This window comes from Ostrea edulis, chromosome 10 (genome assembly GCF_947568905.1).
Source record: "Ostrea edulis chromosome 10, xbOstEdul1.1, whole genome shotgun sequence".
Lineage (NCBI taxonomy): Eukaryota > Metazoa > Mollusca > Bivalvia > Ostreida > Ostreidae > Ostrea > Ostrea edulis.
In genome coordinates, this window is record NC_079173.1 from 22,706,276 (window position 1) to 22,839,217 (window position 132,942).

The following is a 132,942-nucleotide window of genomic DNA, read 5'->3' on the forward strand; positions in this document are numbered from 1 at the left end:
GGCTGATTATTTCATACATGTATGTATGTTGTTTTAGTGTATCAACAGGTACTGAATTTACTAAAAGAGGGCAATACAAATAGTTTTCACTACTTTATTGTGCGACGCGCGTCGATTGCTGAACTAGCGACGTCGATTTGTCGCTAATTTTTAAGAAAACCGCGCAGCATGTCCCAATTTCATTTTATCGTAATATAAAAACTACCGAGAATTATAATGTTAATAAGGGTCCATCAAAGAGAACATTTCCTCTACTTTTACAGGATGTATTTACTTTTCCCTATTTCCATATATAAATATAGATAAAACGCCGATCTGTTTAAACATTGAGAAATAAAATCGTAAAACAACGTATATGTGCAAAACATTGCTATTTTCTTATAACTTTGCCAGGCATTAAAAATAATTTTTATATGTACTGAAAGCAGGGAATATATGCTTTTCAAAAATATAAAAAATATTGCATTCATAGGGAAAATAAAAAAAATCATAGCGAGGGGGGAAATGGCCTTGCGACAAAGCGTTGCGTCATATTTAGACGAAGTCATCTTTCATTTTAAATGCTTTTTTTTTTAATTTAATGGCTTTATTTATTCAATTGATTTTTGCATAGTTAAAAAATATAGAAAATTTCCAAAAATATGATATATAAAACATATATATTACGTCCGTAGTTTCAAAGATTTATAGACACTCCTTTTGCGTAGCCCTGTTTTTACGCGCTATCGGTCATATTGACCGATACGGTAGAGAGAGGGTTAAAAACAAGCACAATATGATATCATGATATCAAATGCCTTGCAGCAAAATTATCCAGCTAGCTTGACAATTCCCAAATATTGTTTACATGAAATAGATATAGAACAATTATATTTTACTCTCACATGGTATGTGTAACACAAAAAAGGTGAATACAACTAGATTTCATCATTGAATCTGTCTACATGGTCTAGCTGACATTTAATAGTGGACACTTTGGCCCGAAGAAACTAGTAAGATAATAGATTAGGTGAATAGAAAACTAATAATGTTAAATAAATGTCTTTAATGAAGCGTCTTGTTAAAAAAAATATTTAGTGTTGTACATGTATAATAGTAGTGTCATAGTGTTGAAATTGTTGGGCTGAATTTAAACTTAATTGGCAGAAAATACCTAGCATCCATCTTCCTGCATGATCGAAAAAGGCCATGGTTACCTTACGATTTTATAGTAGTCAACTATCAATTAGTGTATTACTATTCCTTTGTAATAAAATTACTTTTTTTGTTACTCGGGGGGGGGGGGGGAGGGGAGGGGGGTATTTGAATTATTGAACTGAAAAACAATACTGATACATCAATGAACCTCGGCTATTTACATGAAGTGTTAATATTGGGGCCTAAGGAAGCTGAGTGACAATTCATATTCTTTTTGTTGTTCAACACATTCATGCTGGCATAGAATTGCAGCATATTGTCATGAATGAGTCAACTTTCACATCTTACGCTAGGCCTATAACTCATTGAAAAATAACCTTTGTTTAAATCATAATTCTAAACTCATTTTTATGAAATCTAAAACATTTATCAAAAAACATTTGATCTGGACATAAATTCTATTCATGATTTCAAAAACTTTTAGCAACATTAGATGCAGAAAACATGCATGATTAATGAAATTTATCATTCCATTTCCTTATATTCCTTTGTAAGAGTGGAACACAATCATATAATATGTGTATGGCTGCAATGTTCCGGGGAAAAAATAAGACACTGAAACAAGATACTGGAGATATTTGTGCTGTTAATGGTGTAAAGGTTACTATGAATTGAATCTTAATAAGTGGATGAAAATGATTTCAAAATCAATTATATAGTAAAATAAATAAAAGTTGACCCATTTATGGCATTATGTTGTATATTTTGCACAAAGTGAAAATAAATCAAAGCATGTCACTGGGTTTGTATAATTTGTATGTGGTGGTAGATTTTTATAGTGTCCTGTCTCTGTTTTCTGTACTACAAACATCAACTATTAAAGGAAGAAAAAATCTTACTCATCAATTTATGTAAAACCAAAGATCCACCACTGATCTATTGTGTATATCCTAGCTTTATATGACCCCTCCTCCAACAGATATTTAAATTTATAGAGATGTATATTAAAACTTGACAAATACTTTAACATATTCATACTCAGATACAGATGCTTGTATCATACACTTTGTATGTTTGGCTAAATAATTTAGGTTGATCTAGATCTTCAAAGTCTATGAACAATCAGCTGACATTGACAATTTAATAAGCGCCGGTGAATTCATACCCTATTTCAATATTGTTTTCAAGCATCGATTTTCATGAAATTTTTGGGAAGATTTGCACTTGAACAATTTTGTTTTCTTCTTATTTGACGTACGTGCGTACTCGGCATTAATTTATTAACCTGTTAACAGTGATTGACAAACCTGAACACATGTCTTGCGTCTGCGATTGCAAATATAGATGATCCAGCGTCTGGTGTCTTGGTGAGGCAGCTTTCCATCGTCTTCTGTGGGTCAAAAAACCTTGATGTAACGCTGGATCGCTTTAGCTGACTGAAATCCGCGTTTCCCCCGAATTTCAATGTTTCAAAAGTCTCACTATGTTTACATTGCCGAAAAGTAATTAAAGTCGTAAAATTTACGCGATTTGTTTTTATTTCGAATATAATAATATTTTTGTCATAGTTTATGTAAAATATATCTATAGAATTAATTGCATTGTAGATATTATCTAACATACACTCAGAATCAAATAGGAGATGCGAACGACATAGGATTTATTTACGTCATTCGGAGTTGCGCGGTAATTTCAAAATCGTCAGTCCCGTAAACCTTAACATTTATTGAAGATATTTGTAATATTACAAATCTATATTTAACTTCCAATGATGAACTGGTATAAAGATAAGGATCAAGGAACTGCGTTAAATACGAAACTGTGTGTTTGATTATGATCAACGAATCCATAAAGGGTGGTCTTCATACCCACCTACCCCGACAGCCCAATGAACTGTTGATAACACCTGCTTTATGTTAAACATATGTTTCTTAAATAATCTGTAACAAAATGTTTTCTGCACATCATCAGGGTAAAACATGCATTTCCAAATTAAAATGCCACATTGCAGCTACATTTCATTTAAAACGGTATGATGAGTAAGCATCCCCAGTCAACCGGTGTTGTATAGTAGCCTTTCCCTCTAGTCATCTTTTCCCCCGTAAAAATTGCTATATAGTAGTCCCCCCCCCCCCCCGGAAAAATGGCTATATAGTAGATCTTTCCCCACGGAAATGTGGCTATATAGTAGGATTTCCCCCCTTTTATAGCCAGATGACCCCCACGGAAAACCTACTATATAGTAGATTTCCCCCTTTCTTTTCATTCCGGTTACGTTTACGGCGGACCATTCCCATACATATTCTTTCCATTCTGAAATTAATCCTTTTCTGGCTATTCATTTCTTTTATATCCTAAACGGATAGTTAATTTCCGAATTCCCTTGATTGGGATTTTTGGAAATGTATATTAATTCAACAAACATCGTTTCATTCAGCCGAATGTTATGTAAAACAATCATATACGTATTTAGAATGTAAAATAAGAATATTTTGTGCTTTTAAAACAGCACCTATTTAGGCAACTCAGAATTTGTTAATTAAACGGATAAGTATTTATCGTTCGAGGAATCAAAATTGTCTCTCTCCATTTGATTAACACAAAAACTTTTCATACAGATAGTGGAGTAAACTTAAATTGTGCAATTCTGTTGGTTTCCTACCCTGATTCCAAATTGCCGCTACTAAGGAATCAAATCGTTCTCTCGCTAGACATGATTCTTTACACCTCATTAGGGGGAAGCGGGATTTTTCAATTGAATTAGATGTTTTTGAAATAAAACTTCCCCCCAACCGTTCTCGGGTCATTGGTGGATTAATAGATGTGAACATGCTATCGATATAATCGTAATTATTCCAGGCGGTGCAAATCAGTCCCATATGTACTGCCAGTACTTTGATTTATACATATTTGTTTACAAAATCTCTCCATAGATGAATTTAGTTTGAATCTGACAGATGGACAACGTCATCATATTTCATTCCTATACGAAGAATGTTTTGATTTTTAGTATGCATTTCTAAAACGTTTTCAGCTCTTCTGATCACCTCTTGTCCGTCGTCTGTCCGTCTGCAACCTTTCCACATTTTCGCCCTCCTCTTCAGAACCACTGGACCAATTTCAACCAAACTTGGCACAAAGCTACCTGGGGTAATGGAGATTCAAGGTTATTTAAATGAAGGGCCACATTAACAGCGAAATAGTAAAAATGCATTGACGACTTTTAAAAATCTTCTTCTCCAAAACCACTGGGTCAATTTCAACCAAAATTTGGCACAAAGCATTCTTAGATTAAATCTGTTTAAATGAAGGGCAATACGGCCTCTACAGGGGGACATAATAATCAAATAATGAATTGTTTGTTGTCACCTTTGAATTTTTGTTTCTGAATCAAAGTACTAGTATAATGACAGTTTTGCTCAAGCTTGTTTATTGCTAGGACCTGCTGCTCAGGTGAGCAATGTTGCTTATGTGCCTCTCGTTACTTTTTAAGTTTTATATGTAACAATTTTATAAAATTGTTGGATAGAATTATTCAAGTGTTAAAGCTGCAGTCCTGCACATACATTCATGTGCGTTTCTCTCTGATTTGTGGATTTTATTTTGTTAATATTCTTTTACAAATAAAATTAAAAGCGTCTATTCTAGAATGCAACTGGAAATCCTATAAATATTCATCTAAAGGTGAATATAAGAGATTCACTAATTTTCTCCCTATTTTGTCTCCTTGTAAAATGCTAATACCTTGCTACTTGAGGAGCCGTTTTTGGAATATAAATTACGTAACTTATAAATACCATTTATAATAAACATTTTTAGGTCACCTGGGTCACTCATATGACCTATTGCTATTGGTCTGCGACAGTCGTCGTCCATTGTCCATCGTCTGTCCAGCGTTAACAACTTCTCAAAACCTACTGGACCAATCTTTACCCAATTTGATATGTAACATCTGTAGGAGAAGGGGACCAGAACAGCCAAATGGGCCTACATGTTGGGGTAAAAACTGTAAAATTTATGCAATTCTTTAAAAATCTTCTCTACTCTTAGGCATATAGCAGACTAACTGAATGTATAGTAATGATGAGCCAGAAAGTCTCTACCAAAATTGTAAATTTCATGACCCCTGGGGCAGAGGTTCCTGTGGTAGGCCGTGGCCATAAAAGTCATAGAGAGATAATTCCTTTAAAATGTTCTCTACTACTAGGCAAATAACAGACAAGCTGAGCAGATAGTAATGATGGGCAAGGGAACCTCTAACAAAATTGTAAATTTCATGATCTAACAAAATTGTTTATTTTGTAAACCAGGTTGCAGGGTTTCAGAATGGGGGAAGGGGGGGGGGTAAAATGGTCAAGGAGAGTTAATGTTTATAATGCTTAAAACCTTATGTCTAGTTCTTTTGATGTTACATGAAAACTAGATAAATAAAAAGATGAAAGATGAGGTGATCAAGATGCTGCCTACCCGAGTAATACTTTTGGGGAAAGCCCAGTAGCTAAGTACTTCGTTACTAGCTTGAAAATACGGATGTATATTTAATTGCTGTTATAAAATTTAGAAATTCATTTCAAAATTAGGATTATCTCCCTCACGCATAGCTCTTATCCTTAGACGAATTTGACTCCACTTTATTGGCACTCTATTTTCCCCTAAAGTAGCTCTAAAACTTCATTGTTATTTCGGATTTCAAAACTTTTGGTTGAGCATCACTGAAGAGACATTGTTTGTCGAAATGCGCATCTGGTGCATCAAAATTGGTACCGTATAAGTTTTACACTTTGCTGAAGGCGGTTGGTGGTGTCTGAAATTCCGTCTATCAATATGCCAAAATATATTGAGATATGGAACACTGAATGCTTTTGTAAAGAGGTTAGATAATGCAGTCTACCAAATGATTCAATTGTAAAGGCTTTGGGGGGATTATGCAAATAAGAGCCTTTCATACAGGTCCATGCATGGGGTCAGGTGACCGTCAAGGTCGATTGGCCTCTTGTTAATTCAAGATATCGATACAATTAAGACTTCAGAACATCATTGAACATAAAGATTTATTCTGATACATTGTAAGTAGTCTTACTCTTTGTTTTCCACAAAAATGCTTTTTATGAATTTGTGTATCATTTTCGCATGTTTTATACTTTCTCAGTAATACCGTAAACTATATCTCTAAAATGTATCTCTATGAAAATACATGTATCTACATTCAAATTATCGCCAACATACACTATTCGATACTCAGATCTATGCAATATCAATATTTGTTGTACAAAGCCAGACTGATTTTCTATAATCTGTTTTGTAAAATCAAAACCAAAAACGTAAGGGGGTAACCCTGCTATGGGGAAGATCTACTATATAGTAGATTTTCCCCCTAGGGGGAAATGCTACTATATAGCCATTTTTTCGGGGGGTAAAGCTAATATGAGGGAAAGGCTGCTATACAACACCGGTCACATCTGCCATGATCCCAATAGCTTGATCAGGTAAAGGGGGTAATATGTAGTCCAAATCTGTGTGTTAATGATGACATCAATTGGTATGAAACACATCAGACAACATTTTACCCAATTACAGGTTGAATTGGCAAATCATATCGTTAAACATGTAACAACCATAATTACAATCCTGTTGAAACCCCTGTCACACCAACTTATTTATCAGTAGTCTGTCTCAATTCATGTTTTGATGTTGTTGATTTAAGAAAATTTGATGATTTCAAATTTACTAAATGTTCTTTATAATGTTTTAGAATCCACATTTGATTTACACCACTTGGGACATATGTCATGGCACAATACGTTTGAAATTTCTCTTTCAGAACACCTAATATTTTCATAACGAATAAACGTAAGTGCTTGGTAGAACAATTTCTGGATTCAGCAATGAATCTATGTTTGTGAGGGTTTCTGTGAAGTTTAGGAACCCAGTATAGGTACCTGATAGTCATTTGTCCCATTGACTGGAATATTATGTGAAAGGTGAAGATAACGAACAGTGATCAATCTCACAACTCCTACAAGCAATACAAAATAGAGAGTTGGGCAAACACGGACACTTGGACACACCAGAGGTGGGATAAGGTGCTTACGAAGAGTAAGCATCCCCTTTCGACTGGCAACACCCGCTATGACCCCTATCTTAATAAGGTAAAGGAGTTATCCGTAATCAAAATCGGTGTGCCAAGAACGGCTTCAGGATCGGTAAGAAACATGTCAGGCAGCGTTTGTCCCAAATGATAGGTTGTATTTGCAAACTAGATCGTTATAACGACCATAGAATTTGCGAAATGCTGACTTTAAACTTTAAATATGTTTTAAGATTGAGGCATGATTTTGAAGAATTTTATGTTTTGAAAGGGAAGCCGGAGTACATGTATAAGTAGGGTTACCGTATGTAGAATTAATACCAAGTTCGTTTAAAATACTATTGTAATAATGAGCCTTACAAACAAAGGCAATGTTGTTGAAAGCTATGTCAACTGGAACCAAAACATATTTCTCATGTAGCCTATCTAATTCCTTTATCACTTCTTGTTTACTAAACACAGAATAATAGCTAGAACGCACTTTATTCTGTGTCCAATACGTGGTTTTAATGTTCCTATTATACACATGTACTTTTTATGCAATCTGACAAGGTATCAAGTTCCTTTTTTTTTTTATATGTAGCCAATCGTCTGGCATAATCTTTGACAAAATGCATAAGAGAAATGAAGTTCTGTCGCAAGTTGAAAGACCGGGGCTCTCTGACTTTAGGACATTTTTAAGTGATCCTCTTGTTATTTGTTGTATTTTTGTGTGACTATTATAGGGGTTGATCTCACTGTATAGTAGTCTTTATATGGGGGTAATTCTGCTGTATAGTCAAGTTTCAAGATAAGATAATGTCTGCATTGTTTCAATGATGGTAATAACTTATGATGTTGATTGGTGGTATTCGTAATTGTACTCATTAGGTACACATACATTAAAAGACTTTAATGACATCTGCCAACATTTAGAAAGGGATATCAAGGGAACCAATGTCACATGAGACGGGGACCTATAGGGTGCATTCCGTGTCAATGTTCCTGTATACTAGTGCAAGGTCAGTTACTCTAGCAACTCGGTGTGTCTATATCACTTCATACCGACTTTTGAATTGAGTTGAAATACTAAGAAGTAAGTAATTAAATTCATTTTAATTTTCCAACTTTTTGCCCAAAACATGTCAAATTCATATTAGTTTAAGAAGCATACTACTTATAATAGATATTATAATTTCAAAATCCTCTTTCGACAAATAAAAACTTCAACGCACATCTTTTCATCAACAGTAACATTATCGCTATTTATTGGTTTCAAAATTTTAAAAACAAAATCCGTTTTCACTTATTTTCTTCAATAAGCTTATTTCCGGTATCTATCTTTGGTGAAAGTTTATTTCCCTTTTACCCCAAAATAAAAATATTCTCTAGCTTGTGGTGAATTGGTAATTTGTCTGAACTGTGGAAAGTTTAGCATTCTGCAACTTTAGACTGTTATGTTGAATCAAAAACAATTATTATAGTTTTCTTCTTCCTCTATCGATCCCGAGTTAGAATAGGTCTTCAGTACCTCTTGCTTGTTGTTGAAGGCGACTAAATGGGGTGGTCCTTCGGATGAGACCGCAAATACCGAGGCCCCGTGTCACAGCAGGCGTGGCACGATAAAGATCCCTCCCTGCTGAAAAGCCATAAGCGCCGAGCATAGGCCGAAATTTTGCAGCCCTTCTCCGGCAGTGGTGACGTCTCCATATGAGTGAAATATTCTCGAGAGGGACGTTAAACAATATTCATTCAATCAATCAATCTTCCTCTATCAAGCGACATGTTGACATACAATGACTGACGCGCGAGTTCCGAATGACCATACAGGAACGAACGGTTTGAGGGAAGGGGCCCTTTGAGACAACAAACGGTTTTAGATAAGAACGAAATGCTTTGGCATGGGAATGGAACGGGTAACGGTTTGATGTAGGAACGGAACGGTTCAAATTGTGTAGTAGTACGCTTCAGGGTCTGTGCAATAGACGCCTTCTTTACTGTGCATACACACATAAAATAAATCCTCGATGTTTGTCTTTTATTCACATAATATAATTGCAATGTAGATGTTGAAGTAATTCGAACTGTTTGACAGCCTGAAAGAGAAAATATCATGAATGTCAACGAAATTAATGGTTATCTAAGGGATGTGAAAATTAAGGAAATGTAATTGATAGACGGCATAGAATTCCAGTCTTAAGGATTCGAACAGGATAAAAAGAAATCGTATGGACTGATGAGTACTTATTTTGGAATATTTTCATTTTAACGAATGATTTGTAAGAATGAATCATTATCATAATTTCTGATAAACATTTAGATGGTTTCTCACCAGATTCTTGCGAAGTAAAATTCTGCACATGGTTTTTCAAATCTTAAAGCGTATTATCTGGTGTTGTAGGAGAGTCTCTTTGAATTATATCGGTAAAATATGAACTTGAAATAACTCATTCATTAAAACGGAAGGATATAAAGTATCTAAATTTCTATATTTAGTGCACAGTACATTTAACAGAATATTACTTCAAAACAATCTATGTACTTCTATCTGCAAATTGATCAATGGAGTTTTCAGAATCCTACATTATTGATGGAAATATTTTAGAGATTAAATTGTATCTGAGAGGTGTTACCCTTAATTAAAATTTGGGTATTGCAATTTATAAATTTCTTGTTTTTCAAATTGCGTATCGAAATTTTATAATCCCGATTTTTAATTTGGACTTCATAAGATAGATATGTAAGTTTCTTATCTACGTATAATTGTCCCATATATAATTCCTTAATCATACCAATGAAATGTGAAGAAAAGGAACAGTGATCAATCTCATAACTCCTATAAACAATACAAAATAGATAGTTGGGCAAACACAGATCCCTGGATATACCAGAGGTGGGATCAGGTGCCTAGGAGGAGTAAGCATCCCCTGTCGATCGGTCACATCCGCCGTGAGCCCTTTATCTTGATCAGGTAAACGGAGAAAGCCGTAGTCAAAATTGATGACAGTGTGAGTAGAATCGTAACACTTCTGGTCCAGGGGTCCGTGTTTGCCCAACTATCTATTTTGTATTGCTTATAGGAGTTATGAGATTGATCACTGTTCGTTATCTTCACCTTGCATACTGACTTAGCTAAGAAGTTGAGAGCCATACCATATAAATTAAATTTCTTTGAGAATTATTTTACTTCGATATACAAAGATATGTATTACAAGCTTATTTGCTAGAGTAAGATCTTTTGTATGACATGTTATGAAACTATAGTAACTTTTAATACTAACAGTCTGGTATTCAGCTAAATTGGATATCAGATGGTCCTATCGTGTTGTTAATCATTTTATAAGCCAACCGTTAAGGAATAATACAAGAATCAATTAATGTTTGTCCAGGCCCACTTATGAATTGTTCATTCTTTACAGGAATTATGATTATAATCACTACTCGTTATCGTAACTTTTGTTTTTATAGTTTCATGTTTTGAAATAAAACGAAAGCAACACTGAACCCCCAAATCGCAAAACAATGTTTTGTATTTTAGAAATTTACAACTCCAAATCGATACATTTCAGACCAGAATTGAGTTATATGAAAATGATTTTCATTTTATTTCAAAATTAGACAGTTGAAATATCACGTAGAAAACTAAATTATGCCAAAATATATAAAAATATGACTGAAAATATGACTACAAGTCGGACAGACCAGCATGAAAATTAAATAACAGCCATTTTGAAAATGACGGAAATCACAATGACCAACGATAATTTGAGAATCAATATATAATTTATCTAACCAATATGAGTGCTAAATTTCGTGATTGTTTCCACAAGTGAAATATTTTATATCATAAGGGTCCGTGTTTGCTCAACTCTCTATTTTGTATTGCTTGTAGGAGCTATGAGATTGAGATATCTGTTCGTTATCTTCAATTTTCATTTCAATGAAGTTTTGATGTAAGCCACTTCACAAGTAAAGTAAGGCTGCGATTAACGCATTGAAATTAGAATTATAGGTAATCATCTTCAAATGTGATTGCACAATTAGATTGTAGGAGTGGATTTCTAAAGTTGGAAGCAAATAGTAAGAATGAAAGGTGAAAATAACGAACGGTGATCAATCTCATAACTCTTATAAGGAATACAAAATAAAGCGTCTGGCAAACATGGACCTCTGGATATACCAGACGCCTAGAATGAATAACCTTCAAATGAAACAAAGGATTTTGAGTTGGAATTAGTAAAAGCAAGTATGTCAACGAATTGCACTTCTAAACGATATCTTTGAAAATTTGATAAATTGCAAGAATGATGCTTCGGTTTCAAAATTATTTTTGTAACACCAGAGACATTGAATATGTCAAATAATTGAAATGGATCAAAGTGCATAATTATAAATTTACCTGATGCTATTTCATCGCCATTGCCGTCTTCTGTATCTCGCGGTTCAGGAATTGATACTGTTTGAGAAAATAGAATATATAGAGATTAACTTCCTTAAAATAGTTGACAAGGAATCATGAATTGTTACTGGTAGGAAAAAAATTTCATTTTGCATCGATATTGCTGTAACTGACAGATCCGATTGACAATGACAACCGGTCTGTTATAATACCCTACACTCTGTCTACTGATGGTGAAATTTTTCGATATCTATTGATCAACACTTATAAAAAATTCATCAGTGGCGTAGCTAGGGATTAAATAAATGTTAGGAGGAGGTGGGGTCTGGGATTAGCAGCCCCCGAAGATGAGCATATTTTTCTGGTTATAGTAATAATACTTCAACAATTATATTGTAATTGTACAGAACAAGCTCTACAAGGGCCACAGTCAGATTTGCCGATTTCGTCTTCTTTTTTCCTATTGTGAACTTAAAATCGAATATATAGGAACAAATATTTTCAAAGCAATTAAAAAACCACACATACCAACGGGCACCAAAGAAGCAAGAACTATACACCAAAACATCTACTAAAGACTTAGTCACTACATATTAAGCAACCAATATTGATACTATAGTGAAAGTGGGACTTAGGACTATGTGTTTGATGACTAGATGTAGTATTTCTTTTCATGCAATTTTATCTCTGACAACTGTATAATAAAGGAATAAAAGTTGTATTTTACAGTTGATGCAAATGTGTTTATTGCCTGGTAAATGTTAAATTGAATTTATGAAACCGTGCAATTAATTTATTTCGTACAGTGTATAGGAGCAAGTACGGGACACTTCACAGAAAAGCTAAGTGTTGTTGGGAGTTGCTATGAAAACATTAACTATGTTTTTAAAAAAGATTGCTAAAACATATTTGTAAGCACGTGGTAACAGCGCTATAATGTAGCCACACCACGGCAGTCATGTGGTAAACGTTCCGCCAAAGTGAAACGGCTACCGCCCCTCTAGACCAGGTTAAAGAAGAATGAATAATGCTAATCAATATGCCTTTAAGTACTTGTAAAAATCATCGAAATTCATCTTGTAGATACTTAAAGGGATAATACTTTTGCATACGAAATCTTTTGAAGCGTTGCTTTAGCATTATATATATATACCTCTGAATTACTAGTCTTTACATTTTCAAATCCTTTCTAATATGTAGATTTTAAAACTCTGTATAAGTAGCGATTTTCGGAACATCCATAAGAACGGTATATGTGATGTCATATCGTTTAAGAGTGCACAATGTTGAAAAGGGTCAATAAATTCAATTCTGGAATTGATATCCAATTTAATATCATAAGCATCAAATTATTAACAAAGTTGTGCAATCTGAAGCAATTCATATTTTTTCAAATTCATTTAATTGTAAACAGCTTAGATATAATCACTATCAGGTAGTGAAGCAGTGTCAGCCCACTTTGAAAAATTTGAAAGTAGAATTACTGAATGAAGAATTGATGAAAAATCCGGATTTGGATTAATTTCTTGTGTTTGGTTCGCAGTATTAACATCAACTTCTCTAGGCATCGAATGAGGTGCTTTTACGTTGTCTGAGACGGGAAAGGGCAATAAAACTTTGTTTTTATTCTGCAGACGTGGGACCGAGATCCAAACGCCATGCTGAAGTTTGTGATTCGGTCTTTATAATTTTAAGCAAAGATCAAAGGATTTAAAATAACATGTAAATGTGTTATATGGAAGTAGCTTTCTTCTATTGCATTTTCTTTATCAATTCAATTTACCTATAGAACACAACTCTGGTAAACTTTTCAAATATCTTTATCTTAAAACTTAAAAAACACTCGCCCCATTTTCCGAAAAAGCGCATTGTTTTGTTCTGATTTCCACTGATCAGAATATACAGAATTGGAGAGGAGCTGATCAACATGTTGTTTAGTATTTGCGATATAATGACAAATATATCAATGTTTAACACTAAATACTGACATTTGACAGTCGATTAGAAATGTGGCTAAACAATGTATGAAAGTAGTTTGGCTTAAGTAGAACCTTATGGTGTAAATTTAACGAGTTGGGTGTCTAACTGGACAATCATTCTCTGAAGTAAAGGAGTCATCGTATTTTCGGCATTCTTCGCTGGCTGCCAATTTTGAAGCAAGAGTCAAAATCAATATGCCCTCGATCATCTACGTCTATATTGCAGCATTGAATTTGATGTGGTTATATCTAATACATCACCTGGTGCCTTTGATATGGCGACGTCATTTCCATCAGTTTTTTCCGAATCGTTGTTCCCACAGAACATGTATATGTAAGAAATTTTGCTACAGACTCCAGAAGTCTTCTGTGATCCTATGGAAATGCAAAAGGTGAAGATAACGAACAGTGATCTATCTCACAAATGTAAACCTAAACGAAAACGAAAAGTGATCAATGAAAGGTGAAGATAACGAACAGTGATCTATCACACAAATGTAAAACTAAACGAAAACGAACAGTGATCAATGAAAGGCGAAGATAACGAACAGTGATCATTCTCATAACTCCTATAAGCAATACAAAATAGATAGTTGGGAAAACACAGACCCTCTGGACCAGAGGTGGGATCAGGTGCCTAGGAGTAGTAAGCATACCCCTTTGACTGGTTACACCCACCGTGATCCCTATGTCTTGATAAGGTAAATGGAGTAACCCGTAGTCAAAATTAGTGTGCTAAGAACGGTCTAACAATCGGTATGAAACATGTCAGACAGCATTTGACCCAATGATAGGTTGTATTGGCAAACAAAATCATTATAAAGACCATAAAATTTGCAAAAATTACGAGTTTAAACAATAATGTTAAAACCCCTTTAACATCAATTTTTTTTATCAGTAGCCTGACTCGATCTAAAGACTGATCATACGCAGAACATGATGTTGAGTATCGAATCATTTGATTGATTGTTTTTACATCTTGTCGCGAATATTTCACTCATATTGAGATATCATTTTAGACCCCAGGGCCGTCGCAGTGATGATTCTTGGTCTTGGCAAATGTGTGCCGCGAAACAGAACCTCCGTTCGAATCAGTTGTGAGATAGAATCACCATATGCAGGTGATAATGGTATATTGCTTCTTAAATATGGGAAGTTGACGATGGAGAAGCTGAAATCATTTCGTTTGTCATAAATTGAGTTGTTAAGTAGTATATATATCTTATATTTACAATTGAATCAAAACTTTGGCGAAACTACGTAACTTGTGTTTACATGGGGGTGGGGGGGTGGGGGGTGGGAACAGATTCTTCTCGAAAAATCAAAACAACTGCCATTATTTTATGTACGTTATATTGATGATATTTTTGGCATCTGGACGGGTACAGAAATAGAACTTAAACAATTCCATAAAACCGCGAATGAAATACATCCAAACATTCAGCTTGACTTACGTCTATCAAACACCAGAATCGATTTCCTTGATGTAACAATCTCAGTAACAGACGGAATCCCTTGTACTGACTTATACTGCAAACCCACCGATAAACATATGCACCTTAATAAAACCTCTAGCCACCCCGAATCTACAAAAAAAATCCATTTCCTTTGGACTTGGGCTCTGTGCGCGTAGAATTTGTTCCACAGAAGAAAAATATCAAATTCATCGGAAGGAAATAAAGAAAAATCTAAGAAAACGCGGTTATTTAGATAATGATGTAGAAAATGAACTTAAAAAAGTAGATAAACTCGACCGATCAAATCTCCTAAACTACAGAAAAAAGACGAAGCAGGGTAACCGTGTTCCCTTTGTGGTAGACTAGTCTAAATGGCTTCCCAATATTCATAAGATTTTAAAAAACCGTCAACAAATTCTTGAAAATTCTGACCGCCTCAAAAACGTTTTTAGAGATATGCCCATAGTAGCTTTTAAAAGAGACAAAAATTTAAAAGACATTCTGATACATAAGAAACACAATAATCTATTTTTTTAGAAAAGAAAATTTATGCGAGCCGTGTGGTGCTAAAAAGTGTACTTAATGTCAATATGTCATTAAAACCAATCAATTTGAGGACTGCAACGGTAACAAATATCATATCAAAAATTATATCAATTGTAAATCCAGCAATGTAGTTTATGGAGAGTTTTGCAAAAAATGCAACAAAATTGTATATGTGGGAGAAACTGGGGTAACTCTATACCAAAGGCATGTTTTGAACTTGTCATTTATTAGACGAGAAACTGATGACCCTGTTGCTATTCATTTCTATACGGATTCTCATAGTATTGACGATTATTCTATAATATGAATAGAAAAACTTTACAAAGATGACATTTATCGTCGCTTTAGAGAAAATTTATGGAAGAAAAAATTAAATACTTATGTACCACACGGAAGAAACAGAAGGGAACCTTTTTGTCTTTAATAATCAATGTCTTGTAAGACTTGTATGCAAAGAACGTGTTATAATAACTGATTATAACAATATTGATGTATTTACGATTAACTACTTACTGTAATATTTCTTGTTTGTTTGTATTCACTTAGGCCAGTAGCTGACTGCTCTGTGAACAAACATTTCTAAAATTCTGTTTCATTACTAATACCAAATATTTAATTGTAGGCATAGTTATATTTTAGGATGTGTCAACGAGGTCGGGTGAGTATTGTATTTTATTATTACGACTCTTACCTTTCTCAAATGTTTTTCGCGCAATATCAACTTTGACGTTTATAATACTTACTGTGACGTCATAGTACTTTCGTGTATGTAGTCGTGCGTTACGTTGCTATGAGAGATAAACACGACTGAAGAAGACCGGTAACACGGTCGAAATATTTCAACAAAGTGTTTAGAGTTTTCCCCTCTATTTTACTTCCAAAACAGAGATTTTATATATATATATATATATATATATATATATATATATATATATATATATATATAAAAGCACTAAGTTCCAACAACACCCGATACCTAAAAGTGTCGGATCCACAACATGGATACAAGGTCAAATACCAAAAAATTATACAAAGCTCTAAAATGACCAACGAGACCAACAACAAGATTGCCAAATATTCGGGACGACCCGTCCCTTCTTCAGGACAAACGAAAAGAATTACATAATGTTGCCAATATCAACAGAGAATAACAAAAACTGCATATAAATACATCTAGCACTACAACTACACTAATCTACAAACGTATTTACAACGCAGACTACATGTTGTTTGTTTTTTTGCCTTGCCAATCAATGTTAAAATTGGAGCGAATTAGGACGTGCCTTATTCGTCCAAAGAGCTGATCCAAAATGTACGAAGTGATAAAAATACTGTATTCTCTGTTGATATAAGCCACATTATGTAATTCTTTTCGTTATATATATATATATATATATATATATATATATATATATATATATATATATATAAATGTATATATATATATATATATATATATATATATATATATATATAATTTTTCATTAAATATGAAATAAATGTATATATATATATATATATATATATATATATATATATATATATATATATATATATGTCCCTGGTAAATCACAAATCACACGGAAAATCGTACACAAATGAGTCACACGGACATCGTGAGAAATGCAAACCAGGCTTTATGTGGCGATTCCTCACGATAAATTAAAGACTAGGCTTTCATCAATAAAAATGGAACACGAAAAAGTCCCTATATTGTGATCATCCAAAATATTACTTTATAAAACACCACTCTGATTATTCTACGCACAAATACTTTAAAGTTGATATTTAAAAAGTTGCTGAAGTTCGTCCTAGACAATGTCTGCATATTATTTGGTGATCAAGTCTACCAACAGTTTGTGGCAATTATCAAGAGCAGGAGTTGTGCTCCTTTATTAGCGAATCTGTTATTGTATGGTATTGAGACAGAAGTCATTCAAAATTTTCTGCATGAGAAGAAACAATATATTGCTATGGCTCTTTCTCGACATTTGATATATCGACGATGTTTTATCTATTAACATTATTCATTTTTATTCACATGTCGATTCTCTATACATGTATTGCAATGAATTGGAAATAAAGTCTTCAATTGCTGTTTCTTGTTTTGATATTTCATTTTTAGATGTTAATGACAAACTAACAAAACAACTTTATGACAAACGGGACAGCTTTAGTTTCTCCACCGTTAACTTTCCACGTTAATGTACATTAACAGTATTCCTTTTCCATGTCCAGATTGTGTTTATGACTCTTAACTCTCGAAAATATATTCAATTCCTAAGTCAAGGAAGGCTACTGAGAAATTAATTGACGTCACAGTCTCAATTAAAGTCATCACTTCGAAAATTCTATGGTCGTTATGATGATCTAATTTCCCAAAGTAACCTGTTACCAGGTCGAATATTACCCGGTGTCTTTCATAATAATTGTTAGACCGTTCATTACATACTGATTATGACTACAGGTTAAACGTTTACTTGATCAAGATGTAGTGCTTAGGCGGGTGTGACCGGTGGACAGGATATGATAATTCCTCCTAGGTACCTTTTCAGGGTTCCATGTTTGTCCTACTCTTAATTTTGTATTCCTTAATCAATGTTAATTATCATCACTCAACCATAATGATATAACAAAGAACAAAACTAGTTATAGCTGATGCATGTATATCAATAATCAGAGTGCATGGATACAAAGAATAGTCACAAAGAGCTGGTTTGTTTAAGACAATTATCAGAGTACATGGATACAAAGAATAGTCCCAAAGAGGTGACATGTTTACGTCAATTATCAGAGTACATGGATATAAAGAATGGTTATAAAGAGGTGATATGTTTAAGACAATCATCAGAGTACATGAATACAAAGAATAGTCATAAAGAGGTGATATGTTTAAGACAATTATCAGAGTACATGGATACAAAGAATAGTCATAAAGAGGTGATATGTTTAAGAAAATTATCAGAGTACATGGATACAAAGAATAGTCATAAAGAGGTGATATGTTTAAGAAAATTATCAGAGTACATGGATACAAAGAATAGTCACAAAGAGGATATATGTTTAAGAAAATTATCAGAGTACATGGATACAAAGAATAGTCACAAAGAGGATATATGTTTAAGAAAATTATCAGAGTACATGGATATAAAGAATGGTTATAAAGAGGTGATATGTTTAAGACAATCATCAGAGTACATGAATACAAAGAATAGTCATAAAGAGGTGATATGTTTAAGACAATTATCAGAGTACATGGATACAAAGAATAGTCATAAAGAGGTGATATGTTTAAGAAAATTATCAGAGTACATGGATACAAAGAATAGTCATAAAGAGGTGATATGTTTAAGAAAATTATCAGAGTACATGGATACAAAGAATAGTCACAAAGAGGAGATATGTTTAAGAAAATTATCAGAGTACATGGAAACAAAGAATAGTCACAAAGAGGAGATATGTTTAAGAAAATTATCAGAGTACATGGATACAAAGAATAGTCACAAAGAGGAGATATGTTTAAGAAAATTATCAGAGTACATGGAAACAAAGAATAGTCACAAAGAGGAGATATGTTTAAGAAAATTATCAGAGTACATGGAAAGAAAGAATAGTCACAAAGAGGAGATATGTTTAAGAAAATTATCAGAGTATATGGATACAAAGAATAGTCACAAAGAGGTGATATGTTAAAGACAATTCTAGTGAAAATTTCAAAATGAAAGCACGGATTTCGTAATACTGGCCCTATGGTAAGCAAGCTGAATCCATGGAATTAAAACTTCATAAAAGATACAGCGTTGATTATGTAAAATATTAACACCTCATTCACATTGCCGGGATTTCAATTGAATTCACAACTGTAAACAATAATAAATATGATTTTGATAACATAACAATATAAAAACCCTTTATGATAAAAATTGCCACAGGGCGCATTAAAACAATCATATATGTACACAATAGAATATCAGGACTATTATGCATAACAATTCTTGGAATTTTCCTAAGTATAAGCTTTCCGTACCCAAGGTACATCATTGAGTTCCGTTGCATAAATCTTCGTAAAACATATCAAAATACTGGACCTTTCCACACTTTACACGGTAATTCAACACAACAAATTAAATACTAGACTCTTTGACATCATAAAAGTTTCTTTTTCCAATAAAAATGGAAAAAGAATATATTCCTTATCTTGTGATCAAGTATGCAAGAAATTACTTTGTTAAACATCACTTTGATTCTACGCCCAAATATCCTGAAAGTAATGTTGAAAATATACTGGAGTTCATTATTGACAAAATACCTGTAGCCTTTAGTGATCAGATCTTCCAACAGTCTGTGGGAATTTCAATGGGCATGAATTGTGATCCTTTATTAACTGTGTATATCGACAACGTATATTTATTCATATGTCGATTTGATACAGTCCAGTGAACTCGAAATAAGAGACACAACAGAATCTTCTACATCTGATTCATACTTACATATATATATTAGAGAACATATATGTTCACGGCAATTTAACAAATCAACTTTATGACAAACGGAATGACTTCTCCCTCGTCAAATTTCCTTATTTGTGTAGTAACATTCCATTAAGACCTGCATAGGGTGTTTATGTACCTCAACCGATTCATTAGGATAGTGCTTATTTTGTGTACGACTAGTTTTTTTTTTAAACCAGACAGGCTACTGACACATAAGCTGATGTTACAGAGGTTTCAATTGACAACCTCGTTTAAAATCAGCATTTTGCAAATTCCATGGTCGATATAACGATCTAATTTGCCACTACAACTTGTCATTGGGCAAAATAGTGTGTGACATGTTTCATACCACAATGAAGCCGTTCTTTACAAATTCAAACTGGGTACGGATTACTTCAATTATCCGATCGTGATATAGATCTCACGGTGGATGTAACCGGTTGACAGGGGATGCTTCCTCCTGTTAGGCACCTGATCCTACCTTTGGTATCCCCTGGGGAGCATGTTTGTCCCATTCTTAATTTTGTATTCTTGATAGGAGTTATGAGATTGGTTACTGTTCGTCAGTATGTGAGACAGGGCAGGGCCAGTTCCTCTCTTCATGCCAGAGGCTAGCGAGTTTGAAATTGTTTTATTGCTAAATGCAAACTTTTATTGGTTGTTGTAATCCATATTATAATGCTGTGTTAATGAATTGACCAGGTCCTTTTCCTGAGTCATCATGTTTGAAGTCGTAAAAGTTGGAATTCATCATATATTGGTCAGGGAATAACGTCGAAAGATATTCGTTATTCATTGAGAAATGAAGTTAGATAACAGATATGGTACATGTACAAATAATTTGTAAAACTCCTAGGTTAAATTGTTTTTAATTTACGCATGAAAGTTCTTATACTAATGGGAAAATTTTATGGAATACAAAGGTTTATAATCTGAATATTTTTCAAAAGCAATTCTTGCAAAGTAAAAGTTATATTTCATCAATCTTCTAAGAGCATATAGGGCTTAGGCTGTTATTCCACAGACTCACTGCAATACAATTCAAAATCTGATCTCGGTATGTCTTAGTACTAATTTGGGTATTGCACGGCGAAAAATATTTCAGTGGCCAAGTTGGAGTATAGACGACAATTGCTTCGTGTATCTGTACAGGAGTACATCCATTCATGAAACAGTATGAAACTACTACTCAAGAGGGAGGATGATAGGGCAATTCCGTCAACACCGATCATATAATCATAAGTCGATGTTATTTACGCAAGTCAGGCGCGTAGCCAGAAAGAAAATTAAGTGTACGCAAGGTATGGCAAGGGGTCTGTGGGCCGTCTAGAGGCTTCCAGTTGGTCCAGGGTTTTGTCTTGATGGGTTGCCAGGGGGCGAAATCCCCGGAGGCTCCTGGGTTTTACCAATAAAATCACCTAATATTTTGTGGATAAAACAGTTTCTTATCACTTTCCAAACCCAAAAGAATTCACAAAATTATTTTCTAAAGTGTTTTACTACGCCAACTCATCGTTTGTACTTGGACTGACTTTACATTCGTTTTAGGATTTTATTTCGATGTTTTTGACTGACTTGTATATATGGTAAATGTTACTTATAACAAAGAATATCCTAATCCGTCTACTACATGTGCATATATGATGTGATATTCAACATGATGCTAATGATTTGATATTCAAAAAGGACTTTAAATTTGATTGAATGGACGTTGTGGTGCTGATTAAATTATAAACCCGGACTATATACAACCATCTATTTTGTATTGCTTGTAGGAGTTATGAGATTGATCGCTGTTCGTTATCTTCACCTTGCATAATGCAGTTAGTTTTTTCAGCGGCAAATATCTTTCTCAGTCTCTCGCAAATGACGTGTTCGCAGTTGCGTACTTGCGTATAGGCAGCTACCCGCCTGGAAATATGGCTTCTGTGATTGCACTTTCTATAACTAATTCAAAGTAGTGTTAACAGGTTGAAACAGAAAAGAATTTGCGAAGTCGAGTTTTGATATGACAAATGCATTATTAAGATCATTGTAAGACTCGGTAGTTATAAAACAATGCATTCAAAATTATTAATATGGAAGCAACACATTTTCACAATAGATGGTATATGATTTTCAACCTAAGATGACGGTCAAAGTATACTACAAATGTTTTTCAAAACACGATGATATAAAATATTGTTTTCTCCTGCATTTTGATTCTATGTCATTCTTTATAAATTCAAATCTTCACTTGATCTGCTTTATCTTGATTGTTGCAAACAAGAGCTGGTGAAGGTGTCCGTCTGGGTAAGTTTCAGCACGTCCGGAAAGACAGGTAATGGTATTATGAACTTCTAATATAGAAAATTAGTCATCCCAAAGTTCAGTTGCTCTTATCACCAGGCAAACGTATCGAGTGAACTTGTGAGTCAGTTATAGCAGTGATAGTTCATCCCATACTGTCGAAACTGACTCAAAAGGTAAAGCTAAATTTGCTTAGAGAGAAACAGTCCAACTTAGTATCCAGGAAAGATCCTTGTGGAATGCAAAGCAAAATGTAACGGTATCAACCGACGCCGAGTATAAAGATATGAATAGATACACTGAAAAAATCGCCCATAATTCCATAGGTCATTTTGGGGGATGATCAATGGCGTGGAATGCGGCAGTCAGTGGGTATCAACATGGCAGATGACCCACTGTTAAATGTTTGGATGAGTTCCTTAGTAAATGATATTTTAAACAATACTTCCCACATCAATACTAAAAATCTGTCAGCCATACAACGTAAATTAAGTAATTTTGGAATAGCTTTCAATGTGTCATAATCTTGATTTGGCCAAAAACATACCAAAGTTTTCTGTGGTGAGGGTAACATAAGTGCTAGTTTCCGGAGAAATACGAAACAATGGGTCATTGATGATGGCAGGATTGAACCCTTCTTTAACATATTCCACCTTTTTCTGTTTAAGAGTTGTAGTCAGAGGCATTTCTTTGATGAATCGGAGGAACATTGGACGGGCGTATGAAGGTAGGTTCTTTTCACAATGTTGGTATATTTCGGGCAACAGGTCAGACTTGAAATCTACAGATTCTTTTAACAAGATCCCAGCCATTCCAGCCCTGCCGTCAGTACCTGTAAAACGGTATTGTATCGTTTTATGTATTAGCACTCTTATTATGATATGAAAACTATGGCATTAACAAAGGTTGTGGGATCCCTTATTTCAGTACCAAATAACATTATATGACAGTTTTCAGAAGAAAGAGTCTTACGAAATAATACATTAATCAAGTAAAGGATTTTCAAAATTTTCAAAATTTGAAAGTCATACTTGCAACAAAATGTTAATAATTCAATACATATTCAGATATAGAATGTCAAAACCACGAGGGACTAAGTCGTTATGCATACACAGGTGAAGAACTCAAAATTACAAATTAACAAATGTCAGAAATCAGATAATGCATCTTTATACCCAATAATTTCACATAAGAATTTGGCGTCATTTATGACGTCAAATTCGTTGCCTCGATGTCACAACAGTCCTAGCATTTGAATAAAATTTTGAAGTGTTCCCTGGTATCCCTGGTAATGTAAAACTTATACGGTACCAATTTTGATGCACCAGATGCGCATTTCGACAAATAATGTCTCGTCAGTGATGCTCTACCGAAATGTTTGAAATCCGAAATAACAATGAAGTTTTAGAGCTATTATAGGGGGGGGGGGGGAGTGTGTCAAATTCGTCTAAGGATAAGAGATATGCGTGAGGGAGATAATCCTTAATTTTGAAATGAATTTCTAAATTTTATAACAGCAATTACATATAAATCCGTATTTTCAAGCTAGTAACGAAATACTTAGCTACTGGGCTGTAGAGACCCTCGGGAACTAACAGTTCACCAGCAGATGCCAATGTCAAATTTTGAAATGTTCATAAAACGAAATACGAAGTCAAACAAAATTCGTCCTTTCATCAAATAATGTTTGACGTGTTCCATACCAATAATTAGGCTGTTCTTTACACACTGACATTGACTAAGTATTTTTCCGTTTACCTGGTTAAGATATTGGATTCATGGTGGGTGTGACCGGTCAGCAGGGTATGTTTGTTCCTCAGAGGCACATAATCCCACCTCTGTTATGTCCAAAGGTCTGCGTTTGCTCTACTCTTAATTTTTATATTCTTTATAGGAGTTATGAGATTGATCACTGTTCGTTATATTCACCCTTTTCAAACAGGAACAACTTTCACCCCAGTTCTATTTTAATTAGTGTACTTCATCGACGATACAGTGACCTAGCAAAGGGTTCTTGTGATATGCTGAACCTATGTAGAATCTAGTTTAGGAATTTTATCTTTTTGAATGAGTATTTTTCTCGTCAATATTCTTCTAATGAAAGGCGAAGATAACGAACAGTGATCAATCTCATAACTACTATAAGCAATTCAAAATAGATAGTTGAGCAAATACGGACCCCTTGGACACACCAGGGGTGGGATTAGGTGCCTAGGAGGAGTAAGCATCCCCTGTAGACTGGTCACACCCGCTGTAGCCCTATATGTTGATCAGATATCGCGTTTGCATCTAAATGTGTATTGCAGACGGCAGTTGGGACAAAGTAAACGAAGGATTCATTTGACAGTTAACTTAGTGTTGCTTTGGATTGTTTTTGGTAAGGAAAATGAGCTAACTTTGCTATCTAAGCTATTATTAGATGTGTATTAGACCTTGTTCGTGTGTTTTCGGAATATAGAGTCATGGCGGTTGTGATCGGTTGACAGGGAATGCTTACTTTTCCTAGACACATGATATCTCTCTGGTATATCCAGTAGTCCGTGTATACTCAACCCTTTATTTTGTATTCCTTTTAGGAGGTATGAGATTGATCACTGGTAGCTATCGTCACTTTTTCTTCTACAACCGAATAACTTTATGATCTTTGACATTCCAAAATCTTCATTGGAAATGAAGGGACTTTTGCTTTTGTATATTTATAAAGAAGTAGGTACAGTTTCTACAGTCATCTGGCCCAAAATATTGATGATTTCACTTGGAGCTCAAATCCTTGCATTCAATTAAGGAATAGTTTAGCAAACCCAAAATTCACTCAGTTTGATCAGCAAAATGATTTGTGTCATATGACGAGAGCTTGAAGTTGGCATAAAATTGCAAAAATGCTATTTTCAATGAAAATATCCACAAATTCAGGTGGTTTTCCTTTTAGAAAACATACAGCGCATGCGTCGAGCAAATTCATATTGAAACATGTTTTTCATCTCAAAATAATACACAATATATATCATTTTCATTTTGCTCGACAAATGCGCACATCTTTTCCTGAGCAATAATTTGTACGACATTTGACAGTTTTCAGGCTTATTTTGAGAAAAAGGCGGGAAATGTCTTATTCATGATGTCATAATGCTATCCATTTAGGACTATCATTCTGATTTTGTTGACATAGTATACCTGGCATTTATTTTACTTTCTTAAAACGCTGATTAAGGTTAATTCCAGACACATTTTATAGAGAGAAATATTTTGGGCCTTTTTATGTATACAACCGTACCTTGTTCTTACGACAAAATGCTTTTGTTACGTCTTGTACATGATTACATGTACACATGAATTGAAGCAAGAATTAAGATTTACTGTATTGCAATGGTTGTATTTCATATCGTAAATACAACTTATCATCTCGTAATTAGAACTTAAAAAACCCATTGGTATTATTTGCCTTGATATTATAATTAGCAGATTAGATGATTGATAATATACTATTTTTGGTAAGAATTTGACCATCTTATAGTTGATTGTGCATAAAAATTTTGAAAAAAAAACATGGGACTGGTTCACTTGCCTGGTACCTCTACTCCGTACACATTAGCATCTTGTATAAATGGTAGTTCTGTTAGAACGTTAGCTACTTCATTTGTAGACACATTTTCACCTTTCCACCTGATTAAAACAAAAAATAAATGTAAAATTCCAGATATATCTTCCAAGACCAAAGAGTAACATACAGAGATGATTAGTGGTTATACGAACCTAAAAGTATCTCCGATTCGATCCTTGAAATACAAAAAGTACTCTTTGTCTACATACAATAAATCTCCAAAATTAAAGAAAACATCCCCATGGTCAAATGCATCTCTGACAATTTTCTTTTCACTTTTTTCCATGTCCCCTAAGTAGATACCTTCAGTAGGCATTGCTTTGTTCGGCATTCCTCCAATCAAAAGTCCCGTTTCACCTGTTTCATTACAAACATATTAAAAACACATATTGTATTTCTTTAAAGTCATGTTTCAGTTTTAAGCATATCTAATAACGCAGTCAATGGAACGAATAGATATGAATTACATCATCAATAATGGATTCCAAATCGACATAATAACCGTCACAAAAAGATAGAAATTGCAGGATCCAGTAAATGTTCTATTAAGTCCCAATCGTTACCCCTCACAAAAATATCATCAGCTGTGAAGGAAAAACGTCCGATGTACTGTGCCACAACATATGTCAGAGGGGATTTAAATGAAATAGGGCTCACGGCGAGTATGATCGTTCGACAGGGGATGCTCACTCCTCCTAGGCGCCTGATCCCACCTCTGGTATATTCAAGGGTCCGTGTTTGTCCAACTTTCTATTTTGTATTGCTTATAGGAGATATCAGATTGATCACTGTTCATTATCTTCACCTTTCATTCATCAAAAAATTCCAAATATTTTTAGTAAATCTGAAATCACAAAATTTTCCTCAAACATTTCACAGAACTTTTAGTCAATTTGAAATCGTACAAACTTTCCGGAATCAACAGCGTGAAAACGCACAGTTTTTCAACACTTAATACAACCATTTCTCTCAATAAATGAAAATCCAGTCTATTTGACATCATAGACAGTTGCTTTTTCAATAAAAATGGACCATAGAAATATTCATATCTTGTGCTCAGTCATCTAAAAAAAATTACTTTTGGTCAATATCACTCTTATTCCATGCAGAAGTACTCTGGAGTTCACCATCGATAATTTTGTGCAGTCTTTGGTGATCAGGTCTTACTACAGTGTCTTGCCATTTCTATGGGCATGAATTGTGCTCCATTATTAGCTGACTTGTTTTTCTATTCTTATGAGACGGAAGTTAATCTAAAGCTTTTACATGGGAAGAAAATATATCTTATCGTGGTCTTCAGCTCAAAATTTAGAGATATCGACAGAGTTTTATCTATTATCAACAAAACTCATTTTCATTCATAAATCGATTTTATATATTCCACTGATATCAAAATTAAGGAAAAAAATCACCAGAGTTTTCAGTACCTGCTTCATATTTGGATATTTGATTGAACATAGATGTCATCGGCAAACTAACAACACAGCTTATAACCACCTATTTTCCTTATTTGTGTACCAATATTCCATGATCACATGCATATGGTATTTATGTCTCTCAACTGATTCGATATGCGGGAGTGTTTTCTGAATATAATTTACGTTTACAGAATTTCATCAGAATCTTGCGTCATAACATTGACGTGTCCATATGAGTGGAAAAAAATCTCCAGAGGGACGTTGAACAATATTCAGTGAATCATTGAATCATTCGGTGAATCGGGATATTTTATTTGCAAAATTTAATGTTACCGTGAAAAACAATAGCATAACTTGCATAGATATAATGTAATATATATTTGCAATTCCAATCTTTTTTGCGTTTTATATTTACAAATTGTAATGATAGCCATTTGCTTATGAACACGGTGCAATTATTAATAATGAATGTATGACTCCAAATAAACATACAAGCAATATGTCTATTTTAACGGTTTTGAATTCCGATAGAAAGGAAAGAAGAATGCAAACAAAAAAATAACATTTCTTTATAGCATGAAATGTTTTATATGCAAGCTATTTTAAAATATACGTAGTTATTAAAATATCTGGTAATTTACAAAATGTAACCCTAACCCTGTTCGCGCTCAATATGGAGTGAGCTCGGAATTTTCTATAATTTATAACCAATTTAAACCAGTTTATTTTACTTTTTGGCTCGGAAACTTTTTAACCACCTCCTCCCTTCATCCTCCCATTGGAAATCCAATAACTAGTATTGTATTTGTAATAAGTAATTTCAATGATTGGGAGCCTTAATGGTATGAGTTACATACTATAATATATGTATTGAATGTTGGTAATATACTTTTGTGTCCTTCTTATGCCCCCGGAATCTAATGCTCTGGTGTATTCAGATTTAGCTTATCCGTCTATATGTGGCAAAAACTTTATCCTTTCCTATGCCATCTCATTGTTGTTACAATTGTTTTGATTGGATAAAAATGAAGCAAAATAAGAATTTACACTTCAATAAACAAAACAAACTTTATGTATACACACGCGTCTGGAAACAAATAACATAGTGCGGTGAAACTATACAAATCTTTGAAATTGATATTACAGGGGAACGGATTGGAATTATAAGAATCGAACATTCTTTTTGAAGAATTTATCGATGTGTGAACTCCAGACATTTTACTTACAAAGTTAACATGAATGTGCTTTGCACTTTTATTTATTTTATAAGTAAAATGTCCAGACTTTACACGTCGATAAATTCTTCAAAAAGAATGTTTAATCCTATAGAAGCTGATATAAGCATTAATTTGCAGCGTGTTTTCAAATTTTAATTCTCCATCATATGACCTTTTCCCAGTTATTGATTTTGATCAACTATTGGTATTTGTAGGATATTGTAAGTGCTTCTGGTGGGTTTTTTCTTTATCATTAGTTGGTCAATAACTGACACGGTCTCACATTATTATCTCAATAGAACGAGCTGCGAAAAAGTCGTTACATTATCAGTAGGAAGGATTTGAATAAAGAAAAAGTTTTGAATATAAAATATCTTATGGGAAATTTCAATGCTTCGCGCCGGCATACTTTTCATGAAGTGATAACGTATGTTTATGCCATCTTGTATTTCCAAACTGTTATTTTTGAAATGTCTTCATTAGACAATGGTATAACGCGCATTTTGAAAATTATCATGCATTAAATGCATAAAGCTAGCGTGTTACTCGTAGCATGTGATTGACTGTGAATGACTACATGAAATATATACACACACAACACACTCACACATCCACACCCACCTACACCCAAACACACACACACACACACACACACACACACACACACACATAAAATTACCTATATTGCAAGGAATACATCGTCCAGACTTATTTCTCAAAGGAAGGTATGTTTTTGGATCATACCGCACAATGTAGGATTTCATTGGACTTATCATGTTCTGCAAAGTTTGAATTGTTTGAAAATATGCATTGTTTCATGAACAATTTTAATAAAATCTTACCTCTTTACATTTGACGTGTTACATGTACACTTGCACGAGATTGAATTAATACGTGGTAAAGAATGGAATGCTCGTAACCTATGAACCCAAAAGCAATAATTGATTTGAAGTTTGATAAGTTTATATCATAGTGAGATTATATCACATGTATTCGAACGTCACTTGTACCGTGTGTAGGCGAAAACGTTCAACATCAAATTCTTACTTCATACACAGGCAATCATTCTAGTTTGCCAATATAACATACATGTATCATTGGGGCAATTGCTATCTGACGTGCTTCATATCGATTGTAAGGCCGTTCTTGGCATACTGATTTTGACAACGGATAACTCCTTTTACCTGATCAAGATATAGGGTTCACGGTGGGTGTGACTGGTTGACAGAGGGTACCTAGTCCTCCTAGGCACCTGATCCTACCTCTGGTATATCCAGGTGATCCGTGTTTGCCCAACTCCCTAGTTTGTATTGCTTATAGGCGTTATGAGATTGATCACCGTTCGTTATCTTCACCATTCAAAGGCAATACATTGATTTAACTTTCGGTATCAAGCTCTGTTTGTACACAATTGACGTATTCAATTGTTCTTGTTTGTATGTTCTCTATGTTGCAATTTTCAACAGGGAGAAATAAATTCATTCATTCAACAATAATCATAAACTTAAAGACTTACTAGAAATGGAGAGAGTCTCCCACACGATCCAACCTTTCCCCACGTGTTGCTAAAACCAACAGGTCCTTCTGAAGCACCAAAATACTCAACTATCTTAGGGATTTTGAATCTCTTTTGAAATTTCTCCCATATATCAGCTCGAAGACCATTTCCTAGCATCACTCTGATGTTATGTTTCCCGTCTTCTGGACTCTAGAGAAATGACACACAACAACCGCTGACCCTAATGTAGGCCACGCTACAATAGGTGTTTTCAATTACAGCTTAAAATCTTATAGATTGGAGAAAAATTAATTAACTCAAAAATACCAAGTTTTTGACAAGGAAAGTAATACATTCGTTTGTAGTTTGTAAAACAATACAACAAAACTGTATTATTCTGTTCATCACTAAAGGATTTGGAATTTATCCAGTTATTGATGAAACGTAATGATGTTATATTCCCTTCTGAGCAGTAGGTGCAATGTGTGCAATGTATCTGAAATCGTTGGAAAAAAACATTAATGTATTTCTAGCATACCGCTGGGACGTGCAGAAGATATCTGGCAAGCTCTCCAATGTAAACGGCAATCGTGACGTTGTGCCTTCTACAATCTTCAAAAAAATGTGACGCAGAAAACTGGGATCTTAGGACCATTGTAGCCCCTGAAATGTGTTTTTTGGAATCATATATTTAGAGATTGATCACTCTTCGTTATTTTTCATATTACACAATGTTTGTGAAATTTTGCAACTTCTAGGGCCGTTATTATGATATAGTTCGCCAACACAACTTATCATTGGGTCAGCTGCTGTCTGGTTGTTTCATAATGACTGTTAGGTCGTCCTTGGCACAGTAATTTTGACTACTGATTACTCCGTTTACCCGATTAAGATATAGAGCTCACAGCGGGTGGGAGCACTCAACAGGCGATACTTACTCCTCCTAAACATCTGGTCCCACCTCTGATATATCCAGGGGTATGTGTATGTCCAACGCTCTATTTTGTATTCCTTATAGGTGTTATGGAATTAATCACTGTTCCTTATCTTAACCTTTCATTCTAATATTGAGACTTTTGGATGAAAAGGTAATTATAATGAACAGTAATTAATCTCATAACTAATGTGCGGTATGATAAAATAAAATTAAGAATAGGGCAAACACAGACCCCTGGATATATGAGAGGAGGGATAAGATGCCTAGGAGGACTAAACATCCCCTTTCGACCGGTCACATCAGCCGTGAACCATATATCTTCATAAGGTAAATGGAGTAATCCATAGTCAAAATCAACGTGTAAAGAACAATCTAACAATTGGTACGAAGCACACCAGATAGCATTGGATTCAATGATCGATTATATTGGTAAATCCAAGGCCAAACACTGGGAAAATGAAAGTGAAAATACACACACCTGCATCTATGACTCCAAACAAAGCAAATAGAGCTGCTGCGTGATACAGCGGAGTAGTGGTGTAGATGATATCATCTGGTGTCACACCCACCATGCAGAGGACTTTAGACATCTTAATGGCCCTTTCTTGATTCACTATGACTGGCTTTGGCAAACCTTAAGAATATCAAGCCTAACATTTGTTAAAATATACCTATATATCGATGGAATTATCAGCTGTTCACTTGTATTCAGAATTCTATTTTTAGCACTCACCATTAAAACATTTTGTCTCCTTTGCGTTCAGTTGGAATACTGAATCTCAAAAATCATTAATCTAGGGATGTTGACAAAACTATCAATCTATCTATCTAAAAGATCTCTCTCTATACAAATATATATGTATACTGAAGTCAAATTACTTACAAATCAAAATGTTGAATGACATAAAGTTCATTCATTATTATTGAAATGCATTGCAGAGAATTTAGAAAGCACAGAAACAAAAATTCGTTATTTATCAAAGTATGCAAAGTTACATGTCCGTGTCTTACTTAATATATTGAGTATTGTATGAATGTTTGAAATCTTGTGTACAGTGACGTTTATGTAATACATAGACTATCATAAATGTTATATAAACTGACGAATTAAACATCTATAAAAAAAAATTCCGCATCTCAGCACATTCAGAAGAGTTACAGTCAGATCTTGTGCAACATTAAGCGGGTTTGAAAGTGAAAATGAATCCATTGAGAATCAGGAATGTAGATCAAATTTTACCTGTTGTTCCCGACGAGAAGATGTTGGCACAAGGTGTTAGCAGATTGTAGTTATGTCTATGGGTTTTGCAGATTTCAGCTGTTGAAGACGCGATCATCAGATCATCCCAAGAGATGAAGCCGGCGGGGACATTGGATCTGGAGCTACCATATACATATAACGGTATCTCTAGATCGTGACGTATTTCCTCAACAGCACGATACAAATCTTCCTCTGAAAACAAAGCACGAGGTTTTACGGGGTTTTGGGATTTTTTGAAGGGAAATATTCCAAAGCATATGTAACATTGTAACAAAAGAATGTAACAATTTTGTATCATATCACGTGAAAAGAATGTTCTATTTTCTTATAAAACTATCAACATTAAGTCATCTCAATATATATTGCTTATAGAAGTTGTGAGATTGATCACTGTTCGTTATCTTCACCTTTATAGGAGTTGTGAGATTGATCACTGTTCGTTATCTTCACCTTTCTTCTAGTGTAAAAGATTTTGAATAAACTCTGCTTCATAAGAATATAAAATCAGGTCAGATAACAAATGAGCACAATTCGTGCCCAAGGGAATTCCGACAAACTGTTGGAAGATCTGATCACCAAAGTCTATGAAGATAATGTAAATGAGGAACAATGTAGCACAATGATTGCTTTTAAATTACTTACGTTATATCACATTTACAGACTTCCGTATTATTTCACATGGAACATTTGTTTGGAAATCCAGAATAAGGCGTGATATATAACACGATGTACCACGACAAAAACCAAACAGGTATTTAAAGGATATGAATCTTACCAGGTCCGATAACCATAGCTTGAGCTTTGCTTACGATGATAGTATGTAGAAGAGGTTTACCCCTGTTGTGGTAATTTAAGAAAGCGACATTTAGACCGACTTTCTGGAGTCCTGAAAAGAAAAAAGATTATCACAAACAAGATGGAATATTCATTTTCTAGGAGTTACTATTATAAAACTTTTGTTGGATATTCCCATATACTCTTGTCTTTATCACAGACGGGGAAACTCCTGCTATATGTTGAAATAACATTTATTTAATGAAGGTATCAAGGTCATCTGAGGAAAATTTTAATTTTAAAACATAAATCGTTATCAAAGGAAAGCTTTAGCATTCATACACGAAAACAATGGCTACAAAGTGGAATACCACATGCAGGCACACATCTTTCCTCTTAAAATTAATGGTAAAGAATCGCGATGTTTGATTAAAGAGTGTCGAATCTGTACGCAGTTTTACGACAACATCCTAACACACACACACACACACACACACACACACACACACACACACACACACACACACACAGAGAGAGAGAGAGAGAGAGAGAGAGAGAGAGAGAGAGAGAGAGGGTGCTGTCACACTAAAATACTGAAGCGGTTGTTTTGAATATGGACTCGTCTTGTGCCACGAGAGAGAGATAAATTTCAGTTTGACATTAAATTGTACACTTCAAAGGATTATGAAAAAGAACAAGGTCACTTATCGTAGCTAGAAGAATTTCCTGACATTACAAGGCCAGACAAACAGAAGCCGTCTTCTTACGAAACTTTACCGTCAAGCCAACATTATTTCCTGAATAATAGTACTATCATGAAAGGTGAAGATAACAAACAGTAATCAGTCTCATAACTCCTAAAAGCAATACAAATTAGAGAGTTGGGCAAACACGGATCCTTGGATAAATCAGAGATGGGATCAGGTACCTAAGAGGAGTAAGTACCCCCTGTTGACCGGTCACACCCGCCGTGAGTCCTATTTCTTGATCAGGTAAACGGAGTAATCCGTAGTCACAATCAGTGTGTCAAGAACTAAGGATCAAACTGAAAGACATAAAGCGTTGTAGGTATCACCAAATGCAATAATGAATAAAAGAGAGCGACGCGACTTTCAACGAAAAGGGTAATGCACCACCACCAACCACGCACAACAAAGATGGAATAATAATTTAGGTCATCTGTTATTTTAGAGTACCACGTTTAGTAACGTATTTAATTTAACAATTTTTACGATTTGAAATATGATTCTATCCCTTGTGAGACTTTTATTCTAAAGTAATCAAAACATCTTTCAAGAATAACACCATCCTGTGATGATTTACGTGTTTCTGATCAAGGACACATAACAAGATCAATAGCACTCCATCTCCACGATTTGCTGTGGATAAGTTTGGTGTATCCTTTGGAGAGAGAGAGAGAGAGAGAGAGAGAGAGAGAGAGAGAGAGAGAGAGAGAGAGAGAGAGATTACATGGAATGTGAATAATCAGGTAAACGGAGTAATTCGTAGTTAAAATCAATATGCTAAGAACGGCCTAACAATCGATATATGAAACACATCAGATAGCATTTGACCCAATTGTAGGTTAAATTGCCAAACTAGATCATTATAACGACCATAGAATTTGCAAAATGCTGACTTTAAACGAAACTGTTGAAACCCCCGTAACATCAACTTGTTTATTTATTTATCGGTCTCCAATACCACTAGGCTAACTTCAACCAAACTTCGCAAAGAGCATAACTGAGTAAAGAAATTTCTAAATTATACAAATGAAGGGTCACAACCATTTCAAAGGAGAGATAATTAAGAAATAGTGAAAATATGTTGGTATCCTTTTATGATCTTCTTTCAAGGGCCACTGGGCTACAATCTAATTGAAATGAGCTGTTTTGAATCCGCTACCGCTTCTCAAACGGTTGGACCGCCGCTTTGGCCGGAAGGTTAGAGCGTTCGCCCCGAATGCGGAAGGCCGGGGTTCGAATCCCGGCCGCAACATTAAGTCGTTAAAACTGGTAGCGACAGTTCCATCGCCAAACGTTCGGCATCAGGTGTGAATGTCACGGGTCCTCGAAGATGACCTTAAAAACGGATGTCCCGTATCACAGTAGGTGTGGCACGTTAAAGAACCCTCACTGCTCAATGGCCGTAAGCGCCGAGCATAGGCCTAAATTTGAAGCCCTTCAAGGTCTTGGTGACGTCTGCATATGAGTGAAAAATTCTCGAGCGAGACGTTAAGCAAGATACATTCAATCAATCTCAAACGGTTTGAGAAGCGGTAGCGGATTCAAAACAGCTCATTTCATCAGATTGCACTGGGCTAAAAAAGATAAGAGGAACATATGTATGGCTTCCTTTAAGAATGTACACATATTCACAATTGTTCCAAACATTGCCCCCTGAGAATAGGGTAGGACCCTACTAGGGGATCTAAATCTTTACTGGGGGATATATAGGGGGAATTCAAATATTTTTCTCAAGAGCAACAGAGCCTTGATTTGTCATGTGAGTATGCAAGCATTTTAAATAATAAAATTCAGGTCAAGGAAATCGAAGTTTTATATGAAAATACAGTACATGGAACACCGAGTCATTGTTTACCGCTTTCCAATGGCGGGAACAATCCAACACGGTATATCACAGGAATCTCAGGGAAACCGCGTTCCTATTGCAGGGTGGCTATCAGTTAGTTATCTGTGCCTGCTATACCTATACTTTGGGTGGGTGGATCCAATTTGCAATTGGATTGTGGCCTGTTTTATTTGTAAAATCCACCTTATTTGATTGCAGGCAGCTCTATTTCGATATTTCATTATGTGTTGTAGGGGGTCAGATTGCATAAAAATACCTTAGTATACATTAGTTCTTGTAATTTTTGTTTTCGATTCTGTTATATAGCTTTGTCATTTGCAAAATAAATGACATTTTTTCAATTCAAACCCCTGTTCTGTTTTCACTTCCTTTATCAAGTAACAAGCAAAGGCTACTTGGCAAGTCATATTAATTAAGGAACATACATGTACCATAAAGAAACGCGAGTTATCTCTCCAAATTTTCTGATGGAGGCTTTAAAATATCATATTTCGTGTTTCCAGTGGCGGATTTAGAGGGGGGCGCCGGCCAAAATTTTCAAATTTAAGGTAAATCGCGGTATCTTGTTTCGGAAAATGTACAAAACGATAAAAGAAGCAATAATTTCTTCCACTCCCGGAGTGACAAAATCCTTTGATATCTTAAATTACTTTATTGGGAGAACCTAATTTTTTCCAAAAAACCCTTAATATTTGGGTCATTTTATTAATTTCACCTTATTAAATGATAGAAAATAGTACAAATGACTTAGTAGGAGAAATATTTCAAGCCCCATAAAATCTGTAAAATCCAGGAGCTACCGGGGGTTTCGCCCCCTGGACCCACTGCCTCATAAAGTGGCATCCCTCGTAACCACAATTCCTGGATTCGCCGCTGGTTTCTCTATTCCATGGAATATGTATTGATTTATTATGAATTAACACTTTTTTGGGGGGTATCTTATTTGATTATTTCAATTCATCAGTGATTCATCGTTTAAGGAAGATCAGTAGTTTGAAACACATTTTACGAGTTAAATCACAAATTTCGTGCTGTGCATGGCTACATGTACACCAAACAAGCATAAGAAAATATTTTTGATACAGTATGTATATTTGGACAAGGTCAACACAGAACAACACTCTTTTTCAGGGAGGTAGCGAGACACACAGTTTGCATGTCTCCAATTTGGCAACGTTTCGGGGATTTATTCAGCTTCAGTATAATTTTGAAGAAAAATTACATATAAAACACTACAATTATGTCGCAAGGAAAATGATGAAATTCAATAAATATAATTATATAAAAAACAAATACAGGTCAATTAGTAGTATTGTCTAATTAGATAGTGGGTGGGGTGTTTTTTTTTGTTTTTTTTTGGTATTTGTTTTTTGTTTGTTTTTTTTGTTTTTTTTTTTTCGTTTTTGTTGAGTACGGAGAACACAATGCCTCAGTTTAGTTTGCAGAGAGACCATCCCTCCACCAAGAGGGCAAGTCCTCGTAAAATTCGCGTAATAAAAAGAAAGTGCGCTCAACCATAAAAACTACACTACTAGAGGATTTATGCCAAGGACGAAACATCTGACACTTTATCAAATTACATTTACCAGTAAGTCATGCATTATATGACGAATGAAACGATGTGGTAAACAAAACATGAGAAGATTGGACAAATATTTAAACTTTTATTGTTACATGATAATTCATTAATTTAAAAATGCTGACATTTTATTAAATTGTATTTATCACTGACCCAAGCATCATATCTGCATGTATATCAGATACATACTGGACTCCATACTTCCTACAGCCTAATCACTAAATGCATCAAACCAAGATGCGCTACATGCCCATACATAACAAAAGTATCGGATTTTTCTTCATACACGGAAGTAAATGTGCAGTAAAAACGTCTCAGACACATGTTATTTCCAACCTGCGCCGATTTTGTCGTGCAAATTACATCGGTTCAGACAGGAGACACATTACTATACCGCATGACCGTTCACCGACAAAAGATCCGAGAAATCCCTGTAAGCGAACACAACAGAAATTGCATCAAAACATCAATTCAATTCTTAACGTTTTTCGAATTCATAAATTCTATTTATTCATAAATATAAACCTGACTTAAATGTTACATAATTTAGTTTTACATTTGATATCCCAGTCAATAGGAGGAATAAATATGAGTTCTCGAACCTACAAAGCCTACTCAGTAAATGAAATAGTGATATCGTCTGGGTACACATTAAATAATACAACTTTCTTTCAACTCTTCTTTCCATTATCAAAATAATGACCCTTAAATATCCAGCTTTGTAAAGATATACTCCGAAAGAGGTACACTCCTAAGAAAATGGTGTATTGTGGAACCTAGCGCAGAACGGGAATGAACACGACACCCAGATAACTAAGTTTTTTTCAATTTAGGGAATAAGAAAATGACACATGGTGGTAAATGAAAGTGAAGATAATGAACAGTGATCAATTTCATAACTCCTATAAGGAATACAAAACAGAGAATCAGTGCCTAGGAGGTGGAAGAGGTGGAATCAGTGCCTAGGAGGAGTGAGCATCCCCTGTCGACCGAAAACACCCGCCGGGGGCCCTATAACTTGATCAGGTAAACGGAGTAATCCATAGTCAAATCAGTATGCCAACGGCCTTCACAATCGGTATGAAACACGTCAGACAGCATACAGATGATATAAACATCATAGTGAAACACCTCATGTGCACATAATGTCATTCAAAATTAATGAATATGAATTAAAACGTATGATTTTCGAATGCTGAAGGTCGATTTAAAATTAATGCTTTGATATTATTTTCACATTGACAACGAATATGAGGTAGAGGTTCCTTCGAAGTAGGACCCACGAATACTGAAACGATTATAAAAATATAAACCTGTCACACGTCAATGGATATCAGGATTATGTAGTTAGATTGCAATCGTAAAATGTCAAACTACCCGATTCTAGAGCTTTGGTAATGTCGAGAAAAGTTATGCAAATGATCATAAGGTTACCTAGATCCTCGCCATTTAATCAATTACCTTTTAGGTCGGTAAGATATCGACATAAATTAAACATGAAGTTGAGGAGAATCTGCGTACCTAAAATGCAATTTGGTTCTCTACAAATTTTGAAAATGTGGGTAATATGGAAATTGCTATATAATTACCGGAATATATTGTCATTCTGGAGCACAGGATGCACTTTAGTAAATTAAAGCGTGTGGGAAAATACCAACAGATGTTTTCTGTAGCCTAAACGGCTCTTACATACATGTAACTTTATTTATTCTGTCAAAAATTGTGAAGCTCGTGATGTATTGATCACTAGGAATTAGTTTATCATTAATCTCATCGGACATAGTTTCTGCACCAAAAACTTTAGAAAATGTGACTGAAATCGTCTATCGTTGTAATTGAGTTCATTGTAACCTTTGTGGATTGAATTATGACAGGGAAACTAAGGGACCACTAAATAAAAAGGTTTCTAATCAATAATGGTGATATTCAACCTCTCTATAGAATTTAAGCTTCCCCAGAGCATTCCATCTAGTCCATGAGAGTCAGAATTCTAGAACAAAAACTAAACCATCATACTAACAACGTTATCCCAACTTTGAAAATCCCTTTTTGTAGACAACTTACTGCTTTTCCAACCTTTACAATGTATATAATTAGTTCACTAGATTTCCGTGGGGATACGGATTAGAATAGGTCCTCAGTACCCCTTGCTTGTCGAAAGAGGCAACTAAACGGGGGCGGTCCTTCAGACGAGGTATCGTGTCACAGCAGGTGTAGCACGATAAAGATCACTCCCTGCTTAAAGGTCGTAAGCGTAGAGCATATGTCTAAATTTTGCAGCACTTCACAGGCAATGGTGACGTCTCCATATGAGTGAAATATTCTCGAGAGGGACGTTAAACAATTTACAATCAATCAATCAACCATTAGTTCACTAGAAAATGACGTGAATGAGGTGGGATGTCAACGCAGTCACGGATATCGTTCATATTAAAGTCCAAATACTGTAAAACGTTTTTTCGCGAGCGAGAAATTTTCGCTGGAATAGTGAAATCCTAATCATCACGAATATTTTTGTCGCGAACCAGTCCTTGAAAGTCTCTTATATTTCTTTAAGATAATTTAAGTCGCGAAAATTAGTCGCCATGAACCAGTTCATCACTGGTAAACCGCGAAATAAACTAGTCGCGAATAAAAGTTGGTCTACAGTATTCACAATGTCGCATTGGTATCACCTACATTAAATCCACATAGATTACTCTGTTTCATTAAGAGATTTGAATGTGTTAGATTGAATATGTAATGTAAAACTTATACGGTACCAATTTTGATGCACCAGATGCGCATTTCGACAAATAATGTCTCTTCAGTGATGCTCAACCGAAATGTTTGAAATCCGAAATAACTATGAAGTTTTAGAGCTAAATATAGCCAAAACAGCGTGCTAAAAAAGTGGAGCCAAACTCGTCCAAGGATAAGAGCTATGCATGAGGGAGATAATCCTTAATTTTGAAATGAATTTCTAAATTTTATAACAGCAATTAAATATACATCCGTATTTTCAAGCTAGTAACGAAGTACTTAGCTACTGTAAGAATTGCTTAAGAATCCTTAGGATATCCATCAGACAACATTTAACTTAATGACATGTGGTATAGTTATGCAAATAAGATAATTGTAACGACCATGTGATGTACAGAATAATGTCTTTAAACTGTTGCAACTCCTATTACAATACACTTGTCAGTGCCATGATTTAAAATATTTAATGGAAGATATTCGGATGATAACGGAGGAGTCTAATTTTATTTCAGTTTTGAAAACTTCCGAGTCGCTGCAACCACTTTTTATCATCCCTAAGCAATATTTCAATATTTTGATAATAATTAACAGAGAATAATAACAAAACAACAAAAACTACATATAAATACACCTAGCACTAAAACTAAATCTACAAACGTATTTACACTGCAGACTACATGTTTTTGATTTTTAGGCTTGCCAATCAATGTTAAGCGCGGAGCGAATTAGTGCATGTCCTTATCGTTCAAAGAGCCGATCCACAATGTAAGGAGTAGTAATAATCATGACGAGAAGGTTCTTAATTTTCCATTCATTTACTCCCTCAAGCTGAAAGCAAAGGACACTTAAAATGTTATGTAGATACATGTATATTCAAATTACATTACAATCTTAAATGGACGAAAACTTGTAGGGCTCAATATGTGTTCGAGAGTCTTGCCAACATTTCTCGCAGGAAAACGGTGGTTGGTCAACAAGGTAATTATATACCTTATCATAAATACTTTTCCTATACTAGAGTTCCATGAGGATCCGGGTTAGAATATGTCCTCAGTTCCCCTTGCTTGTTGTAAGAGGCGACTAAATGGGGCGATCCTTCGGACGAGACCGCAAAAACCGAGGCCCCGTGTCACAGCAGGTGTGACACGATAAAGATACATCCCTGTTCAAAGGCATCATTAGGTCAATCTTTTGCAGCCCTTCACTGACAATGATGACGTCTCCTTTTGAGTGAGAAATTCTAGTGACGGGCGTTAAACATTGTACAACCAACCAACTTTAGCGGTAATCATGAAATCGCTGAGGACAATCCGATAATATTGGCATATATCACTTGTCTTTAATCTTATTGAAAGAATGTGCACGATAAACAGTCAAAACCGGAAGTAGTCTTCTTTTAACGCGAAAGTACACATTCAAAAATCAGTCGTCTAAGAAACACCAGTCTCCCCGTGAGTCAAATTCTTCAGGGGATGTTATATTTTGGAGGTATTTCTTAGTTTGTATACACGATAATTCGGGCAATAAATTGTTTATTTACCGAATGCATTTCTGTTTTCAAAATGTTTCGATTTGCAGCAATATTTGATACTGATTGATATAACATAATGATTTCAATAACGTTCGTTAATTATATTTAATAGTGAAATATCAGATTGCGAATTACACGCTTCAGAAGATAGGGCAATATGATTTCTATTTCAGGGAGATATAACTTGTATTATCATCATCCGTATCACTGAGTAAACAAATTTCTTAAGCTCGCTAGGAAGGCCTAGTTAACATGCATGAGGTATAATGATGTAACTAAAGTTGAAATCAAGAACATTGGTTAGGTTTTTCCATTTGATAAATTTTTCCATGTGATAAATTATATATATATATATATATATATATATATATATATAAAATAAAATTTCAAATTTTCTTGCATTCATAAATACTATTACCTAAAAATGTCCAGATGAATGCCGGGTGATTCTGTATCAATAAGGCAACTGTCTCTCCGGTTTTGAACCTCCACTCATATGCAATATTGGCCACCATTTTTGCTTGTTCATTCACCAATTCGAAAGTATATTCCCTGTTTGCAAATATGACCATTGTTTTTTGGGGGTGTTTAGCGACACTCTCTTCAAACATTTCAATTAGATATCTTTGATTCGCTAGATCTTTGACCATTTTCTCTCCCATTGGTTTGGTTTGATTTATATGATGCAGATCATACTTCAGCCAGGGGAACATTGTTTGCCACGCTAACACTGATAGACCTGCAACTCCTCCAAGGCTCATCAAAACTTTGTCTCTGGCACGAGACATTTTTTTTTTACTATTTTTCTTTTATTTCTGTACAGTACAAAATAAAAATACACGTTACTTTCATTTTTTCTAATGAACATTAATATTTTTTATTGTTGTGATTTGAACACGAACTATGAATTCGAGGGAAGATTTAAAACATTGCCATTTGAGATTTTTGACTGTTCGTTATCTTCACCTTCATTGAACACATACTGATATTTTTTCTATTTTACTTTCAAATCAATAAAACATTTATTTCAGCTTTATTATAATGGAAAATAACATATTGATAAAGATTGGGACCAAGTCTTAGAATATCAAATGAAATTTCTTTATATTGATATTGATTCAGCAATGAACTTACCAAACATGCGAGTCCCATGTGGGTATGAACTGTCAAATGATCCGCAGAGGAAGTGATTTTTAAGTCATCCCGATAGAAAGATGAGGTCACCAGCCAGTAGGTCATATCGGGAAGGAAATTTATGGCATGCCAATTGCGTCAAAAATAATCGCACGATATTTACATTAAATTTAACACATAGATGAAGGACATTTACGCGTTTTAACAAATCGATCGCTAGAAAAATACCTTCGCGATCGGAAAGTAATGAGTTTAAACCCGAGGCGTTAAAAGATTATACAACCGTTTCCTCACTAAGCGATCAGCGTTAGAAGTGAAATACGCGATTTTATTAGATCAGCGTTAGAAGTGAAATACACGATTCAATTGGATCAGCGTTAGAAGTGAAATACGCGATTTTATTGGACAACACCTTAAAAGATGAGCTTGTGAATAAAAGAATCCCAACTGGATCAAAGTGCCAACAGCAACAAATAGCGTAGATCACACTTGTTGTGGTCTACAAATGATTAAAATATTTTCGAAGGCATTTAGCTAACCAACCAAATGTAATTAATTCTCAACCGACAGAGAACCAACCTCGCATTTAACATCTGTCTCCATTTCAATTCGCTCTTTTACCTTACCATGCAGTCAACTGATAAGTATGAATCTTTTATCAATTGTGTGTGCCGATTTGTCAAAGTTTTGTTTTATATCAACGAACCTCAAACAGACTTAACAGTGTTGAATATTCACGTAATGAAAACTTTTAAAAGTAATAAATGATATCTGATCGTTGTCAAAAACGACGTGGCCCGTTTTTCTGTCATAATGTCTACTATATCTCATCAGCTGATGATTCCAGAATTGGGGGCATTTTAGATGGTCTTCTTCGCAAATAGATTTATGTTATATGGGTTTCCACTGTCCCGTTTAAAGTCAGCATTTCGCAAATTATATGGTCGTTATAACGATCTAATGCACACATTCATCCTGTCATTGAGTCAAATGCTGTCTGGCGTGTTTCATACTAATTGTAAGGTCGTTCTTTGCACATAGATTTTGACTGCGAATAACTTCGTTTAGCTAACCAAGGTACATGTATAAGGGTCACAGGGGGATGCTTACTTCTCCTAGGCACTTGATCCCTCGTATGGTGTGTACAGGGGTCCATGTTCGCCTTGCTCTTAATTTTGTTTTCTTTATAGGAATTATAATTAGATTGATCACTGTTCGTTATCTTAACCTTTTCATGCATTTATTGTATTGTCTTATTTGCCTCTATTTTATGATGGTTTGAATATATCCTACTTATAATTTTCTGTTTACTTTTTGTTGGTGATACTTCTATATAATTGTCAATTAGACATTTTGTAATAATTATCATAATTCCGGTCCATATTTCAAATGTCTAATTCCATCTCAAGTCGGCTTTTCCTTTAATTGGTTGATAATTTCAGAATTCATTGCTTCTCCAGAGCCGATGTTTTGTTTTTCTGAATGTTAATTGGTTGCTGGTACCCCCGTCGTTTTTCCGCTAGGTCAGCATTGCACTAAAATGTTTTTTTCAAACGTGTACTAATATCAGTTTATGGGCTCTGTTGATGATAATTCCCATATTGTTTTACCTGTCAAAAGTTTTACCTTTAAAATGTCTGAGTATGATTTCCTTCAGATTCCTGAGTACTGCTAGAATATTTACAGTTAGTCGCATACTCTGTCATTGGTCTCTAATTCTCTTCTCTACAATTATATAACACATCCATGGTGTGTTTTAGGCAAATTGAATTCCCAGGAACAATGCCAATACAAAGTGTTCACATCTAGGAATGTGAATACCTGTGCTACCTGCCTTGTCTACACATTCGTTTTCGTTGTAACGCTGCTCTTTCAATGAAAGGTGAAAATAACGAAGAGTGGTAAATCTCAAAACTCCTTTAAATGAAACATCGTATGTTTCCAAAGTATATAAAAGTGTATGCATTTTGTCTTTCTTGTGCTTATAGTAATTCTACTAATTAGTTCGCCGAAATATTGTGATAATAAGCCACAATACGGATTTAAACATCAACTCCGATTTCAGTAAGTCTCAGTAAATAGTTAGGTAGTCACGTGTTACAGTGACGCACTTGCGACCTTCTTAGACCAACTGATAAAAACTCAGCTTTTAGGGCCTGGTTTATTCACCATGGACAACAATTATTTCGATGTTGACAAATTTCCAAGTTTCATATGTTATAATTTATAACCACCAGTACACACGATATATATTGCGAGTAAATATTGTTTACATAGGTTGTTGTTTAAACACTATTTTGGTAATGTTATTCCTATAAACATCTGTAATTGGCGTTGCATTTTGAAATAAACAGTGCAATTATTAGGCCTATAATTATCATTTTCTGTATTAGACAAATTATGAAACGTTACATCATAGACAACTACATGTAGGCCTACTGTCACGGGTGCATTTCGAAAAATAAATGAATATAAACAGTTTTAAAAGCGGAAATCACAATACCTTCCTTTAATAAAGCAATTCTATTATTATCGTTATTTTAAATTGTGACGTCGTTAGGAAGCAGTACTTGATGTTACGAGTTCATTTAAACATGATAGCGTTATAATTCAATTCAAAGTTAGGAGATATACTATTTTATTATTTATAGTAAAACGAACTTGGCATTAATTCCTCAGTTGGTAATCGTACTTGGAGTTCCTCATTGAGAATATCTTCGTAGTTTTTGGTGACCAGGTCTTCCAACAGTCTGTTGGAATTCTCATGGGCACGAATTGTGTTCCTTTGTTAGCTGACCTGTTACTATATTCTTATGAAGTAGAGTTTATTCAAAAGCTTTTACATGCAAAACGAAATCACTTGCTATGGCCTTCAGCTCGATATATACCTGTGAATTCGAGATAAAAGACATCACAGAGTCCTCCACAACCGCTTCTTACTTGGGTATTTTATTGAAAATAGATATAAACGGCAAACTAACTACTCAACTTTATGACAAAGGAGATGATCTCAGCTTCTCCAATGTCAACTTCCCAAATTTATGTAAAAGCATCCCATTATCACCTGCAAATGGTGTTTATATCTCTCAACTGATCCGATACGCAAGAGCTTGTTCTGCGTATGGTAACTTTTTTAATCGGGACATGCTACTGATAAACAAGTTAATGTTACAAGGGTTTCAACAGTCCCGTTTAACGCCAGCATTTCGCAAATTCTATGGTCCTTATAACAATCTAGTTTGTCAATTGGGTCATATGATGTCTGACGTGTTTCATACCGTTTGTTAGGCCGTTCTTGACACACAGATTTTGAATATGGACAACTCCGTTTAACTGATCAAGATATAGGGTTCATGGCGGGCGTGAACGGTTGACAGGAGATGCTTACTCCTCCCAGGCATCTGGTCACACCTGTGGTATGTCCAGGGATCCTTGTTTGCCCATTTCTCTATTTTGTATTGCTAATAGGAGTTATGAGATTGATCACTGTTCGTTATATTCAGCTTTCATTGATCACTGTTCGTTAATTTCACTTTTTTTATGATTGAAAGTTCAATTGTTTTTTTATGTCTAAAAGTTTTGTAAATCTACCATTAAGTAGAAACTGGGAGCCCAGGTTATATGTTGTTACAAGGCGAAGGTCAGTTGGTGCGAATTTCAATCTGACTAAAGTACAGACCTATATTATTATTATAATATAGGTCTGTACTTTAGTCAGATTGTGCGAATTTGTATTAGAGACCACAACATAATCCATAAAATGTAAGCCTTGTACTGTTAGTTTCGATAAAGCCACTTTCTTGCAGTTTATCTGGGTCTCTGTCCAACTGTTTTTTGAAAAAGTACACGTACAAAAGCAACTGAGTTTTAATTTATAGCACAGTCCTTGCGCGGATAAAAATTATCCACACCTTCCGTCGAAAGATTGGAAAAAAATTCAGTCTAAATCCTTTCTACTGACAGCTGGAACGCCCTTAAATGGCACAAAACACCCTAATGCAATGTAATTTACAAGCTCTTCACGTGATAATTGGCTTTTTGTCGATTAAATCTAATCTGTTTATGAAATGGTTAACAACTGTGTTTAAGCCTTCTCGCTCGAGGTCGCAAATGACGTCACACATAATGGCGCGTAAATATTGCACGATTTGAATTTCATAGCTTTTAAACTCGAAAAATATGCAAAACATTTCATTAAAAACACATTTAAAGTACTTCTAGGCATGAAAGGAATTTATTTTGCTGAAAATTGAAAAAAGTTTAGTCCTTTATGGAATACAAAATTGAGTTAGGCAAACACGGACCTCTTGATATACCAGATGTGGGATCAGTTGTCTAGGAGGAGTGAGCATTCCCTGTCGACCGATCACAACCGCCATATATCTTGATCAGGTAAACGGAGAACCGTATTCACAATTAGTGTGCAGGTTAAACAAATATAATATATACCAATGGCTTGTCAGTTACTGTCATGCCAGAATTGATCCGGGTTATATTTGTATAATGAGTTGTCATGGTAAATGTTATTGATCAGGTACTTACTCAAAATTTCATTAACAATGCGTAACAGATGATATCAACTCAATTACAAAGACAATTGTTTTAAAATCCTCTCAGTTTGAAGGCATGTAAATATACATCGATTTTTTCGAATTTTAAGATCGGAATGGCTTCCACTATAAGCTACTATAAATATTCTGTTAGAAGAACCTTCTATTGATCCTTTTTTGACATTCTTTTCTATAGCACGCAATATTTTTAAATTCCGGAATTCTTGGGCAAGCTTTAAAGTGTAACACGACTATCTGTTTTTTAAATTATGAATGACAAGAACACGATAAGTTTTAACTTTACCGAGAAGGTCGTTGATTGTGGAAAAAACTATTGATAAAAATTACATTTCTTGTTGTTTGCGTCCGTCTTCAATGTCATATGATGAATGTCATATGACAATTCTTTTGAAAAGTAAAGACATATTGAATTAATGTTAATGATAACTAGTGCGTTGAAATTATGACAGGTTAAGTCAATCCCCACTTAGCATAATCAGGCGATCGATAAACTTGTCTTCTCAACTTACGTCTGAGCATTAATAACTTCTTTAATCATTAAGCTATAGTACCTTTAACGATGCTTTGATAATAAGGTGCTTTCTACAAACGTGGGGGAATTGATTTTGTTGAAACCTGGAATGTTTGTTTAGCGCAATACAGTTACGTAACGCGATAAATGATTTTTCTCTAAAAATCCACTAACTATCAGTAGATTATCTTTATCTTTAAATCGATCATACCCTACTTATTAAAGTCCTAGGACGTAAAAGCCATATTCATATTTTAATGTTCAAAATTTTCTTTTGAAAACTTCTTTTTAAGGTAATTCCCCATACCACGTCAAATAACGTTAGAAACGATATTTATGAGTCACGAACGTTATGACACATTCATGCAATGAACCCGATGGAATTTTGGTAAATTTTGTAGACCGTGTTAGGACTGATTGTTTGAAAGCAAACAACAAAAATTTAGAATTAAAAAAAAGACAACAACAACAACAAACGAATCGCAATAATACAAACAAGCCGGTTCTATACAGAGAGAAAATGCTTATAGTTATATAATTCCAATCTTATTTATTACAATGGCAAATCAAACTCCAGATTATCTGCCCTGAAATCTACATGTAGGTGTCGCGCTCACCGATCAGGTTCAATACTTTTCTCGCCTCCGTAACACTGAAGATCTAACTTGGATTCTTTTGTCTACGTGAAATACCGACCTTGTTTTTCTAAGCTTAAAATGTCTGATTACGGATCGTGGTGTCTTAAGGATCTGAGAAGTGAATTGCACCGGTGAAATGCGCGAGTTTCGTGTCGGAAAAGAGAGCTCGTAGAAAGGTCTGTTCGATATTTTGCGTGTATTCAACCGAATTTCCTCGATAAAATTCCAATCGCGTGTAGAAGTTTCATTAAATATATTAAATGAAAACACAAGTCTGTGCTTTTTTTTCCGACTTGAAGCTTATGACAGCAATGATAATTTTGGTGGCTGTGAAAAAGTTGAGCGAGAGTATGAAATGAAAGTCCCAAATTACGATCAGTTTAAAGATGTAAACAAAGACACGCAAGTCACACCTGTTAAAGAAGAAGCAATTGCTGCTTATTTGGGGGAAATGGGGAAAGGTCTTGATGACCATGTGAAATATATATATATGAAAGCAAGTTTCTGAAATATGTGCGATTGGCGTGTGATGTAGACATGTTTTTTGTAAGGGCTGAATGTAAAGCAGAGATGAAGAGGAATATTTCATACAAAGTTGATGTGTGTGTTGATGGCTGTGTTGTGCAGTGCCAGTGTGAATGTGCAGCTGGGATGGGTCCATCTGCTACATGTAAACATGTGTGTACTGTGTTATTTGCATTGCAAATGTTTTGTGAGTGTGGTGAAATTGTAACAGAAGAAACCTGCACCCAAAATCTCGAAACCTTTCACCAAACTAAACCGTATAAAGGCAGTCCGATCAAGGCAAAAGACTTGCCTTTGGCAAATCGAGACCTGGATGTTAACTTTGACCCTCGGCCAAGAGAATTTCAGAATGCAGCTGGATACCAAGACACTTTTCGAAATGTGTGGTTAAACCATCCAAAGATAAATTCTTCCCCAGTCTCTCAGCTGTATGCATTAGCAAATACAGTAGGTTTAGATAATGATCATGACTATCTACAAAAATCGCTCTCCGACAATTGGTTAAGACAAATGAACATAACACATATAAGTGATGATGACATTTTTAAGACAGAAAGACAGACGTGTGGACAGAGCAGTAATCCAATTTGGCATAATGAACGGAGGAAAAGAATTCACTCATCTAACTTTGGCAAAATTTGCAAAGCAACAGAGAAGACTGACTTCAACAAAGTAGCAAATAATCTGACAAAATATTGACCACAAATATTTGCTCCAGCTATTTTACATGGTAAATGCTATGAAGCTCTTGCTTTACAGGGATTTCAAGATAAATCTGAATTGCATGCCCTTAAATGTGGCATTTTTGTGTCTAAAACACACCCATATTTGGCTGCATCGCCTGATGCTATTATTAATGACAACACATTGGTGGAAATCAAATGTCCATACACAGCAAAAAACAAAGAAATATCAGAGGAATCTGTCTCTTATCTTAAAAATGTGAATGGTGAATTGGAACTTGAAAAATCTCATGACTATTACTATCAAATCCAGGGACAACTGTTCTGTTCAGGTAGAAAGGAATGTATTTTTGTAGTTTATACTTTAAAAGACATGTAGACAATCAAAGTATACAGAAACAACACATTCATAGAAATAATGCTCCAGAAACTAGAAAAATTCTTCAATTGTCATTTCAAGAAATCTGTATTAAACAGATTTTATTATCATCTAAATGCTGAATAAATCTTAAAATCATACCCAATTGATTTAATTTAGCATTTGTATACATTTGACATACACATATTAACATTGAATAGTGATCAATATAGAATGTACCTCTTTGTAAAGTTAATATTTTCATAAAGTACATCTATTTATGATACATTTGAATTCAATCTGGGGTGTGGCTGTATGAATAATAGTATTAAGTACATATCTTAGTCTATTTTATTCTAATCTTTGAACTTGTACAGTATTATAAAGATAAAGTCCTGTATATATACAGGATATATATATAAACATGCTCCATATACATAAATATGGCCAATAAACATTACTGTGACAACCAATTTTGATAATCATGGCTAACAATTTCCTTAAGCATGTCTAGGAACAATGCACTTTCGAAAATTGCACAGAATGAAACAAACAAAAGAAATTTCACTAGCTAATTTTGTCTCTGTAGAGTTAAGAGGTCCTTTTAAAATTTTGAATGTTTTAGCAAGTCCAATCAACCTCTCAATATGCACTCGCTTACTCGAAATATTTCTGTCTCTTAAAACAATCTTATTTGACATACGATTTTGCTTTTTAAAAAATGTCGGAATGTTAACCTTTACATCCTTTGGTGCAAAGAGATCCTGGACATTGAATCCTTTATCTGACATTTATCCCCAGGGTCGCATATGTTAATAAGAGAGCTACGTTCAACGACTTGCCTACCACTGGTAGACCTCCCATATGCTGGAGAAATGTATGATACAAGTCCTCCAGGTGTGGCACCAACAAGCACTTTAACAGTGTTTCTGTTTTTGTAAGTAGAAAAGGTTGACTGTTGTGCAACAGGGGGTTTGGGTTTTTTCACTGGGATCTCGGTCCCATCAATTATAACTCTTGTTGAGGGAAATTTTTGAAAGAAGTCGCAGGGTGAAAAGAAAGTGACGGTGTCTCTGTCAGGCCAGAAATTTATTTCTTGAAATTGTCTTGCCATGAAGTTAACCCATGTAATCCAAATGTTATCTACAGTTGTTTGTGATATGCCAAATAAGCGACTTAATTCAAAGTTGGGTTTGTTCTGTCTTAATTTGATCAAAGTTAGAAAAAGTTGGTTTTCAACTGATAAATTTTGAACTTGGTTATACAAATATCTGAGATGATAGGCAGCTTCACCTAAACAATGCAGTACAAAAAGAAAATCTGTGTAAGAAGCAAGGCCAGTGTAAAACATTAAACCCTCGCTGTCATGAAAGAAATTTTCAATAGACATCATGGGTGTTGGGAGAGTTTGACATGATGCCTCTTTGAGGCTTACATCTTCACTCTGTTGGACATGAAGATCATTAATTCGAGCTGATGCTGCTATGTCATTATCCATTGTCTCTATGGTACAAAAGCTTGAGACATTCGAAACGTCAGCATCGTCACATTCCATAAAGACCTCTTCTGTTTCACCCTTTTCCTCCATCGTACGGCAATTGCGAGCAGCTCTCCTTTCACTTCTTGCATGGTCAGTATCCCTGTATCCACTCCCTGGGAAAACTGACGGCACAGCATCTGGCTTTCTTTGCCTCTTCAATGGATCAGTTCCTAATTAAATAATTATAATATCATATATGTTCCTATTATATCTATCTTTTTTTATCTTGCATGTAATTTAATATTTTTAATACATGTTTTAGAATTTCATCTTAATGGAAGCTCAAATAAATCTGTGGTTGGAGGTTTGAGCAGCTAGTAGTATATAAATGTATAATACATAATGTATTTTCACTTAAATTGAATCGTAAAATTTTACATTAGAACAGACACACACATTTGCAGTGTGTGTAATATAAATATAGATAAATATATGTCTCTGATTAAAATTCAATTGAACTTTTTTTTTCAATGGAATTATGGAAATTCAAAGATAATAGTTAGTCTTAGGCTGTATGACATTTCTTCAGGTTCTTTAAATTCTGCACACGTGTCGGTCTTCATTGTTTTCTTCTGCTGGCTAGCTCAGTATAATAGTGGTCATGGTAGTGTGTGAGTTATGACACAACAAAATAGCAATGAAAAAGCAAACTTCATAGTGAGTTCACAAGTTCGACAGTTTCATTGCACATTTTGAGGTTGTCAATTTTTTCAACTTTTCCGCTTGGTGAAAAAACAAAAACAATTCAGTCAACAAGAATCAAATTATTTTAAAAACAACAACAATAAATCTGAACTGATGTAAAAATAGGACTGTATTTACAATCAAGTGTGATTTGATATTCCCTATCCTTTATTTTCTCCGAAATTTGAAACCTCCCCTCAAATGCATTTTATAGTCCCTTTTAAGTTAGAGCACATTCCACAGCACAAAGTAAGTGCCTCTTTTTGTTATACTATTTAGTATTTATAAATACACAAAGTACCCCCCCCCCCCCCCGGTAAAATCAGCCTACTATAACTTCATAAAACGTTTATATCCAACATTAATGTTAACATAACATCGTTTCATATCATTGAAAACTATAAATATTCAAAATAATACTTACCGTGTGAAGTTACTGTGATGAAATCGTCTTCGATAAAATGATTGTGACACACGACACTGTAGGACCCAGGGCACTAGAGTTTGTAGCGAAATTCATCACAATTTCTTTTGATTGCCAGAAACCAAAGTTTCCTAACCTTTTTATCTTTTGGAAAATTCAAACCACCGCGAGTTGAACAACCAGGAACACAGCAGCACGTTGGCATGACCGATGAAATTATCTCTTTCGCTTTCGAGTGTATTTACTACCGGAAGTGTGTATTGAACCTAAAAGTTCGTTGCGCCACCTATGTTTTAACAAAGGGGAAAAACCGACAAATATGGACCATTGTTTTGATTAGACAAAAATAAAGCTGAACAAGAGTTTACACATCAATAAATCCGAAAACGCGATGTATTCATACACTTTTTTGTATTGCTGGTAGGAGTTATGCGATTGATAACTGTTCGTGACGAACAGTGATCAATTTCATAACTCCTATAAGCAATAAAAATATATAGTTGGACAAACACGGACCCCTGGACACACCAGAGGTGGGGTCAGATGCCTAGGAGGAGTAAGCATCCCTTCTCGATCGGTCACACCCACCATGAGCCCTATATCTTCTTCAGGTAAACGGAGTTATCCGTTTTCAAAATCAGTGTGCCAAGAACGATCTAACAATCGGTATTAAACACGTCAGACAGCATTTTACTCAATGATAGGTTGCATTGGCAAACTAGATCGTTATAATGACCATAGAACTTGTGAAATGCTGACTTTAAACGAGACTATTGAAACCCCTCTACCATCAACTTGTTTGTCAGTAGCATGCCTCGATTTAGAAACTGACCATACGCAGAACAAGCTCTTGCGTATTGAATCAATTGAGAGACATAAAGACCATATGCCAGTGATAATGGAATATTGCTACATAAATAAATATGGGAAGTTGACGATGGAGGAGCTAAAATCATCCCGTTTGTCATACAGTTGAGTTGTCAGTTTGCCGTTAATGCCTACTTTCAATAAAATATCTAAGTATGAAGCAGAAGTGGACGACTCTCTGGTGTCTTTTATTTCGAGCTCACAGGGATATATCGAATCGACATATGAATGAAAGTTATTATTGTTAATACACAAAACGTCGTCTATATAACTAAATGTCGAATTGAAGGCCACAGCGAGAGATTTTTTCTTCTCGCGTAGAAGTTTTTGAATAAATTCTGCCATCTTTAAATGGATGAACTTGGACAAATTAGATACGAAGTGATCTTGACTGTGTTGTTAAAATTATCGTGGATTAAATGATGATGATTGATGTTTTCCGCCACACTCAACAATTTTTTAGTTATATGATGGCGGCCAGTCTTTTATTGGCGGAAAAGAACCCAGATACAATGTACCTGGGAAGAGACCACCGACCTTCCGCAAGCAAACTGGGAAATTTTTTCACTTACCGACGCGAGCGGGATTCGAACCCGCGCCGAGCAGAGGTGAGAGGCCGTGTGAATTTGAATGTGATGCCACAGAAGCCCCTGAAAAAAGGTGTTGCCACAGACAATGTGAGAGAGATAGTGGAAGTGATGAATGAGGCCATCAGACAACACAGACACAATACAGACACAGTGATAAAGAAACAAAATGAAACGATCAAGAGTCTATAACATTAAGAGGTGAGGACCAAGGGATATAAACCTTGCGCATATGGGATTTATGTAACATCTACTCTTAGAAGTAAGAGACTTGGTTAATGTCCCTGCACGCAGAGAGCATAGGTATGGATGTCGTATTTGAAAGTGATAGTTGCGACTGAATTTGGTATGAATATATTTTCAAAATTTCCTCAAATACATCATTATGTTCTTATTCGTTTCACTCAAACGAACATAAAACATTTATAAAATAAACACAAACACGATAGATAGGATACGAAGCGCTCTTATGTGCAGTTTAATTATTTCGAGTAATTCAGTACACAGTTACAAAGTTTATGCACTCTCTTTATGCACTTCTCTCCGAATTCTACAAATAAAGAATAACAAAATATAAAATTCACAGTACACAGCATCGGGTGGGTGGGTGAGACTAAACGGACTGCAAAAGAAAGAGCCTTCGAATAGCTTTACCTGTATGAAATACCTTACACGGGCCCTAACAGCCCGTGCTATGAATATTAATGTCACGTGACTAGGTGACAATGCTAACAACCAATAGATGTTAGGAAATGATAAACACGTACACGTGTTTGGGTATCTTCAATAAATACATTTATGTTCTTATTCGTTTCACTCAAACGAACATAAAACATTTATAAAATAAACACAAACACGTTAGATAGGATATGAAGCGCTCTTATGTGCAGTTTAATTATTTCGATGATAAAGAAGACCAGTATGTATACTAAATACCCAAATGTTTTTACTGATAGTTTTTTTTAATAAATTTTCTTTGACATAGCCGTCTTCAGCTTTATCAGACCGCCACCGCCCATGCTTTTTAAACAGTCGATCGCAAACACCTGAAGCTGCGGCTGAAGTAGAGCCACCCGATCTCAGACTTAGGCTTGTCTAAACCAATCTTTTGAAGTGCATCCAAGATGATCTCTCTAGCCCTTGTGTAAGAAATCGGACGGTTCTCTGATCTGAGTTTATAAGTATTGTATTTCTTACAAAAGGACAAGGATCTTAACAAGTATTGAGAAGATTGCATATCAGCATTTGACAATTCTAAGTACTTTTCTAACATATTTATAGGACAGGTATCAGAAAATGTTCTAGAAATATACACCTTGTGACCAGTTTTATACACATCTGTCTTGCTTTTAACTATGTTGATTTCGACACAACTAGTTTGTAAATGAACATCTGAAAAGCGAATATTAACTATTTCCGAGAATCTGGAAAAAACCCTGCAAAACCTAATAAACACATACACAATGTCCTCAAATTGTACAAATTTAAATCTCTTCCCAACGTAGATACAAGAGTCCTCAAGTGTTCAGGTGTAAACGGTTCCTTTTTGGTAACTGGTTTTGATGTTTCCCTTATTGCCCCTTCCTTAATAGTTTTCACAAGATCAGAGTCACAAGGATCAACATAACCTGCTAGAGAATGTGCCCAACTAATAGCATGAGTAGCTGAATGTATCTTGGCGGACGATCTATATTCCTTTGTTAAGTGAATAATGTAAAGTGCTACGTTGGTCTCCAAAGCAGGAAGAGAATGAATTGCAGGAGTGCAGCCGTTGCACCATTTGTAAAAGGTGTTAAACGTATACCTGTATTGTATTGTTGTATTCTTCGCCTTAGATGCCAGACAGTATTTAGGTAGTTCAGAAACAAGTTCTGATAGAGGACAATCTTGTAACTTTCGGCTGATTTCCTTCAATCTGCCCACCTTGAATTTATCTGAAAAATGTGTTTTTATAACAAAACATTAACGTATAATCTAGAAATATATTTATATAAGGTGTACCAGGACCTTCATCGCCTGCAATACACTTATGAATGTACCAGGACCACTTGTCTTCTGCAATACATCCCTCACTTATGCCACTGCTATTAACTCTCTAGGGTGTACCAGGACCTAATCATCTGCAATACACCAACCACCCTTAAGATATGGTCGCATTCAAGCGCACAACAAGTATTCCAGAATCAAAATACAATGTATATGGAACCAAATATACAGTTTTTGTTCTTACCATGAATGAGTATATCTCGAGTATCTCTAAACAAAAGCACGTCTTTCACATAAACCTTATAATAAAGATCTTGATCGAACAACATTGGCCAAAAAGCGGCGGAAGGCCAGTTGGGTATGATCAGTGTACCATGTGCTTTGCATTCTAGTAAATGTTTTACTGTAGAAACTATCAAATGAATGGGAGGAATCAACCAGTTATTTTCACCTACCCAATCTTGTGTAAAACAATCCACTGCTTCCGATTCAGGGTTCCAAAATTTTGAATTGTATCTGCTGGTGGACTGTGAGTCCCCGAGGGTCTCTACAGCCCAGTAGCTAAGTACTTCGTTATTAGCTTGAAAATACGGATGTACGGCAAACTGACAACTCAGCTGTATGACAAACGGGATGATTTCAGCTTCTCCATCGTCAACTTCCCATATTTGTGTAGCAATATTCCATTATCACCTGCATATGGTGTTTATATATCTCAACTGATTCGATATGCAAGAGTTTGTTCTGGGTATGGTCAGTTTTTGAATCGAGGTAGGCTACTGGCAGGCGGGTTGGTGGTGCAGGGATTTCGGCGATCTCGGTTGGGGTCAGCATTGCGCGGATTCTATGGTCGTTGTAGCGGTCTAGTTCGTCGGTGTAACCTCGCATTGGGTCAGGTGCTGTCTGACGTGTTTCATGCCGATTGTTAAGCCGTTCTTGGCACACTGATTTTGACTGCGGATGGCTCCGTTTACCTGATCAGGATATGGGGCTCACGGCGGGTGTGACCGGTCAACCGGGGACGCTTACTCCTCCTAGGCACCTGATCCCACCTCTGGTGTGTCCAGGGGTCCGTGTTTGCCCAACTATCTATTTTGTATTGCTGGTAGGAGTTATGAGATTGATCACTGTTCGTTATCTTCACCTTGCATATATTTAATTGCTGTTATAAAATTTAGAAATTCATTTTAAAATTAAGGATTATCTCCCTCATGCATAGCTCTCATCCTTAGACGAATTTGACTCCACTTTTTTTTTGGCACGCTGTTTTTGGCTATAATAGCTCTAAAACTTCATTGTTATTTCGGATTTCAAACATTTCGGTTGGGCATCACTGAAGAGACATTATTTGTCGAAATGCGCATCTGGTGCATCAAAATTGGTACCGTATAAGTTTTACATTATGACCCCTGGGTCGAGGCCTCTACTGGTGGACTGTTAAGTCCCTGAGGGTCTCTACAGCCCAGTAGCTAAGTACTTCGTTACTATCTTGAAAATACGGATGTATATATTTAATTGCTGTTATAAAATTTAGAAATTCGGATTTCGAACATTTCGATTGAGCATCACTGACGAGACATTATTTGGTGCATCAAAATTGGTACCGTATAAGTTTTACATCTAACAACTTTACGATTGTTAAAGTTAGCAAATCTATCAACGGAGAAAGGGCCAAACATGGAACTTACAAATTCGAAAAATTCTATAGTAACCTCCCAATCGTCATGATCAATAAACTTGCTAATATTCTGCTTTATCGTTTTCCTTTCGCAGAACCCATAGAACATCTAAAGAAATTTTGTTTTAGACGCATATATTCTGAAAATATTGTACTCCAAAACTTGTAAGTCATGTTTCATGCTACCGGAGTGTACTATCTTTGTGCAAATTTTGATTGTCTGTAAATCACTTCACTGTCATTTTTGTAATTCTTTCTGAAAGGAAACTAATGTCAACTCTATGGCCTTCGATTCTCTCCAAGTCGAACTCTTATTTTTCTCATGTTCTTTCCACATTAAATGAAACACTTTTGAATTGACCTCAACTGTGTAAGCACTTGATGTCAAATCACTGGCATCTGAATAAATGATAACATTCTTTCTTTTAACAGATTGTAGACATCTTATATTTTCACTAAATTATGAATACATTTTATCCAAAAATGAAGTTCGGCAAGAACTTGGTCTTGATAATCAAATAATAATCTGGAATCCCACGATTCCCTTTTGGCACTTTCGATAGAAGAAAATCTTGTCATTATATTGTATATATTACCCATCACGGGCGTCATGGAAATAATTTCCCCCACTACTTTTGCCAGTTCCCTTGCAGTTACGTTGGGAAATCGACTGATTGTTCTTCGTAAACTAAAGATATCGTCTATTCGTCTGTCTAGAACTGAAATGGAAAATAGCCTTGAATTCCATGTAATACCTAACCAAGACTTGAGTTGGTTTAAATTCTGAATTTTCAAAATTGACCAAGAGTCCAGTATCTGACAACGTTTTTTGGATGAAAGTAGAATATAAAATACACTGATTCTCCGTAGAAGCAAACGCTAAACCGTCATCTAAATATAATACGATCCTGATGCCACTTTTCCTCAAGAACTTTACAACTGGTCTTATGCATTTAGTAAAAATAAACGGAGCAGATGAAAGGCCAAAAGGAAGAACAGTATAGCAATAATATTTGTTATTCCACTGAAATCCAAAATAAGTCTGATAATTTTTAACTATGTCTATGTGATGATATCCTGATTTTCGATCGAATTTGATGCAAAAGCAATATTTTTCGAAGTAATCTAGTGCTGTCGTCCAGTCTTTAAACTTGGATCTTATCATACTTTACATATTTATTTAACCTACTAAGATCAAGAATCAACCTCTTTTTGGTCCTGTTTCCGGCAACACTCAAAGGACTGCAAATAAATGGCTGAAATGGAACTTCTATTATACACGATTTATTCAATAAGTCCGAAATTTCGGATGTAACAAATTCAGTACTATGAATAGCAGTCCTATTATTTTGAAATAACATTTGAGGTGGATTTGAAACAAATGGAATTTCATAGGCAGATTCAATAACTTTCAAAATAAATGGATTTGTACCAATTTCTCTCCATTTGCCAATATTTCTTTGTAAATTGTTTTTTATCATTGATATTTTTGTATAATTTTTCTGAAAGAATTTAACCTGGCCATCAATGGTAGAATAACCAGTACAACCTGTATACTTATCATTGACTTTGTGGTTTCTTTTTTGGACAGTTGGTTTTCCAGTGTTCAGTAGCGAAACAGCTGAAGCAAACATCACTGGGTTATGGTTGACGCCTTGTAGGTTTGCCACGAAAGGGCTGTTGCTGGTATGGAAATGACTGAAATTCTGCAGTAGAGTAAGGCCCAGAAGAAGCAAGTTGGGCTGCCGAACCTGCTGCTGCCGCTGGTGGGGCTTTGTAGTTTCCATACGGATGAAAGCGCTTGTTCTGTCCCTGCTTTTGTTTGAGGGTGCGGTTTTCAGCACTTCGGATTTTCTTTTCGTCATCCGAAATTTCTCTTGACTGATACTCGTTAACCGTTCTCCAGCCTGCTGGGGAGGAATCGGCTATTCTAATATGGTTCTGGCGAGTTTTCAGTTTCCTTCTTAAATCGCCTCTAATACTCACCGACTCGCTGTCTTTATTATCGAACGCTCTCAATTCTAATTTGTCCAATCCGTCAAGTATTTCTGCGTTGAAATCGTATTGTGTGCGATTAGCTTCGGATTTGATTTTAAGTGCCGAATTTTCTTTAAGTTTCTTTGCGATAGATTCGGTCTGCTCTAATTTAAGCTGAACTGACAGATTTTGAAATTGAGTTTGTAACACCCCCGTAACGAGCTTTACAACGTCTGAAATTTCTAATGAAGGGTTACCAAGAGTTTCTGCAGGCACAGTGTTTCTGTCGCTGTTTTCCAATCAGGACATTTCATCTCCAGAATCGCCCATGACAGGTAGACTAGTAAAAGCATCCGGACTGCAAGAGAAAGAGCCTTCGAATGGCTTCACCTGTATGAATTACCTTACACGGGCTCTAACAGCCCGTGCTATGAATATTAATGTCATCTGACTAGGTGACAATGCTAACAACCAATAGATGTTAGGAAATGATAATTAGGTATCTTCAATAAATACATATATATTAGTACTGTTAAATAGCTGTTGTCTATAACTAATAAGCTTAACTCCTAATATCTGTTGAAAATATTGATACTGCATAATTGGATCTGGCATGATCTGACGTAAATATGAATATTTCGGAAAGATTTTTTTTTTTTTCAAAATAAAAATCATTACAGCTCATAGTATTACAATAAGAGATTTTGTTACGAATCCGTCATGCGTATCTTTAGTATTACAGTGACTACTGAATATTCATTTTCCCTGCTGAGCCATTCTGTATCATTAACTCAGTAGACTTCGCTTTGCATCTTGACTTTCGTTTTGTTTTCAAAATATCGATAAGCGAATGTTAATAATCTAATTGATACGCGCACCAAATCAATTATTGTTCTCTTCAATTCAATATTGAACAGAGCATCAATTAAATTATTGCGCGCAATAATTGAATTCATGCGCGCATCAATTAAATTAACGAAAGCAATAATTGATTTGATATGTGCATTAATTCAATTGATGAGAGCAATGATTGACTTTATACACGCATCAATTCAATTATTGCTCCCATCAATTCATTCAATGCGCGCATTAATTTATGTGATTCCCCCAAATGTTGCATTTGGGACTCGGCATTTATGATCTCTTAAATTCAATTGAAGATATCTTTACTTATTTACAATGTATTTGTTGAAGGTAGTAATTAATGCGCGCATCAGTTCACTCATTAATGTAATCGTGGATATGTTGGATTAAAGATAAATCTAATTACATTGTCCTCTCTAAAAGAATTATTGTGTGCATCAATTGCATTAACGGTGTCATTGAAGAGAATAATAATGCAATTGCGCGCTACAATTAAAATTGAAGAGATTAATAATTCAATTATTGCGAGCTTTAATTGAAGTGATGCGCCCATTAAATGAAAAATTCCTCTCTTTAATTGAATTGTAGCTAGCATCAATTCAATTGTTGATATCATCAATTCATCTGAGAAGAACGACAATTCAATTATATCGGTCATCAATTCAATAGAGTAATCAATGATATCACCAATTCAATTAAAGCGCGCATTAATTAATAATTGAAGATTGAATTCATAATATCTTCAAATAATTAACGACATCTTCAATTATTTGAGTTTATATTATTTTGGCGTTTCATAGATGCAGGACAACCTCCCCGGTCTCAAAATGATTTTGAAATATAAATGCCTGTTTTTATCTTTTAAAACAAACAATTTTCTACCCCGGGGGTTATCCCGCAACATCCACGAAAACTCGAACTTTATTTCGCAAATAATGATTGATGTAAGTCTTCCAAATGAACTATTTCATAAAATGATACAAGTTTATAGTTTATATATATATATATATATATATATATATATATATATATATGTATATAAATATATAAAAGCACGAAAACCCAACAACACTCTATTTCTTAAAGTGTCGGATCTGAGAAGATACAAGGCCAGTAAAGAGATTTATATATATATATATATATATATATATATATAGTTTGTAAAAAAGAATTCGGTATTTGATACAGTAAATACATCCAATAATAAAAATCAAGAAACACAAAACTCGAATAACATTTCACTGTTAGCGCTTTCGGCTTTAATGCCTCTTCAGACAGTTATAAAATGAAATAATTTCATTTTATAACTGTCTGAAGAGGCATTAAAGCCGAAAGCGCTTTCGGCTTTAATGCCTCTTCAGACAGTTATAAAATGAAATAATTTCATTTTATAACTGTCTGAAGAGGCATTAAAGCCGAAAGCGCTAACAGTGAAATGTTATTCGAGTTTTGTGTTTCTTGACTTTTATTATATATTGGATATATATATATATACACATATTGAACTGTATATTTTCCTGTTTTTTTTATTGAACTGTATATTTTCCTGCTTTTTTATTGAACTGTATATTTTCCTGCTTTTTTATTGATATATTTTGGAACTGTATATTTTCCTGCTTTTTTATTGATATATTTTGGAACTGTATATTTTCCTGCCTTTTTATTGATATATTTTGGAACTGTATATTTTCCTGATTTTTTATTGAATTAATTTGACTGTGTGATATCAACTCTTTCTATTTGGATTATATATATATATATATATATATATATATATATATATATATATATATATATATATCTTTGTGTATTTCATTTTGTTGCTAAACAGAGAACCCCACTTAAGCGCATCATATATCAATAAAAGCACAAAAAAACATATTGTTGTTCTGCGGTTATCTTTGTGGGCGTGATAAATACATGCAGAAATCTAGATATTGCAATGGTTTGGATGTAATATTTTAGAGAAATTTGAGGAAGATGAAACAAGAAAGAGTAGGTACGACGCTTACATATATCAAGACGTGACGTCGAGAATAATGATCTTACCTTGCCGAAAGTGCCCCCCCATCTATCATCGGTGTTTATAAGAAAAGGCTTGGAGCAAACGCTCGAACTCCTGTTATTTGGTCTTTGCAATGTAGAATAGCTGAGAAAAGTCGGAATGTATTTAAAAAAATGTCTTTGTAATTTACCGGTCGACAGGAGATGCTTACTCCTCCTAGGCACCTGATCCCACTTCTGGTGTGTCCAGGGGTCTGTGTTAGCCCAACTGTCTATTTTGTATTGTTTATGGGAGTTATGAGATTGATCACTGTTCGTTATCTTCACCTTTCATCAAAAAGGAAGAATATAGACTACTATTTATACACGGACCCCTGGATATACCAGAGGTGGAATCAGGTGTCTAGGGGGTGTAAGCAACCCCTGTCGACCGGTCACACCCGCCGTGAGCCGTATGTCTTGATCAGGTAAACGGAGTAATCCGTAGTAGTCGGATTAAATATTAGCGACAATAATGCATACAAGGATAAGTTTTCAAGTACCTGTACAATGTAGTAGAAACTATTATTTAAAAAAATGCATTTTCTGATATCTGAAAATTTGTTTTGGGATAGTTTCAAAGACTAAACAATGCAATTTCCCGCATTTTCTCAATCTCTGTAGGGGCGACTTCCAATTAGATTTCTAAAGCACAGAGAGATATGCATAACATGCGTAGCATATACATACATGTATACGTATATGAAGTTCGTAGCAAACTCCACCTAACTCTGTTTACAATTCCGCAGAACTAGAATCTTCACAGCTCGACGATTCATCACCATTCATGGTGGTGACTGGTTGCTAAGTGAATCATTGCGCGGGGAAATTGATTTACATTTTTCAGTATTTATGTACATTTTCATAAATGAAGATTAGTATTCTCGTCTTTTTGCATTGAATTGTAAGAAATGAAATTAATTTTGGGAAATATTATCCGATTAAACTAATTAACACAAACCAGGATATATACTCAAATCAAATGTCCCAAAATCACAAATTCATTAAATATGCTGTTAGTATATATATTGGAGTCATAACAACATGAAAGCATATGTACATGTATGGGACAATTTATACAAAGTCGGCTTCGACAATTACAACTGTATGCAAATTACCCCCATATATTAAATTTTATTCCTCCAGACATCACCATAATGATCTCTGTATTTCCTATCTAAAACTCATGTCTACTGATACCGTATAAACAATTAATACTCATTAAAATTATTTAGATAATAACTTGTCTTTTAAATTAATTGGTCTTTGTGTCTGGTGGGTTCTTTCCTTTCTCACACACACGCACACACACTCTCTCTCTCTTTCCCTCAGGTTTTTTTGGGAGGTACATGTAACATTACAACGCTTTATGCACAGTGTAAGATTTAAGGGGACAAACCTTTGCAACGCGGCGTCGTATTTAAACTGCGGCACACAGACATCCCTGGCTAGTTCTGTTTTTTATATTGAATGAATAATTACGCAATATAACTGATAAGCGGGCTGCTTGGAGTGCACACTCGGATAACATTATTGAGGGGGCACAGATAGGGGGGTAAGTAAATAGTAAACTAAAAATGTTATGTAGATTTCGAATGAAAAATTATTTCTGTTGATCATGAAAATTCGAAAATAATCCTGAATTTTCTCGGTGAAGTGCGATGTACATTCCTCTGACATACAAAGTACTAGCGGCGTGTCTGTTGATCAGGAACATTTTCTCTTCTCTCGATGTTTTGGCGGTGACCTATTAACGCCGATTTTGAATTCATTATTCAACATTTTGATAAACATTTTTATACGGTTGCTATTACTCGTGCTATATATAGTGACCCTGCGTTCGTGCGTTGGTGATAACGAATACCGACATGCCTTGGATCAACTCCTCGTGCATCACTGCTGCTATTTTTGTCCTATACAATATGCCCAAAGTGTATTCGGAAAGGATATCAATGCAGTCCCTGATCGTTAAAGATTTTAAAATCGTCATTGAAACTTTGCAAATGAAATTTATATTTTCGCGAGACTTTGTATATTTTTTTTAAAGGCGTGCATGTGATATCCTAGTCTTGTACAGTGCACATTTTAGAAACCTGAACTTGGCTTTGACATTTTACTTGGAGTGCGTTGACATACGTTTTAGCAGAGGATATTCACTGCTGCAAAAGTTGTACTTACCGATTATTACCAAAATGATACCCCCCCCCCCCTCTCTCTCTTATATATACCTGTCCCTACCTCAGGACAGACGAAAAGCTTTACAAAAGATGGCTACGGATATCAAAAAATGTTAATACACTACCACTAAAACTACACTATTCTACGAACGTATGTACACTGTAAATTACATGTGTATTGTTTTTGGCTTGCTAATCTAAGGTTTTCTAGGGAGCAAATTAGGACACATCCATTGGGCTGCTCCACAACGCGCAATGTAGTAATGACAGACTTAATTAATCTCAAGTAAGAATAGTTAACTAATTATGTTAAGCAGTGCGAAAATCAACTCGACCTTGACCTGCGCTTTCCTTGATAATTTCGCGAAATCATTCGGCTTCCGTGAAACTTAACCCCTAGCTCCAATATATTAATTTCAAAAATTCATTCCATTAATCTTCTATTTTTCTAATATTTCAATCCTTCTTTACTTTGATTCTTATTGATTATTATTCTTTTCAAGAAATCTAAGACACCTCTTCCCTTTCTTAGAATCCTTGATCCGCCATTGATTTTCAAAATTTAATTTCTGCATCTGGGTTCATTTTTATTTTTAGCTCAAGATTAGTCGGACAACTTCAAATAATTTTTACTGGACCTGACCTTACATCGACTAGCTCTGACCAAACTTTGCAGAAGAAAATTATGAGAGTTTTATGGTTTCTCCATTCAATAATCTATTTAAGTACTCAAGTGGCAAGCACCACTCTCTCCGTTAAGTTCTCCATTGTCTCTCATAGAAACATCCTTCCTCGTCATATTTTACAAGCAATACATAACAACAAACATAAATTCTACTAACAACTATTTAATCCATTTAAAATAAAACGACTTCGATCGTTTTTTTAGCCTGTTATGTCTCTCTCTCTCTCTCTCTCTCTCTCTCTCTCTCTCTCTGAGACAATAAGTGGTATACGTCAAAACCGAAAATAGCTGACACAATTTCATATCAAAAACATTCTCATATTCAATTCAAATACATGTAGCTGTTTCTAGATTTAAAAAAAATAAATTCAAATTTATATAACTATTTATGTATTAAACCGCGATTTGTCTGTTACAATTAAAACTGGACATTGTCACCATGCGGCTTAAGGTGTTATTAATTTTTTTTACACATATTTTTTGTTAGTTTAGAATAAAATATCTTAAGGTTTGAAATGAAGTTTCTTGTTTACACCACGACCTGTCTGACTAGTAAACTGACCTTTTACCCGATAATAATTATACTGTGTCATCAGATTCAGGACAAAAAGAAAGGTTAAGATGCTGGTGGAGATCTGAATTGGTCCCACCCCATCCCCCTTCCCTTTCCAATGCGTCTCTCCACGGATGAAGACCTTCCGATACCCAATAATTCCATTTGTTGTAAACCATGTGCGTTATCTCAGATTAGTCAATGTGCATTGAATGCCTCACGAACAGGTACAATGCAATTGACACGCCCTCATCCGCTGTTCAAAATGTCTCTTATGTAATCTTTGTTTTCCCAAAATTCTTTCATTTCATTTATTCTCTCAAACCATTCATAATGGGTACATGATTTACATTAGGTATATAGCTATGATTTTGTAATCATATAAACAATATTTTCAAGGGTATAAATATATAAATAATATATGCATATATATATTCGTTAGCACAAAATAGAGATGAGACATAGTGAAAACAAACAGGTAAGGACATTTGATAAAAATACGTGTCATGGAGGACAGCAGACTATCTCCTGAATTTTAGAAATAAATATACATAGTTCTTTTTAATGATTTAAAGTTTGATGTTGTCATTTTAAAATTCCTTAAATTTCAGTGTATTTGGTACTTGACAATATCTAGAAGCCAAATTAAAGCTTCAATTTACAGAATCAACTTTAATTTGGTCACTGCTGACATCAGCAGTCGAGAACCCGGAAAGAATTGAAATCGGATATTTTTAAATACCGCCAAAATAAAAATAAAACAGATCGTTGACAAATTTATTACCACATTTGGAAAAACGGAATCGCGGTTCCTCATTAGACTGACAGTGACGTAGAGTGATGACAGGGCTACTTGAACGTTTCATTTAGTTTCAATATTACTAGGATATATGTAACTTCCACTCAAATACACATGTTCTGTTGAGCCCCAATGATGGTGTAGGCAGTGAGAATCTTTATTAAGAAGCATATGGTGCACAAATTGCACATTATAGGAACGTTATTTCATCGATTTTAACGTGATCCATGTTTGTATACAATAACACATACAGTACCAATGTTTTGTGAGTCCGGGAACAGGTGCCCTAAATAGCAACTATCCTCCACTCTAACTCCGGTAAGTGTACTTATAACATCGCTATTCAAAAACAAATAGTACAAGTGCATGTATTGAATCAAAGTTCACAGTGTAGATTCGGCTTTTTTGTTGGATTCTCTCTCTCTCTCTCTCTCTCTCTCTCTCTCTCTCTCTCTCTCTCTCCTCATCATCATTAATTATCGTTTCACGTAATGTAAGTTTGGAATAAAACGGATGAGGCCTTATCAGATCGACCTTTATTGCAATATTGGAAATTTGGTGAGGAGAGGTCTATAAGGCGTGATTTGAAATTTAAATATATCATATATATGTGCAATCGAATATTATGATAACATTGAATAATTCGAAATACAGTTGTTGTGATAAACAAATTGTACTACATTTAAATGACTTTATCGAGGTTTTTTGTTTTTTTTTTATTTCTGCAAATGTTTGTTTTGTGATACATACTAAATATTCATAACGTGTATAGTAGTAAAATAGTTTTAGGGTATTCAGGGACACGTCTGAACAACCTTGAAGGGTTATACGTGTGTGTGTTGGGGAGGGGGGGTATCTACATGTACGCATTTATGGACAGTCTCCAATGCAATTTAGTCACACACCGTTTTGTCATACTGTGTCAGTATGGAAATCATAATTATGTAAATGCAATACATGTATATACACACATGCTATGATTGCATGCATTCTAAAAAGTCTGAAATGCATCCGACCTTCACCCCTCGAAAATTTCTTAAATAGGGTGATGCCAGATAGCACTTTTCCTTTCCTCCTTGTGAGATGTACTCATTTGTACCACAGCGGTCGACATAATTTAAATAAGTCCACTGGTTTATTTTGATTGTTAGCATTATTATATGTATGCAGGCAGAAACCAAAAGTGTTATTAAATTAAGCAAATAAGCTTCAAATTAAAATGCACTTTATTGATATATATTTTAAATGAGAAACCACAAAACTGATTATGTATATTCATTGATCTGAAACCATGCACAAGCGCCCAAGACTAAGAACGAAAGGTTTGTGCAGTCTTGGCAGTCAAGACTAAGAACGATAACTCCTCTAATACTAGCAATTTCTTATGTTTGCTTTGATAGTGTATGTTGATTGATTGTATTTTGTTTAACGTCTCTCGAGAGAATTTTTCACTCATATGGAGACGTCACCAAGACAGGTGAAGGGCTTCAAATTTAGCTAACGGCCATTGAGCAGTGAGGGTTCTATAAAATAGCGTGCCACACACTTTTTTAAGGTCATCTCCGAGGACCCATGGCATTCACACCTGATGCCGAGCGCTTGGCGATGGATCTGTCACTACCTGTTTTAACGACTTCGGTCTGTCGCAGCCGGGATTCGAACCCCCGGGCTTTCGCATGCAGGGCTTCCGCTCTAACTTCTAGACTACCGCGGCGGTTAATAGCGTATGACATTAAAAACATAACGAAGTAGTGTGTAAATCAATATATTTGAAAGAGGATTTGTGGGCTCTAAGCCACATCGTAGAGAGACAGACATACGTCCCTCTGACGTTTTGCTCAAGAGCGAGACGTTCCTCTGAAGTTTGGCTCTTGAGTGAAACATTTCTCTGAAGTTTTGTTGTAAAGTGAGACGTTTCTCTGACGTTTGGTTCTATAGAGTGAGACATTTCTCTGACGTTTGGCTCTAGAGTGAGATATTTATCTGACGTTTGGCTCTAGAGTGAGATATTTATCTGACGTTTGGCTCTAGAGTGAGATATTTCTCTGAAGTTTGGCTCTAGAGTGAGACATTTCTCTGAAGTTTGACTCTAGAGTGAGACATTTCTCTGAAGTTTGGCTCTAGAGTGAGACATTTCTCTGAAGTTTGGCTCTAGAGTGAGATATTTCTCTGACGTTTGGTTTTTTGAGTGATACATTTCTCTGAAGTTTGGCTCTAGAGTGAGACATTTCTCTGAAATTTGGCTCTAGAGTGAGACTCCCTCGACAGACAGGCGGACATGAATCCAGTAAACGTGTGTGTGTGTGTGTGTGTGTGTGTGTGTGTGTGTGTGTGTGTGTGTGTGTGTGCAGTGGCCTTATGCGTTTCCTGGCGTGTCTGGCTCTGAGTGGAATTTCTTACGAGGTTGTCTGCCTCCAGAGCAAAACGTTCACCGGGGGAATTATCCAGAACCAGTCTTCGAGGGGACGTCTCAATAAGGGGAACTCATTCTCACAACGGTAGAATTGTATCTGTCTACCTCAACGTAATTCCGAATTCCAGAATATGTTTGTTACTAAGTTATGTCCCTTTAACTGGAACCCCTGTTGAACTCGTTTCTCTCGTGTTCGTGTATAGCATCAATCAACGGGATACCAGTTTAATGTCCCTTTACACTTTTTTCCGTAAAGGGTAGTAAATCTATTTTGTTTGCTAACAATATAGAACAGAACATTTGCGGTAAACTTAAAGATGATTGATTGTATATTGTTTAACGTCCCTCTCGGAATTTTTTTACTCATCTGGAGACGTCATGCCATTGCCAGGGAAGCAATCAGCAAGGAGGGATTTTTATCGTGCCATACCTGCTGTGACACGGGGCCTCGACTTTTGCGGTCTCATCCGAAGGACCGCCCAATTTAGTCGCCTCTTACGACATACAAGGGTTACTGAGGACCTATTCTAACCCGGATTCCCACGGGACGGTCCTGAATGGTAAGCATGTGTTGTGGAATGGAAATTATATGATGATATGCATTACCTAATATATTTTGAACAAAACGTGCGATATCATATTCAGTTGATTCAATTAAAAAGCAACATATGCGCTGTAAACGTATAAATACAGATAAATACGAAATCAAAATTTAAATCCTGCAACAAATGATCACGTTCCTGTTTTGTTGTAGTCGGGGCATATGGCTTAAATATTGCGTATTTTTTAGAGGTATGCTTTAAGCAGGCCAGAGGAAACTGATCATGCTTTGGCATGTACTAAATATTCCATCTGCGTGCAACAGAATCTTGAAAAGGGTAGGGAGAATGAGGTAGGAAGAGCAGCGGAGAAAGAAGTCAAAAAGAGTTGTGATGATGCGAATACTGCCGAGAAAGAGTTATCCAGGTAACAAAAATATGATGGTGAAAGGTTTACATTTTTATTACATATGTCACAGAGATATTTTGTATGCAATGTTTGAGACTGTTCTGTGACAGGTACATGTATTTATTTTATTATAACAAAGAGTCAGCATCTTTAGAATGTTTATATGTAATATTGTATGTGTATGTGTCATTTGATGATGAATGACAAGAAAAGGATTACGGTAGGTAGGTCATTTTCAAGTTTGTTAGGAACAGGTACTTGTCCTATAAACATTAATCTTCATATAGACTTAGACAGTACATTGGGTGTAACGTTACTACCTCATATGATGCATATATGTCTTATTATGGCTGATGTGTATGTTGTGAATGCGGTGAATATTGTGTCTTTGATACAAGACACGCAGCGATGATCGGAGATGGAACAGGAAAAAAGTACAATTTTGCAACAATTACTGCAGAGTTTGTGATAAATCTGAAAAATATGGGAAGGTTTTACCTATTCATGCCTGTTGAAGTGAAGCTGACTCAAAAGTGCAAACGCCATTGAACCTGGACAAACAAGAAGTGTCTGCTGATACTGTCAGCATGGACAACTGTGATACAAGCACAAGTGGCGGCAATCCGGCGCCAAAGAAGCAGAGCCACAAAAACCACATACTGACTCAATTAACAAATAAATTAATATGATTTGAAAAAGAGAAAGAAACAAATAAGTTCAAAGACAATAGATCAGGCATCCAGGTGTCTAAAGTATTGTGTCGTCAAATGATCAGATTGAAGAAACACCCGTAAGCATCATCACACACGCGCATTTATGGAGACCACAGCCTGTATGATACCTGGTGTAAATTCTTGTATTCTTGTATTCTTCGCAAACGTACAATCCCGAACAAGTACTTTATCATCGATACCTTTCTAAACAGAATCTGAAATCCGTTCGGTCATCTCTCTTTTCATTCTACTTTTCACAAGTTTGGTTAACTTAGGAAGTACTCCGGGCAATTGAGGTGATCAGCTTTACAGTGACAAGTAAAATGCCAAAGTAATGACTTCCGGATTGAAGTTGCAGTGTTACAATGCGTGCGCGCACGCGTGTGTGTTTGTAGATGTGTTTTTGTATATGTGTGTGATTTGTACGATTTACTTGCACATGCACACTTGCATTTATTTGATATCTACAAGTCAATACAGTAAAACAAATTGTTAAATTATGCTGTTTCATTTCAGGATAAGGAGAAGTTGTTGCATTTCAGTAACCAGTTCATGAGCCAAGCAAATAAATGTGAAAGAGAAGACACGACCAACTAAATATACAAGAAAAAGGGGCGATGGGGGAAATCCCACTGTTCACAAGGGTAATCAGAAGTTATAATGGGAGAGAAATACTTACAAACCGTGTGTGAACATATGAAAAACAATACGTAAGGCATGGGACACATCAGGAAAACGCCGCCACTTCTAGGTGAACCACATGTTACACCTTTTGTTGACGCCACAGGTTTGGAAACTACAGGTGTTGGTGTTTGCTGTCATGTTGAGATGAAACTGAAGCGTTATCTTGAGATTTATAATGATATGGGTAAAATATGATTCATGGATAATAAATACTGTTATATTCGCCCCGTGTTATTTTCGCCTTTCTACACTTGCAGACAGTTTCATCCCGTTTTAAATTCGCCCAGACATAGTTGTGTTAAAAAAGAGACATGAGAGAAACAGTTTCCTCCATTCTTAAATTCGCCCAATGACAACGAGGGCGAAAGGGACGAAAATAAAACGGTAGCGAATATTTCCCTGTATGTATACAGTTTGTAAAGTAAAGGTGTATGGTTTCAATTTTACATATTATAAGCTTGTTCATTGTCCTGATTATTCAGGCGAAATTTTTGAAGCCATCCAGATTAGTGCATGTGTTTTCTTAAGAAGCTAATGGGTCATAACGGCAATTAGAATATCAAATGTAAAGAAAACACAGAGAGAAAGAAAGAGAGAGATGAATACACATTTAAATTAGTTTATTGGAATTTGGTGTATTTGTCAAGAATAAAATCATACTTCAGACTATATTTACAAGATAATTTTCTGAATGTAACCCAATGACTAAAAAACACCTCATGGAAAGTCCAGTTACAGGCATGTTCACCAAACTTTCCTAAGATATGTCTTAGGATATGTCCTAAGATATAACTTAGGAAAAAGGTTAGAAACATCCTAAGATCAACTTAGGACACGTCTTAGGGTGTTTCTCGATGATATCTTGGGAACATCTTAAGTTAGGGCGTCCTAACTACTTAGGAATATTTTTATTCCTGTATTTATACACATGATATTCGCGATATATTTCCGAGTTTAAACAATAATGTCTAGACACACACAGACAGAGAAAAGACAGGCATTATTTATTTTCTTGATATAGACACCGTGAATTCAATATAAATATGTTATAAACTACGAAATTTAATATCCTCTTACTGTTCCGATATAGTCATATAATAACCCAAAGATTACTACCGAAAGTTCACGTAAATCCTTCTTGTATATATCCGGGCAATTTAGTGAAAGTGCATGCACAATGCGATACAGTCAACATGATTAGGTCCAGTTGACAGGATTGTCACACTACTTGTGTGCAGACGTACAAGAGGTTTGTTATAAATGTACATATGTGTATGGTCGTTTTCTTTGGATATCATCGTATAGGAATGAAAACATGTGTTGTATATCAAGCTGTAAAAGTTATACACTTTATGCAAATTATGCAATTGAATTAATCGAATTGAAGAGTAATCGAGATAATTTTCTAATTAATTATGTATTATCCGAGTCGGATAGGGGAATGCCCCATTTTGAAATATCTATCATCATGGGACGTTGCACGCGGAATTTCGAAAGTAAACAACTACAATGCAACGTGAAAGCGTGTACGGCCTGCAAGCTGTTGACGGGACACATTTAGCGATACAGACAGTCGGACGAAAAACAGGGTAGAGAGAATGACTTTGAGCAATAGAAGGGGAGTTAAATTTTATGTTCAACATGGAATCACCATTCAGTACCACTATATACATGTATCGTAACGCCCATGAGATTTCTGATATTTTTCTCGCGCTCTTGCCCACTACCACTATAAACATCACTCCTTCATAACTATACGCTAGAAAATCATCGTTTTCTCCTTACATTGAGTAGACCAGCACCCCTTTAATACCCCTGTATAATTTTAATATACCTGAAATCTCCCTAACAACAGTAGATTTAAGTTCGTTCAAATGATGGTCACCGGTGGATACGACAATAGGGGATCAAAGATTGATATGCTGATATATACGGAAATTCGTTTAAATCACGGGGTTAGAAAAGTGGAAATCGATATGAAAGCTTGATATAGTGAAGATTCCGAGTTTTTAAAAAATCATTTTCTTCGGGGTAATGGTGGGGTCATTTTAGGGTATCAAACTTACTTACTTGACCATTACTCCTGGCATAAGGTAAATTCCGATTTGTTCAAATCATGGTCCCCGGGGGTAAGAGAATGTCACAATTGGGGATTAATTTTTATATGCTGATACATAGGAAATTGATTAATTAACAATTGTTAAAACAAATTCTTTTTAAAAGTAGCAGGTCCACACTAAATCAAAATCCAAATGCAAATGTTCTCAAGTTGTATGAATTCAAGTTTGTTATGCCCCTGCGACTAAAGTTGAGGGCATATTCCATTCTCTCTGTCTAAAGCTTTAATCTTGTTCCTACCTTTGGAGTGGTAAATGATAGGGATTTCATTTGTGCATTCCTTGTGACATAATTTTTTCTTTGGAACCAAAGTTTTTAACCTTTTGACCTTGGAGACCTACGTTAAGGAAAACTTCAACTATTCAATATCTCCTGAACTATTCAAGGTAGGACTTTCATTATTTGAATAAAGATTCCTTATTGTAAGGCCTTATATGTCATGCGTAACCTTTGACCTTGTGATCTTGGCCTTGGAGTTTGACCTAAATTTCAAAACTTTAATTTTACTTAACATTTAAATAGTGAATGTCAGATCGGGCTCTCATATATCATATACATCCCTTGAGTACCTTTTTTGTACTAAAGTCTCTGACCATTTCACCTTGAATTTTGACTCATTCTTTTAAGAAACCCTGACCTACATGTACATGTATTTAATGTCTCCCTAACCATCTACATGTAAGATATGGAATTTTCATATTTTGTATATAGATTCCTTTCATTTTATACCATGATCTTTGACCTTGTGACCTTTGAGTTTGACCTACTTTTAAGAAAATGCAACCTATTCAATATCTCCTGAACTATTTAAGGGAAAACTGTTATATTTTATGCACCCTCCTTCAAAGTATAGGGGCATATTGCTTTGCACCTGTATGTCGGTCGGTAGACCACATGTCCGCTCATTATCTTGAGAACCTTTCACTTGATCGTAATAATATATCATAATAAATGATGCACGTGTATAACCTTTCCAATTTTGCGCCACGGGTGGCATATGTTTTACAAACATATTTGTATATAAATTCTTTATGGCAAGACCTTGTGATACCATAGCGTTTGACCTTGTGACTTTGACCTTGGAGTATGGCCTGCTTTTGGAAAGTCTTGTGCATTCAATATCTCCGCAACTATTTAAGATATAACTTTTATATTTTGTATATAAATTTCTTCTGGCAAGACCAAAAATCCCATACCATGATTTACGTGACCTTGATCTTTTCCCAGTAAAACAAGGTCATATGAATCACATTGGTGTTAAGGTATTCCCATGTTTTATGAATTCATGTTCACTTAAGTGGGTACTCTTTGAATTTTTTTCCTGGGAATAAAGATTGAAAAAAAAATTATAAATCATACCGGCTGAACAATAGCGGGGCCAAGGTGAGCGATGTGGCCCATGAGCCTCTTGTTAAAATATTTAGAAAGGACTATTGGTCCCTATCAGTCCCTTATTTAAGTGACTGGCCCCTAAAACGTGATATTATTGAATATGTCTCGTCATTGTTTATGAAGTTTGTTCGAGATGTCTGTACAAACTATATGTATATAAAAAGATATTCAATTTCACAAAAATGCGTACAAAATTGCAGGGGGGAAAGGTGGCGTTTTTTGAGCCATACCTAGCTCCAGTGCTGTTTTTTGCATTAAAGACATTTGAATGCGATTCGGCACATCTATGAATACTTGAACTCTATAATTGTTGAAAATATCAACTTGATATCTTGAATATTTTCCTAAAACAAAGTGACCCACTAGAAATCGGGAAAACGTCAATACATTACGTAATAAGCAACGAAATATAAGTCGGGAAAATACCTGATATCTAGGTCAAGTGACTATCTATCATCTCTAAAAATTTCACGGAAATCCGTGGACGCTTATCCCAGAAATCGCGTTCACAAAAATTGTAAGAAAAAACTTTTGCAATAACTTAAAGGTTTTCCGTTGGAAACGGAAGACATTAAAACTTATTGTAGAAATATAGAATATAAGAATACGCATTTAAAAGAATTTGAATTAACAGTACCACAATCGGACGTTTTATCTACCCTCGAGTACTCCGGACTCGGTAAATAATGTGTATATCTTAGGGAGCTGGCATCGTATTGAATTACACGTTGTTAACAGTGTATTATACGTATGATACCAGTACTAAATCATATACCCGTAATTATAAGTTTTATCACATCATATGCTTACTCCTCCTAGGCACCTGATCCCACTTCTGGTGTATCCAGGGATCCGTGTTTGCCCAGCTCTCTATTTTGTATTGCTTATAGGAGTTATGGGCTTGATCACTGTTCGTTATCTTCATCTTTCATAATGATATCCCGACATATCATATATCGCCATATATCATATAAATGTAATATTACCCACATATTTCATGTTATTTATATTAAGAATTTTACCGAATCTTTAGATAAGTGCACCACGTCATGGTATTGGTTATTATAGTACTGTAACGTTCATTACATGTACTGATGAAAGGTGAAGATATCGAACAGTGATCAATCTCATAACTCCTGTAAGGAAATATCGGGTTGGTCAAGCCCATACCAAACGAGGCAGAACATATCAGGCTGATATTTTCCGTAGACAAAAAGTAGCATACTTTAAACAATAACTATTTTATTTTGACGATGATCATACATCAACAGACAATTTGCATATTTCGTAATGTTTTAATGCAAATCCTCCATATTGATGTGCATGGATTCCTTACTGACTGTCTATAACAATATAATCGGAAGTCACGTGACGCGTTTTATCCAATGATAGTAGCTTTTTAATCATGGCAAAACAAATAGCTTTTAACATTATACATGTATATGCATTACATTTTAAGAGGACGGAGGTCCCGTGCCGGGGATCCGGTTAGAATAGGTCCTCAGTACCCCTTGCTTGTCGTAAGTGGCGACTGAATGGGGCGGTCTTTCGGATGAGACCACAGAAATCGAGGCCCCGTGTCACAGCAGGTGTGGCACGATAAAGACACCCCCCCCTGCCGTAAGCGGCGAGCATAGGCCTAAATTTTACAGCCCTTCACCGGCAATGGTGACGTCTCCATATGAGTGAAAAATTCTCGTATGGGACGTTAAGCAATATACAATCAGTAAGAGGACAGGGAGTAATAAATACGGTTCTACCGGTCGGATCCGGAATTCCTACTTTGCTATTCGGGCGTTCTACCCACTGCGGTTTCTAAATGTAGACCGATGTTTACCGTTCACCCGCCACCTCCCTACAATACTACCACATCCCCCCCCCTTTTCTTGAGATTTATAATCTCACAAAATTCTCTTTTAAGGTCGCGTGATACGCAAGATGATAATAATAGAGAGAGAGAGAGAGAGAGAGAGAGAGAGAGAGAGAGAGAGAGAGAGAGAGAGAGAGAGGATATATGCCCCATTGGGGGAGCGGAACTTCCCAAAGTAAACCCATCATAAATTATAAACAAAATATACTAATTTCTTGGAAACAATTTTGATTAAAGTCTTACTTTCATAATAAAAAAAAAACCAAATAATGAAAAAGAGAATTTGATCAAAAGTGAGTTAGTCTAAGTTTTATGGGCCCCGGGGTCAGAGCTTTGCCCTGGACACTCGGGGGGCCTTTAAGGCGGTTTCCAGAATCCCAACCTATTGCCCCCTTCAACATATACTGGACTCGCCACTACAAGCCAAATAAAATAAAATGAAAAGAGGACATACTTTGTTTTTTACATGAATGTACACGTATGATACATCTTTATTGAAGCGAAAATGTAAATTGGAGGTGGGTATATTTCATTTTCGGTCATTGTTGTAGTTTTGCTGCAGTCAACATTCTTCTCCCTTCCTTTAGAAATACTCTCCTCAAACAACAAAACAAAGTAAAAACAAGTATGCCGTAAGCCCCGAATATAAATTCACTAAACATACACTGGTCAAACTACAGCCTCTTGTGCGGTTTGGAGATGAAGACAGATTTTGTCATGTATGACATTCGTGATACTGAGGTGATACTGTAGTATAGGACTAAAAATCTGGCAGGAAGTTGTAGGGGGTAATTACGTCAGCTTGCCTTTAGCCCCATCTAATATATATATAAATCACAGCAACACTAGGCCTAATGTCTGACACTACGGTGTATGCCCTGTGGTTTCTAAGAAACATTCTGAACCAGACTGGTTACATCTCTTATATCCATTACGATTTCCAGGACCATAGAAAGATTAATGACGAGCGTAAATGCAAGTTTCATTCTTACCACCGTCATGTCCCCTATCAATGAACCCCCCCCCCAAAAAAAAACCCCACAAACAAACAAAACAACAACAACACAATTTTCATTGTTTATATCTACAGTCGACACCAGCCAGGATCGTCTCAAGTGGCTGCCATGTTCTTCGTTGACATATGAACTCGAACCTCTTTACTAAAATTGATAAGGAGGAAAAAACTATTATAATTGTATGTAAATATAAAATATCTCCTCATTATACGATGAAAGTGCATGCACCACAGCATATAGGAGTATTAAAAAAAAAAGTTGGATCTTGACAGCTATGCAGTTCCATACTTCCATAAAAAGAGTTATCAATCTTGAATCAAAAAAGTGTGTATATCATTTACTACAATGCTTTTTCGTTTTATGAATATTTAAAATCCCGTATGTAAATTTGAATTTCCGATCATAGTTGGTTCCAACTTCCGATTAAAGAATGCATGTGGTTGTTTGTGATCGTGGCGATATATGCTCTTAATTCACCAAGAGATTAATTGAATGAAAACATACTTTGAATTATACACGAGGAAAAGTCATTCACGGTCGATTGGATTAGTTTAATCAGGATTGTGCCCTCGTGTGGAAAGTTCGAATAATAGGCATATATCGCGAAGAAGAATATACGTTTGTTTACAGTGGGTGGTGTTAAAAAAAATTAAATTGGACAATCGTTTATGATACATTACCTTCTACCGAAAACCAAAAGATATGTACCGGGTTTTTTTCTCGATTTTGTAACTTTTAACGAGTGTGTGGTCTGACGCTGTGTGTGAACGTGTGTATCGATTCTGTTTGGAATATTGATTCATTGCATTCGAAAGACAGCCTTGCTTTTTAAAAAATGTGGTATCTTTAAAATTACAACGTGACCACTGAGGGATCTGTGTGTATATAAGTGTATACCCTCTTTATCGTGGTAGACTCTTGCCCATTCAGACTACGCCGGGGAACTTACTCCCAGATTCCTCTACCCTAAAGGGATCCAGGATGGATTGGTTTCGTGTAAATGACGTTTTTATGTCTATTTTCACCTTAATAACTTACATTATGGACCAAATTTACAGCATTGAGTATCGGAAAGGCTTCCAAAAGTTGTGGTCACTGCTGAAAAGGATGGGGAGCGCTCTTGGGGTGCAGACTTGGAAGGACCCGGGAGACATCAGAAACAACGCGGTTCTGGCATCACGGAATCGCTACATCGATGAACAGTTCGAGTTAGATGAACAGGAGCAAGACGAACTCGATGGAGTGGTCAGAAATAGAGGTTAGTCCCCCCCCCCCATTTTTTTAAGTCCTAGCTCGAGTGATTGTTGTCTACCAAATGACATGCCTGGGGTCTGTGAACCCAATGTTCAGTTATGTTGCGGCTTTCAATGTGTATAATGCATGCATAATTAACATTTCAGTTGAGCAACTTTCTGTCTGTGTGTATAATTAGCGTTTTTATAATGATCAAGATACCTGGTTATCAACGCATGCAAACAGGTGTTTATTAAATTATAGTTTGCAGAATACATGTATAAGATGCATCCACTTTTGTACCCTAAGCGTTACTATGAACGAACGTTATACAAGTATGAAAGCTGTTTGTTTATTTTATTGTCCACCTGTCCGAGGTGTAAAAATTTATTGCGTGTAACCAGACGTGAAAACTTAATGTATAAACGTTGAATAGTTTTAAATATGTATGTTAACCTTTATCTTCGTGAAATTCTCGGGAGGGAGGGGTGTTGCGGACAGTCCTTCGCATATTACTTACCCCACAGCATACCTCGACTTAAATTATTATGAATTTATCCCTAAATCTCATTATACAACAAGAAATTTAAAAGGATCGTTGTTGAAACTGCCTATACTCCGTGTATTTGTGAACTGATTACCACGGCATTCATTGTCCATATAAGTAATTAAGTAATATATCAAGCAATAGGTCATAGAATAAGCATATATCAATTTACACCCAGCTCAAATCAATTTGAGATGAAATAAAGACTGGGGAGGGGTGTGCTTAAAAATACAGAATGTCCATAACTAACTCAGAACGGGCCTAGTGTAAAATACTGGAATTGGGAGAGACAGAGAGGGTGGGGTCGGTGTCAAAACTTCAAACTGTCTATCCTCCTGATTTATACAGAGGAGAGATTGATGTCAGGTGACATATATGTACATGTACATGTATATGTTTTGCAACACACCTGTTACCTGCAAGTGAACCTGAATGTAGTTCCTTAAAACTTCAACAAATTTGATCTGATTGCCGTGAATGGTATGAATGCGTATGTTCGGTTTTATTAACATGATTAAGTGAGTATAACCGATGGATGTCTGTAAAACATCAGAATGAGCCTCGTTTGGAGAGAGTTTACACAGACAATGCGCCTGCTGCCCAATCCTATATAACATATCTATTGTTTCCAATCAAGGGCCCACAAGGGGCAGCATGAAAATACTTACAAATACTGTATATATACGAAAGGGGGTTTCCGACCCCCAGAACTCCCCTCTGGATCCGCAACTGTAATAGCTAGTGTCACAACTTAGTGGTGTATGCATTGATACAGTGTTAACAGCTTCTTTAGTTTCAGCACAGTCGCTGATTTGAAAGTGAAAGTAGGACTTGCTTTCTCATTTGTGACTGTTCTGAAACATCACTGCTGGGTCAACATTACATTGTGAAAGTTCTCGACAAACTCAAGATTTATTTTACACCATGCCTAACTCATGTATAGGGTGCATATTGGGCTTGGATTTCTCGAAACAAAAATCTCAAACTTAATTTCAAGTTTGTTTTATTTGAGCAGTCAGAATTCGAGTAAAATTTCAAACTAATCAAGTCTTGTGTTCGACTTAAATTTCTTTCGAAAAACCCAGGCAATAAAATGTTGGTCGTTTGCGTGACATTCAAGAAAATCAAAGGAAGCCAGTGTCAAGTGTCATCAGGATGCGAAGGAGGAAATAAAATATAGTACAATGTCACTGATCATAAGTATTCCTAAGTACACGATAACGAGGCATGGTCTATGTGTGTAATAGAGCAATTCAGGTCTTCAGTTTTGTGATCTAGTGATGTTTGTGTATAAATGTGTGTGTCTGTTTGTATGTGTATGTGTGTCTGTATGTGCGTTTGTATTTGTGTATGTATGTATGTGTGTGTGTGTGTGGGGGGGGGGGGGGGTGTAGTTATGCTTCATCTTCATCGATACTGTGTCCTAATTTATATCGTCCACCCACAGGGGCTTCTTATCCATTATGTTCTCAATCTATATATAGATATCTACGTTAGATATTTATGTATAGATTTGGAGCGTAATGGACAAGAAGCCCCTGTGGTCCACCTCTAGGCCCCTTTAGTGTCCAGCGCAATACATTTCAACGTTGTTTATTTCTGTTGGTAACATTAGGACTTTGAACAACTCTGTTGATAGTGATTCATATAAATGCCTTGTATAGGAGGGAAATGTCAGTCGGAGCCCCCCCCCCCCCCCCCCCCCCCCCCCCCCCCCTCCCCCGTTCCCTGGGAGACACGCAGAGTAATTGCTATATAGGGAGGATCTAGGCCTTCCCTCCGCTTTTGACATTTTTTCTGAATGTCGTGTGATTTTCAATGATAAAATTCTATCCCATCGACGATCAGGAAATGGTGTTTGATCATCAATCCGTCTTGGCCTTTTTTGATGAACAGCAGCGGAGGCGATGTTGTCCCCAGTATAAATATCATCATAGATTAAAGTATAGATTGTATATATGAGATATTAACGAAAGATTTAAATGATTATGTTGTAAACGTGTGTAATACGATACTGTCCGTACAAATCCACTAAACTATAAATAGATACATCAACACCGTATCTAACTCATTCATGCATTTTATTCGCTCAAACCACAATGGAAATGGTACATGAGATACAATACAGAAATTTCATGTATCAATATAAGTAACGTCAGAGGAATGTATATAGGTATGCAAATAAACAAAGTGAAATATGTACATAATTAAGTACAAATTTGAAGTTTTGTGTTAAGGAGAACAGACTAATTCGTATATCTTTAAAATGAATATGCACAGGTTTGTAAGGTTTTTAACTAAGACGGGCTAAGTCGAATTTGAGTACACACATACCTAATTGCTCATAATTATTTGCTTTTTTGTGTGTAAAATATAGCTCCATGTAAGGATTGGGATTACCCTCTGTAGAATGCGCCTTTAATGAAGCACTAAATACGTAGACAAAATATTAAGTCATGCCTATTACTGCAATGCTACACGGAGTTAATTCAGCTGTATTTGGCAGTGTACCACTGCAAAAGCACGCAGGGTTAGAGTTCATCTTTGTACACCTTTAAATTGCAGCTATGATTTTCATTTTTTTTTTTTACAGCACACACTAAAATGAAAGGTAACTCTCATATCACCGTAGTGCGTTAATCTAAGTATCTGTTAATGGGTCTTGTCCTGGATCGACTAGCATGATTTTTTTCTTTTTCTATCTAATTATGTATTAATTTATTTATTTTAATTATTCATTTATTTAATCATTCATTCATTACACACCCGTCTAGTGACGGGCGGTATTATGGTATAGACCTTTCCCGTCCGTCTGTCTGTCTGTAGGCTATTTCGTGTCTGGGTCACACTTTAAAAAAAAAGGACTATGACTAATAAACTTAGTCAGTCGATGCATGGGGAGGGGGGGGGAGGGTCGTGACTCCAAGGTCACTGTGGCCCCCTCTGAAATTTTATAGCTATACATACTCAAACCATATGTTTGCAATTCATATATTGCACATTGTGAGGTATACATGTAGGGCCATTTAACAAATACAAGCCACTGTTGCCTCATTCTAGATTGATAGATTGTATATTTTTAACGTCCCTCTGGAGAATGTTTTACTCATATGGAGATGGCACCATTGCCGGTGAAGGGCTGCAAATCTTAGGCCTATGATCGGCGTTTACGGCCGAAGAGCAGGGAGGGATCTTTATCGTGCCACACGTGCTATGACGTGGAGCCTTGGTTTTTGCGGTCTCATCCACAGGGCCGTCCTATTGAGCCGCCTCTTACGACAAGCAAGGGGTACTAGGGACCTATTCTAACCCTGATCCCCATGGTAATGCCTCCTTCTAGAAGGGTTATATGTACTCAACTTGTGTCTGAGCATATCATGCACAATGTAGGAGGCCTAGGGTTATCAAACTTAGGCAGTTGATTTTTCTAGAACGGAAGAGTATCACGACCCAAAAGTAGGTCACTATGACCTCAATTTGGAATCTGCAATTGAAGGGCGTGTGACTTCATGCATGTAAATATAGACATGCACCATGTACATGCAGGTGCAAACTATCGCATCATGTACCACTTTTATGTGGATAAAATCGGCACTGGGAATAGGGGATTGTGGTAATGGTGATTTGTGTGCGCGTATTTCCTATTGCTATTGATAGCTTCTTTTCCATGCACTTTTAATTAAGGGGTAGACGGACAATAAGTCACAGAACTAAAAAGTAACAAAAGTTGTACATGTAGGATAAAAAGTCACAGGACAAAAATTCACAAAAATGACTTTGTTTATGCCACATTTAGCACTTTTAATTCATTATCAAATAATAAATTTAAAAAAACCCACCTTTACTTGATTATATAGCAATTAAATAACCACCGTGTTCACTTATACTGAAGAGCTAGAACAAGAACTTACTTCTTGTTTTGACAATAATCTGGAGTGAAAGGAACTCAGCACTACTCCAGTCATCAGATTTTGTTTTGACTATCATTGATATGTAGCATCGTAAACCAAATGATTACAAAGTTGTTGTTTTTTTCTATCAATAAAAAAAAAATTCTTTTTAAAATTTAATTCACATTTTACAAACAATTGATTAAAGGAATAAAAAATTGATAATTATCAAATCATTACAATTAAGATTTAAAGTTTGAAATGTAAATAAATTCTCGTATAGAAAATATAATATTTTACATACACATGTAATATATATATTCTTAAACTTAAAAAAGAACATATTTATTTATTTTTTTCAAATTTACATAAAAATCAATATTTTCTTACCAACTGTGACTTTTTGTCCTGTGACAATTTGTCCTACAGTCATAAAATTTCTATTTGTAATATTTGTCCATGGTCATTTTGTCCATGACTTTTTGTCCTGTGACTTTCTGTCCTACATTCTAATCCAGGTGACTCGTCTCAGTGCTATTTAGACAGGTCACTCTTTTATTTTCATAAAAAATATTGTTTGTTAATTTAATTTCAAATATGCAAATTATCAAAGTTCAGACCCGATTTTAGTTTGGTCGGTAATGCATCAGTACCCAATGTTCACATATCACATTGGAGGATAGGGTCTCAAGAACGCTTTACAGATTTAATTGGTAATTATGCTTTTAGATTCGTAGAAGTACATGTATAGAAAGTATCAAATTCTGAAATCGGGTGTGCAAGTTTGATATTTTGGCCAATTGAATATAATGTTTTCAAAGTATAAAACCGTTTGGAATTGTGTTTTTTTTTAAATTATCATTTTAGAGTTTTAAATGTGTTATCACTTTCTACGAGTCAAGGTTAATTTTAGCTCTTTGAGCCAAAGGCTCGTTTGGGCTGTTTTTAATCAAAATTTGACCGTTGTCATTCGTTTTGTTATTGATGTCTAGGATTGTGTATTGTTTGTGCCGCCTTCGCTTAACTAAGGTTTCCATGTGCGTGCATAAAGAAGGGATTTTCGCATTCTCTCACCAGAGGGCGCATTACGCAAGCTTCACATACACCTCTGTCAACGCTTGGAATCACGTGACAATATAATCACATGATATAAACATTCATTCTCGGTTTCCTTTCCCTTTAAAAGTTCAGACAACAGGTGATACATCAGGCTCTTTTCATAGCCAACTGACACTTTAATAAGTGCATATTTACCGTTTAGCTGTTTGACTCTTATTTTACAAGTTTTATCGTATTTTTACAGCCTTTCTTACTTTTGATTCCATGTTTACATTTAAATCTCCACCACGTGTATATCCTACATTCATACGCATATTACGAAGTAGTTCCAAATTTATGATCAGAAAACGGCGATTTCAAACAATTTACAGTAAGCATCAATTTGATTGCTCCAAAAACATATCATAATATGACTAAATATTTAGTCCAAAACATAAATGTTGGATCAAAGAAACTTTTACAAGATTTCTGTAAAAAGCCGTTGACAGAGGTGTAGTGCGAGGAGCGCACGGAACTCTGGGTAGAGAATGGGGATTTTTGTAACAGAATCCATGGCGAGCGAAACAGATCGAGGTCTCCCCGACGCTTGATATTCTTAACACAATAAAAATTCTCTTCCGAACAACAATATCACCACGAGAATTTTGAGAATATTCATCATGCCGCGGTATATATCACGTGCAGTTTTGCATAAAATAAAATATTATCACTAAATCATGAATTGTTATCAATGCTAGAGAATATGCATGTTAATATTTTCTTTGATTTCATTGCTTGTTTATGCCATGTTTGCTTTGTACTGTTTTGTAGCTAATGTTTCTAAATTACGAGGTAATGTTGGTTTTCACCTTTAAGTATTCCTTTGCACTTTCGGTTTTTATTTTATTAGACCAAAGATCATAGACCAGTCTTGTGGTTCCAGTACACCTTAACATTTCTCGTGTGACCTACATTTTTTCTTGTTTTTTTTAGCACAGAGTAATTTTAACATGTTCTAACAATTACATCTTACAAATTATTCCATCCCCCCCCCCCCCCCCACACACATTCTTTGAATCATTTGTAATAAAGTGTTAAATGGTATTAATTCTTTTGCACACTTATTTGAAAAAATGCAGAAAAATCGTAGACATTCCCATCTAAACTACTGGAAGCTAATGAAAGCGAAAAATATTCAAAATTCCACAGATATTTCAAAATACATCATGTGTGAATGTATACAGAAAATAATATACGACGTGAGTTAAGTATTCAAAGCCCACACACGTGATGACCGAAATGAGTCGGGGAAAAAAAATCTTAGGTTGAAGAGTTTCACCAAATTGTTGCATGACTTTAATTGATGATAAAGAATTGAAGCTGTTGTGCGAAACTCTTGACCTTAAATGAATTCACATGGTGTTTTTCATTATACATTCGTACATGATGTGATTTATAAAAACTGTGGTGTTTTTGTCATGAATAATCTGCTCAGCAAGAATTTCACACGCACCCTCCCCCCAACACACACACATGTATAAATATAAGCACTGGGTTCCACCAATACCCGATATCTATATGTGTCGGATCCACAACGTGGATACAATGTCTAATACAAGAATTATACAAAGCACTAAAATGACCAACGATACGAACTCTTAGATTGTCAAATTTCTCAGGACAAATGAAAAAGTTTACATAAGATGGCTAAATATATTTTTTTAAAAACCAATTATAGCACTAAATCTGCAAACGTATTTACATTTCAAATTAAAGGTTTACTGATTTTGGTTTGCCAAACAATGCTTTTCGGGGAGCGACTCGGGACATGACCTATTCGTCTAGTGGGCGGATCCAAAAATCTGTTCGTGACGTTGCCCAATTTAGTGCTTCGTGTGTTATAAAATCACAAAGCCGATAAAACCAGTCGAGGAAATTCATTCAGCTTTGTGATACTTTAGTTATCCTACCACCTGTGTAGATTTTTTTGTATTTATTTCTTGATTATATATATATATATATATATATATATATATATATATATATATGAAATTTTACCTAGCAACAAAGTTTCTTACAAACAATATCATATTTTGATATTTTGAAATACATGTATCTCATTTTCATCAACATCCATCTATGTATTATAAAAGTAAGAAGAACAGATTGAAGCTTATGTGTAAACAAGTACATGAGGGACATTCTTTTTATTGAAAATATTATATTGCACGTGAATTATTTTCAACAGAAGAGGACTAGAAATCACACACATTCCCTGACTGCACATGCTTTACATTTCAACTATTATGTATAATTTGAATTATTGATTTCTTTGATGCAATATAATTTCATACCCCATTTCTAATTATTACATCTAGAATAATTAAAGTATTGAATTTAATTGAATTATTGCTCTCTCATTAACATAATGATATTTTCTACTAATTACTTTTTTCATTAATATAGGAAATCCTCATTCAATTGTTGATATGCTATTAGATAATTCAATTTATGATATCATTAAGTTAAAAATTAAGTAATCACATCATTGATTGAAATAGGGAGAGGGCTAAAATAGGCTGTGCCTGCTGCCCAATCCCAATGATTTTGTGAATAAAATATTGAATTATAAATTAATTAAAGGTATTGCTATACAATCTATGAAATAAATTTTATTTGAAAAAGAGTAATTATCTTCAATTACAGTGGCCATAGATAGATAGATAGATACATGTAGATAGATAAATACAATGTAGATACATCTTCAGGTGTACATGGTTCTGTTTTCAAAGCTTATGACTAAATGTGCAGTGTATAACATTACAATCAATTATAATATTAATGATAAAGAAAAGAGGCTGAAAAATTATGGGTATCTGCTTGTCAGTTTTTCTGTATGTGGCCATTCCTACGATTTTCTTCGACAAACCTCGAATGCTATTTATACTACATGGTGATCTGGGAAAACACTTGGTAATGAGGTTGTTTATATATGTAACTGTTTGCTTGTGTGGATTTTTTTAAATGATAGCACGAGTTCTTTTTGATATTTTTGTTTTATTTTGTAGTTATGTTGATTTTTGTGGACAAGATATATTTTTATTTCATACCCTTTTTACAGCTGCCGTCAGGTTCACAGGTAAATTAGATTATTAATTCCCATTCTTCTACTGACCCCCACGGGCACGTGGTATAGTGACATCATAGCACGTGACTAGATGGTACATTGCGTATAAGTGTACCCGCACGTTATGTATATAGTTCTCTATAACCCAGTATCCATATTAAATGCGAATGTTTTTCTCGTCAGTTTGACTATTGATATTACTAATACTATGTACTTAGCACTAGAAAATCACAACCATTTTTAAAGTTTGGAAGTATAACTAATATAATGTATAATTGCGCTCTCCCTCTTTCTATCCAAATCGTTGACCCAGTTTGCTGAACACTGGGGGCACATTATATTCGATACACTGAATACCCTGCAGTTTAACAGTTCATTAAGTTTTATTTTAAAAAGTTCGAAAACCAGAATGATCACTGTCATCCTCTAAAATTCTGGCACAGAGGAGTGGTCGGAAATTCAGACTATTTTGTTCAGATTCAGTGATTATCGTGAGCTCGTGATAGTAACAAACATGAATTTATAAAGGAAGTATAAAAATGATAAGATCTCATGCCGACCGTCAATAAATAGTGTGTTGTAGGTCAATACTTAAACCCGATGAAAGAAATGCTTTTAAAAGGATCGACGACAGCAAAGAAACACACGTGGAAAGATCTATAGTAGTTTATTGAATTTGATAGAAAGGTTAATTTACCTTTAATAATTCTATTATGAATCATCTTCCGATAGTAGCACAACCAATAGATACACATATATAAAAAAATATTATTGGTCGCATGCTTCTATGTTTAAACTGGTACAATTGATGTCAATTCATAATAGAAAACAAATCTGTAATCTGGGTAAATTTTTAAAAGGTGCTTTACTCTTACGATCTAGCCAAACTATCGTCTAATGTATATGCTGGTTTTTGTTGGTTTCTTTTTTATGTAAACTTGTCTTATAACTCTCTTCATGTATGTCCATCCTCTAATATTCACTCCACTTTTCATACTGTATACATCTTTTTTGTTTATACTTTGTAATTGAATATGTATTATGCTGATGAGCCGTAAGGCTTAAAGCCAATAAACAATACAATACACTATAGCTGTAACTCACAGGTGGGGAGATGTATTCAAAAAGTTTTATATACGCTTGTAAACAGTTGTTTCGTGGGCGTTCATTTCATGATACATGTATTTACATTTCGGATAATTTTATCTTTTATGATTTTATCAATTGAAATGATAGTCATTTCCTCATGAATGTGAACAACGTGCGTATGAATGTTAATAAATATAAGAACGACTATTTTAGCGCGGCTAGGAATTTCGACAGAAATGAAAGTAAAATGTTAATAATGTCCTCATGCATTTTCAAAACTGAAATCTATTTTTATTCTTATTCATAAACACACCGTGCGCGTGTGACTGACGTGTCGTAATATTTCGCTGACTGTGCTATCTACAATAGGCGCGCCAAAGATTCAATTATGACTTGTCCCCCTTTTCTGAATTTCTGAATGCAGTGCTATATCTTAGATTTACCTTCAATTCATAACACTAGGATTAATTTACATGTACGAAGCATAACATGATTGCATGCATATATTATGGAGATTTTTACTATCGCACATCTGGAATTTTTATTTTATAATTTCAGTTCCTGTATTCACGCAGTACTAGTATATAATTAGTTACTAGCACTTCATAATAACTGTTTTCAATTCAAACTTTTCACTTTTTCTGTTTCAGTCTTGTGGAATGATTTGTCATACTTTATCATGTTGCAAGTGTAGTACATATATCAATTGTTTTGATTTGTATTTTATATATACATGTATATATAAATTTGATAATTAATTGCGTTCAAATATTTAGGTGTCTATAACCATACCCGGAAATTGAAAAAAATGCCCTCTGTCCTTAACGACATCGAAATCAAGGCCATGGAAATCAATCCAAGGGACCACACCTACCCTTTTGAGAATCTGGTCTTTGAAGGGGGCGGAAACAAGGGGCTGGCGTATTGCGGTGCAGTTCGGGTAAGATGTTAATGGCTATTTAATGGGAAGCTTTTCGCTTTTTTCATTTTCAATTGTTTGGATGCATTTAAAATAGGATTATAATGAAGTGGAATAACGCGAATTCCAACTTAAGGCACGATGGAATGGAATACGGCAAATTCCCAAAGGGGCGGGCGATATCGTATACAGTGTATTTTCATAACAATACAGTATGTAAGTGGCGAATTTTTTTCAACATTTTGATACCCATGATCCAGTTTTACGAAAGTTAAGTAAAATTCAACTGGCAAATATTAACACTGTATATGAAGATCCAAGTGAATGACAAGTTGAATGTCTGTTAAATTAAACTAACTTTTGTTCAACTGTTCAGAAGTAAACGAATGGGGTTTCTATAAAGCATACTTTCCACAGTCAATGTGTTTTGTTTGTTTCCTGCCACAAGAATATTTTCTTCACGGTAACTGTCCGTCCATATTAAGTGTTCTGAACACTTCACTTCTGGTCTTCCATATTTAGTGTTCTGCATATTTTAGTTCTCGATACTGTCCGTCCGGATGTAGTGTTCTGAATATTTCACTTCAAGGTACTTTCCGTCCGGTTTTAGTGTTTTAAATGTTATATTTCACGGGACTTTACGTCCGAATTTTAGTGTTCTCTTTGCTCGTTAATGTTTAAAGTTTTGAGTCTGGTGCGGCTGTAGGGGATCGCACCCAGAACGTCCCTGTTGCGGAGCGAGTGTTTTTAAAACTACTGTGTTGCCGCGATGAAGTCTGTACATACATTCACATGTTATACTTAATGAGGACGGACGGTAACGTGATGTCAATGACTACTGAACAGTATTCACGTGTCAAGTAGTTGCACCGAGAGAACCACTAAGTAGCTTGGTGCGCTAGTACTTATAAAGTAGTATGGCTTTCTGTTGTTTACTACATGTCTTCGTTAAAGGAATGTGTTATACCGGAATTTACCAAATCCGTTATATTACGATACAGACACACACAAAAACACCGGAAACGTTTAAGACATTAAAACAACATATTGATCACTTGTCAGAATTTTTTTCCGATTTTGAAATAATGATGTGTCATGCATTTTTAAATTAGCTCATTTGAATCGCTTGTTAAGTAAATATCTTAACATGCAAAATCGTTTCTATTTAACCAACGCGGGGTTTTACATTTTGTATTACACGACGGTATAATTTCCGTGCATGTTAAACTTAGTTACCGGGACCTGATGTTGTCCTTAAAGCCATGTTCTAAAGAACTTATTACTGTCTCAAATAGATGTAACCAGTGAAAACCTTGTCAGTTTTTCATCAAAATGTTTTCTCCCGTAAAATCGGGAATGAATTCATGAAGCTGTAATATCTTAACAAAGGACACTTAAACCCAGGAAGCCGTGAACCGCGCCTGTAGACACAAATCAGTATACACCTGTAAATAGCTACATGTACTCATCCCCACCGCAATACAGCGTAGTCCCGTCATTGTGATTTAATCTATTTTCCAGATCGCGGCGACCACTTTTTAAAGGGCCCCGATCACCCGATATTAGACAACACGTATGTCACAAATAAAACAAGTGTTAATAAACAGTACCTCGCAGCTGTCCTGCTAGAAATGTTTTAGCACATATACAAATGGTCACTCGCTGCGAAGAAGTCCCGCAGGTCGTGAGTTAAATAAACCCCGGGGAGGGACGGAAGTTTCTCTGTGTTTTATTATACCCTCGTTTTTTTGTTGGTTTTTTTTTTTTGCAAGCGGGTATATAATAACGGGCTCGTGGGTGGGTGGGTGTGTAACATTGGGCTTGTAGAAACTCTACAGCTCACAGTTCTTGCTCCATATATGTCATACTTCACGAAACCTATTGCTTTTTAGTCAAAAGGTCAAAGGTCAAGGTGATTATGTGACTTCATAGAAAAACAAAGTTTTAGACACTCTAGAATGCCACAATTTTTGTCACATTGATTTCATACTTCACTTGTAGCTTTGTTATCAAGACAGGAAGAACTCTTGATTTTGGAGTCAAAGGGTTAAATATTTTCATATCCATAATACAGTTGTGTATATCATTATAACTCTAGCAATAATTATTTGCATGATTCAAGATTGAAACTGTTATAGGTACATTTTTATTTCAAACCAGGTTAAGGATTTATTGATTGTGTATTGTTTAACGTCCCTCTCGAGAATGTTTCACTCATATGGAGACATCACCTTGCCGGTGAAGGGCTGCAAAATTTAGGCCTATGCTCGGCGTTTAGGCCTTTGAGCAGGGAGGGATCTTTATCGTGCCACACCTGCTGTGACAAGGGACCTCGGTTTATGCGGTCTCATCCGAAAGACCACACCATTTAGTCGCCCCATATAAGCAGGGGGTACAGCTGCGGACCTATTTTAACACGGATCCCCACGGGATTCAAACCAGGTTGATAAGTTTCTGTTGGGAAACCATGTTTACATGGTCCGCGTATTGCAGTCATTTTTAAAAGAACAGCAACTTGTTTTCTTGTATACGTTATTCTGATTTTTCGACAGTCATGACAAAGAAAAGAAGTTGATCAATATTACTTATTCATTATCATTTAGGCGCTTGAGGAGTTGAATCTCATGAAACAAGTCAAACGGTTCGCCGGGGCCAGTGCTGGGGCCATGACTGCAGCCCTGCTCGCTGTGGGGTTCAGTTCCAGCGATATCCAAGGCTTCCTGAGTCAGGATATGTCCAAAATGTTCCTAGGTGAGAAGAAGTAGACAGTTGATTGACAGATTTCTTGTTTTGTGCTTTAAAGTCTGAAACTGGCAGTCCACTAAGCCTTTGTGAATAAATTAAAATGGAGAAGAATGTAAATAGGTTTCGTTTGTCAAACGTTTGTTATCAACTACCAAAATCATTCATACACAGATTATGTTGTCTTCTATTGTATCCAGTGATTGTAAGAATTTACTATGGCTGGATGAGCAAACAGTCTGTTCTGAAACAAACTTAATTTGAATTTAATTACGTCACTTTTAGCATACCTGAGCCATAAAAGGCTCAAGTGAACCTCTCTTACGGTACTTTCTCCGTTGTCTCTCATTGTTTCGTTTCCAATTACTTTTTAGAATCCCTGTGAATCATCAAAGTAATACATTTGCATGTTCCAAGTTTTATCTAAGTACAAACTACTTGCAGTGTATAGCTTATTGAATGAGGCGAGGACTGCGGCCTATGGGCCTCTTAGTTTTGCTTTGTGTTTTGAAAAAGGAGGAATGCTACACCAAAGATATTTGATATCGATGAAAAATGGAGGATATGTACAACAATATGTAGATTACCTCCTTAAATGTTATGTATTTCTATACTTGACAATTTTTTTTTTGATAGATGCAAAGTTCGGGGTCTTTAGCTTGTTACCTAATCTATTGTCTGGCTATGGCTGGAATCCGGGCAACCGAATTTACAACTGGTTTGGAGAGATGATGGAACAAGCGATGGGGAACAAAGACATTACTTTTGGGGAGGTATCAAAATTTGATATGTCTGTTATCTGTAACAGAATCTGTTGTTTGATGATAATCTTTATTCCCTGTTTGATTTTTTTCTTCTACGGGACAATGGCAAAATAATGCAGTAAATAGATATTGTGATAACACTATTACATAATTATCAAAAAGTTACCTAGGCATGACAAGATGGGGGATCTTTAGAACAAGAGATGGCAAAGTTTATTTAGAATTAAATATTTAATGATTTTCTTTGTGAAGTTTTGTTATTAAAACGAGTCCGTATTTCTATGTTCATAATATACACAGTACTTGCAGTATACAAGTACATGTATGCATCGATTACGATCCAATTGATGCTATGCCATTTAGGAATACAAGGAATATGCTCAGCGTCAATATCTATTTTTAGGAATATGCTTAGCGTCAATATCTACTTTCAAATTTACTTTATTTACTCAAAAATTGCAGTTTAATTAGGAAGTATTCTGATTTGGGGGGGGGGGGGGGGGGGGCTATACTGGACTCGAACCCGCGATCTACAGTTCAGCAGTCGACACACTAACCTACTCAGCTAGACAATGGCATATGTAATTCTAAAACGAATATACAAGTATTGCTGATATCAATATTTTCATTTATATTTTAAAAGAAAGTCAGCCATTAAAGGGACTGATTCACGATTTCCCCCAAAATTTTGTTTCTCACTTTTAATGATCAAAACTTACTGTCTAATGTGTTTAAACGATTTCGCATAAAAATTGTGGTTATACTATATCACAGAAGCTCATTTTAGAGAGGTCATTATTTGTTTTGTAAACAAAGATTGCGGTATGTTATTGTTTACGAAATTTTCGAAAGAAATGGATATCGATCTAATTTTATTATATCTTTCACATTTCAAGCATTCTGTGGGTAAAATGTGTTATCTAAAAGTTAAAATTTGTGACTATGCAAAATTAAGATACTTTATATTGCAAAATTAATATTTCACTGGTTTGCTTGTATACATAAAAATACTTGAGTCTTTGTTTACATAACACAGATTTAAGGCTGAAATATTTCTTTTATTCTTGCATTCAGAAAGTCAAAATTTTGGCTGTCAACATTAAATGAGTTACATTATTAATGTTTAACATCAAAAATGCAAAATGTCTTTTTCAAAAATCGTGAACCAGTCCCTTTAAAACGATGTAGTAAACCTCCTTAAATACAAAACGGTGTTAACATTAATTTACGTCCCAGTTGATTATTTTCTAACTGCATATTCTCACTGATTTAACAGGAATCGTTCAAAACCGAATGTCCGAAGTAACAATATAGTTGTACATGTAAATTAATATTTGAGCATGAGCTTAATCTGACTTTTAATACATTTAATGTGAGTGAAAAGTTTGAATTTTGTCTTTTGCAGCTCTATGAGAAGACGGGAAAAGAACTGTGTGTTGTTGTAACGAATCTAAATCATATGACCGAGGAATATTGTCACGTGAAAACTACACCGGATATGCCCATTAGACTGGCTGTACGCATGTCTATGGCAATTCCCGGTAAGAATTCCATAGGTTTATTTTATGATTCTATACTAATTGTGTACTAATTCAAGCTAGCGTAGAGATAATTTTTTTTTTTATAATGCATCTCTCACTTGTAAATGTTTCGCATATATCCCCCCCCCCCCCCCCAACACGCTTGAAATATATTGAATTCGAAGCAACCGATGTAACGGTTAATTGTTATAGGTCAATCGCTTTATAACTGGGAATATCCGGTTTCGATTCTCGACACCGGCTGTCGAGTCAAACCGATGACGTTTAACATTGTAGTGACAGAGATTTTTAGGGATGGCAATCGAATATAGAATTGCCAATCGGTTAAACGGAACTCGTTCCGACCGAATAACCGATTAATCGTTGACAAATCGAGGTGTAACAGATCTATACATACTATAAACAGTTTACAATTCGCAATAATGTTAACAGTACTCAACAGTGATTTTATTTTCAATTATATGGATTGGGGGATTTGTGGTTGAAGATACCTTGCATTCAAATACTCATTTATTTTTTCTTCCGACTAACCGATTACGGATTTTGCAACCGAATACGACCGTTCCGACGGAATAACCGGTCAACCGATTAAAAATTGCCATCCCTAGAACTTATTTCGCTAAGTGCCCGGCATCAGAGACAAAAGTCACGGGTCTTTCAGATAGGAGGTCACGTGTCTCGGAAGGTGTTGATACAATACTGAATCCTGACTAACACGACTTTTGAAAGCGTCATGCACACGTGTAGATCTAAACTTTGAAATACTTCAAATCAAAATTAGTGATACATGTAGTTCTTCCATAGGCGTAGCTTGGGTTCGAATATTACCGAGGCAGGGGATCTGGGGGGCGCAGCCCCCCAGAAGCTATCGACATTTTAACAACGTAAAAGGTGTTGGTTTTTTTTACCGAGGCAGCTGCCTCGGTTGCCTCAATGGAAGCTACGCCACTGTCTTCAGCCGTAGACGCCCCTTCATGAGTGAAAAATTCTCTGTTGCGTCAAAACAAACTACCTTGTGAATTATCCATATGCTTTTCTTAAGCAGATACGAAGCATCGTTTTTAAAGGGGGCAGTTGGAGATACCCCCCCCCCCCACACACACACACACACACACCTCCCTTACTACTGCGTGCCTGATGAAATACGATAAATTAAATATCATGCACGTGTACACTGTACATGCAGTACAAGGATAATATATATATATATATATGTTACAGTCATGAAACGTGAAATTGTTAATTCGGAGATGGCGTGTAAAACGTTACAATATTTATACAGATCTTGACTTGTATGCGAAAATCTTGATTTATGTTCAATAATATTGTTATTTATATGCGAAAATCTGGATTTATATTCGATAATCATGACTTATATGTGAAAATCTGGATTTAAATTCAATAATCTTGATATATATACATGCGAAAATTTTGATATGAATTAGTATAAATATTGCAACGTTTTACACGCCATAGTCAGATCCTGGGTTTATATATTATCTGGAATTACAGATTTCTATAGTGAAAGAATAGTCACTTTAACAACAACAACCCCCCCCCATTGTCAGCAGTGCTGTGTAGATGTTATATTCGTTTACTACTATCGTTTACAGGAATGTTTCAAGCTACAAATTACACTTACAATGGGGAGACCAATACTTACGTAGACGGTGGCGTGATATGCAACTACCCAATACATTGTTACGATGGTAAGTCAATACATTATAAATGCTGGGGAATTAATTTCTTTTCCAGCTACCGTGGGCTCGGATTTCGTTTTATTTTACATATATTTCTGGATTTTTATTTCTTTTTCTGTCTTCAGAAAACTTTATGTACTTATAACACAACAAGTTATGCAATATCATACCACTAAATGAACATACATGTAAAAATTATTTAACCTGTAACTCCTAAAAATGTGCAATGTCTGAACGTGTGCAATAAATTAAACACGAAAAGCCAAAACTAGCCATACCATTGCGTACTGAACTTAGGGATTATGGTGGGCTAATCGATTAAAAATTTTGAATTATAAAAAAAAAACAACAAAAAAACAACCCATGCATATACATGTATGTTGTATGGGAGGGGTGTATTTCTAAGCGGATCTGTTCGATAGATAAAGTACTGTGGATTCCTTATTAAATACGCAAGTGGCGAAATTATTCGTATATACGTCAAATCGCGTGTACATGAATTCGCGAGTGATCTGTTAATCAAGGGTTCTTACATGCATTTTAGCAACAGAGGATTAAAAGCGAGTAATTCTATTTCGCGAGTGACGCCTCTCACGAAATTACGTGATAATAAATTGCTCGCGTATATTCAGGAATCTACAGTACTACTCATGTTCGTGCTATTACTTGATATCGTTTTAATATCTGATGTGAATTTATTGATATCGTTTTGATATCTGATGTGAATTATTGATACCGTTTTAATATCCGATGTGAATTATTGATACCGTTTTAATATCTGATGTGAATTTATGTATACCGTTTTAATATCTGATGTGAATTATTGATGCTGTTTTAATATCTGATGTGAATTTATGGATACCGTTTTAATATCTGATGTGAATTATTGATGCCGTTTTAATATCTGATGTGAATTTATGGATACCGTTTTAATATCAGATGTGAATTTATGGATATCGTTTTAATATCAGATGTGAATCAGCACATAGGATTGCTACTGGGGTGACTCTAAACACGTCATATTATTGCTTAGATCAAAGCTTGTTACCAGCAGGAGTATCAACAAAATATAGAACGAATCTAAAATGTTTTTGATGAACATGTTTTAAAACAAACACGTTTCCTTTGATCAAACGCAAAATAACATTAAAGTTTAATCACGTGCGGGGATGGGAGTTACGATTCTTATGAATAATTCTTTGTGATCGTCTAACAGGGATGAGTGGTTCGTCTTGTTTTGGTGGTTATTGATTTAGAATTGTCTTTTTAATATGTTAATATTGATGAATGTTGATGTAAAATTGCCTTTTCATTGTGTGAAGGCGGTTGGTTGTAAATACGTGTACAAAAGGTTTTTTCTTCATTTCTTAGTGGTCGTATATGAAAAATTGCTTTTTTTATTGCTTGGTGGACGTATGTAATATTGCTTTTTTTATTGGACGTATATAACATTGCTTTTATAGCTCACCTGAGCTGAAAGCTCAAGCAAGCTTTTCTAACCACCCTTTGTCTGTCGTCTGTCCGTCCGTAAACTTTTCACATTTTCATCTTCCCCAGAACCACTGAGCCAATCTTAATCAAATTTGGTACGAACCATCCTAATGTGATAGGAATTTAAGTTTGTACAAACGAAGGTCACTCCTTCAAAGGGGCGATTATCACGAAAAAACAAAATAGGGTTGGGTCATTTAAACAATCTACTTTTCAAGAACCACTGGGCCAGAAAGGTTGAAATTTACAGGCAAATTCCTGACATAATGCGGATGAAGGTTTGTTAAAATCATTGTCCCCCGGGGTGGGGGGGGGGGGGGTAGGATGGGACCACAATATGGAATCAAATTTTTACATGCGATTCTATAGGGAAATTCATTAAAATTCGTCTCAAGAACCACTGGGCCAGAAAAGTGGATATTTACATGAAAGCTTTCTGGCATAGAGTAGAATCAAGATTGTTGAATTCATAGCCCCCGGAGGAAGGATGGGACCACAATAGGGGATAAAAAAATTTACATCTTGATATAATGGGGAAATCTTTTAAAATATATCTTGAACTGTTTAAGCTAGGGCTTTCATATTTTGTATATACATTCCTACAGCAAGACCTTTCATGTAATGTAATGCAATGATGCATGATCTTGTGACCTTGACGAAGTTTGACCTACTTTTAATAAAAATCTGACGTATCCAATATTTCCTGAACTATTTTAGGTGCATCTTTCATATTATTTATGCTAGTATATATTTCTTATAGCAAGGACTTTCATTTCATATCGTGGCTTTTAACTTTATGACCCTGAACTCAAAGTTTGGCAGACTTTTAGGAAAACATAACCTATTCTTGGTAGGGCTTTCATATTTTGTATATATATTCTTTATGACAATACCATGTTATGCCTTGGTGTGTGACCTTGGAGTTTGACTTAAATTTCAAACTCTTACATATTTGATATATCCTGAACTATTTAAGATAGCTTCCATATTTTCTGTATAAATTTCTTATGTTAAGTCCATGATCTATGACCTTGTGACATTGGTCTTGCCCAAAACAGCAAGATCATGTTAGTCATATTGGTTTTGAAGCATATGCGTATTATGTGAATTCATTTTCAGTTATGTCGTGATCCTTTAGGGCCACAATATGGGGGTGAAAAAATTTCATGGGAATAAAGATTGATAAAACGTTTTGTAAAAATCACAACAGCTGAACAACACCAGGGCCAAGGTGACTCAGTTGAGCGATGTGGCCCGTGGGCGTATTGATATTGCTTGGTGGTCGTATATTTAAAAAAAAAAAAACTTTTTGATTGCTTGGTGGTCGTATATATCAAATTTTCTTTTCATTGTATGAAGGCTGGTGGTTGTCCATGAATTCCTCGGACAGTTTTCTTGAGAGGCTCCAGCCACTGGACGAACTTCCCAAACTGTTAGACAGACGGAAAAGGTTCAACAGACTTCACGGTGACCCCATGAAAACGCTAGGCTTTCTACTGGTAACTCGTACTGTCATTCAATAACCGACCTATTGGTAACCCGTACTACTGCTAACTCGTACTGTCATTCAATAACCGATCTACTGGTAACTTATACTGTCATTCAATAACCGACCTACTGCTAACTCGTACTGCCATTCAATAACCGACCCACTGTTAACTCGTACTACTGCTAACTCGTACTGTCATTCAATAACCGACCTACTGGTAACTCGTGCTACTGCTAACTCGTACTGTCATTCAATAACCGACCTACTGGTAACTCGTACTGATATTCAATAACCGACCTACTGGTAACTCGTACTACTGCTAACTCCTACTGTCATCCAATAACTGACCTACTGGTAACCCGTACTACTGCTAACTCGTACTGTCATTCAATAACCGACCTACTGGACTTTTGCGAAATGGGCTGACTTTTACAGTCAAAGGCTGACTTTGAGACGAGCATATAATACGGAAACCTTTTCGTGACATATCCGTATACATGTGATGAACCGATGCAATGTACAGAAATGGTCAAGTTGTCCAAACATTATAGAGTTGTTCTGGTTCATTTCCATACCAGTACACTTTCTAAAACAGTAAAGTCCATATTTCAGGTCACATGACCTAATGCATTTGTTCAGCATCCGTCGTCGTGCGCGAACACTTGACCATTCTTAACTTCTTCCTGATAACTGCATTTTTTCAAATTTGGTATGATGCATCTTTGGGACAAGGGGGTATGTTAATGTTGAGTGCGCGAGACATCCGAGTAGTTCCGAGTGATATTCAATAACCAACCCACTGGTAACCCGTACTACTGCTAACTCCTACTGTCATTCAATAACCGACATACTGGTAACCCGTACTTCTGCTAACTCGTACTGTCATTCAATAACCAACCTACTGGTAACCCGTACTACTGCTAACTCGTACTGTCATTCAATAACCAACCTACTGGTAACCCATACTACTGCTAACTGGTACTGTCATTCAATAACCGACCTACTGCTAACTGGTACTGTCATTCATTAAACAAACCCTTGTGCTCTGTTCTACAGTGTTTCTTCACCTGGATGGAGTAGAATCTTAGAGCATACCAGTACATGTTTTATACAGGTTTTGTCGATTTCTGATTTTTTAAGTTACTCTCATTTCAAACTTCAATATGCTAGAAAATCTTGTTGAGATTTAGACTAACTTTGCTCCCTGCTTAAAATGGTGCTTTTTATAGTATGACTGTACACATACTAACAACAGACACATAGAAAACAACGAAAACCCCTGTTTTTGATCAAACGCCATGTACGTTTACTTTCCTTAGTTTCTTGGTGCAATATTTTGATTTTTCATAGTTTCTTAATGTTCTCGTCTGAAATAAAGTGGTTATTTTTTCTTGGTAGTATGCAGATTCCGAGCAGGACGTGTTCAGATTTCTGTTGGAGAAAAGAATAGGTGCACATTTGGATCCAAGTCCCAATACCAAACTAGCAAAGTGAGAAAAAATTACTGATACATCTATTAGATCAAATAATCGATGTCTCGCACCATTTTTTCATTATTTTTTGTTGATAGATTATCTTCGTAGGTATGGCTAAAATGATTCATTGAAGTTACAAATATTTTGTTTCAACAGAATGAAAATGGAGCAGAAAAAAGTACAGGAAAAAGCCAAGCGAGAACATCGGAGAGTTATGATGGCTGTGGATGAGTTTTTGAAGGTAATTGGATGTCAGATTCCTCTGTTTCTAGACAACTGTTAGATTCATTAAGTCTGTCACTGTTGAAGTAGAAACACGTCGATCGAGCAATAACGGCGTACTGAGAATTAATTGCCACGCTTTTCTCTTCATACTGCACGCGCTACGGCAGCGAGATCACGAGAATATTGGTTGTTATATACGAGGTTATTGCGTACATTTATCAATTCTTTTCTCGTTACGACTGAATTTTAAAACCTCTAGACCATACTGTCTAGACAAATGTCAAATAAAGGTCATATCATCACCTGTACATAATATAGTCTTATCGTGATCATCAATGTTCTTCATGGTGATGCTTCATATTATGAAACGTTTTACTTTCATATCTAATAAATTAATTTAATGACAATCTATGTCATAGGGCTATCATTGCAGATTATGATGATAAATTATCATTAGATTTATTTATTGTGATTCAGTTCATCATGTGGTCCTTAAGTTTACATTTTTTAATTAAAACCATGTTTTAGCAAAAGCGTCAAATGTTAATGAAGTCATAATGTTTTAGGTAGCACTAATCCAGGAATGAAGCTTTGTGCTTCATGAACTGAAAATGCGTAAAAACTAAAAATAAAACTATCTGTGAACATCTCTGCTGATGATGAGGATGATGAAATGAGTCCTAAGGTTAAAGTCTCTTGCAGTTTAGTTTTTAGCTCACCTGAGCCTTCCAAGTGAGATTTTCTGATCAAAATTTGTCTGTTGTCTGTCGTCGTCGTTGTAAACTTTTCACATTTTCATCTTCTTCTCAAGAACCACTGGGCCAACTTCAACCAAACTTGCCACAGAGCATCCTTGGGTGAAAGACGTTCAGGTTTGTTCAAATGAAGGGTCATGTCCCTTTCAAAAGGGAGATAATCACAAAAATGCAAAAATAGGGTGGGGTCATTTAAAAACCTTTTGCTCAAGAACCACTGGGCCAGAAAGGCTGATATATACATGAAAGCTTCCTTATGTAGTGCAGATTCAAGTCTGTTCAAATCATGGTCCCCGGGGGTTGGATGGGGCCACAAGGGGGATCAAAGTTTTACATACAAATACATAGGATAAATACATGTATTTAAAAAGCGTCTTCTCAAGAACCACTGAGCCAGAAAAGCTGAGATTTACATGACAGCTTCCTGACATAATGCAGATTCAAGTTTGTTCAAATCATGGTCCCCGGGGGTATGATGGGGCCACAATAGGGGATCAAAGTTTTACATACAAATATATAGGAAATATCTTCTTCTCAAGAACCACTGAGCCAGAAAAGCTGATATTTACATGAAAGCTTCCTGACATAATGCAGATTCAAGTTTGTTCAAATCATGGCCCCCGGGGGTTGGATGGGGCCACAATAGGGGATCAAAGATTTACATACAAATATATAAGGAAAATCTTTAAAAATCTTCTCATGAACCACTGAACCAGAAAAGCTGATATTTACATGAAATGTTTCTGACATATTTCAGATTTCAGTTTGTTAAAATCATGGCCCCCAGGGGAGGATGGCGTCACAAGGGGGGGGGGGGGGGTATCAAAGTTTTGCATACAAATATATAGGGAAAATCTTTAAATATGAGCCAAGTGACTCAGGTGAGCGATGTGACCCTTGGGCCTCTTGTTTAACAGGGGACGGGAGGCCACGTGGTCACTGCTTAGGGATTTATACATGTATATTTACATTCACTGAATCTTTTCTCTTATATTTCGTTTGAAATTGATATTGCTTTCATCACAGACAATGAATACATGTTTGTTGCAAACTAGAACGATCTGGCATTTTAGTACCACCTGTGTAATCATTACCAAATATGGAGCGTCATCAAGATCGAATGGTGCAGTGGCTGGAACAGTGTAATGTAACGAATGGATCAACCATATGATATTTTAGTACTTAAATCTAGTTTCTATTTTTAAAAAATACATAAAAATATAAAGAGTAAAATGTCTTTCTTTGCTGTTTCATCGGGTGATAAAGGTAGCAATCATTGCAGAAAAAATTATGCGGATTCTACATTTTTCTTCAATGCTAGCTACCTTCATCACCCGATGAAACAACAAAAACCAGGAATGAAGCTTTGTGCTTCATAAACTGAAAATGCGTTACAACTGTAAAAATTCAAACTATTTCTGAACATCTCTGCTGATGACAGGATGATGTGCCGTGTCCTTGATCCATGACTATGGCTAAGGTACATTTTACATTTGAAATTACATTTTAGTTTAGTTACAGGGAACGGGAGGTCACATGGTCACCGTATAGGGATTTATATATCAGCCGCTTGTGCTGTCTTATGATACTGGCTAGATCGTTTTTTATTTTCAGATGATAAATGAACATCCATACAATATTTGTGTTCTGTATATTTTGATAGTTTCAAAACTGTATTAAGACTTAACCAGATCTCCATTATTCTCCATAAATGTCATTCACTTCAGAAATTGTTTTGAAACATGTTTTCTGAGTTTCATTAGTCATTTTCTGAATATTATTTGATAATGTCAGTGACGTCGCTAGGGTGATAGTCAGGTGACCACGACGTCCAATGAACCTAATGTATGTTGCTCAACCAATCCAATTGCGTGTTACATACGAAATTAAATCATTTTCCATTATGGATTGCTTGACGCATGCATTTCTGAAGCCTTCCGAGTCTTGGGCTACGTTTACCTTCTGAGACTATTTATAGTGCGATAATTCGTGCACGGATGACTAATCATCGGTAGTGCTCGATTTCTGTAGGTGGTTGCGCGTTCGAATTTCAAACGAAACTGGCACAGACAAATTTTGATTTTGAATTGGCTAAGTACTGCATTCAGATCTTGTAATTTAGATGGAAAAAAACCCAAACAAACCTTCATATTCTCAAGACTTGTTCTTTATTTAATAGGTGTTGAAGAAACACAACTTGGACAAAGACCACACCATTAGTAGAAGTGAATTAGGAAACGCCTTTATGGACGTAAGTACTAGGTGTGATTTTATTTTCATATTTAACAATCCCGTGAGGATCCGGGTTAGAATAAGTCCTCAGTACCCCTTTTTCCACACATCACCAGAATTGCCATATGATGCGTCAATCTGAAGGGCTCACAACACGATCAGTAACGAAACATATCGGGTACATCTTGAGACATCTTGGATCGATTGAATAATAACAATAATTTGCAAACGGTTGAGTACTAGGTATGTGACATAAATGCACTACCCCATTTGTATCTAAATGCTTATATACCGGTATAATTATATCAGTGCATTTGTCATATAATTAGTAGATGTTAACAATCTTTTTTGATAGAGCATCTGTTGATATACGTTATCTTGATAAAATGATATTGCACTTATATCACTATATTGCATAGTACACTTTCTTGAGAAAATGTGTTTGCTATGGAGAACACCAAGGAATGGAATTTCCTCATTCATAACAATTATTCATAAAGATGGTTGTTTTGTTTATTTCATAACAAGACCCCCCCCCCCTCCCCTGCCAAGTAGTTTGGGTTAATTTACTTGTTTTTCTTTTGATTTTGTTATAATTCGATTTCCAAATGAATCGGAAACATCTTTATGGATAACTGATAGGGTGGTGCTCTGTTTGACACAATTAAACACATCACATGGTTTGAGGAATTAGAATGGTAATTCATCAACTAATAAATGACAAAGTATTATGCCAAAAAATCATATAAAACAGTTAGAAATATAACAAACTAAAAACCCAATACTGCAATTCATGCTATGGAATTGTGACTAATAAAACATTACAAAAAAGCCACAATCCTAAAAACTACAATATAAAAAAAAAATCATAAATTCAAAATTGTGACTAGAAAAAACCTCAAGTTATAAGAGCAGATAATTTGGCAAATTGTTATGTCGTCGACTGCCCTATTTCGGTGACTGACCAGAATCGGTGACCTTTTGTTTACGTGCGCGCGTTGTCGTTTCCGGGTGTTGATTTCGTAATCATTTTCGCCGTAGTGTTTGCAAACATGCACAGAACACGTCTTCATTTTTTTTTCTTCCGAAAATGAACCACTAGAAGGAGAGTACGCAAAAAATCAACACGAGCACCCCAAAAATAAGCCCATTTACTTATTACTTTTTCAAGCAAACCTTCAAATTAATATAAAATATATCAAAAGGCTAGAAATCTACACTATGTTATTTTATTAATTGACGTTTAGTTGCACATTCCTCCTGTATATACGTTTTCACAGTAACAAACTCTTGGCAAGCCTATATTAACAATGGTCACCGAAATAGGTGATGTCACCGTTTTAGGATCACAAAGCGACATGTTTTTTGTTACGAAAATATATTCAATTAACGTACCAATGGATTTGGAATTTTTGGATGAAAATATAGGAATTTAATTACTTTAAAGGTAGGTGTATTGTTTATTTATCTAATCCAAGTGATTAATGAGAATTCGCGATTTATCACTAAGGTCACCGAAACTTGTCAGTCGACGATATAATGAGCAAATGATTTCTTGTATAGTGGTATTATGTTCCAGAGTTAGCCTATTTAGAGGGGGGAGGTTTCTTTTAAATTGATATACTGATATTACCATAATGTGAACTAAAATGTTTTAAAAAGTCTGATCATTTTTATAATGCCGGGAGGGAAGGGGGGGAGGGGTAACAATGTTGTCAATTCGTCATAATGAAGATTATCTCTCGAATGTTGAAAGAGGCGTCTTAATGATGCTGGAATAAATTACATCCTTTTTAAAACAATTAATTACACTTACAATTATAAAAGCACATTTCATGATTACCAATTTTAGGAGGAGTTTTCTAAGAAGAGCAGTGAAATGTTGTTTGGTAAGGACTGCACTGTACAACAGGCATTTGACCTCCTGGACAAAGATGGGAACGGCGAGGTAAGTTGGAGCGTCAGAGAATGCAGTACTGGCGTATACAATAAACAGCACATAGTCGTATATATTCAATACTAATTGTTACATCATGGGCGGATCCAGGAATTTTTGAAAAGGTTGGGGGGGGGGGGGGTTCTACCATTAATTTTGGTGTTCAAAAGGGGAAAACCACCCTCCAAATGCATTATTTTCACCTTTTTTAGTTTAGCAAACTTTTCTGACGAATTATCAACTTAAGACTTTGAAGTCTGCTTTTAATGCGACAATGATTTATATGTTGTTTTATCAGGTAATGAAGGTAGCAAGCATTGCAAAAAAAAATAATAATAAGGAATCATAACCCGCGCTATCTAACGGGTTATAGTGAACAATTTTTTTTTTCTTTACGATGCTTGCTACCTTCATCAACCGACAAAACAACAAAGCAATGCAGTTTATAATTCATATTTTTATGGGTTTTTTTTTTTTTTTAAATGAAGTAGATTTAAGAACTAAAATATATCGTTGACCCATTCGTTACTTTATATACAGAAAGCCCAAAACATCATGTGACCTGAAGACGCCCAAATTTGGTAATGATTACGCGGACAGACACAAACATGTATTCTTTGTCAAAGTTGATTTCAAGCAATGTCAATTTCAAAAGAAATATAAGAGAATAGGATCAGTGATTGTAAATATGGAGATTTTGTGTTAGTCTAGGTTTGTATGATTCACTGGTTTACTAGACAAATACACGTGCATTATGATAACATTGTAATTATACTAGAAGAATATATATCCGCGTTTTATTCATGTACGGGGGAAATTGTCAAATACTAACTATTTAATGTAAGAAGTATATTTTTTAAATTGCACATTCTAGATGAAGGTTGAAATTTCTCTTATAAAATACAGTTATTCATTATTTAGATTTGAATATGAAGTTTTTCATTTTTTTTCCAGATAAACTTTAATGAGTTAATGAACTTTATACAAGGCACTGGAATCAGTCTTCAGCAGCGTTTCCTTGGTTACCAGAGACGAGACATCAATGGCATCTTCGAATTCTTTGACACATTACAGAATGCTCTCCTAACTAATGTCAAAAGAGCTTTCGTTAATGTTAGTACATTTATATTGCCGACACCAATGTTAGTACATTTATGGTGCCGACATATCTTAAACTTTACCAACGTTAGTACATTTATATTGCCGACATATTTTAAACTTGACCGATGTTAGTACATTTATAGTGCCGACATATTTTAAAGTTTACCAATGTTAGTACATTTATAGTGCCGATACCAATGTTAGTACATTATATTGCCGACACCAATGTTAGTACATTTTAAAGTTTACCAATGTTAGTACATTTATAGTGCCGATACCAATGTTATAGTGCTGACATATCTTAAACTTTACGTGATTTGCTATGCTGAAGCCGGCTTGGATTTCTCGGGGGGGGGGGGGGGGGGAATCAAACGTAAATTTTGAGTTTTCTTCTATTTGAGCAGTCAAAATTTGAGTAAAATTCAAGTTTTGACATTTTTTCCTCAAGAAATCCAGACCTGGAGAAATGTTACACATTAATAATGGAATATACGCAAACGTAAAAGAAAATGTAAAAGTAACATTATCATGTTACCGTGTTTTACACGCCCTATAGATCAATATAGTCATCACATGGTGCTTGTGAGTACCAGGTATTCAGCATTCCATTTCACGTGTAACATATTCAATTAATAAGCCAGTTATAATTAAATGTTGAGGTAATCAATTGATTTATAATTAATGATTTGCTTTGGACAGGACCAGGATCTAGACAGAACAGTAGGCATTAACACTGGTCACGTGGGAACTTCTGATTTTGTGCTTGAAGAAGACGACAGGAAGTTTGCTGTCTCGGTGAGTTTTACATGTGATTTATAACTATAAATTGATATAAATACATTGTTCCATTATGGTAATAGTAATGTTTTATATCACCCATGATACAAAATATCTCGAGTCCCGTGAGTTAGAATAGGTCCACAGTAACCCTTGCCTGTCGTAAAAGGCGACTAAATGGCGCGGTCAGGGTTCGGATGAGACCGCCCAAACACAAGGCCGTTGTGGCACGACAAGACTCCTCCTTTCTCAAAGGCTGTATAAGCGCTGAACATAGGCCTAAATTTTACAGCCCTTCACCCGCAATAATGACGTCTCCATATGAGTGGGGGAAAAATCTTGAGAGGAACGTTAAGCGGTATAAAACCAAAACCACCATATTGATATTTGCTATTTTGCAAAAGTCCATGTGTAGTTAAAAGGTCTGTACTTGGAGGCAAATAAACCACAAAGACCACTGCTACAGCCTGCTTTCAAAAGTATTTAATCCTACAGAACGTTTCAAAAGTTTATTTTTCCTTTCCGTAAGACTGTCTGCAATGTTATGGAATTATGTGGCCAGGTAATTTACCCCATTTGAATTCAATCGTACAATGAAAAAGATGTGGAGTTCGGAAATGCTAACTTGATTCAGTGTTGATGTTAAGAAATGATTCATGTTTGGTACAGTTGTTGATTTTTTTTTCACCTATGGCGAGATACATCTAGGAGTTTATTACAGCTAGCAAACTGAATGCGTTTGGAACCCATGTTTCGGAATGCCATTCTTACTCTCGCAAAGGCTGATATCGTTTTCACGCGCGTGTTATTAGAAATTCGAACAGAAGAGGGGAAAAACAAACAATCAACCAAAATTACAACAACAACAAAAAACCCAGTTAAAAACATGTCTTAGTTTATAATAGTTTATTATTATAAATCTTCAAACAAATGCTACATGATAAATAGCCGAAATACATGTATGTCGCCATCTTCTTTCCGTTCTCACTACCTTCCGTGGTGATGCGAGATCTCGAATGTCAAACATGTCCACAAGTTGTGTTACTGTCAAACTTGTACTCCTGTCAATATCCAAGATTAGATGTCAATCCTATGATCCGCTCACTTAGATCGCTACACTATAGCTAGTGTCTGATTTTAATCAGATTGGATTAGATGTATGCGCAGTTTGATTAACACAAATAGTGTGTGACCAACGATGTTCTTGAGATAGAAAAGGTGAAGATAACGAACAGTGATCAATCTCCTAACTCGTATGAAGAATAAGGAATACGAAATAGAGAATTGGGCAGATACGGACCCCTGGATACACTAGAGGTGGGATCAGGTGCCTAGGAGGAGTAAGTATCCCCTGTCGACCGGTCACACCTGCCCTGAGCCCTATATCTTGATCAGGTAAACGGAGCTATCCGTAGTCAAAATCAGTGTGCCAAGAACGGCCTAACAATCGGTATGAAACAAGTCGAACAGCATTCGACCTAATGATAGGTAGTATTGGCATACTAAATCGTTATAACAACCTTAGAATTTGCAAAATGCTGACTTTAAACGAGACAGTTGAAACCCCTGTACCATCAACTTGTTTGTCAGTAGCCTGTCTCGATTTAAAAACTGACCATATATATATATGCAGAACAATCTCTTACGTATCAAATCAGTTGAGAGATATAGGAACCGATCTATACAAACCATTACTAGAAATATTTCATTTTCTCACATGTCTACTCCTTTATACAGTGGATATCACCCATAAACTGGTTCCCCGCTGAGTGATGCTACACACAAAGTCTACTGCACTACGTTACGAAGTTTCGCGCTTCATACTTCACTGTATATTCGTAGTGTAGTGTAGTCGACTGTGACGTCAAAGTTAGCGTCGTTGTTGTTTTGAAAGGAAATCTCGTTATACGCGTGAGATAATGATACAGCCCTAATCCTGGCTATCAAAAATTGGCACTTACCTGTTGTACACGAGAGAATCGAGGTCAACAGGGTACCAGTTTATATCACCCATTACCTTAATTTTAGATATTACACTATGTTTTCCTACGCCGTTTGTGACGTCACAAACAAATGTCTCAATTGTGTAATCATGCATCGGTGAGGGCTCTTCAGTGTCCGCTTTCAAGGTCATATTTTAAAAGTTGCAAATATGTTCTCCTTTTGATTATATCATCAATAAATTGTGTTCAAAACAAGGCCACATCAGAAATACCCCGAATTTCACTTCCAATGCCGGGCGCTTGTCAAAGGAAATTACCACTCTACCTATACTAATGATAGTAAATGTTTAAAATAACTAATTGTTTATTTTTATGTGTTTGTCTTATTTATAAGATTCTACCAATATAAATGAAAATTGTAGTAACTGTTGCTTTTACTTTCACAGCAAGGCTACAAATCCACGTTGACTTTTTTGAAATACTTTGCTGCTAAAGAAGAACTCGCGCGCATGGATACTTCGATCAAAGAACGAATTCGTTCATTATCTCAGGGAGGAGGAGACATCGAAGAGGGAGACGAGACTGATGACGATATTGATGACGTCTTAGAGGATAATGTGATAAAGGAAGGAAATGATGAATTGGATGCCCTAATTGGTAAGTTATCCAATGAAGCCACCAGCACAGAGACATGCACGCAAATTACATTATTTATACATGTATTTCAACTCTATGCTATCTGACATGTTTCATACCGATTGTCAGGCCGTTCTTGTCACACTGATTTTGACTACGGATTACTCTGTTTACCTGATCTGAAAAATATAGGGCTTACGGCGGGTGTGACCGGTCGACAGAGGATGCTTACTCCTCCTAGGCACCTGATCCTACCTCTGGTATATCCAGGGGCCCGTTTTTGCCTACCTCTCTATTTTGTATTGCTTATATAGGAGTTATGAGATTGATCACTGTTCGTTATCTTCACCTTTCATGATACTGAACTTGTGCATGTTTGTTTCGAATTATAGGTACTGGACAGCTGTTTGGATAAATATACAGTTCAATACACATAAACATAAATAAAAGGAAATGATAATTGAAAATATACTCAAGCTTAGTCTTTCAAGCGTGTCACTTCGTTTGATCAAGCATACAAATTTTACTCACTGTCAATGGGCTGTATGGTTTTGATAAAAGTGAGTTTGGGTGACCGCACTATGTCAATTTTTCAATGTGATTGGTCATGCACTTAGAACAAAATTAAAACCTGTTTCATAAGATTGTTTAGAAGCCTGACCCAAAATGCTGTATGCTCCATCACGTGAAGTGTCCCACTGTTATAAGAACGACAGTAGGTCAAATGTTGTTATAAGAACGACAGTAGGTTACGTGTTGTTATAAGAACGACAGTAGGTTAAATGTTGTTCTAAGAACGACAGAAGGTTACATGTTGTTATAAGAACGACAGTAGGTTAAATGTTGTTATAAGGACAATAGGTTAAGTGTTGTTATAAGAACGACAGTAGGTCACGTGTTGTTATAAGGACAATAGGTTAAATGTTGTTATAAGAACGACAGTAGGTTAAATGTTGTTATAAGAACGACAGTAGGTTACGTTTTGTTATAAGAACGACAGTAGGTTAAATGTTGTTATAAGAACGACAATAGGTTAAATGTTGTTATAAGAACGACAGTAGGTCAAATGTTGTTATAAGAACGACAGTAGGTTACGTTTTGTTATAAGAACGACAGTAGGTTAAATGTTGTTATAAGAACGACAGTAGGTCATGTGTTGTTATAAGGACAATAGGTTAAGTGTTGTTATAAGAACGACAGTAGGTTAAATGTTGTTATAAGAACGACAGTAGGTCATGTGTTGTTATAAGGACAATAGGTTAAGTGTTGTTATAAGAACGACAGTAGGTCAAATGTTGTTATAAGAACGACAGTAGGTTACGTTTTGTTATAAGAACGACAGTAGGTTAAATGTTGTTATAAGAACGACAGTAGGTCAAATGTTGTTATAAGAACAACAGTAGGTCACGTGTTGTTATAAGGACAATAGGTTAAGTGTTGTTATAAGAACGACAGTAGGTCAAATGTTGTTATAAGAACGACAGTAGGTTACGTTTTGTTATAAGAACGACAGTAGGTTAAATGTTGTTATAAGAATGACCGTAGGTTAAATGTTGTTATAAGAAGGACATTAGGGTAAATGTTGTTATAAGAACGACAGTAGGTCAAGTGTTGTTATAAGAACAACAGTAGGTCACGTGTTGTTATAAGAACGACAGTAGGTTAAATGTTGTTATAAGAACGACAGTAGGTTATGTACATGCGTATTAGCGGTCTCATACTGGGGATTTTGTAAGAAAACACCTTCTAATAAATGAGTTTGCACGCATTTTGATATAAGATGTGTTGAAGCATCCCAAAACAAGTACGTTGTATGTTTGTGAAACTGTATAATACAAGTACAACATATCGAAAACTCTTTGTACGCGTTACTAATTCAGTGATATTTTCGCCTTTTTTTTCTGTAGATGGAAAAGTAGCGATAGGATGACGAATAAAAAAAAAGTTTGAACTGGAATCCATAAATCCAAGCTTTGGTCTCAATATTGACCATATTGATGGCAAGGGAACCGTTTTCTTAAAAGTTCTGGGAAGGTAACGCCTGGCGGATCCATTGTGCAGAAACACACGTTTGCCATTTTGATTTTGTTATTCGAACTTTTGATATGTTTTTACTTGATGTTTGTGTTCAACAAAAATAAATATACTTTGCTTAGTAACCAATCGAAGATAATGTTATTTCTTGGAATTCAAACATCGACACGATATTGGATTTGATTGGGATGTGACTTGGACAATATAAAATTGCCACGAAGCTCTCACGGTGAGAGCACTGGATGAGGTACATTATGGATATACTGTACTTAGTTTGTCTACTAGATAGTAGAATGATAATTCTATAATGATAATCCCATTGTTTTTGTGCTCTTAATTTCTCAACTAATTGTAATGATAACCATTTCCTCATGAATGTGTTGCTGTTGTACACAAACAATGCGCGTCTGTACACAGAGAAGTATATTCCGTCTATTTCAGCGAGGGAATTCCGACAGAAATGAAAGTGAATTGACTATAGAAAAAAAATGTTTGAGCACCCTTCCATTTTCCATAGTTTTTTAAAAACATTTTATAGAGATCATCTTTAAAGTGGAAAATTAAGAGTTGCGATGCCTAACAGTTACAGGCACCTATATGTATATGTGGTTCAACGAAGGAACAATGTTGTGAACATGTGATAGTGAATTAAACTTACCAACATACTAAATATCAAAGGCCTATGTCAAAAGACAAATAACTTAAGAAATTATGTTCCGGATAAAAAAAAAATGCCGCATAAATTCTACCATTTGACCTTTACATAAAAGGTCATAAAGATGGCACGTGACAACTGTCTTATTATGGTATACCAACATAACAAATATCAAAGGCTTAGCCCAAAAATTCTGTTATTTGACCTTTACACGAAAGGTCAAGGTAATAAAAAGTGGCACGTAACACTCTTATCATGGTATACCCACATACCAAATATCAAAGACCCGAAAAGTTATGGTCTAAAGCAAAAAATTCTATTATTTGACCTTTACATAAAAGGTCAAGGTCAAAAGTAATCGAAAATGGTACGCGACACACTGTCTTATCATGGTATACCCACATACCAAATCTCAAAGGCCTATGCCAAAAAGACAAGAAAGGTTGGCTCGGACAAACTGTAAAAAGCCGAAGAAGAATTCACACTAAAACAATATGTCCACCTTCTGGGAAGAGGATGCATAAATACAGGTATTCATGAGGGCATGAAAACACGCTTCATGAAGTATACTGACATGAAGTGTTGCAGTTCATACCCGCATGTATTTTTGTCCCCCACCGCAACCCAGAGGGGACATAGAAATATCGGTGTCCATGTGTCTGTCCATCCCACTTCACTTTGTGGACGCAACTCCTCAGAAACCGATCAACGGATTTTGTTCATATTTTGTAGGATTGTTAGTCACCATGTGTAGTTGATCATATTGCACCGCCATTTTGATTCGACAATTTTTACAGGAGTTATGGGACTTTGTTGAAACTGTACATGCTACACTATAGGAACACTTTGTGGACGCAACTCCTCCGAAACCGCTAAATGGATTTTGTTCAAATTTTATAGGATTGTTAGTCACCATATGTAGTTAATCATATTGTGCCGTCATGTTGATTCAACAAATTTTACAGGAGATAATGGGACTTTTGTGCTTCAACTTTGTTTGCGGCGGTGGGGGACATGGCTACGTGTAGCAATCCTGTGTCAAATGAAATTTATTCTTTTAAAAATGAATAGTCACGGACTTTCTGCTATTGTTTCTAGAAACCTCCTAGCTGAAAAATGACATATTTATTGACATTTCAGTCTGAATGATACCCAATAATACATAAAATGCATTTGGACGAATAATGTGACACTTTGTAGGGCATAATTGTAATACAGTAACAATTCATGCTCATGATGTTTTCCAGACCCCAAACATCCGATAGGCGGATGATGGGAGGCGAGTTTTGCCAATTTATGATCGTGAACCAAGTAGGTTTCTGTGCTCTTCAATAACCAAGCATATATGTGGTACATTCAGAGAACCCCGTTTTGTAGAATCTGACATGATTTTTCTTTCCATGTCTTCAGCAACAATGATCTGGATGTCATACATAGGTATATGTCTCTCAACTGATTCAATACACGAGAGCATGTTCTGTGTAAGATCAATTTTTAAATCGAGACGTGTTGCTGACAAATCCTCTTCGCAAGCCAAGCGTTTTCAGTCCGCTTCGCTCCCCACAAACCCTTGACAGATTACGTCACTAAAACTGTGGCCCGCAGTGCCGACACCTAGCGGATGTTCTGGATTTTAACTTTACAATCTAGCCAATCGGGTGACAGCTTCCATAATACTGTTACTTAGTAAATGTAAACAAGTATGGCGGAGACAACGGAAGAAAAGGTTGAGAAAGTATTTCAAGTAAAATTAACGGTAGATCAGTTACGAGCTATAGAAAGCATACAGCGGGGTTTTAACGCCGCTGTATGCTTTCTATAGCTCGTAACTAAAAGATGTATTCGTAGGTACACGGACAGGGAGTGGAAAGTCCCTCATCTATGAGAGTTCGCCAGTGGTGTTTGGACAATCGGCTGTATGTGTCATAATTTCCCCGCTACTAAGCATTATGAAGGAGCAAGTGAATCGGCTTACAGGGTTGGGTTTCCGTGCAACATATGTCGGAATGTCCGATTGTTGCAAAGACGACGTATCTAAGGGCTATTACCAATTCGTATTCGGAAGTCCTGAAGCTTTAGTTGGAAACGACGAATGGAGAGATCTTTTAGGCACTCCGAATTTTCGGCACGACATAGAGTGACAGTCATTGACGAAGCCCACACAGTTTATCAATAGTATGTAACCCTATAGATTCTATACTTCCGTAGATGTTTTCACCTAGAATTCTTACAGTATTAGAACTCTAAAAAAGGACACTTGTTCAAATTAAATATAGATAAAAATACATTTTACAACATACATTAAATTTCCAATGATGAAGAAATTAATTTATTCTGATATTTTTCAAGGGTGAAGGGCAGAAAAATGAGGAAGCCTTCAGAAAATATTTTTCAAAGATTGGCGAGTTACGATCCCTTAGTTTGAATGTGCCCATACTTTCACTGACTGCAATAGCTAGTCCATCGAACAGGAAAAAATTAATGAAAAGGTTATGCATCAGAGAAGATTCTGTTTGCATACTTGACTGCTGCCTTATGTTCTCTTTTATTTCCTCCTGAATTTGGCAGGCTAATACAGTTGTTTGAGCACTCTTGAAGGTGAAGTTTGCACCCTGCTCTTTAAGGTTCTTCTTGACCAACTGGACACAAAGTTCAACTAAATTTTCATTTGGAATATTACCATCCACAGTGCCACTGATATTGGCTGTTGTATTCCACTTATACTCCATGGCTTTCTTAGGTGAAAGCACAGCTTGTTCATATGTCATCATCCTCCACAGCCAAAGTTGGTATTTAGTGTGCCCTGCAAAACTGGCACAGAGCATTTTATATTTTGCATTCCGAAATATTCTATCTCCATCACCCATTTTGTATGCATCATAAGTGTCTCTTAATATAAGAGTAGGTTTCATGAATGAGGCACGCCAAACAGCAATCTTGTCTTTGTGATGTGTTTCTTTAACTGTTTCCGTCGGAAACTGCCAGTCATGCTCCTTCTCCAAGTGGTGTTTGAAGTAGCCAAGTGCCTTGTATTTCTTGCTGCATGTACATTCATATTGTTTCAGAATTGCATCATACATATTTCGAATAAGAGTATCTTGGGTATCTCTTTCAGCAGATGCTTGGGCCATTTCTTGAAGATCTGTTGATTCTAAGAGTTGGATTAAAAAACATTCAACTCACTAAAATATGCATGAACACAACACTTAACTCTCGGTACAAAAAATCAACTTGACACAAATTATTTCTGTTAAGTAAAAAATTTGGATTGAAATATATTGTATACTGAACAGTTATCCTCCCTAAGAAAAAATGTATAACCTTGTAGGTTTATATGCCTGTCAATAATGGCCTCTGCCAACTTCTTTAACCATGAGAACTGGCCCTCAGCACTACACAAGGATAAGGTGTTTGGGTTAAACTGTTGAGGAGATCCATTAACGTCTTCTACACCAATAACATCCATTGTAGCCCCAAGAATGAATGTATTTAAATCATCTTCCACAAATGCAAAATTAGCTCTAAAATGAAATCCCAGGAAACTATTACATGCAACACACAATACATGTAGGATTATTAAGTGTGGCTCATTATTAAAACATACCTGAATGCTTCCACAACTCTATCTTTTCCAGTGACATCAACTCTATGAATGACATTTCTTAACAGGAATAACTTGTTCAAAAGAAGAGGATGGTTTGTAGAACTCCTGGTATATGAACTGTAAAATGCATTGAAAATGTTAGTTTCATAGACATGATAGAGAAGAATTGTTTTAAGTAGAAATTTAAACATTTATGAGAGCTACATTTTGTAAAATGATTATGAAATTGATGACAAAGGAACTTTTTATTGTATATTTCTGATCTGAAAATGTTTTGGAAAGATGAGTATTAGAACTTGCCATGCTGTATATTAAAGCAATAAGCATATATGTTTGACTTCTACTGTCAATTGAATTCAATTGCTGTGCTAAAAATTCACTAAGACTTGCTTTGCATTTGTAATGCAGTAATTCACAATTTGAAACACTCTTAGAAACAAGCAGTAAAAAATGAAACTAAATACAGTCAAACCTTGTTATCTTGAAATCAATTGGACTGTGAAAAAACTTTGAAATAGCCACGGTTTTTGAGATATCGAGGGTAAAATACCAATACGTAAAGAATATGTGGTTAGGACTTCCAAATCAATGAAATCACTTCGACATATCCATGGTAACCAAACGGTGTTCGAGATACCAAAGTTTAACTGTATATTATATTTAGTATAGGCTATAATTAGCATTAACAGAAGGTCCATGGACTAAAAAGCACACCATGGAAGTTTTCAGACAGACAAACAAATGATTTTAATCAGAAAAAGCTCATTGCAAATGAGCTTATTAAATTCAGAAATAGTTCATGCTTTCAAATAAACTATCTATTCCAACATCTTCTCCTGCCAACAAACTTTTTGTGATATAATCATGATAATCAAGGTTTAGGATTATCTTGAATATAATTTATCATATACCATCCATACTCTTCAAAGTATGTTCATTTTTCAAATAAGGGTCCGCTTGTCATACTTTACAATAGTGAAATATTATTGATTTCTTTTTTCATCAAATGTAATAAAATTCTAAATAAATGATCAAAGTCAGCTGATAACCTAATGAAAGTGGTATTGTTAATATGTATATACATGTAAAAATTTCATGTAGTTGAGTGATTTTCAACGTTCATTAATACTATACGTTATATTGATGGATTTATAATCACTTTTCTTATTTTCGAGAGCCTGGAGAGTGGTAAATAGGACCAACAGGGTATTGTAATTTATCAAACAAATATTGATTGGCTGACAGTATGTAGAAATGTTGACCTAATTCAGAACTTACAACAAGAACAAATCACAACTGGAACAGAACCATTGCATGCAGAAATACCAGCAGAAAGTTCATCATTCTATGAAGCCCCTCCGGTCTATGAATAATTCCTCCCAGTTTGTGGTAATTTGTTTCACAATTAAGCATAGCTAGCTGTGCTGTATATGCACGCTCATTAGTCAGTACGTCACCACCAAACACTTTTCTTTCTATCACCTCTGCATTCTCTCCAGAAGTGTACATGTGTGCTATATACATCTGGTGAATGTGTTCTAGAATACTTATCATATCATCATGCAAGTTTTCATTTTTGTCCATCAAATCCAAAATAAAGTATGTTGAACTTTTGGAAAGTTTGCTCAATGAAAGGATGACTGATATATTTTGGAACACATTGTGCAAAGGGCATTAGACACCCGACATGTTTTGTGAGAACTTTCAAGATGTGATGTGCCATGTTACTCTCAAAATTTTTAATTTTTAATGTCTTGAGAGCTGGGTAGAAATGAGTGGTTAGGCAAGGTTAAAATGTCATGTTTTGGTTTATCATCAGGCAAACTTGAAACTAAAACTCTCCTCTGGAGACCCACCAAGAGAAACCAGTGAAAGCTCATTCTCTGCTTTTCTTTTGTCATCGAAGATGTTGATTTTAGTATGTCCAAGTTGTTACCAATTACATTGAATGGGGGTTGAATGTCAGATTCTTTTAGATGAGCTTCAAGTCGATAAATATACTTATCACCGTAAAGTTTAGTAGTTTTACTATTTGAATGAACCACCCCACAATTTGGACTAACTTCAAAACATAAGAACATGGAGACAGCAGGACAATGTATGACATCAATAATGGTAAATATGTTAAGTGATGGAAGCTGAACAGTTTGTGGGGCTGTACATCTAGTTTTGCAAGAATCTATTGAATTAGATGTCTTTGCAACTACTGTGTGCTGATTTTCATTCTTAGTAGAAAATTTCACATCAAAGTATGGGTGAAATGTTACACTACCTTGGGAAGTGTGTAATGGACTGGAAGTTGTGAAATGGCTTGAGCTACTTGTATCAGTGACATCCTTTTCTTCAAGAACCGATACCATTTCTCTGGTTTTCTTATGTACTGGATATTTGATTGATGTACTTGACGTATGATTGTTTCTTTAATATTTTACTTCTGTTTGTTCACCAGTAAAGTGTGTTTCTTTTGAGTAGATGAACATCCCACAGACAGTCCTAGGTATGCCAGCAAATCTATTTTCTACAAACAAATTCAGTACAGAGCACTATGGTTACCACATTCCCTACTGCAACCATCATACTACCATAGTCCTCTGCGTCTCCTCACGATAAATTAAAGACTACACTTTTTGACATCATAGACAGTCGCTTCTTCAACAAAAACGGAAAACGGAAATATTCATATCTAGTGTTCAGTCATTCAAAAACTTACTTTGTTAAACACCACTCTGATTCCACGCACAAGTACTCTGAAGTTGAAATAAAAAATATGCTAGAGTTCCTCATTGACAAGATCTTCGTGGTGTTTGGTGATCAGGTTTTCCAACAGTCTGTTGGAATTCCCATGGGCACGAATTGTGCTCCTTTGTTAGCTGACCTGTTTCTATATTCATATGAAACAGAATTTATTCAAAAACTTCTACGTGAGAAGAAAAAATCTCTCGCTGTGGCCTTCAACTCGACATTTAGATATATTGATAACGTTTTGTCTATTAACAGTAATAACTTTCATTCATATGCCGATTTGATATATCCCCGTGAGCTCGAAATAAAGGACATCGCAGAGTCGTCCACTTCTGCTTCATACTTAGATATTTTATTGAAAGTAGACATTAACGGCAAACTGACAACTCAACTGTATGACAAACGGGATGATTTCAGCTTCTCCATCGTCAACTTCCCATATTTATGTAGCAATATTCCATTATCACCTGCATATGGTGTTTATATATCTCAACTGATTCGATATGCAAGAGCTTCTTCTGCGTATAGTCAGTTTTTAAATCGAGGTAAGCTACTGACAAAGAAGTTCATGGTACAGGGGTTTCCACAGTCTCGACTGAAGTCAGTATTTCGCAAATTATATGGTCGTTATAATGATCTAGTTCGTCAATACAACCTATCATTGGGTCAAATGCTGTCTGAAGTGTCTCATACCGATTGTTAAGCCGTTCTTAGCACACTGATTTTGACTGCGGATAATTCCGTTTACCTGATCAGGATATACGGCTCACGGCGGGTGTGACCGGTCGACAGGGGATGCTTACTCCTCCTAGACACCTGATCCCACCCCTGGTGTGTCCAAGGGTCCGTGTTTGCCCAACTCTCTATTTTGTATTGCTTATAGGAGTTATGAGATTGATCACTGTTCGTTATCTTCACCTTGCATGTAGAAGCGAGAATAATTTAACAGGTCTTTCGTATGACCTAAAAACGGAGGTCGTGTGTCGCGGCGGACATTGGCACGATAAAGAACCCTCACTGCTACGGCCCTGAGCGCTAAGCATAGGTCTAACTCTGTGGTACTTCACTGGTGGCGTCTCAATGAATAAAGGAACATAAATGATATGTACTATAAAGAAATCAAAACACTAACAATTTACGAATACTATTTTGTTCACAAAAATAACGATATATCATGTATTGAAATTCCATTCACTTGTATTTAGTCAACAATACCCCCATCCCCCATTTCATTTCTCTTCTACAGACAGTTCATCTAAGCTTCAACTCGACGTAAACGCCTACTTTGAAGAAGAAACGATTTATCACAAATACATTCCAATCACAAGCGCGGAGCCTACCACTGAGTCAGTTTGTTTTAAAGGATTCGGTCCACACCAAATATGGTCTAGTCTTGAAAATACATGATAGATGAAAATTATCCTCTTAGATTTATTATAAAGTGTTCTTTTATTTTTTCAAATTTGGAAGGTCATAAATGGCATATTGTGGGTCAAGTTCCGAAACGGATACGGTTACTTTCCACTGTTGTTTAGCCTGCCATTTACAAAATACATCATTCGAGTATTGTGGTAAAAAAATCCCTAACATTTCAACATTACATGTATTGCAATGAACATGGCATAGTTTAGTCATAGTTCATGTTAAAGTCCTACAGCTTAGTTACAAATGTTAGACAGGTGCTCTAGTGATAACATATGCAATCGTTTCCTGTGGGGTTAAAAAAAATCAATCCCATGAAAGTACACAAACAAGAGGCCCACAGGCCTTATCGGTCACCTGAGTACTACTACTACCACTAGTCTCAAGGGTTATACTAATGGTATAAAGACGTCATAACCTATTTACAGAAACAAGTGCCTGAGGTAAAAATCTTGAAAAATATCCTATTCTGAATATCTGAGCTAAATTGTTAGTATACATGCATCATAACTTATTTACCGAAACAACTTCAATACCCTCAAAGGTGCATATACTTATGAAAGGCATTACATAATATACATGTATTATCATTAAAAGATATCACTCAATCCTAGAGTCAAAACCCTGGGGTTGCAAAATTCTCCATTTTTGTACATCCTTTTCTGCTTTTCCTAAAGATGCATTTCGTTTTGTATCAGTAAACTTAAAGAAATCCTTCAAATCATAGACAATAATCACTTTAATGAAAGAAAGCAAAAATGAGCAAACTCACATACCCCACGCTCCAACATTGCTTGACGATGCCTCACATTATGAATTGTAATGTTATGCATTACTGCAAGAACAGGACAGACAGGCTCGAAATTCTAAGTTCAAAAGGGGCATAACTCCCAGAAAAAAATATCTAGGAATATGCACATCTACAGTGTCCCCTTATTAAGTTTCACGAAATTCTGTTGAGCGGTCTCAGGGGAGTTGTGCTGACAAGAACGGGACAGACGGGCTCGAAATTCTTAAGTCAAAAGGGGCGTAACTCCCAGAAAAGTAATTGAATCAGAATGTCCTGGGAATATTCACATCCCCAGTGTGTCCTTATTAACTACAAAGTTTCTCGAAATTCTGTTGAGCGGTCTCAGAGGAGTTGAGCTGACAAGAAAGGGAGTCACAGACTTCGTTGCGTGGGATATAATGATTTTGGCTCCACCCTGAAACCAAACCCTTTAGGATCATGAAATCTACAATTTTGGTAAAGGACTACCTACTCCTTCTAAATTTCCACTTAGTTGCAATTTAAGCATTAAGGCAGATATCACTTACATATTATTCTTAAAAATGTGGTTTTATTGAAGATTTTCGAAAATTGTTCGAATTTTGGTAGTTTTTGCCCCACTCCTAAAGTCCTGATATTCATAATTGATGTCCTCCTTGTCCCAAAGATGCTTCATGCCAAATTTGAAAGGAATTGGAATAGTAGTTATCAAGTAGTTAAAAATGTTCTATTTTTCATCCATTTAATAACTGACCATTTTGGTCCAACCCTGGCACCAAAACTCCTACCCCTGGGTTCATCAAATTTACAATTTTGGTAAAGGACTAACTGTTCTTTCTAAATATTTATTTAGTATCAATAACACTGTGTTATTTAAGTGTTTACACAAACACTATATACCAAGTTTACTCAGGTGACCTAAACTCCTCAGTAGACTCGCACTGTAAATGCAACAAGAGGCCCACAGACCTTATTGGTCAACTGAGTACTAGTGAAAAGTACCACTACTCCCAAGGGCTATGAAATCTAGAAAAAATACTGTTCTGAATATGTAAGCTATATTCTAATGCTCAGCAACAGTATTTAAAACAAGATGTGTTCTTAAAACGTCAATGTCCTCAAAAGTTCATACGCTGATGAAAGGCTTTAGTTTACACAATATAATAGGTGTATTAACATTAAAAGATGTGACTAATTTGGTCCCATCATAGTCAAAACCCTGGGTTGTAAAATACACCATTTTTTGTACATGGATGTATCCTTTTCTGCTATTCCCAAGTATTCAGTTAAATTTCATACAGGATCAGCAAACTTGCACTTAAATACTATTTACTTAGTTTGGTCCCAAACCCCTACACCTGGGATCATCAAATTTACATTTTGGATAAAGGACTACCTGCTCTTTCTATTTAGTATCAATCACACTAAAGATGCTATTTAAGTGTTTTACATAAACACTATACAGCAAATTTGGCCCCGCCTTGGAGTCAGAAGATCATGAAATTTACAATTTTGGTAGAGGCCTTCCTGCTCTACATCACTATGCATTTATCTTCTTTTTTTGTTTGTTTAACATTTGCAGTTGTAGGAATGAAATTTTTTGAAAATTGGTCAATTTTGAGCACTTTCTGCCCCACCCCAGGGGTTCAGGAATCCTGAAATTTACAATTGATGTCCCCCTTGTTCTAAAGATGCTTCGTACCAAATTTGAAAAGAATTGGAATGATAAGTTATCAAGATGTAAATTTCTATTGTTCACAGATTTAATAACTGACCATTTTGGCCCCAACCCGATAAAATCACTGGAGTCATCAAATTTACTTTTTTTTTTTTGTTTAACATTTGCAGTTGTAGAGAAGAAATTTTTTGAAAATTGGTCAATTTTGAGCACTTTCTGTCCCACCCCAGGGGTTCAGGAATCCTGAAATTTACAATTGATGTCCCCCTTTTTCTAAAGATGCTTCGTACCAAATTTGAAAAGAATTGGAATGATAGTTATCAAGATGTAAATTTCTATTGTTCACAGATTTAATAACTGACCATTTTGGCCCCAACCCAATAAAATCACTGGGGTCATCAAATTTACAATTTTTTAGTTAAATCCATTTAGTTTCAATAGCACTAAAGGAGATTTATCCAAGTGTTTTACACAAACACTATATAGCAAGTTTGGCCCCACCCTGGGGTCAGAACCCCTACCCCTGGGATCATGAAATTTACAATTTTGGTAGAAGCTTCCTTGCTAATCATTAAATACTATATACCCATTTTCTCTGCTATATGCCCAGGAGAAGAGAAGATTTCAAGAGAAATACATCAATTTTACCCCCAAATTCAGGCTCCTTAGGGGTAATATGAATTTTACACTTTCTGGTCTCCTTCACCTACAGATGCTACATACCAAATTTGGTGAAGATTGGCCCAGTAGTTTCTGGAAAGAAGTTCTTAATGGACACAGACCAATTGCAATACGTCACCGGAGTTTACTCAAGTGACCTAAAAAGACATTGATGCCATTATGAAGACAAAGTTTCCCTTTGTAACTTACTTTTGTTTAAAATTAACTTTATAGTCATTTTGACATACTCAGTGTATGACCTTTTAGGAGGTTAACCCAAAAAGGACAAAACAACTTCATCCCAAGTGCTCTCAGTTAACCTCAGTAAAAATAGACAAACAGACAACAAAGTAACCCTTTCACAATTGACACGAAATCTGGCTTGTTTCCTCTGCTCACACAAATATGAATTGTACACAACACAATAAATCATGATACAAAATACATTTAATGAATCACACCATCTCACTCAATATCACAAACAGCATATATACACTACATCTTTACGTAAATAGAAATCTCTAACAAAACACAAGTCTGACATTGGTCTGTTCGCTCAATGAAGTGAAAATTCTCAATAAGAATTGATTAGGACATTCTTGCAAACACTGATACAGTTGTAAAACATAACATTTGAAGAGCTTCACATGGCAAGATGAACAGATTTACCTGTAACAACATTGTATGAGGCAGTGGAAAAAAAATGACCAAAGTATGGTGTGCACATTTCATTTGTGGAGGCAAATGTAATAGGTGGTAAAATAAGATTTATGAAAATATCAAAAAGTTCCATCATTTCAAAAGCAGATTTGCAAAACAAAGACCATCTATAATGAAAATGGAAAAGATGTCTGCTATGAAGACTACCAGCTTCTACAGTCATACAGTCACACCAGTCAACAAGACATAGCCTTCACATATTTCACAACACGAGCTGGAGACCTAGCTTGTTTTGTTTTCTGTGTCTTGTCAAAATGAACTGTTCATCATAAACCATATTTATGTCCTTCATAATGACACTATCACATCTCAGCCAATCAGATTTCTCTTTGAGATGTCAATCATCACATCATCCCTCCCATTCCGCCCATGCCTCCCATCCCGCCCATGCCTCCCATTCCACCTGGCATAGGCTCCTCCTTTTTGGGGATTTCCGTGATGACAGCCTCAGCTGTTGATAAAAGGGATGCAACTCCGGATGCATCTACTATTGCTGTTCTTATAACCTGAAAACACAAATGTCCACCAAGTCATCAAAGAATTTAAGAAATCAGAATCAGCCAATTAAAAATATCTATAATAATACGCGTATCAACACTTTGCTGCAAGTTATGTCCCTTTGTGGGATCTGCCAAAGGGCAGTTGGTGAAAAACCAAATTTTCTTTCTTTACCCTACTAAATGTAGAATGTTAATATTGTGAATTATAACTAATTATCAAGCTTTCATACAAGTTAATGGGTTGTCCCACTCTAGGGCATTGTTGTAGTTGACTGGAATTATGAAAAAAAACTACAAATCAGAAAATTACAAAGGCCAACTTAGAGAAATGCAATTTTCATCAGATGACGAACAAAGGACACAACTTTTGCAAAATGTTGATATGTGTATCAAAAATCCTGAACTCTATGAAATTTATGAACTATTTATGCTTACCTTTGTTGGATCAATAATGCCTTTCTCTACCATGTTGACAAACTCATTGTTCAGAGCATCATACCCAAAGTCCCCTTCATTGCTCAGGATCTTTTCCACAATGGAGTGTGGTTCAACACCCGAATTAGTTACAATGGTCAGTGTTGGTAAACGAAGGGCTTTCCTCACAATCTCAATACCTAAAATTAAATGATCAACTCTCTGATCAATGACCATAACTAGTTTTAATTAAAAAAAAATTCCTGAGCAGAAAGCAAGCTGCAACAAATCTGCCTTTCACCGATTCAGAAATCGCAAACGTCAACAGTTCAAACACTGAAGATTTATTTTACACGAGTACTTAATAAATTTCTGCCACCTGGCTGTTTTTGTTTAAATCGCAGTAACATTAAGTTTTGAGATAACAATTTCAGGCTCGTATTTCATATCATCTATCTTGTTCCTAAACAGCCAGAGATCCATTGACATAATAGTCGAACTGAGATTCTCCGTTTTAGATGTGGATCCGAGACCCCCCATTGTGAAGCTACTACATACAACGTGGGTTTCTAAGGCAGTTGACAAGATAATAAGATGAAAAAAACTTGGACGACGGTCAGCGTCTAGTAATATTGTGATTATTGTATTGAAACGATTACAGTAGTGACAAACCTTGGGTGAGCTAAGTCCCGATTTTTTTTTGTTATATGGCATTTCTATTTAATCATGTCTGTCATTTAAAATCTAATAATGCATATCAAGAGATGGTGATCTTACCTTTGTTAACATGCTTTGAAAATTTAAATCAATCTTTTAAAAAGAAGGATGAAAGAGTTATCTCTCCTGTATTTACATGTGTCCCTTTTTGTATCTGTACATTTTGTATCACCACTGCGATAAAATATTTGGAACTTGCAACTCCAATGGCCATTTGCAAAATCTAATTGTTAATAACAATGGAAAGACCAACTTTAATCCAATATTTTAAAAGATAGGAGTATCTAAAATGTGGTTGGGGATTCTGTAATTGGTTGGGTTTTTTTTGCATTGGAAGAGCTCATAAAGGAAATTCTATTTTAGGATGAAAGTGTCTTTATGTTTAAACAGATACAACTGGGTCTGTGAACGAGTAATAATTTAAGGCCTTGATAGAAATTCTGCAGCATCATTTATCTATTTGTACAATCAAATTTCCATATAAAATAGTATACTGTATTGCTGGGGGGGGGGGGGGGGGGGGGGGGGGGGGGGGGGGCGGCACAAATTTAAGTCTACTAGTTATATCATCAATTTGGGTGGATAAAATTTTCATGAACTCATTTCTATCTATTCATGTAATGTTAAAGTATATTAATGTACATATACATGTACATTGATTTACTAAAATTAAACAATTTTTATTTTGGTGAATCTTTGGAAATAGAATATGCCAAAATTATATACCCGCCAAAAATGACTATAATCAATTTCGTAATGCAGATGAACATAAAACTTTAGAATCCACAAAGGCAGCTTCTTGCAATTATATACGGATATTAATTCCGCATGATTAATTAAGATTACAGCTGATTCGGCATTCATGTATTCAGACTTGTCACATTAATTTTCAAAGTAAAAATCTCACATAACCTGAAGTTTGCAGAGTTTACCTGGACACTTAACATACCTGTATTTTGATCCTCATTTGTTCCCTTGATCCCATCTAAAGCTTTGATAGAGCGTAGCAGGGCCACACCTCCCCCTGGTACAATACCCTCCTCTATAGCAGCCTTCGTAGCACAGAGAGCATCATTTACCCGGTCTTTCTTCTCGTTCACCTCCACCTCACTAGATCCACCAATCTATTAATAGATAACAATGTGATGTTTTTTCCCTTACTATAATAATTCTTCCAATCTAAACAAACATGAAAGCATGCAACTTTTTTTCCCCCCTTTCCCGCAGGATAATTTGATTTTTAATTAATTGTACATAGCAAAGATCGGCACGAGTCATTGAAAAGATCTGAGACATGACATGTAGAAAAATCATTCATCATCACGGAGGCTTTAACATAATCAAATCCAATGTTGATGACACTTACTACAAACTATTCGAACTGCTTTGTTTTCAAATATTTCTCTGTACAAAATGTGAACATGTAAAAATAGCAACATAACAAACTGAGAAGTCAAGTAGATCAAATTATTAGTGTTTACTGGGTATTTGTTTTATTAGTGTTTACTGGGTATTTGATTTATCAGTGTTTACTATTAGGTATTTGTTTTATCAATGTTTACTGGGTATTTGTTTTATTAGTGTTTACTGGGTATTTGTTTTATTAGTGTTTACTGGGTATTTGTTTTATTAGTGTTTACTGGGTATTTGTTTTACTAGTGTTTACTGGGTATTTGTTTTATCAGTGTTTACTGGGTGTTTGTTTTATCAGTGTTTACTGGGTATTTGCTTTATCAGTGTTTACTGGGTGTTTGTCTTACTAGTGTTTACTGGGTATTTGTTTTATTAGTGCTTACTGGGTATTTGTTTTATCAGTGTTTACTGGGTATTTGTTTTATCAGTGTTTATTGGGTATTTGCTTTATCAGTGTTTACTGGGTATTTGTTTTACTAGTGTTTACTGGGTATTTGTTTTACTAGTGTTTACTGGGTATTTGTTTTACTAGTGTTTACTGGGTATTTGTTTTACCAGTGTTTACTGGGTGTTTGTTTTACTAGTGTTTACTGGGTGTTTGTTTTACTAGTGTTTACTGGGTATTTGCTTTATCGGTGTTTACTGGGTGTTTGTCTTACTAGTGTTTACTGGGTATTTGTTTTATTAGTGCTTACTGGGTATTTGTTTTATCAGTGTTTACTGGGTATTTGTTTTATTAGTGTTTATTGGGTATTTGCTTTATTAGTGTTTACTGGGTATTTGCTTTATCAGTGTTTACTGGGTATTTGTTTTACTAGTGTTTACTGGGTATTTGTTTTACTAGTGTTTACTGAGTATTTGTTTTACTAGTGTTTACTGGGTATTTGTTTTACTAGTGTTTACTGGGTATTTGTTTTATCAGTGTTTACTGGGTATTTGTTTTATTAGTGTTTACTGAGTATTTATTTTATTAGTGTTTACTGAGTATTTGTTTTACTACTGTTTACTGGGTGTTTGTTTTATTACTGTTTACTGGGTATTTGCTTTATTAGTGTTTACTGGGTATTTGTTTTATCAGTGTTTACTGGGTATTTGTTTTATTAGTGTTTACTGGGCATTTGTTTTATTGGTGTTTACTGGGTATTTGCTTTATCAGTGTTTACTGGGTATTTGCTTTATCAGTGTTTACTGGGTATTTGTTTTATCAGTGTTTACTGGGTATTTGTTTTATTAGTGTTTACTATTAGGTATTTGTTTTAATAGTGTTTACCAGGTATTTGTTTTATCAGTGTTTACTGGGTATTTGCTTTACTAGTGTTTACTGGGTATTTGTTTTATTAGTGTTTACTGGGTATTTGTTTTATTAGTTTTTATTTGGTGTTTGCTTTACTAGTGTTTACTGGGTATTTGTTTTATCAGTGTTTACTGGGTATTTGTTTTATTAGTGTTTACTGGGTATTTGTTTTATTAGTGTTTACTGGGTATTTGCTTTATCAGTGTTTACTGGGTGTTTGTTTTACTAGTGTTTACTGGGTATTTGTTTTATCAGTGTTTACTGGATATTTGTTTTATCAGTGTTTACTTGGCATTTGCTTTATCAGTGTTTACTGGGTGTTTGTTTTACTAGTGTTGACTGGGTATTTGTTTTATTAGTGTTTACTGGGTATTTGCTTTACTAGTGTTTACTGGGTATTTGTTTGATCAGTGTTTACTGGGTATTTGTATTATTAGTGTTTACTGGGTATTTGTTTTATTAGTGTTGACTGGGTATTTATTTTACTAGTGTTGACTGGGTATTTACTTTATCAGTGTTTACTGGGTTTTTGTTTTATCAGTGTTTACTGGGTATTTGTTTTACTAGTGTTTACTGGGTATTTACTTTATTAGTGTTTACTGGGTATTTGTTTTATTAGTGTTTACTGGGTATTTCCTGTATAAAACCACTGTGTAAGTAACTCATTTCACACATTGATTAAAGATTGCTCTAGGTGCACGATGTTGATTAAGAAGTATCAATATACACTCTACATTGAGTAAACTTTCAAACATGAAACCTGTAAAAATTGAACTCTTTAAGAGGAGGTAGAAAATTGTTTTTGAAGGAAATGTTTCTAAACCAAGTCAGAATATTGTGCTTTGACAGCAATTTCAGTGTTATTTGCGTAATGCTTGATAAACTATGGGAGTTCTATCAAGAAAGTGTACAAATATTTACTGTAGCACCAAAGTACATGCCAAATGATCATTGGAACATCATCTGGTGTAGAAGTGGTGCACTTATGACCAGAAATACCAAGAACACTCTCAGTTTTGCTATACATGTAACCTTCAATCAAATTCCTACCTTATGCACAGTATCCCCCAATCAAATTTCTAACCTAAGGAAAGTTTTTTTTTAAAAAGAAAATTATACAACTTAAGGATGACCATACGGGGTGATGAGGGAAAATATCTCCTTTATGTAAAAATTTTCAGCCTTTTAATGGGGGAGAGAGAGAATTGTTGCACCCTTTTTCATTCACCTTATCAATGAATTAGAAGAGAAATGCATTGCTTTGACACTTTGTTGGTCAAATAAAAATTGCTCTAGGTACATCAAGTTCATCAATAAGCATCAATATCTACTCTACATTGAGTCAACTTTCAAACATGCCTGAATTTGGTCAAAAATTGTAAAAATCGGAACTCTTTAAAACGAGGCAGAAAACTGTTTTCGTAGGAAATGTCTTTAATTAAACCCTAAATATTCAGTGTTATTTGCGTAATGCTTGATAAAGTATGGGAGTTTTATCAAGAAAGTGTACAAATATTTACTGTAGCACCAAAGTACATGCCAAATGATCATTGGAACATCATCTGGTGTAGAAGTGGTGCACTTATGACCAGAAATACTAAAAACACTCTCAGTTGTGCTATACATGTAACCTCCAATCAAATTCCTACCTAAAGGATAGCATCCTCCAATCAAATTCCTACCTAATGGATAGCATCCTCCAATCAAATTTCTACCTAAAGACATCCTAGCATCCTCTAATCAAATTCCTACCATAAAAATAGCATCCTTCAATCAAATTCCTACCTTAACGAAAGCTACTTTAAAAAAAAAAAAGAAGAAAATTATACAAATTAAGGATGATCATAGAGGGCGATTGAGGGGAAATATCTCCTTTATGTAAAATTTTTCACAGCCTTTTAATGGGGTGGGGGGGAGAAGAGAGAGAGAGAGAGAGAGAGAGAGAGTTGTTGCACCCTTTTTCATTCACGTTATCAATGAATTAAAAGAGAAATGTACTGATTTGACACTTTGTTGTCTTAGTAACAGGGTATAAACCTATAGTAAACCTAGTCTGGTGTAGTGCTAGCCTTTATACAGGTAAATCTCAGTTGTGTTGAAGTCCTATCACAAATGTATACAATATAAAGAGAACCTTTGAAACATTATTCTCTATTGATATTTACTCAAACAGCTTCAAGGTATTCACTGCATAATGACCATCTTTTAAATGTAGTAATGGATGGTGGGATTTAGTAATCATGGTTCATCAAATAAAAATTGCTCTAGGTGCATCAAGTTGATTAATAAGCATCAATATATACTCTACATTGAGTCAACTTTCAAACATGCCTGAATTTAGTCAAAAACTGTAAAAATCGGAACTCTTCAAAACGAGACAGAAAACTGTTTTCGTAGGAAATGTCTTTAAACCCTATATATTCAGTGTTATTTGCGTAATGCTTGATAAACTATGGGAGTTTTATCAAGAAAGTGTACAAATATTTACTGTAGCACCAAAGTACATGCCAAATGATCATTGGAACATCATCTGGTGTAGAAGTGGTGCACTTCTGACCAGAAATACTAAAAACACTCTCAGTTGTGCTATACATGTAACCTCCAATCAAATTCCTACCTTAAGGACAGTATCCTCCATTCAATGTCCTACCTAAGGAGAGCATCCTCCAATCAAATTCCTACCTTAAGCACAGCTACTCCTGCAGACAGCTTGGCAAGTCTTTCATTGAGTTTTTCTTTCTCATATTCCGAAGTGGAAAGCTCAATTTCATCTCGAATTTGTTGGATTCTCTTCTCAATATCATTCTTCTCACCACCTCCCTGTCAGAAAATAGATTCAAGATGCTTTACGAACTCCCAATTTACAACATACTGACTCACAGCCAATACAATCCTTCACATTTGTAACGATGTTATCACACTAGAGATGTGTGTGTGCGACTCTTACTTTCATCAAGAGGGTGTCGTCCTTTGTGACTGTGACCTCCTTCACATTACCGAAGTCATTCATCTGAATGTCCTCAATCTTGTACATGTCAGCCTCATCTCCAAACACCTACAAACAAAACATGGTTGTGCTTTGAAAGGGCCAAATATGTAGACAACCTATGTATATTCAATGCGTTCTGTAGAAAAAATAATTTTTTTTAGCAATCCCTGAAAATTGGCACTTAAAACAATGGAGAAAATGTGGATTCTGTAGCCAACTACTGTCAGACCTAATGCAGTTAAATCTGCTTTAAATGTATGTCACCAATGTCCTTTCAAAATCAGGTCTTCAAATCTATTCAAAACAGTCTGTCACAAAATCCAGCCTGCATACATGTACCATTCCAAATTAAATTCGGCCATGTTTAATTTTGACAAGTATTTCTAACCGAAAGGTATTAATTTGATGCCAGAAATTTTTTTTTGTTTACAGTATCTATGCATCAATTGATCACCCCTCAAATTTTTGACAGCATCTATATGTACGTTTTAATCGACCCTCATATATATCCGATAGTAAAGTTATCCTAGCACCAGAACTAATGTCAGAAATATACAGCAAACCTATCAGATACAATAATGTACAGCACCAAATAAACTTAATGTAACAGCTTATAACAATACTACACGAGACTTATTTAGGGTTAACTTACAATACCACCACTGGAAATGGCCATGTCCCTCATGGTGTTCTTTCTGTTATCTCCGAACCCTGGAGCCTTTACAG

At 35.5% G+C, this 132,942-nt stretch overlaps 5 protein-coding genes and 1 pseudogene across 14 annotated transcripts in view; 1 reads left to right on the forward strand and 5 right to left on the reverse strand.

Moving 5' to 3' along the window:
- Positions 1-22,079: 22,079 nt before the first annotated feature.
- On the reverse strand, positions 22,080-43,313 carry LOC125665549 (long-chain fatty acid transport protein 2-like). Of its 2 annotated transcripts, XM_048898243.2 has the most exons (11): positions 42,652-43,313; positions 41,936-42,332; positions 33,075-33,185; positions 32,279-32,491; positions 31,517-31,672; positions 30,640-30,764; positions 30,120-30,311; positions 29,283-29,382; positions 26,121-26,325; positions 25,933-26,030; positions 22,080-23,199 (listed from the first exon to the last, which is right to left on the reverse strand). In XM_048898243.2, the coding sequence occupies exons 2-11, from the start codon at positions 42,303-42,305 to the stop codon at positions 22,886-22,888; spliced, it is 1,884 nt and encodes a 627-aa protein (XP_048754200.2). In that variant the 5' UTR covers positions 42,306-42,332; positions 42,652-43,313; the 3' UTR covers positions 22,080-22,885. The 2 variants fall into 2 exon arrangements, with proteins under 2 accessions (XP_048754200.2, XP_056008270.1); XM_056152295.1 differs by lacking the exons at positions 25,933-26,030; positions 26,121-26,325.
- A 6,957-nt stretch (positions 43,314-50,270) lies between these two features.
- LOC130051046 (uncharacterized) lies at positions 50,271-51,649 on the reverse strand. Its single transcript, XM_056152296.1, has one exon. The coding sequence runs from the start codon at positions 51,523-51,525 to the stop codon at positions 50,677-50,679; it is 849 nt and encodes a 282-aa protein (XP_056008271.1). The 5' UTR covers positions 51,526-51,649; the 3' UTR covers positions 50,271-50,676.
- Positions 51,650-54,501: 2,852 nt separating this feature from the next.
- LOC125665553 (uncharacterized) lies at positions 54,502-59,783 on the reverse strand. The gene is made up of 4 exons (XM_056152297.1): positions 59,253-59,783; positions 58,300-58,422; positions 55,844-55,973; positions 54,502-54,589 (listed from the first exon to the last, which is right to left on the reverse strand). The coding sequence occupies exons 1-4, from the start codon at positions 59,566-59,568 to the stop codon at positions 54,556-54,558; spliced, it is 603 nt and encodes a 200-aa protein (XP_056008272.1). The 5' UTR covers positions 59,569-59,783; the 3' UTR covers positions 54,502-54,555.
- A 4,204-nt stretch (positions 59,784-63,987) lies between these two features.
- Positions 63,988-112,773, forward strand: LOC125665551 (uncharacterized). Of its 9 annotated transcripts, none has more exons than XM_048898249.2 (19): positions 63,988-64,142; positions 79,014-79,213; positions 82,329-82,346; positions 85,495-85,515; positions 87,785-87,802; positions 89,656-89,819; positions 92,402-92,549; positions 93,177-93,313; positions 94,710-94,845; positions 96,459-96,554; positions 99,396-99,535; positions 100,924-101,015; positions 101,157-101,241; positions 104,160-104,231; positions 106,065-106,160; positions 107,103-107,261; positions 107,949-108,044; positions 110,416-110,626; positions 112,513-112,773. In XM_048898249.2, the coding sequence occupies exons 2-19, from the start codon at positions 79,063-79,065 to the stop codon at positions 112,533-112,535; spliced, it is 1,863 nt and encodes a 620-aa protein (XP_048754206.1). In that variant the 5' UTR covers positions 63,988-64,142; positions 79,014-79,062; the 3' UTR covers positions 112,536-112,773. The 9 variants fall into 9 exon arrangements, with proteins under 9 accessions (XP_048754206.1, XP_056008273.1, XP_056008274.1 ...); XM_048898250.2 differs by lacking the exon at positions 63,988-64,142 and adding an exon at positions 66,947-67,119; XM_048898244.2 differs by lacking the exon at positions 63,988-64,142 and having other exon boundaries at positions 77,077-79,213.
- A 2,845-nt stretch (positions 112,774-115,618) lies between these two features.
- Positions 115,619-119,273, reverse strand: LOC130050674 (uncharacterized; annotated as a pseudogene).
- A 5,325-nt stretch (positions 119,274-124,598) lies between these two features.
- The window catches only part of LOC125665555 (heat shock protein 60A-like), a 14,628-nt gene continuing 6,284 nt past the window's right edge, over positions 124,599-132,942 (reverse strand). The window contains exons 8-13 of the mRNA XM_048898253.2: positions 132,869-132,942; positions 132,175-132,282; positions 131,910-132,047; positions 127,470-127,644; positions 125,825-126,003; positions 124,599-125,395 (exon numbers count right to left, since the gene is read on the reverse strand). The exon at positions 132,869-132,942 is cut by the window's right edge and continues 26 nt beyond it. Coding sequence (XP_048754210.1) covers positions 125,234-125,395; positions 125,825-126,003; positions 127,470-127,644; positions 131,910-132,047; positions 132,175-132,282; positions 132,869-132,942 — 836 coding nt within the window. The 3' untranslated portion in view covers positions 124,599-125,233. The remainder of the gene's footprint in view (positions 125,396-125,824; positions 126,004-127,469; positions 127,645-131,909; positions 132,048-132,174; positions 132,283-132,868) is intronic.

Coding starts and splice junctions, on each gene's coding strand:
- LOC125665549 (XM_048898243.2), bottom strand. CDS start 42,305: ATGTCTCGTGCCAGAGACAAAGTTTTGATGAGCCTTGGAGGAGTTGCA. Junction 32,492..33,074: donor AGCTATGGTTATCGGACCTG/GTAAGATTCATA, acceptor CTTTGTTTTCAG/AGGAAGATTTGTATCGTGCT. Junction 30,312..30,639: donor ATCTTCTGCACGTCCCAGCG/GTATGCTAGAAA, acceptor TCATTTCTCTAG/AGTCCAGAAGACGGGAAACA.
- LOC130051046 (XM_056152296.1), bottom strand. CDS start 51,525: ATGGAGGAAAAGGGTGAAACAGAAGAGGTCTTTATGGAATGTGACGAT.
- LOC125665553 (XM_056152297.1), bottom strand. CDS start 59,568: ATGACGAAAAGAAAATCCGAAGTGCTGAAAACCGCACCCTCAAACAAA. Junction 58,423..59,252: donor AGTCAATGATAAGTATACAG/GTTGTACTGGTT, acceptor TTTCCATTTCAG/TTCTAGACAGACGAATAGAC. Junction 54,590..55,843: donor AATACAACAATACAATACAG/GTATACGTTTAA, acceptor CTTTATTTGTAG/AATTCGGAGAGAAGTGCATA.
- LOC125665551 (XM_048898244.2), top strand. CDS start 78,937: ATGGATTGGTTTCGTGTAAATGACGTTTTTATGTCTATTTTCACCTTA. Junction 96,555..99,395: donor CCCAATACATTGTTACGATG/GTAAGTCAATAC, acceptor CATTGTATGAAG/GCTGGTGGTTGTCCATGAAT. Junction 101,242..104,159: donor CTGTGGATGAGTTTTTGAAG/GTAATTGGATGT, acceptor TTTATTTAATAG/GTGTTGAAGAAACACAACTT.